The sequence below is a fragment of the Athene noctua genome, chromosome 14 (genome assembly GCF_965140245.1).
Source record: "Athene noctua chromosome 14, bAthNoc1.hap1.1, whole genome shotgun sequence".
Lineage (NCBI taxonomy): Eukaryota > Metazoa > Chordata > Aves > Strigiformes > Strigidae > Athene > Athene noctua.
This window is the reverse complement of record NC_134050.1, coordinates 10,290,337-10,430,066: the sequence shown is the minus strand read 5'-3', so window position 1 is coordinate 10,430,066 and position 139,730 is coordinate 10,290,337. Positions and strand designations below refer to the sequence as shown.

At 46.9% G+C, this 139,730-nt stretch overlaps 18 protein-coding genes across 18 annotated transcripts in view; 10 read left to right on the top strand and 8 right to left on the bottom strand.

Annotated features, from left to right (window-relative positions):
* KDM2A (lysine demethylase 2A) overlaps positions 1-15,473 on the bottom strand; it is a 52,518-nt gene extending 37,045 nt beyond the window's left edge. The window contains exons 1-3 of the mRNA XM_074918556.1: positions 15,404-15,473; positions 14,929-14,956; positions 13,263-13,367 (exon numbers count right to left, since the gene is read on the bottom strand). Of these exons, the coding sequence (XP_074774657.1) occupies positions 13,263-13,367; positions 14,929-14,956; positions 15,404-15,423 (153 nt within the window). The 5' untranslated portion in view covers positions 15,424-15,473. The remainder of the gene's footprint in view (positions 1-13,262; positions 13,368-14,928; positions 14,957-15,403) is intronic.
* Positions 15,474-16,846: 1,373 nt separating this feature from the next.
* RHOD (ras homolog family member D) lies at positions 16,847-18,713 on the bottom strand. The gene is made up of 5 exons (XM_074918569.1): positions 18,585-18,713; positions 17,858-17,945; positions 17,429-17,538; positions 17,159-17,299; positions 16,847-17,071 (listed from the first exon to the last, which is right to left on the bottom strand). The coding sequence occupies exons 1-5, from the start codon at positions 18,711-18,713 to the stop codon at positions 16,910-16,912; spliced, it is 630 nt and encodes a 209-aa protein (XP_074774670.1). The 3' UTR covers positions 16,847-16,909.
* A 1,647-nt stretch (positions 18,714-20,360) lies between these two features.
* Positions 20,361-21,723, top strand: LOC141966147 (mas-related G-protein coupled receptor member H-like). The gene is made up of 2 exons (XM_074918565.1): positions 20,361-20,428; positions 20,780-21,723. The coding sequence occupies exon 2, from the start codon at positions 20,806-20,808 to the stop codon at positions 21,721-21,723; it is 918 nt and encodes a 305-aa protein (XP_074774666.1). The 5' UTR covers positions 20,361-20,428; positions 20,780-20,805.
* A 2,218-nt stretch (positions 21,724-23,941) lies between these two features.
* Positions 23,942-26,256, bottom strand: LOC141966146 (mas-related G-protein coupled receptor member H-like). Its single transcript, XM_074918564.1, has 2 exons — positions 25,778-26,256; positions 23,942-25,443 (listed from the first exon to the last, which is right to left on the bottom strand). Exon 2 carries the CDS (start codon positions 25,407-25,409, stop codon positions 24,465-24,467), a length of 945 nt encoding a protein of 314 aa, XP_074774665.1. The 5' UTR covers positions 25,410-25,443; positions 25,778-26,256; the 3' UTR covers positions 23,942-24,464.
* A 6,483-nt stretch (positions 26,257-32,739) lies between these two features.
* LOC141966025 (proto-oncogene Mas-like) lies at positions 32,740-34,982 on the top strand. Its single transcript, XM_074918314.1, has 2 exons — positions 32,740-33,124; positions 33,774-34,982. The coding sequence occupies exons 1-2, from the start codon at positions 33,001-33,003 to the stop codon at positions 34,778-34,780; spliced, it is 1,131 nt and encodes a 376-aa protein (XP_074774415.1). The 5' UTR covers positions 32,740-33,000; the 3' UTR covers positions 34,781-34,982.
* Positions 34,983-37,000: 2,018 nt separating this feature from the next.
* LOC141966130 (proto-oncogene Mas-like) lies at positions 37,001-38,678 on the top strand. Its single transcript, XM_074918528.1, has 2 exons — positions 37,001-37,105; positions 37,663-38,678. Exon 2 carries the CDS (start codon positions 37,698-37,700, stop codon positions 38,676-38,678), a length of 981 nt encoding a protein of 326 aa, XP_074774629.1. The 5' UTR covers positions 37,001-37,105; positions 37,663-37,697.
* A 4,710-nt stretch (positions 38,679-43,388) lies between these two features.
* Positions 43,389-44,363, bottom strand: LOC141966181 (proto-oncogene Mas-like). The gene has a single exon (XM_074918613.1). The coding sequence runs from the start codon at positions 44,361-44,363 to the stop codon at positions 43,389-43,391; it is 975 nt and encodes a 324-aa protein (XP_074774714.1).
* A 3,056-nt stretch (positions 44,364-47,419) lies between these two features.
* Positions 47,420-48,406, top strand: LOC141966180 (mas-related G-protein coupled receptor member D-like). The gene has a single exon (XM_074918612.1). It carries the CDS (start codon positions 47,420-47,422, stop codon positions 48,404-48,406), a length of 987 nt encoding a protein of 328 aa, XP_074774713.1.
* A 3,806-nt stretch (positions 48,407-52,212) lies between these two features.
* Positions 52,213-53,320, bottom strand: LOC141966098 (proto-oncogene Mas-like). The gene has a single exon (XM_074918454.1). It carries the CDS (start codon positions 53,287-53,289, stop codon positions 52,447-52,449), a length of 843 nt encoding a protein of 280 aa, XP_074774555.1. The 5' UTR covers positions 53,290-53,320; the 3' UTR covers positions 52,213-52,446.
* Positions 53,321-56,191: 2,871 nt separating this feature from the next.
* Positions 56,192-58,701, bottom strand: LOC141965986 (proto-oncogene Mas-like). Its single transcript, XM_074918235.1, has one exon. The coding sequence runs from the start codon at positions 58,699-58,701 to the stop codon at positions 57,745-57,747; it is 957 nt and encodes a 318-aa protein (XP_074774336.1). The 3' UTR covers positions 56,192-57,744.
* Positions 58,702-68,474: 9,773 nt separating this feature from the next.
* On the top strand, positions 68,475-69,425 carry LOC141966179 (olfactory receptor 4S2-like). The gene has a single exon (XM_074918611.1). The coding sequence runs from the start codon at positions 68,490-68,492 to the stop codon at positions 69,423-69,425; it is 936 nt and encodes a 311-aa protein (XP_074774712.1). The 5' UTR covers positions 68,475-68,489.
* Positions 69,426-73,206: 3,781 nt separating this feature from the next.
* LOC141966177 (olfactory receptor 4S2-like) lies at positions 73,207-74,184 on the top strand. The gene has a single exon (XM_074918610.1). The coding sequence runs from the start codon at positions 73,216-73,218 to the stop codon at positions 74,182-74,184; it is 969 nt and encodes a 322-aa protein (XP_074774711.1). The 5' UTR covers positions 73,207-73,215.
* A 5,229-nt stretch (positions 74,185-79,413) lies between these two features.
* On the top strand, positions 79,414-80,361 carry LOC141966176 (olfactory receptor 4E2-like). Its single transcript, XM_074918609.1, has one exon. It carries the CDS (start codon positions 79,414-79,416, stop codon positions 80,359-80,361), a length of 948 nt encoding a protein of 315 aa, XP_074774710.1.
* Positions 80,362-92,847: 12,486 nt separating this feature from the next.
* On the top strand, positions 92,848-93,855 carry LOC141966175 (olfactory receptor 5V1-like). The gene has a single exon (XM_074918608.1). It carries the CDS (start codon positions 92,848-92,850, stop codon positions 93,853-93,855), a length of 1,008 nt encoding a protein of 335 aa, XP_074774709.1.
* Positions 93,856-106,612: 12,757 nt separating this feature from the next.
* On the top strand, positions 106,613-107,560 carry LOC141966174 (olfactory receptor 5J3-like). The gene has a single exon (XM_074918607.1). The coding sequence runs from the start codon at positions 106,625-106,627 to the stop codon at positions 107,558-107,560; it is 936 nt and encodes a 311-aa protein (XP_074774708.1). The 5' UTR covers positions 106,613-106,624.
* A 4,156-nt stretch (positions 107,561-111,716) lies between these two features.
* Positions 111,717-112,658, bottom strand: LOC141966173 (olfactory receptor 2K2-like). The gene has a single exon (XM_074918606.1). The coding sequence runs from the start codon at positions 112,656-112,658 to the stop codon at positions 111,717-111,719; it is 942 nt and encodes a 313-aa protein (XP_074774707.1).
* A 6,899-nt stretch (positions 112,659-119,557) lies between these two features.
* Positions 119,558-120,523, bottom strand: LOC141966172 (olfactory receptor 5AR1-like). Its single transcript, XM_074918605.1, has one exon. It carries the CDS (start codon positions 120,521-120,523, stop codon positions 119,558-119,560), a length of 966 nt encoding a protein of 321 aa, XP_074774706.1.
* Positions 120,524-128,753: 8,230 nt separating this feature from the next.
* On the top strand, positions 128,754-129,701 carry LOC141965812 (olfactory receptor 5AS1-like). Its single transcript, XM_074917851.1, has one exon. It carries the CDS (start codon positions 128,754-128,756, stop codon positions 129,699-129,701), a length of 948 nt encoding a protein of 315 aa, XP_074773952.1.
* The last annotated feature ends 10,029 nt before the right edge of the window (positions 129,702-139,730 follow it).

Sequence of the window (139,730 nt, the reverse complement as noted above, 5' to 3'; positions counted from 1 at the left end):
ATATAAATATTGCCTTTTTTCAGCTTTGTGATCTGTGTTAGGATTCAGGCATTTCTCATTCTGATGAGCTTTACTGAGGAAGAACTGACAAGCAGTCCAAAGCCTTTCTCTGTGTCAGGCAGGGTCAAGATAAAAGCAGTTTATTCATCCTCCAACACCAGCCAGCTAGCAATTCTCATCTAAGATAGCTGTCCTTCACCATTTCTTTCTGGCCCTCTTGGGTACCATTCAATTAGTGTAGGAAATAGGAAGCATGAATATTAATCCTGCAGACAGCTTCAGTGCTAGCCCTTCTATTCTGATCCTTTCACCTGCAGTCTCCTTCTCCCAAGGATGCCGGATGAAGTGCCTCATGCAGCTCCAAAGTGGTACTCTTCAAAACCCTTCCTCGGACACCTCTCTCCAGCAGCAAGCGCTGCCTCGACGGAGCACAGCTACCTCTAATGGCAAAGGAACTGATAGTCAGCTGAAAGGAACCAGAAGACTACTCTCCTGTGGGGTGGGTTTGTTGTTTTTTTTTTTTTTGAGAGAAGAACAAGTACAAGGTCACATTTGAAAAAAAGAACAAGCCGTCCTTTCTCTGAGTGCGCCTCACATATTTACAGAGTGAAACCAACAAACACTACAGTATTTTAGTCACTTCCTGTTCTGTCTGCTGCCATTCCCTCCCTGATCGCCCAACATCTCCATCTCCCAGTCCCCAGGAAGCCTCCTCCTGCTGTGCCACAGCTTTCTTCCACTTCAGGAGACCAGAGCACCCCTTGCTTTTCCCTCCCCTGTGTCTCCTCTCCTTTGTCTGTTGTGTTTCCAGAGCAGCTTGCCTGGTTTGAAGTCTCCCACAACCCTCCCTTATTGCTTTAGAGGAAAGATGTTGACATGAAGAATGCAGTGAAGTTTCACTCCTGTTTCTGAACTCCCTCCTTCCAAGCTGCCCTTGCTGCAGGTATTTTAACTTCTACCTGGCTCCCAGCGTACATACAGAACAGCGTGACTTACCTGTGGATCTTTCCTCTTCCTCACTGGGTGCCTCCTAGCCACCCATCCTTCTGTAGGTTTACTTTGCTGAAATGCATCCAAACTGGTAATAAACCAACAAGCTTAACTCTCCCCAATTTATGAGCTTAGCTTCTCACATACTTTTACAGCAAACAGCTATAGCTCTTGTCTAGGTAAGTCCAGACCTTCAACATCCAAACCTGTTGATGGGTGTTTTAATCTTGAGCAAGTACCTGCAGCAAGACACCGTGCTGAGATCCGCCAGCAGTTAACAGCCACCCCGCAAAGGTCAGTGAGATCCATTATATCAGTGGGAAAAGGTCCCATTTCCCTGGGAAGGCACACGGCAAAGGCAACCCCTGGCAGGAGGACGGACAAGCACGGAAGCAGGAAAGCTGCTGCTGGACAGACCCATGGCAGAGCAGGTGCCAATACCAGAGCTGACTATGCAGCGAAGACGCTCCCTTGTAATTATTTTCAGATACAGCGTGAAGATCCAATGCGCAAAGATTATGACATCCAGTCAGCAGTCTGCCAGGTTACTGCTTATCTTAAGCACAAGAGCTTTTTCTTTCTATATTCCTCTCCTCCAAACCTGCACCTCCCACTTCAGCTCCTGGGGTAGGCTCCAAGCTCTGGTCCATACAAGCACATTGTGTTTCTCTCTGCCTGCAGTGCTCTGTGCCTCCCCACCTTCAATCAATTCACTTTCTCCTCCACTCTTCTTCCTTCCAAGCACAAGAAGCAATAACTAAAACCACAGCACCTTCCATCACCCTGGGGGTACAAAGGGTCCTACAGCAGTGGGCCCATGTAATTCTGTTAATATTTTGGCTCTGCAGAGCCATTTGCTTTGCTAAAGAACCGCCAGTGCCCCAGAGATGATCGGTAAAGTGGTCCTGGGCTCCCTGCTCCCCCAGCTAGAAGGAGGCACCACAGAAGGATCTGAAAAGGTCATAATCCCCCAAGCAAGAGCCCCAGGGCAACCTGTCAGTGGCCATATCTGTCTCAGTGCAAGCCTGGAGGCCGGCTGACACCAGGACAAGCTAGCAGGTGGCTAATTTTAGCATCTCTGCATGCCCTATCCACCAGTGATGGCTATCTGGACAAGACAGCTGTACTAAACTCACTCCTTTGCTACCTGGTTTCACAAGAGGAACCCAAGAACTAACCCAGCAGGTTTAACGCCCCATATCCTCTCATGTCTCTCTCAAAACCTGGAGAGCAGAACTGGTGTATCCCAGGTTGCACATGCTTGGACAAAGACAGACTCAAAGCACCAGGCTGAGGAGTGAACAGGATCTACGCAGAACTGGAGCCCTTCCAGGCTTCACAGCTCCAGGAGGGATTCCTATCACGAGCAGGGCTGGCAGCGTTTCAGAGCGAGCAGGGAGAACGCTTTGGTTTGCACTTTTGGTTACAAAACTGGATGTACACAAGGAGTAATTGGGGAATTGGAGCAAGGCTGAAAGAGGCAGGTGGGGAAACAGCACCAATGGGCCAAGGAGAACTCCAGCAGCTGCTGCTAAACCACACACTGACCAGCCACAGCGGCAGAACTACGAGACAGAGGAACATGCTAGATCAGATCACAGATGGGCAAGTCTGGCAACAGTCCCAATAAGGAAACGTTGCTCCTAGGAAAGGATAATGCTTCTCATCCCAGTCACCTGCAGCGCATTTCACAGCCACTGTCCCAACTAGTTTTTATGGCACTACCAACCCTCAGACTGCCCATACCCACCACCAGCTGTAGCACCCTGGTATCTAGACAAACTCTGCCTGGATTCTGTGAGCTTGAGGAAGCTCATGAAGGACCATGAATTCTTCCAAGTCCCTTTAATTACCTCCTACTGCTTCCAACCCAGAAGAAATCCAAGGAAAAAGCCTGCTGTGTAGAGTCCTTTTCCTGCCAAGGTGTCCCCGGCACATGTGCCATGCAGTTAGCCTCTGACATTACGACCTCCTTTTCACTTTGTACAGGAGGGTAACAGAGCATCCCCAAAATGGAACAAACTAGACCAAAACTTCTCCAAGAAAACAGGCTTGAAAGTTTACCATTAACTTCCAGGTTTATGAACCCACACAGACCACGGGGCAGAGACTCATCAGAGCCAGCCCAAGGGACAGAGGTGCAGCTGATCTAACATTAGTAGGTCAGCACGACACAACTTCACTCCTTGCTGGGGCAGGCAGAGCACCTCTCTGTCCACAGCATGGTGGGAGTTCAGAGGACTTAGCTCAGATTTTTCAGTGGGGAAGAGCACACCCTCCAAATTTCCCAGAGTCCCAGCTCAGCTCTGTAGAAACCTGTTGCTAGTTCTGTCCTGCCACACAAACTGAACAAAGCTGGACCACAGGAGTACTTGGACAGCAAAAGCACAGGAAGCTTTGGGGTTTGTTTCCTGCTAAGCTCACTGTCCCTTAAAGAGAATAGCAATGAGCTGCCTGAATTGCAGGCTATAGGGCCTAGGATGCTTACAAAGAAGGAAAACAACCCTAACCATTGAGAAGAACATGGACAGTGTGTGAAACCATCTACTAGGAAGGATTATTTCCTCTGTACTCTGCACTGTTACACCATCATTGCATGCACTCCCTCCCCCTTTGCTCCACAAGAAGCCCAGTACTTGCCCTTTCCTTACTCCAAATGAGGCAAAGGGGCTCAGTGACACATGGAAATATTTATGCACAGCAAAATAGAGACATTGAGGCAGTCTAACCCTAAAGGAGCACCCACTTCCAGTCCTCTCCTTTCCACTTCCAGCAGCTCGATCCCAAGATTACAGCTCCTGAGAGCCAGGGTACGTGGGAGAGTAAGGGGGAAGCAGAGCACTCTTGGACTGAACAACACAGGCCAGCCTTTTTTTTAATTTTAAAAAATACAGGCTTTTCTGCTCTTCAGCCTTCTGATTGTTCCTCCAGCTTTTGCTTCACCGTCTCTCTAAGTTCTGCAGCACTGCCTCTCCTCTCACCCTGCAGATTTTCACTGCTGCCTCATGAAAAGTTAGGCAAAGTAAGAAGCAACATCAAAAAGGACTATCCCCTCTGCACACCTCACTTGCAATCCCACCCAGGGAGGCTCATTCTCACTGCTTCTCTAGATAACGGTCCTATCAAGCAACATCCCAATCCTTCCCCCAGTGTCTTTTATCAAGCAACCTCTTCTCTAAAACTCTGTCAGGACCAGCTAAGATGTGACAGCACAATTCTGCAGTCGGTTCCCGGACCAGCACTAACAAAAACCACAGACGACAATCACACCTCAGAGCCTCTTCCTTGACATAAAAGGGTGTGAGGTCTGTGTCTGTGGGGCAGCTTTATTAAAACTCTTGTTAGTGAACAGTGTGATAGCTAAAAAGATGCAGGGAAAGACAAAAGGCAGCCAGTGTTTTATGTACTGTAGGAAGGAAAGTTTACTGCTCCACTCACCACCTCACCATCATGACCTGTCCTAGCTGACAGCAGTAAAAGTTGCCAGTCCTGCCATCCCGCTCCAGCTCGCTCACTCGCACAAGAACATCACAAGCAGTGCTGAGAACCACAGCTCAGCTCTTTTGGCAGCAAGAATGCCACCCAGATTTGCACCCTTCCAGGCACCTGACCTGGGTGGAAGCGCTACAGACAGCACACCTCCCCATCAGACTACTGCACAAGCATAAACCCACCTCTCTCTTCTTACCAGCCTGCAACCCTGGGCAGATCCCAGCCCAAAACCTCTTCCAGTTCAACTTCCTGGAACTTCTACAGGAATTCAGAGTCCCTGGACAGCCAACTCATGCTGTTTACTACCCGTACTGTTTCTACAGCAACAGAGATGCACAAGCATGGCTGCACAGAAACAGAAGAGAGAAACCCTGTCAAAGGGATCCATCTCCTCTCCCCCATCATGAATTCACAGGCTACACTTTGTCACCAGGTTTATCTGAACCACCTTAAGTGCCAGCAAGCAACACCTGCAGACAGCTACACATCTCTTTACCTGGTTCCTAGGAGCTGGGGGGGGGGGGGGGGGGGGGGGGGAGAAAAAAAAAAAAAAAAAAGAGGGAAAAAAAGGTAAATAGGGAGGATCAGCAAACAGGAAAACTCCGAGTTGATCACATCCCTTCTGGTCAGGCTGTATGAGCTGAGCTCTTCTAGCATCAGTGACTTAGAGCAGCTCACACTCATTCTTGTTACACTGTCCCGGAGCCTGTGATTTCCCCATCTGATGAGCAAGGAGAAGTGAAAATTAGCCAGTGTGGTCCAACCGTTAGCTACCTCTAGCTGGGTGGGGGACATAAGTCACAGAACATTTCCTAACTGCACAAGATACAACACAGAGGTGGCAGAACATTTGCTCCTAGAGCTGCTACTTGGCAGAACTGACAGGACCTGAGAGGGAGAGAGTTAGAGGAGGAGCAGTAGGAACATGCTCTCACTACTCTACTCCTTAGCCCTCAAAAATCAGAAGTCATTAGCATCCTCACCAAGGGAGATCTGCAGGTCCCTGAAGGTGAGAGTTCAGACCACTGTGGAAAGGGAAGGCCACCAAATTTCCCTACAGCCCCCACAGGGCTGACACTCTGCCCTAAGCCCTCCAGAGAAGGAATTGAGCCTGGATCAGCACAAGTACTTGTAGAGCAAAGAGTTCAGTCTGCAGCTCAACTAGCTTGAGATCATCCAAGAGGAAAGACAGCTGCGACTCTGGTTTCAAATTTTATTGACAGGCTTTTTGCTGATGTGTTTCTACAAGTGCAGTCACAGAGAGCTTCTCTGCTTCAGCTGAAACTGAAGCTTTTCCAAGCAGGGGCACATGCCTCCACTGCTCCCTCCCAGTGGGGAGGGCTCTGCCCAGGTTTGTTCTGTCTGACCCCCACCCCAAGACCATCAAATCTAACTAAGATGTCAGGTTCTCCAAACTGACTGGAGACAACCCTTCCAGTTCCGAGATACATGCTCCCCATCCTTCTTGCCTCCTAGAGCTTTTGACAGCTTATTATCTTTGATATCTAATTATACGCCCTGTCATCATACTGTGGGGTTTGCTCTTCCACTTTGCGCTTTTGCTTTTCTCAAGGCAACTAAGCAAGAAGCTTCTCTGCTCTCACCTCCCTCTCTACCAGGACCAAGAACAGGTAGGACAAAGCAGATCTGCTCAGCTATATCTCTTGTTCTCTGAGCACCCTGGTACGTGCTTCGGCACAGCAGCCACCCCCAAGCAGGATCATGCTGTGGATGCACCATCCACTGCCACAGCTGCATGACAACGTGCCGCGATTCAACATGGTACATCGTGTTCCTCCTCACCTTCTACCTCTTCCAGCCAAATAAAAGCAGGTCAGGCATCGTGTAACAAAGTCTGTGAACTACTAAGTCAACACTGGCAGCAAACTGAGACTTCCAGAGGTCAGGCTACTACCTCAGAGCTCACCCATCATTTTCTCCTCTGGATTCAGCAACACTCTTCTGTCACCAAACATCTCACGCCACCAAACATCTCACCCTGAAGACAACTGCTTTCCCTCATACATTTTCAGAGGACAGTGTTTGTGCACCACCTTGTTTTTCCACCTTCTGAGCACACCACCACTTCCCCCACATGCCAACCAGTGACCTGTAGACCCATCTGTGTGGCTCCTGACATAATGAGCCAAGAATAAAAAGGTACTGAGGGCATAGGGCCTGCTCTCCAACTTGTTAACGTCACCTCCAGCTGGGATAACCCTGTGAAAATCTACTCCTGCTTATTAACAGGAGACATAGATGCAACTTGCAGATATTCTTTGGTAACTCATAAGTAACTTCAGGAGCTCCTGCACTGGGCTTCCAGGACTTCAAGACACAGCCAGGCTTCGGACAGTAAGAAACTAGCAGAGATATTCACCTCCTGCGTGACTCTCTGCTGACACGGAACATAATCCAGTTGGTTTCAGGGACGTATTCTCCCAGGGACCAGCCACACTCTTGCATCTTTCAGCATCTAAATACTCACAGGGATTTCTAAAGCTTTCCCAGGATAGCTTTCAGTTGCTGCTAGCTTCCACCAAAGAGCTGCCCAGATCAAATCTGAACAGTCCCTAAATTATTTAGAGCTCAATTATTACACCTGGGTCATTTGGAATGACTCATTTGTAGTGTCTTCACTTTGAGGCAGAGGCATGTGGGAGATATTAATTACCCTACTTGCACAGGTCCTGTCTAGACTAGGAAATTGAGGTGTGTCCAGCAGACCAGTGACATCTGGCCAGACAGGGTTTCATGGAGGGCACACAGCAGACAAACTGAGCCCTTTCAGGCAACTGAAGGGAGCACTGCTTGAGCGGGTAAGGGACTGCCAGCGTCAAATTTCAAACGCGGGGGGGAGTGACGTACAACCACCCAGATTCTCAGCGAGCGCTTGTGGCTCGTCCCACGCTTCAGTACCCGCAGGAACTACGCTGGTAGGCTCAGCCCAGCACACACATACGAGTCTCAAGTCAATGGAAGGGCAGTATTCTGCAGGCCTCTGCCAAGCACACCAAGATCTGAGGATGACAAACACCAGCGACTGCAAGGGATCACTAACTGGTAGAGAGCAGCATTACAAGGAGAACAAACAAGAAGTCAGGCTGAACTGGAGGGGAAGACATTGCTCCTTGCATCCCACTTTTGGGACAGTGTGAGCCAGTCAAGATAGAGCAAGGGCAGCTGCTTGACCAACACAGGCAGGGCAAGAGCTGCCTCCTCCTCCTTGCTATCCTACCAGCCATAAACAGTGTCCTGCTGACGTCCCTCTCACAGCTCTGAGGCCATCTATCCCCTTGGCAGTGTTTGTTAGACTAAGGGCTGGAACTCTGTCACGAGTGTCACATGAACACTAACGTGCAAGGGTCTTCCTGGCCCCACAGGTTGTGTCCTGCATTTGACATCACCCCATCTTGCAGAAAATACCCGGTACCACTGATATGAACAAGTTGAAAACCACAAGATTAGAGCTGCTGCGACTCTGGGCACCCGTCAGAGCCAGCCTTGCTGTCCCACGGCCACAGGCAGAGCACACCCTGAGCACGCTGATGCCACTCCACAGTACACAGAGCTGCAAGAGAAACCTTTTCTTCCATGCTCCTAGAGCTCCATCCCTCAGCTGATGACTCCACATACTGCAAAGCTCATGTGAACTCTTGCCCAGGGGATAGCGTGGACACCAACATGTAAGGACAGGTTTGCTAACTGCTGTTTACAGGAGAGGCCTCAGTTTTTGGCTGGGAAGGACAGGCAGAGGCCTCCTCTCAAATTTCACACAAGGATCTAACCAGAGGGCAGGGCAGGGCAGTGCTAAGGCAGGACAGGGACTGCCCCAAGCGATGGGGGAGAGAGCATTTCACACTCCAGCTCACCCCTCATCTCCCATATGCTCCAGCACCCAGACCAGTTATCAGCGGGTTGGTCTCCTCCTCCACAGGCCCATTTCCTTTCACAGGAGTCACAACAATCTCCAACAATGAAAACAAGGGTGCCACTATATGCCCAGCTAGGGATGGTCAGTCGGAGCCCAAGCATTGCAATACCCTCGGCAGGAGCTGTGCCAGAGCCCCAGAGAGCACCCACTGCCCTGAGGGAGGGGGCGGCTCCACTGCAGGCTCTCTCTGGCAGAAGAGCCAGTTTAAGAGTCTCCTACCCCACCCTGTCTCCCAGTCTCAGGCTGCCACCTCTCCTGTTTCATCGGGTTTGCTGGTGGGGCAGCCAGCACAGCCAACAGCTTGGATTAGATACCCACCCCCCACACTTTTATCTAAGGCATGAATCCACAACTCCCTGCAGCAGCATTCAGCTCAGGGGCATCAGCGCCTGAGGCACTAACAGAGGGAGGGAGAAAACCTCTTAAACCAGCTCTGCCACACCGGCAATCTTAACTTGGAACCACACCCTGCGATACAGACTGCTGACTTGACAGCTGCAGAAAGACCCCGACCGACTGGATTTGGGGCAGGATTTGTCATTACGGTAATGGCATTCACCCCCTATGCTCCCCCAAGCCATTCTGAAGCGATCCAACGTTGCTATCCCTCATTCCTCACCCTGAGTATTGTCACTGAAAGCACAGGGCATCACTTTGGTGATGTGCTAATCCAACTTGTAATTCAGAGTCTTGATAGTCTCAGTTTACAGGAAAGGCCTGGCAAAAATCAGCCCTGGAGCAGACAGAAGGCAAGATTTCCTCACACTTCCAGCACCCAGGAATACTCAGCAACTGCCCTGCAGGAGGACAGGCAGACACCAGCCCCACGTCCTGCTGAGGAGCCTGATGGCAACTCCACAGATTCACACAGATCCGGACGGGTAAAGTGGCTTTGTGTGCAGTGGAGAGTGGAGAAAGAGAGAAACCCCTCCTCAGCAGAGGCCCACACACCCAGCACGCCTCACCTTGAGTGGGCCAAGCACAGCTTTAGAAAGTGTTGGGTCAAACAGCCCCTCCAGCAGCAGTTTCCAGAGATGTACTAACGTGGTCGTCAAACAGCTTCCAAGCACCACCAGGAGATTCCTTCCCTGCTGATGATCTGACACAGACAAAACCTTACCAAAAAATTAAGTTACATACATGCAACAGTTTCTTTTTCAGACTCTCAGATCACCTCATGGAGATCCTGGTGAGTGCCGAGGCAGTGCAAGGCAGGCGACGTACTCGGTAAGGAAACTGCTGGACAGTCAAAACCAGGCAGAGTACCTGAGCATCGCAGCACCAGACTAACTGAACTTTTTCTCCAGAGCTTAGTCCGTAGCCAGAGCTGCTCACGTTGCCGCCGCTGCCTTTAAGAAGCCCAGGCTCCAGCTCCAGGTGCCAGCGTGCCTCCTCACAGGGAGCTGAACAGCCTGGTGTGACATGGGCTGGGTGCGACCACCCAGTGACTGTCAGCGGAAGACTTCCAAGTCTCAGAGAGGGACCACGGCATTGTTAGTGCCAGGGCTGGACTGTCACTCGGGGCACAGGATACAATAGAGCATTTCAGCTCCTCCATTAAGGGACTGCAAAACACGCAGCTAACAGCTTATAAAGCCAGCACCTCAAACCAGTCCCCAAAGTACAGCCTCATTACAGAGCTGAGGAGCAACCACATATATGCAGACTTTATAGAAAACTACTCTGCAGTGCCTGACAAGTCCCATCCTCCAGGGCTCACGCTGCAGGGCTGAATCTCGGTGAGGAACAGGGATATCCCTTAACTGACTGCTCTGTGCACTCTCCCTGCTCACACAGCGTCGTCCACGGGCTGCCTTCCTCTCCTGGGACAGCCTCCCAGAACTTGCCAGGACACAGCTTCTTCCACAGTCTAATTGTTTCAGATGGGTGCAAGACACCCTCCAAACAATACTCTGTGACCAGACCAGCTCCCCAGGCCTTCAAAATCTTAGGATGTAGAACCCAAGCTAGGAAGCAAGCACAGTTAGAGCAACACAACCCACCTAACGTAAGCATTGCTGTACTACACAGGGATGTGGGAACTGACAGAATTCTTGTAGGAATGCAACTACATCTGAAACAGAGGTGAATTTCTCCTCAAAACCCAGATCTTTCACCAATACTGACAATCCATTCAGAAAACATACATAGATCAGATTTTTGTTGAACCAGAGGAAGGCAACAGTATTGCTCATTAAATAAAAGAACACAAAACACTAAAGACTTGCTCTGCATCCTGCTGGAAGCCAGTCAGCCAGCAATGCTGGTGGTGCAATTACCCTGCCACACCAGATAGGAAGCTGGTTTTGCCATCTCAGGCCACTGGTACCATCAAACCACGCTACTTGCCCATGCCATTAATTCATCCCCTTCACCACTACTAACTATTCTGGCCAAGGTTGTTTGGCTGGTAGGACGACTTTGGATTTTATTAAAAAAAAAAAAAAATTTTGCTATCACATCCACATTGATCCCCAGTCGCACAGAAACACATCTTACAGCAGCAGAAACATACTGTACTACCAATTACCTGTTGCCCTACCTAGAACTTTTGATGTAGGCATATTAAAACCAACTCTCAAGGCCAAGGCATACGTAGGAGTAGGATATTCAAATAGGTCAGATTCAGCACTTTTGTCTTCCTCGGTAATTCACCCATGGTACCTTGTTCTGCAAAGGCCAGAAATACTAGCTAAGACAACAGCTCCCCACGTTTAAAAGCATGCATCTTAAAAAACCAAATATTCGTATTTTAAAGTTCCTTCAACAAGGAAGCGTCACTGACACAGCAAGAGAACACAATGAGCTGGAAGTTCCCAGGAAAAACAAAGCAGGAGGCATGAACTGAGCCTCACCTACCACACAGGGGTCATGTCTCCTCTTCTCAGCTACAGGCCAGCAGAGACAACATGCACATCAGGCCACAGAAGCCCAGGTGAGCCTCATCCTCTGCTTGCTGCCCATGTGCCTTCCCAAGCCCCTTAAGCATGGAGCTCATCAGCGTGCAGCCATTTATCCAGCTTAGCACATTCTGCTGGAGTCCAGGCTACCTACACGAGGACAGCAACTCTTCCTGACGATTTTTCTCTGTGAGATTATAAGCATTTTTAAACTGGTAAATTCCTAGCTGCTAGTCATCTTCATCTGCCGGGTCTTTATCCAGCCATTTTGGGTTACTTCAACTGGTCAAAGCGTAGCTCAGATTGCAGTTCAACCAAAATCTGATGCTGGCGTAGTCTCCAAGAGAAGCTATCCTGCCACCCTGACTGATGGCTATAGAAACGGTCACTCCCCAGTCAAACTAGCACCTTGAGCTGCGCAGTTGTAGGAAGAAATGTGTCAGGACGAGCGAGGAGGTGGGACTGCTGTTTTTGGCACCATTGCCAAATTAAAGCATCCACCAAAGCACTTGGGAAAGACAAGCCATCCTGAAGGGCCCACAGATGTATTATAGTTTTGTTTGTTTGCTTGAGTTTTTTTGTTTTGTTTGGGTTTTTTTTGATAAGCACCCTCTCAAAAAAGAGAAAAGATTAAAAACCACTTCAAATCAGAGTTGCTCCAGGTTCCTGAAGCAGGTTAAGGCAGCTGTCTATAAAAGTATAGATGCCTGTCACCAAATCAGCCAGTATGACAATCCTCTCTGCAAAAAGTAAACATGGAATTCATTCAGGGTCACCAAGCAGCACCAGAAAAGGAGCACACCTTCACTAAACCAGGGGTGTGGACAAAACAGGGCCTATGCAGTATCCTCTTCTCCGCAGGGGCCAGTGCTGAAATAAACGTTTACACCCTCACCAGAGGATTTCTGTCCCCAGGCCCCTACAAGGCATGTGCTGGCGACAACTCCCCGGCACTCATTCCATGGCCAGGCACCCAGCAGCAACAAAAGGGTAACAAGAACTGCTCACTCTTGAGGACAAAGCTTAACTCTGAGTACCACACTGCCTCACATCAAATGATTTCAGAGTATTAAAGGATAAGGATTTACCTTACAGACAGCACCTTAAAGGAGAGGGTACACACGTTGCTGTGCCTCAGAGAGAAACCCTGTTACAGTTTCAGCTATCACAGAGCTGACACTCACCTTTACCAAAGGGTGTACAACCGCTCCAAAACAACATGAAACGGACCTGCAGGAGACAAAGCAGCTTCCCGCCTTCCCCAGGATCTCCAGGAGTATCATCTCAGATTCTCAGAGCAGCTGCTCCCAAACTGCTCGCTGTTACGGCCCAACTCCCAGACCATTGGTTCCATGCAGTCCCCTGAACAGCAGCGCAAACATCAGACAAGCTGGAGCGCCTGACAGGGCCTACCTAGGACCTGACTTTTGGAACAGCTCCCTCCGAAAGAAAACACCAGAAGACACATGCACATGTGCACAGGCATAAGTAAATTTGAGCTTGAAGCTGAAGCTGGTTTTCTCAGATTTCGCAGCATACTCAAATCAAGTCCAGGCCAACATAATGGTAACACACAGTATTTCAGCTTCTCTGCTTGTTATAAACACATGGAGAAAACCTGCCGTGCCAGAAACTACACCAACACTCATTTCATATTTCTGTCCAGCAGCTTTGCAAAGCGTCTTATCCAGACCAAGCCGCCAACCCTTCCCTCCTCCAGAGTTCAGTAGCCAAGCACCCTTCATTAGGACAAACTTTGTGACACGCACAGGACCCACGAAGCCATCTAACCCTCCGCCAGCTGAGCTAATACCTCCAGGCAGGCTGCAGCGATGCACCACAACACTTTTTGCGGTTGTTTAAACCTGTTGCCAGTAAAAGCCTTTTATTTCTTCAGTTGCAACAGAACCAGGAAGAGAATCTGATTCTTTAGGGCCAATACTGACCAGTCTTTGGCTGTAACGGATCCTTTCTTCCTCAGGCTCCATCTCCGACTCTTCTGAAGAGAGCGAGAAGGACACTCCAGGACTGCTGTCTTCCTCCTCTTCCTCCTTTGAAGTCAGAGGGAAAGAGTGAAGCAGGGCACACAGACACAAGGCACCTACATCCCTCATTTCTTTGCTGATTCTGAAGCTGGTTCCATGCCACTGTGCAGGGCTAAGTGAACACAGTGGATGAGCCCAGCTCAACTTTTAATGTTCCCATTCTAACTTTAGGCATGACCTAGAGTAAATGACTTTATCAGCTGTTCTGTAACATGACATGAGCTGCAGGTCTCAGATCAGGAAAAGATTTCCACTCCATACTCCGACCAGCACAAATGGCAGCTTGGTTGGCCCACACTGGGATATGAAACAGGCAAGCTGCTGTCAAACACTCGATGGCAATCGGGGAGCTGCCTGGTATCCCCAGAGTACAAGATTACGCATTAGAGAACCAACTCCTCCAAGCAACATGATTGCCGTCCTCTGAATATCCTGTACTATAGCACTTGGGAGAAGCTACACGGGTACAGAACATCTCCCATGAACGGAGAAGGTGCATAGCATCTTTCCTACGTACAGCACTTGAGCACAGCTGCAGGTAGGGGACTAACTCCTGTCTTGAGAAGACCTAAGTGCTCAGATCTCAAAATCTGCCACCTTGTGACACCACACAATAATATGGGAAAACCTCCCAAAGGTGTCAGATGGCACCTAAACTTTTTTTTTTTTTCCAAAGGAACAGAAAGAAACCAAAGCTTGGCTATACTGCAGCTCTTAATCCCCATGACTATGGTTACGCCAGACCTTCAGGGAAGGGATCTGCCACCCCGTGTGGTCTTACGGAAACGCTACCATAGCGTGGAGAGAAATTGTCTCATCCTGCTCTTCCCCGACCCTCCGAGCACGGTTTGACAGCAGAGCGTTCCAAGTCCCGCTAGCATCTCCCCCATCCCTGCCGCCCGTACCGCTCAGGACCCGGCTTTCCCTCTCAGCTAAGGCGGCCTCGGCAGTTTCCTTACACTTACTAAACTCTGTTTATAAACACCCGGACAACCGGAGTGCAACACATCAGCCAAGCCAGCCCGCCCGCAACACCCGCTACCACAACACGGGGCAAACCCCCAGCCCGGCGCGGCTCCACCGGTCGCCGGTCCCATCCCACCCCCGCCGTGGAGGCCCGGCCTGGGCCGGCCCCGCTGCTCACCGCCCCCCCCCGCCCCCCCTACCTCGCCGGGGCAGGAGGGCGGCAGCCCCGGCCCTGCCGAACAAAGCGGTGCGGGGGAAGCCCTGGGACGGCCGCTGAGGACGTCAGTCCCCGGGGAGCTGTCAGCCAGCACTCTCCAGCCCCGGGAGCCCACCCCTCCCGCCACCGGCCCCTGCCCACCAACTTCCCGACCCGGCCTCCCGGGGGCCGCAAGGAAGGGGAGACCCGCCCGCACCCTCCCGGCCGGGGCAGCGGCCCCGCCGCCTCCCGTAGCGCGACCCGGCGGAGGAGGCGACCGGCGCCCGCCGCCCGGCCCCTCTCCGGGGACTCGCGGAAACTTAAGGGTCGGCCGGGGGCGGCGGGTCGGCGCCGGACCCCCCCCTCCTCCCTCCCCTGCTCCGCCGCCCCCAGCGAGTGGCTCACCAGGTCTCTCCTGCGCCTTTGTCCTCTTCTAAGCGGCGAGACAGGGAGAAACAGAAGAGGCGGAGGAGGAACCCCCGGGTCAGGCAGCGATCGCGCCCCGGGCCCGGGCCCGGCCCGCCAGCCGCGCCGCCCCGCGCCCCCCCCCGGTCCCGTCGCCCGCCCTCCCCCCGCCACCCCCGCCGCGGCGAGCAGGCGCTGACAGCCCCGCCGGCCGCCCCGGGCCGCTGCCCGCTCCCGCGGGCCCCGCTCCCCGGCCCGGCGCCGCGTCCGCCCGGCGCCGCGTCCCCCCGCCGCCGCCACCGCCGCTGCGCCCCGCCGCACCCCCCCCTCGCTCCCGGTTCCCCCCCCCCCCCTACTTCCTCCCCGCCCCGCCGGGTGCCGGGCCGCCGCCGGCCTCACCACCCGCCACGCCATGCCCCAGCACCGCCACCCCGCCGCCGCCGCCCCCCGGCCGGGACGCGGTTCCCCTCCTCACATAGGAGCCGCCGCCGCCATTTTGAACCCGTCAGAGTCTCACATACACACTGACTCGGCCGCCGCACTGCGCCTGCGCCGCCCGCAACCTCCCCTGACCCCCCCCGCCGCCTCCCCCGCCGCTCGCCGCGCGCATGCGCCGCCCCCCCCTCCCTTCCCTCCCCGCGCCCGACCCGCTCCGGCGGCGGGGCGCGCGCACGCACCCCAACGGCCCCGCCCCTCGCCGGGGCGGGAGCGAGCGCGCACGCGCGGCCCGGGGATTGGCTCCTCCTTCCGCCAGCCCCGCCCCCCGCGGGCCCGCCCCCGCCGCGCATGCTCCGATGGGGGGAAGGGGGGGGCAGCGGGAGTCCCGGAGGGGCGGGGGGGGGGGGCGCCGCGGGGCTGCCCGCACTGCCCGTCCCCGCCGGGACACGTGTGTCCGCACAGGCGTCACACACCTGTGCACGCCCGCGTCACGCGGGTGGGGGGGACACACACGTGCGCGGGGGGGCGCGTATAGACCAGCGCATGGACACCCACCCCGCTGTACCGCTGACAGCTGCCTGCGGGAACGTGCGTGTCCTGCGTGCGGGTAAACACGGACGGCGGGGTGTGCGCAACCCGGACACGCGCACAGGCACAGCTAGGTACGGGCAGCACCCACGTGTACACACCTGTATACACAGCACACACGTGTACACACCCGTATACACACAGCACCCATCCATACACACCTATATACTCACAGCACCCACACATACACACCTATATACAGGCAGCACCCACACATACACACCTATATACTCACAGCACCCATCCATACACACCTATATACAGGCAGCACCCACACATACACACCTATATACAGGCAGCACCCACACATACACACCTATGTACTCACAGCACCCACATAAGTACACCCATATACACACAGCACCCTCGCATACACACCCATATACTCACAGCACCCACATACGTACACCCATATACACACACCACGCACGCATACACCCATATACATACATACACATGCCCCAGCCAAAAAGGGGTGTGTGGGGGGGTTGTTCCTGGGGGCTGCAGATCCGTGGCAGAGCCCCGTCTCCCGCCGCTGTGCCGCTGCCCGCAGAGACCGTGCCACGCTGGTGTGTGTTGAGATTTAATGGTCAAAATTCACCAAAATCACCCCGTGTCACCTCTCCCTCGCTGGCCTGCCAGCAGGAAGGGGAACACCCCCCCACCCCCCCCCTTCCCCATTAAAATCAGTTCTCTGCTGCCAGACCCCCTCTGCCCGCAGCACTCGGTTCAGGCAGGCGGGCAGAGGGTGCTCGGATGCTGGGGTCTGTGGTGGGACTGTTTCTTCGTCCCCGGCGGGGTGCTATCCTGCTGGCACCCCACGGTGACCGGCAGCACCGTCCCCCAGAGCTGAGGGGGGGACACAGGAGTGTGGCGGCGGTGGCAGAGGTCTGGCAGCAGCTGGGTTCTGAGGCGCTGTCCCGATGTGGGGGCGCAGCAGCGGGCCCCAGGGGGCTCAGCAGAGCACGCAGCACCCCCGGCGTCGCTTCCGGCGCTGGCGCCGATGGGCAGCGCTGAGGGCAGCACGGCAGGCCTCCACGAAGATGTTCCTGATGTTCTCCTGGTACTTGGCCGAGCACTCCAAGTAGGACACGGCATGGATCTGCCGGGCCATGGCCTCCCCCTGCGGGGAGCTGTGGGGTCAGAAGCCCCCCTCGGGGGGACTCCAGCCTTTTGGGGGGGTGTTGGGGGGACAGGGGCTGACACTTGCCTGCTGGTAGGAGATGGGGTCCTGACGTGCCTGCTGCAGCTTGAGCAGCACGCACTGGTCCTGCCGCAGGTCGGTTTTGCAGCCCACCAGCAGCACCGGGATGCCCTTGCAGAAGTGGTTCACCTCCGGGTACCACTGTGGGGGGTCACACATGTCACCCAGGGGACAGGGACATGGGCAGCAGCTCTGGCTTCACCGCACTTCCCACGGGGAGGACGCGCAGGGCAGGGACACCCCCCCCCCCCTTTTCGGGGGCTGCGTTACCTTTGTTAGGATGTTGTCATAGCTGGGGTGGTTGGTGACGTCAAAGCAGATGAGGACGACGTTTGTTTCTGAGTAGGACAGTGGGCGAAGCCTGTCGTAGTCTTCTTGTCCTACCAGGTGTAGAAACAGACCATTACACACCAGTTTCCTAGTGGACTGGGTCCCCATCCCCGTCCCCCCCAGCCTGGGACCACGCCTGTCCCTCCAGGCTGCGGACACTGTGGGGTTCTGGGGACAGAAAGGCAGCACTGCTCAGAGTGACAACCTTGAGGACCAGTGGCTGCTGGCTGTGGGTTAACCTCCCATCTCCCACGGTCAGTGCAGGGGACACTCCCCCAAGGCATCACCCACGGGTGTAGGACACCCCGTAACCCACGGGCCGGGGGTGAGGGGGGCACGACTGCCTGCCCTGTCCCCTCCTGGTCTCACCTGCTGTGTCCCAGAGGTGGATCGTCATGAGTTTGCTGCCAACGTGGACAGAGGCCGTGTACTTCTCAAACACAGTGGGGACATAGACCTGGCCGGGGACAAGGGGGTGCATGAGACAGGCCCTGCCTGCCCAAGGGCAGCGGCGGGGGGGATCCCCGCGGGGGGGTGTGTGCAGGACAGGGCACAGGGAGGTACAAGGGAGGAAATGATGGTGCCTCCCTGGGGCAGGTGAGGTGGGGACTCTCCTTGTCCCCCTCAGTCCCAGGACAGTGGCCCCCTCAGCCCAGGGCAGCACTGAGCCTCAGGCGGGTGGGATGCCTGGGAGAGAGGTGTTGGGGTCTCCATGGTTTGCCCCCCCTCCCTGCACCTCCCAGGTCCTGTAAGTGCCCTCGCTGCGGGACAAACCCCACTCCCCATCCTGTGACACCCCCAGGTAAGGCAGAGGTGCCCGCCCACCGAGGGGGGACCACCCCAGACTTCCTCAGCCCCAGGCTGGGCCACCCCCTGCCCCAGCACCCCCCTGGCCCCACGTTCTACTACAAATGTCCCCGCTGCCACCACCGTGCCAGTCCCGTCCCGCGTCCGCCGCCCTTTGCCCGCGCCGCCGTTCCTGGGAGCCTCCCCCAGCCGCAGCAGATCTGCGTGGGGAGCCCCTCGGGGACGGGTGACCCCGCTCATGACGTGGTCCCACTAGGGTTGATGTCCCAGGGGACAGGGAGACCGGTACCTTGGGGAAATCCCCGTTGGCAAAGGCCATCAGCAGAGACGTCTTCCCGCAGCCCCCGTCCCCCACCACGACAGCCTTGACCTCGGCCTCGGGGGGTCTCGGGTTCTGCCCCCCGCGCTCCTGCTGCATGGGGGCGGCCAGTGGGGCCACGGAGCCTGCCCGGCCTCGGCGGGGACAGGGACAGGGTGGCAGGAGGCACCAGCCTGGCCCAGGGTGCGGCCCCCACCCTCCCACTGGGCCCGCCCGTGGCGCCGCTCGGGGCTGGGGCCATGGCGGTGGCTGGGGCGGCGCTGGCAGGGTGCTCACACGCGGGCGGGTGTCCTTGCACGCTCACAGCACCTTGCACATGTGTGGGAGCAGCTCCCTCTGCGTGCCAGGACCCTTCTGCAAGCGGGTCCTGCTGACCACGGGGCACACGCTGCTCACTTCTACCTCCCGCCTGAGTGTGCAATGCTCCTTTTCACACCTGCATGCGCAGCTCCCTCTTGCACACACACACACACACACACACACACACATGACACCATCCCACGTGTGCAACTCCTTCACACACACGCACCTGCTCGCACGCCCGGCTCCTCCTCGCACGCCTCCACGTAGGTTCTCTTGCACACGTACGTGCACACCTGTGCTTGCACGGCTCCCCCTCGCACGCTGGCAGCTCCCTCCAACACGCATCCGCCTGCTCCCACGCTTGTGTGTGCAAACACACACGTGTGCCCCCTGACCGCTGAGTGCCTGCTGCAGGTGGGGGCCCTCTGCGACGCCCCAGCGCACCACCCCACCACCACCCCCCCGCCTCCCCCCCCCGAACCCGGGTTTTATTGCCCTGAGCATCCACAGGAGGCAAAGTCCAGGGTGGAGGGAGGTGCGGGGAGGGGTGACTCACAGCTCCGGCTCCCCCCTCCCCTGCCAGTGCCACCCCTTCCGTCACACCAGGTGATGTGCTGTGCCCAGCCCTGCCCGGCCGTGCCGTGCTGTGCCGTGCCATGCTAAGAAACTTTGTCCCTGGCACCCGGCCCAGCAGGACATGGCTGGTGTGGGCAGCCCCATCTCTTTTACCAGCGACCCCAGCACGCTGGATGCGCTCCAACACTCCGCTTTTCTTGGGGATGTGTGATCCCCGGTGGGGGTGAATGGGTGCTTCTGGTATAGGGGTGGAGGGAGCGATGGGGGGGATCATGTGTGCCATTCCCTCTCAGCCCTACCGCTGGCTCATCACCAGCTCTCCTGCCGCCAGCCCCCCCCCCCGGATCCCTCAGTGGGTACCAGCTGCTCCGGGAGTACACTGCAGCCCCCAGACCAGCCGGGGCAAGTCTGAACCAATGGCTCAAACACCAAATTCCCACCCAGGCCTGATGCACAACCAAGATGGAGGAGAGACAGCAGTAATTCACATGCCAGGAGACTGGAAAGTGAATACACACAGTAATGAAGAATCTCAGAAGGATGCCAGCATCAGGGCAGGGTGGTGGGAGGAGACTGGAGCACAGTAAAACAATTAGGCAGGTGGTAATTACCAGTCTAATGAGATATCTGGTTGAATCCTAAAAGCATCAAGATACTTTCACAGCAAGATGTAGCTGCTGCAGTATTCATCCTCTGGGGCATTCTCTTGGACAAAACATTTCCTTTCCCACAAGACCAACAGAAATTTGATGGGAGAAGAGGCTTGGTGATGCAGCCTGTGTTTCTGAAACTGCCCAGCACTCTCTTGGCCACCTGACCCATGATCTTGCAGAAACGCCCCAAAGAGCAGCTTTATTTGGAGATGAGATGGGCTGCTCGGAGCTTCTGAGGATGTGAAGACCCCAGTTCTCCTCATCTGAGAAGATCGTGGCAAGGTGAGCTGGAGGGAGGGAGCATGCTCCACTCAGACGTGTGGGCAGGTTGGCCCCAGGCTGCTGCCTGGAAAGGTAGGGAGTCGGGACTGGAGCCCAGCCCGGGTTGCTGATCGCATCTCCCCAGAGCTCCCCACAGCCCCTCTCACTGCTCCCACATGCAACCCACCTCGGGACATCTGGAGCTCCTCCAGCCTCTCCAACCATCCCCCAGCACATCACTGGGAAGGCAGCCACCTCCCCAGCCCCCCGGTCACCCCCTTGTCCCCAGTCCTGCTGTGCCACATCACCAGGACCCCTCTCCCTGACACATCCTTTGGGGTCCCACTAACGCCCCGTCTGCTCTGACTGCAGCTGGGCACCACGTCCCACCCCCCACCATGGAGCTGAACCAGACATCCCCACCTCCCACATCACCTGTGCTGGAGACAGATGGAGAAGACTTGTGTGGGATAGACGTCACCGACGTGGCTATAGACACTGTCACACTGCTCATCTGCCTCTGTGGGCTGGTGGGGAACGGGGCCGTCCTCTGGCTCCTTGGCTTCCGCATCCGCAGGAACCCCATCACTGTCTATGTCCTCAACCTGGCTGTTGCTGACTCTACCTTCCTCCTCTTCATGATCGCCTCAGCCCTCCTCTACATGATCTACAACATCTCCTGCTCTACTACTGTGTCCTTGACATACCTGAGGTCGCTTTTCCTGCTCTCACTGTTCTCCTACAACATGGGCTTGTACCTCCTGACGACCATCAGCATTGAGAGGTGTGTGTCCGTCCTCTGTCCGCTCTGGTACCGCTGCCAACGCCCCCAGCATTTGTCAGCTGTGATGTGCACCCTGCTCTGGGCCCTCTCCATCATTGTCATTGCTGCAGTGACTTCTCTGTGCCTGTCGCAGGATCACGAGCACTGCCGGATAGGTCTCATCTCCATGTATGTCCTCAACTTCCTTATTTTTGCCCCACCCATGGTCATTTCCAATGTGATCCTGTTCATTAAGGTCCTGTGTGGCTCCCAGCGACGTCAACCCAAGAGGCTCTACATAGTTATCTTGCTCACCGTCCTCTTCTTTCTCATCTTTGGGATTGCTGTCAGCATCAGGAATTTCCTGCAGCAGTTTGGCTACATCGTTTTGTCCCCCCAGGTTGTTTTTCTGCTCGCCTGCATCAACAGCAGCATCAACCCCTTCATCTATTTCTTGGTGGGGAGCTGGCGGAGGCACTGCTCCTTGGTGTCCCCCCAGGTTGCCTTCCAGAGGGTCTTCGAAGAGACAAGGGTCACCACGATCTCTACCTAAGACGCCACTGTGGTCTCACTGCCCACCCTGGCTTCATGCTCAGCTGCCCACCCTTGCTCCCAGCCAGGCCTGCAGGTCACCTTCCTGCAGCTGTATGTGGGGATGCATCCCATCTCTTATGCCATCCCATCCCATCCTGATCCCATCTTGTCCCCATCCCACCCCCATCCCCATCCTATCCTCATCCTATCTCTATCCCCACCTCCATCCCCACCTCATCCCCATGCATCCACATCCTATCCTCATCCCCACCCCATTTTCCTCCTACCCCTCTCCCTATTTCCATCTCATCCCCATCCCCATCTTCATCCCATCCCACCCCATTCCCATCCCCATCTCCATCCGATTCCCATCCTCATCCCACCACATTCTCATCCCATCTTGATTCCATCTCCATCTGATCCCCATCCCATTTCCATCCCCATTCCATCTTCCTCCTATCCCCTTCCCCATACTCATCCTACCCCATTCCCGTCCTCATCTCCATGCAATCCTCATCCTTATCCCACCCCATTCCCATCCCATCCTTATCCCACCCCATCCCTATCTCCATCTCCATCCCATCCCATCCCATCCCATCCCATCCCATCCCATCCCATCCCATCCCCATCCTCACCCCATCCCCATCCCATCCCCATGCTCATCCCACCCCATTCCCGGTCCCCTCCCCGCCCTCTCCCCGTTCCGCTCCCTCCCGGCCGGGCTGTCTCTCCCCGCTTCCCCGCGCGTCCCGCCGGGCTTTGCTGCCCTCCAGCGAGGGCAGAGGAGATGAGAGGCCTCCGCAAACCCTCCCGGGGCCCGCCTGCCCCTGGGGAAGCTGCTCTCTGGGGCTCGGGCCGGGGGCTCCGGCGGACGGTGCCCGACAGTCCCGCTCCTGCCCCCCCGGTTCGCTGCGCTGCCCGGCCCCGGCCCCGCTCCTCCCGCCCCAATAAACGCCGCTGGCTCCATCCGCCGCCTCTTCTTCCTCTGCGGTCCCTCGCGGGGGCGGGGAGGGGCGGTCGCAGGGGTTTGGGACACCGGGGGGGAAGCTCTGAGGAGTGGGGGGTATCCCCGAGAAACAGCCCCCCCTAAACCTTATGGGGCGGTTTGGGGTGAGCAGCCCGTAGGGAGGAACTGGAGCCTCAGGTGTGGGGCTGGCCTGGGGGTGGGAGGGGTGGGGGCTGCATGGGGGGTGTGGGACGTGGTGGAGCTGGTGGGACATGGTGGAGCTGGTGGGAAGGTGTGGGACATGGTGGGGTGCTGTGGGATGTGGTGGGGTGCTGTGGGATGTGATGGGGCTGGTGTGGGATATGGTGGGGCTGGTGGGACATGGTGGGGCTGGTGGGGTGGTGTGGGACGTGGTGGAGTGGTGTGGGACGTGGTGGAGCTTGTGGGGTGGTGTGGGACGTGGTGGGGTGGTGTGGGACGTGGTGGGGTGGTGGGCCTTACCAGGGGGTGCAGGAGGGGGTGGGGGTCCACACTCCTCAGGACAGGAGGAGCACCAGCCCTGGTGTGACAGCGGTGTGGTGCAGAGGAGGCTGCATCTCGCAGCTCGCCATGTCCCCAGGGCAGCCTGAGGATGGGCGATGGCCCTTCCTCCTCCTCCTCCTCCTCCGCCGTGGCGCTGGGCGAAACGATGGCGTTTGGTCAGGAGCCATCTGACACGCGGCTGCCGGCTCTGGCACCGGCGTTCTGCACACCCACAGCTCTCCCCACCGCAGTGAGCGGAGACTTTGCCACCGGCTCAGACCTTGGCAAAGCTGTACCAAGCGATGCCCTGTGGAGCCCGTGGTGGCCAACAGATGTGGCACCCTGCTCCTGGAAGGTGGTGGCCAGACTGGGGGCCATGAACTCCCCCTCTCCTTGCTGCTGCAGCGTCCTGGCCTGCTGAAGAAGGAGAAATGCTCCAGCCTGCCGGAGTCAGGGGAGAGGAAGAATTTCAGAAGGAAAACAAGAGTCCTTTTCACTTAGACCAAGCTTACAAAATTAAATAAAAAATATTTGAGGAGATACTTGCTGTGACTCTAATAAACTAGTCTGGGGCACTGTCGTACCCCTGCGTCCCTCCTGCCTGCACTGGGAGTGCTGGTGCAGTCCCAGCTGCGAGCAGTCAGAATCATTTTTTCTCTGGTGAGCACAAGCTGTCACATCCCCCCTCCCTCCACGCGCCACCTCGGCCGGCAGCAGGACCCAGACAAAGGCAGCAAGCACTGGCACACGGACTGGAGGCAGCTCAGGGTGCACGATGCTGTTTATTAATATCAGGCAGCAGTGAGGTACAGGAACCAGGTACCAGCGGGAGGGGAGGGTGGCGGGGCCTTGGCAGAGTCTGGTGGGGTGCAGTGGTCCCCCCCCAGTGCCATTACAGGGGAGCAGAGCTCAGAGAGGCTGTGCAGGATGGGGAGAGGGATTTAGGACACTGAATGGGTTTTACTCCCACTCTGTAGATGAGTCAGAGTATCCCAAAGGCAACGCTCATCCCAAAAAGCAGGGGATTTGGGGGAGCATGGAGGGGACCAGTGCCCTGGGATGTGGGGTGGGCTGACAGGGAGGAGGAAAGTTGTGCTCCAACACACTCCCCGCAGAGCATCCCTCCCCACATCGACCTTAGCGATGCCCCTGCTCTCCTCTCCTGCAGGGGACAGAATTACACCACGAGAGGGTGACGTCGGGGGAAATACTGCAGACATTTATTAATCTGGTTACTCAAGGAAACCCTCAGCCACTGTCCCGGGGGCCTTAAGCAGAGTGGTGGAAAGGTTTCAACAGGCTGGGGCCAGCGTGTCCATTGTAGTATCATTGCTGCATGTTGTGTTGTCTTCTGGCTCCTCAAAGACCCTCCGGAAGGCAACCTGGGGGGACACCAAGGAGCAGTGCCTCCAGCAGCTCCCCACCAAGAAGTAGATGAAAGGGTTGGTGCTGCTGTTGATGCAGGCGAGCAGGAAAACAACCTGGGAGGGCACAACACTGTAGCCAAACTGCTGCAGGAAATTCCAGATGCTGAGAGGAAGAGCAAAGAGGAGGAAGAAGAGGACGGAGAGGAAGATAACGATGTAGATCCTCTTGGGTTGGTGCTGCTGGGAGCCACACTGGGCCTTAATGAAGACGATTGTGCTGGAAATGACCATGGGTGGGGCAAAAATAAGGAAGTTGAGGCCATACATGGAGATAAGAGCTATCTGGCAGTGATGGTGCTCCTGCGACAGGCACAGAGAAGTCACTGCAGCGATGACAGCGATGGAGAGGGCCCAGAGCAGGGCGCACACGACGGCTGACAAGTGATGGGGGCGGTGGATGCTGGAGCAGAGGATGGACACACACCTCTCGATGCTGATGGCCGTCAGGAGGTACAAGCCCATGTTGTAGGAGAAGAGTGAGAGCAGGAAAAGCGACCTCAGGTATGTCAAGGACACAGTGATAGAGCAGGAGATGTTGTAGATCATGTAGAGGAGGGCTGAGGCAACCATGAAGAGGAGGAAGGTGAAGTCGGCGACGGCCAGGTTGAGGATGTAAATAGTGATGGGCATCCTGCGGATGCGGAAGCCGAGGAGCCAGAGGACGGCCCCGTTCCCCACCAGCCCACAGAGGCAGATGAGCAGTGTGACAGTGTCTACGGCCATGTCAGAGACGTCTATCCCGCACAAGTCTTCTCCATCGGTGGTCAGTGTGGGTAGTGCGGGAGGTGGGGACATGTGGCTCACCTCCATGGACGCTGGGCAGGTGGTGGGACGTTGTCCCTGGCTGTGGTCAGAGGGGATGGGGAATTAGTGGCTTGGAGAGGTCGAGGCTGAGCTGTGTGGCCCTTCGCCAGCTCCCTGCGCTGGGAAGGCACCAGTGGAGGGCAAGCAGGACATGGGGGAGGGCAGTGGTGGACATTCTGGGGTGGGAGAGGGAGATGGGAAGGAAGGGAGAGGGACATGCACCAGGAGATGCAGAAAGCAAGTGTAGGGCAGCAAGGAGAGAACCTGGAGAGACTGCTGCCCATCACCCGGAGAGGCGGGAGGAATGCAGCCGCTGGCAGTGGATGCTGGAGGAAAGGAAGGTGGGGTGGGGATGAAGGAAAACCGCACTTAACTGTTAACTTTGGTGAAGCAGCAGGCAAGGGCTCTCTTTCCAGCTGGGCTCAGGCAGATCAGTGTCAGTGTCTTGGCATCTCACGCTCCTTTTGGATCCATCCCCTGAAGCGGATCTTCCCAGGACAGCTGCATGAAGAAGAAAGTGCCCTGGTCACCAGGAGGTCCCCTCTCTCGTCCCACTGGCTCCTCTTGTAGCCCTGTCCCTGGTGAGCCCCTCGGCAGCACACCCCACACCCCCAGATGCAGTGGGGTCGCAGGAGAGTCGGGAATGGTTTTGTAACTGCGGCTACGTCAGAGCTCCGCTTCCTTGTTTTTATTTATCTTGCTTTCTTTTTAGCCACAAAGGAAGTGGCTTTTGCCAGAAGCACCGCAAGCAGAATTTTGTGAATGGCTCTTCTTTTACTCCTGATTAGAAACACCCCTCCCTGAATTACGACCTGTTCGCTCACTGCTTTCCCTCTCCTGGCAGTTTTCTGCCATTCTCCATTCTACTCTGTCTGTCTCAGGGCTCCCAGGACCCCAGCACCCCCGAGGGGGCATCACCCCTCCAGCAGCAGAGCATGATGCCGGCGGTGCTGGTGGTGCTGGCAGCACTGGTGGGGCAGCCAGGTGCTTCTCAGAAGTGACTCCCCTTCTGGGAAGAGCACAGAGATCATTGCCAAAACCTCCCCTGGGCCCAAGGGCACATACCTTCAGACTGGAGCCAAGAATTAACATTTCCCAGGCTGATGCAGGCTTTGACAGCCCAGTCGCAGGACAGAAAACAGTTGTTTTCAGCCAGGTTACCACCATACTCGCACTTATAGCCCAGATTAATTATCGCTTAACACCCCTTAGTAATGCAATGAAAGCTATTAGAGACCAGGTTTTGGGGTGCTGTGTTCCTCCTCCCAGCTCTTCACCAGTGACACATCTTCCTCCTCAGTCTTGGGAGCGCTTGTGGTTGTTTTTACATAATCCCATGCCTTTGGTAGCCCACACACCTTGGGCTGCAGCTCCTGAGCTCAGCTTGGATGTTGTTAAACCCACCCGTGGCTCATGGCTCCTGCTCAGGGCTGAGCAGAGCACCTCCTTGGAGGCACTTCGCCCCATGACCGGTCTGGCCCCACCATCCCACCGAGCAGGTCTAAGGGGACCCCAAACTCCTCACAGCCCTGCACAGCCTGCAAAGGGCTTAATGTTAAAGCCAGTGAGTTTTTTGCAATTAACATCATCGTTGTGATGATTACAATGGCAGAGCTTCTCCGGAGGGACACACTGTCCCAAGGAGCACCCTGCCTCTCCCACACGATGGTGCCTTTGCAATTGGGAGGCATTTCTGGCTTCTCTCCCGGCTACCTGGCTGACTACCTGGTTCTTTGCTGCAGCAGCCTTTGGCTGCTCTAAAATATACTGCGAATACTTAACATTGATTCCCAAAGACACTGGAATTATCCCGGTAACAATTCCAGTTTCAGGATTTTCAGTAAGGGCAGAGTTGTTTCCAAGGGTTTCATATCCAGGATGCTTCATATCAAAGTCCCTTCCTTCAGCAGGGACTGTATTATGAAAACAGACCCTATCACCTGTGTTTTATGTGAGAATTGGGACCAAGTTCATGGGTAGAGCTCGTCACTGAGCCACGAGCCCTGGGGATGCTGGTGGGAGCTGCAGGATCCTCCCCACTCCCTTCTCCTTCCCCCCGCTAAATTCATCAGCCACATCCCAGCTCCCTGAAGTCAGGCAAAACCACCGTGGTGGCCGCGTTAGCCCTCGACAGGGCTGCTTGCCAGTTTGCAGAGTCAGAAGGGAAATAGCATCTTCCCTGCGGCATTCCTGGACTTTGGACTTGGGGGTGGGATGGACGGGGACAGCCTGGGAGCAGCACATCCGCGCGTGTGCCTGCAGCACCGCGCCTCAGCAGCGCCCAGAGGATTTCTGAATGAAACCTCCCACTCATTCTTCAAGTATCTGAAGCATCCAGAAATGAACTACTCCAGCTGTCTTACCAAACTGTTGCTTGCACGACAGGCTGATTTCTTAGAAGTTACATGTTTGTTCCCAAAGAGATTATTATTGTCTGCTGACTTCAAGGTTCTTTTCTGGGGGGTTGTCTGTTTGTTTGCTTTGGTTTTAAGGCTAAATATAATAGTCTGAGTCACAGTGGAGTGCTTCATGGGAGGGGGGAGGAAGCCCCGTTCCCTGGTCACTAATTACCTGGGCAGGCTGGCTGCAGCCGAGCTGACCTCTGGCCCCCATCAGTGCTTCCATCCACCTCCCTCCAGCCACTCAGCTGGGAAATACAGAGAAACACACCACAACTGGCAGGAGACTGGGAATTCCCTGCTGCATGTGGGAAGGACAGCTGATAACGTCTCTGTCTTTTCAAATCAGGACACTGAGTTCATGAAGAAATGGATATATTTTTTTTTTCCAATAACGTTTAGTGAAGCAGATGGAGACATTAGTCTGGGCATGATAGGAATCTGTTTTCTGACTCTAGTTTTTTTGCTGAGCCTCTTCTCTTACCTGATACCTGGTTAGGCTGAATTTTGGGTGCGCTGGGATTCTCTGCAGAGTATCTTTAATAATAAAGCACAGGATTTTGCTAAATTAACTTCAAAAAAATCAAAAGCTCCCTAAGTCACAGGCAGAAAAGTCCTGCTACATAGCAGCACTGCTGTGCATCAACCCTTTCCCTGATCTTGATTTTTTTGGGGGGAGGGGGCTTGTGTCTGGCTTTTCTTTTGTTATAGGGAAAAGAAGAAACAGATTTTATCTTGTACACATTTAACTTCTTCCACAGAAACATCACTATCAGCCCCACTATCTGCACGGTCAGTCACTGCTGGCAGTGGGAGGGATGATTCATCTGGAGACGGGGCAGCTCAGCGAGAGGTCACTGGGCTCTGCATGATCCTCATGGCCACTTCTTCCAGAAAGGGGAATTCTCCTTGTTATAAAATCACCATGAAGACAGCCTCGTGCAGAAGGGCACGTACTGCCACTAGCCTTTTACAAAGTTTACAAAAGACAGCAAAATTAAATCTGAATATCATAACCTGCAACTGTGTTTAACACGCTCTTACGCCTCAGGGAACAATCCTTTACACAAAACAACAAATCCTCTCATTTTGTGCAATTCAAGCCAATTCTTAATTGCCAGCGTTATATCCTCTGAGCTTGAGGGAACGGCTCCCTTCTCTCGTGACTTAGTAGGCTTGGATTTTTTTTTTTCTCCCTGTGCAAAAGCTTAAAGATCTGTGCCATTTCTTTTCAATCAAGGCTGTGCCATGCGTGCGAACTACAAAGTATTATTAGTAAAAAAACTCAGGGGAGGAGTCATCCAGGAGCCTCCTTATAGCTCTCGTATCAGCAGGCGCCTTCTCTCCTACAAGTGCAGACATCCATGCTTGCAGGGCCGGAGATGGCTCATTAACACTGATTGGTAAGATTCTGCAGCTGACATAGAGGTTTTTTTCCAGATGTCCATTTTTATCTTAAGAAAACAGACTTTAAGCAGGCAGCGTCACCCCTTGGTCCCACAACGGTTCTCAGCCTGTTGCTGAAGTCGGTTCATGCTACATCTCTTCGGGAGCACACACCAGGGTTTCTCAGCCCCCGAGTGCCGGCACAGCTCCCATCTCCCAGCTGCTCCCCCAAATTGCTGCCCAGCGCTGGGGGTTCCTCAAGGCAGGGGGTTCACATGGTCACCCCTGCAAGATTTGTACCCTGGGGAAAGCCAAAATAAAAGCAGAACCATATTTGGACGAGTTTCAGTGAGAAAAAACCATCTGGGAAGTGAAAGCTGTTGGGATGCTGTTGTGCTGTTCATGGCTATGGATGGGGCTCACCCAGAGCTGGGCACAGCGCCGGTGCCTGCGGGCTCTGCCTTCCCGGGAGGAGGAGGAGGATGGACGGTGAAGCACACCCTGCAGCCGCAGAAGCCGGGAGGTACTGTTCTGCAGATCCATGACGATTCACGCTGGTTGAAGAGGGATTAAGAAAGCACCAGGTCGTGCTTTCTCTTCTGCCCCATGGAAATCTGACTGAAGAGAAGCTTTGGGAGCAACCGAGATGGAGCTGCAGTGCAACTGCATTGCATTTAACACAGCCGGGGCAGGACATTTTTAGCTAATTACTTTAGGATGAAAAAGCTACCTTTGGGTTAATTTTTGCAGGGGCTGAAGGAGAAGCCCCGCAGCAGCGCTGGTTTGGAGCTGGCGGGGTGTATCGCCCGCGGTCCTGCAGCGGGTGACTGTTCCCAGCCAGCCCAGCACATTTCTCCCGTGGGCAGGGGCTTCCCGGAGGATCCTGCTACACCCTGCCCACTCCTCCACGGCCAGAACAGCTGCTGGGAGTGGGCTGAGGGGGAATTTGGAGTGAGTTGGCCCAAAGGACTTGTGGTTGGAAGGACATTTGGGACAAAGGCAGTGAGAGCTGGAGATGGCAGCGATAATTATTACAAGCTTCGGCAGCATTATTACTCACTGGGACACTTGGAAGCTCATCGCTGAGATACTTGAATTTTTCTTGAGTTGTTTAAACAATCCTGGGTGAAAGGATTGCCCTTTGTTATCAGTTATATATTTTTCATTGCTACCCTGTTAGACTTGTCTATAATTTTCTTCTAGTTTCTTATAATTGTAGGGGTTCTCTTTGACTGCTGAGTGGGTTGTAAGATGTTTCTGCTGGGAAATGAGCATCTCCACTCGAGCCCACCCCAGCAGCGCAGTGTAAGCTGCAGGCAGAGGAATGCTGATTAATTAAGTTCAGTTCACACATATGTTGCTGTGGTTCGGTGTTTTGTCCAGCTGGCCCTGGGTATGGCAGAGATGGGAAAAGACCATCTCCAATGCTTTCTGCTCTTTTTTTTTTTTTCTTTTTTTTTTTTCCTGGGATCATAGCAATCTAAAAGCAAATCAGAGTCTTCTGGGAGAAGCTGATCAATTCTTTTCCATATTTCCCTGAGAGCTGTGTGACTTCAGAGTGGGCAAAACTCCAGGTTTAATTAAAGACTATGAGTTTGTTTCTTAATATTGCCCTTTTCTCCCCATTTTTACCATAGAGAGAAGAAACATAAGCATTTAAAATGATGCCGCAAGGTTCCTTGAGGGACATCAACATGAAGGAACTTGTCACCCTTGTCCCCAGCATGGCTGTCACCACATCAGTGGGAGTCAGTAACTGCCATCCTGATTAAGAATCAGAGATTTTGATGCCTCAGTGGCTGCCACAAGGTGACATAAACAAACATCTGCTCAGTACAATAATCATTGTTGTCACTGTGCTGGTTGTCCTCAGGTGTGCCAGGACCCCGGGTCAGGAGCTGCCATCAGGAACCACGTCCCCCGGCCTCATGCACACCCTGCCAAGCACACACCCAACTGGGCATGAGGCTGCTGGGCAGGAGGGAGCTTCCCCAAGCAGCAGCTTTAACATTATTTATCACATGAATAATAGTAACAACTATTATTTATTATTACTTATTTATAGCTTAATTTCTCTATTATTTGTATGTATTTGTTATTTCTTACTTATTGCTATTTATAATTTATTACTTATAATTTATTATTTATTCAGTAATTTACTATTTAGTGTTTATTATCTACCACCTACAGTTCATTATCTACCATCTATTGTTCATTATTTCCCATCAACGGTTCATTGTTTACTATTTACTATTAGTAGTATTTATTATTTACTATTTGTTGTTTACTTATCGCATAAACATCATTTAATACTTAACAAATATTTAACATTATTTACAAACAATTGGAAAACGTAGGCAAATAGCTGCTGGCTGCACTTCTCCCTGTCAGGAGGAGCCGTCCCCACAGCAGCCTCTGCCTTACGCTTGGCTGGGCTCTCACTGTCCTGCTTAGGGGTCCTCTTGCTCCCTCCTTTAATCTCATTTTCTGTTGAACTCTTCCATTAAATATAAAAAGAAATGTCTGGGTGCAGCCCCTTTCTTGGTGCTGCCAGAGCCCATGACCCTGGAGAAGCTGCTCTCAAGACCAGCCGGTGGTTGGATCAGCCTGGGGGCTTTGGAGACGCTGAGGAGTTGGGGCCGGACAGGGCAGCTCATGGCATCAAAACTCTCCTTCAGTCCAGCTTCTTTATCATTTAAATGAATGTTACTTATTAAAGCATTTTGAGGAGCCTGTGTTTCATGTCAAATCAGAGCTGTTAACTAACATCGGGAGTGTTTCACTTCCCGTTTGATGAAAGTCGTGAGGAAGAGGAGTACCTGCCGGCACGCTGCATCCCCTCCGCCCCTCTGCCTGGAGCTGGGCTGGAGGTGCAAGCAGGACTGCAGCCTGGGCTGGATGGGATTTGCTTCTTCTTGCTCTGGGCATCTCCAATGATTTATTTTCCTGAGATATTTGTTATTAGATATTTGATATTAGATTGCTGTACAGCAGGCACAGAAGCAAGACAGATCTCCATGGCCCCAAAAAAGATGCTTGGAGCAGTGCAAAGATTTGAGGCTGGTGCCATCAGGAGTCTCCTGCCCTGCAGAAATCACTCATGAGGAACAAATCCCCTCCAAGGACTCACACCACACCCCTGCAACCTCAGCAGAGTGAGACGTGAAGATGGGGCACGGAGCAGCCACCCACTCACCAGTGTCAGAAAGGGCAGGTCCATGGCCTGTGTTGTACCTGGGACGTGGCGGGTGGGTGTGTCACACTGCCCCGCTTCCCTCTTGACCTCCCCACGGCGTGGGGTGATGGAAGTGTCCAGCTCAGCTCTTGCAAGTGACAGTCAGCGGGTGCTGTGCCCGAGCATCACTTCCTCACGGTTGGTGGGGAGCTGGTGCATTTTTGTGGCAAAGAGTGGACATTCACACCAATGGGAACCGCGGCACATCTCAGGGACATTGCCACCAGGCACAGAAGAGAAGAAGCGGATGAGAAGAAAGATGATAATTTTGTGCTCAAGATGACGGCAGGTTTGCAGACAGGAAGTTTTTGAAACAACCAGAGCAGCCTGCAACGCCTGTCTCGTGAGGGTGACTCTTTGGCAAGCTGCTTCCTCTGCTCTCAGAAGTGATGACCAAGCTCTGGCACATCTGTGTGCCTGCAGCCACCCACTCCTGAGCAGAAACCCAGGACCGTGGGCCCAGGGCCCATTTGGCCTCCAGCTGAGGAAGAGACAGGGTGCCAGAGCCTGCACAGGGACTGTTGGAAGAACTTCATCATGGAGTTACCTCGTTCCTGGTGGCCAGTTCTCATCTGGGATGATTTTTGTATGGCAGCTTTTTAAACTTGCACATGTAAGTCTGACAGAGAAGACTGGAGTGTGCGGCTCTGGGATACCAAGGCAGTGCAAGAACTCTACCCTCACTGGACGCTCCACACCTGGTGAGAGGGGTCTGGGGGTCACCTGCACGACTGTTGCTGGGGCACTCTGCTCTGATCCTCCTCGATCTTTCCATTCTCTCCAGTCACCTCCTCAGTCCTTTTCAGTCCTTAAAGGGCAAATGGCTCTGCATGTCTTTCCTTTCTCCCTCCACCCCTCTTCCAGGTCTTTGTCTGTCTCCTGCAACCCTGGGCCCAAACTTTTTCCTCCTATCCCTATTTCTCTGGATGTCTTCCCTCTTCCCTCTTCCCTCTTCCCTTTTCCTTTCCTCTTCCCTTTCCCTTTCCCTTTCCCTTTCCCTTTCCCTTTCCCTTTCCCTTTCCCTTTCCCTTTCCCTTTTTCCTTTCCCTTGCCTTGCTTTGCCTTTTCCCCCTTCCCTTCCCTTCCCTTCCCTTCCCTTCCCTTCCCTTCCCTTCCCTTCCCTTCCCTTCCCTTCCCTTCCCTTCCCTTCCCTTCCCTTCCCTTCCCTTCCCTTCCCTTCCCTTCCCTTCCCTTCCCTTCTCCTTTTTTTTTCTTCCCAGTTCTTATTTTCTTTGGGTTGCAGATGTTGTAGACCATGGAGGAGGGGGGGAAGACTGAATGACCAGAGGACATTCACAATACTGGGGACTGAAGAGTCACTGATTTTGCCTTCATCTCTTGTCTCTCCAGGCGAGCACGAGAGAGAAAGGAGGAAGATGGATCGACATGCCAACCACACGATCCATGACTGGCGCACGGTGTCCCCTGCGCCTACAGAGAGCATGGTCTATGGAGATGGGCAAAATGGGACCAGGTGCTTTGCAGAACACATCCCTGAAATCGTCACCGGTAGCATCACGCTGCTCATTTGCCTGTGTGGGCTGGTGGGGAACGGGGCCATCCTCTGGCTCCTCGGTTTCCGCATCAGGAGGAACCCCTTCACCGCCTACCTCCTGAACCTGGCCGTGGCTGACTCCTGCTTTCTCCTCTGCACCTCGGTTTTCCTTGTAATATATCATATGCCCATGCTCAGCTGCTTTCAGCCAGAGCTTTTGCGGGTGCTGCCGCTATTTCACTCCATGGTTCTGCTCATGTACAGCACCAGCCTCTATCTCCTCACAGCCATCAGTGTGGAGAGGTGTGTGGGTGTCCTCTGGCCCTTCTGGTGCCGATGCCACCGCCCGAAGCTCCTGTCAGCCATTGTGTGCAGCCTGCTGTGGGCCCTTGCCTTCGTCTTTGCCGGGCTGGTGTACTTTGTGTGTGACCTGGGTCACTCTGAACACTGCTGGATGGTTCTTGGAACCTCGTGCTTTCTTAATTTCTGCTTTTTCACTCCCTTTGTGGTTCTTTCCAATGTGATCCTCTTCATCAAGCTTAGGCACAGCCCCTGGCAACAAAACCAGTCAAGGTTGTACACTGTTATCTTCCTCACTGTTTTCTTCTTCCTCCTCTTTGGCATCCCTCTCAGTGTTCAGATCTTCCTCAACTTCTTTGTCTACATTAATTTTGTCTTTGAGATCTGCTTGTTGCTGGCCTCTGTCAATAGCAGCATCAATCCAGTCATTTACGTCCTGGTTGGGAACTATGGCAAGTCCAGGTTCAGAGGATCAGTCAAAGTGGCTCTTCAGAGGGTCTTTGAAGATAGGGCAGATTCCCAAGAGGTGGGTGAGACCCCTGTGATGGGAATTGCTGCCTGATCCCGTACCGCTGCAGAGAGGGCAGCCCTCCTCTGCACCCCAGGCCAGCGCCCACTGGAGCAGAGCCCTTGCCTGGCAGCGGACAGTCGTGTGTCCCCCCGGACACAGCCACGCTCAGAGAGACTCCCAGGGGCAGGGCTGGTTCCCACCTCAAAGTTATTTTTAATAGTTATTATATTTATATTTAATAGTTATTTTAATAAAAGTGTCTTTCATGTAACTTATAGCTGACTGCAGTTTCTTCCTTTTCTGGCTCCATGGGGTGCCCTTGTTTGTTCTCAAAATTACCATTGTGATAGTCGCCTCACACTGCCCACTAGTTTATAATGCTGAAATATTGTGGTCCAGAAAGTCCTGCCTCATCTGTTCTCCTGTTCTTCAGGGTTAACACGGTCATACTCTTGGCCCTATCTGCGTCTTGTCTGCTTCCCAGCGTGGAGATGTCCCAACTCTTCTTGCCTTTACCCTCTTCTGGGACGTTGGTGCCTAAAGCACCAACCACTCACTACCTTGATCCTCAAAAGCTGCCAAACCAGAGATAGTGGTGAGGGACAGAAATAATATGTCCAGCTCCCTCTGGCTTAATTTCCTCCTGTGCCACAGTCTGACAGAGAAAACCCATCTCAGTCTGGCTGATGGAGCTGGCAGCATCAGTCAGCAGCCAGACCTTCACCCTGCCAAGGGGGTTTAACTGGGTAGACAGGAGGGGACAGGCAAAGAGACAAGTGCTCCTGGTGTTCAGTCCTGAGCCAGGTTGGGCAGAGGATGGACAGACAGACAGTGAGGGGCTGATGGCTCTTGGAAACAGCAATTCTGTGCACCGAGTGGGGAAGACCATGGAGCAAACAGGCAGGGCAGACCCAAGAAAAGAGACAGAAAGAGAGGCTGGGAAGGTTCTCACAGGCAATGGCTCGAGGAGGCTGAGCTCTGCCTGCCAGATGGTTTTATTAGCCTTCCCAGCACAGAAACAACTGCTACCAGAGCCATAATATTTACAGAATGTAGCTTCCTTTGAACACATACAAGCCTGACCCCCATACAAACAAATAAATACGTCTGCAAATCATGTGTTGGAAATCAAAATCTTAGGCAAACGTGCTCAGGATGTTGCCCATAAAAGCAGAAGCTGAGAAATGCTGGGTAATTCTGCTCTTTTGTGGAGCACACGGGTAGATTGGGCAGCGAGCGTTGTGTTGCATGGCATTTAGCTGCTGGACCTTGATGCTTTCATTATCATGACCTGTCTCCACTTGTAAGGGTTGGCTGGGTGAGGGGATGTGAGGTTCTGTAGCTGGGGACACAAGCGCAGTATCAGCAAGGGAGAGAGGAGGCGGGTTTGGACCCGGGGTCCCCACATGTGCCAGTTCCCAGCAGGAGCACCCCTGCTCCCAGATGTAACAGGAGATGTTTGGACTGAGCAGCAGTCGGTCTGGGTAGGAATCACTTCACCTAACTTCAGCTCTCTAGAATTTACACAGGCCGGTCTGAGGAAACCCTTGTAGGCTGCTGACTGACTATAGAGTGTAGAAGACAACTCGTATGAAACCCGTAACTTTTAGATGGCTAAAGCCAAGTGAGCAGCACTGATTCACCTCTCCTTAGGAAAATAAAAGATTTTCCTGAAATTCTAAATCATCTCTCTGCCATCTGCCTGTGTTCTGGTTCGTATCATTTGGTTGGCTCCTGGATGCAATTGGTGCACTCACTCCTACCGCGTTCTTGGAAATGGTGCAATTGAAGGTCGAGTACCACTGTGAAATTGTGGTATACAAGTGACAAACCTAGGTCTGAATCAGAAGTAGAAGTTTTGCAGCAACACAAAGTTTGTAGCACAGGGTCCTAAAGATACACCCCTGGAACAACAGGGGAAATGTTCAGCCTGCTCAAAGATGTTAATATTTTGGAAATGGGGTTGCTTTAAAAAGAAATGAAAGAGGAATCTGACACGAAGACAATCTTCTTTTCCCATAGGTCTCATTTCTGAGACTCTTTTTTGTTAGTCATTTCCTGTACAAAGACAAGAATAGATTATAACCAGAATCCTGATGCTGTCAAATGCAATGAAATAGTTCCCTGTTTGCAAGAACCCTTGTGAACATGACCTGCTTGGCTAACGTGGGGAAAAGTGCTTTGTGAAAGGACCTGAGAAAGACCCCTTGCTGGATGCAGCACAGGCTCACCAAGGCAGGCTCCTGTCCAGTGTTCCAAGTGATAATTCCAGAAAACCTCATGAAGATCGTGGGGGCGGCAGCTGGCGAGTGCGAAGGGATGAATCTGCAGCCCGTCTGCTCCAGTGAAGTTCTTCGGGCTGCGAGAGGAAAGAAGGTCAGACTTTTTCTGGGTGGGGCTATTTTTCAGCCTCATCACTGCCTCCCCTCATTAGTTCTGAACTATTTGGTCTATTTTCACCAAATCTGATTGGGGAATAGTGGTTTCTAGGATATTAAGACCTATAAATATTGGGGGAAAAGGTGGTAGGGGAATACTGAAATGAGCGTCCCACTGAAGGAAACTGGCAGCTTAGTAAGATCAACTATAATATTAGACACCTGAGAATCCATATCAGATCCACCCCCAAAACCACTTGCTCTTTGACATCTCCAAGGACAATCCTTTCAGCTTATTATTTTCCTCCTCCTGATCTGTCCTGTCCAAAGCCGGGAAGGTGGCATCTCCCTAGCTTTTGCTCCACCTCCGCACAGGTTCTTGTGCCAGACATGTCATACCCATCTCCCCACATCCTGCCTTCCATCTCTCCTGTGCCTTGTTTCTTTCTGTGATCCTTCATGTGGGAGCTGGGGCATGGCTGCAAAGGTCTGATAAACCTAGTGTGGGAGCCAGGAGAGTTGCTAACATGTCTCTATTTTGTCTCGTCCCTCCAGCTGTGGGAGGAGGAAGAAGCAGCAGAGGATTTTTAATGAGCACAGTGTCCCCTGCGATGGAAAGAGCCAGCACTGCCTGCTGGAGCCAGCCCTGTGGGACAGCGTTTAACGGGACTTGGCATCACAGGCTGCTGAGGTATGAGGACGATCACTATAACTGGACCGACCATGAAGCCAGTCACTCCAGCAAAGTCCCTGTCACTCTGCTCATCTGCCTCTGCGGGCTGGCGGGGAACGGGGCCGTCCTCTGGCTCCTCGGTGCCTGTGTCCGCAGGAACCCCATCACCGTCTACGTCCTCAGCCTGGCCGTCGCCAACTTCACCTTCCTCCTCTCCATCGCCATTGCCCTTGTGATATTTTACGGCCTGGAGAGTGTTTGTCACAGGCTGGGCTCATCGAACGTGACAACCATGTTGAACATCACCATCCTCTTCACTTTCACTGCCGGCGTCTACCTCCTGACAGGTTTCAGTGTCCTGATGTCTGTGTCCATCCTGCCCCCGGCCCGCTGCCCCTGCCACCACTCCCAGCACCTGCCAGTGTTCGTGTGTGCCCTGCTCTGGGCTCTCTCCTTTCTGCTCACTGTGACCCTCTGCATCTGCCCTGCAGCACTCACTGTCTTCGTCCTGAGCTACCTCTTATCTCTGCTTATTCTGATTTTTTCTGGTCTAACCCTGCTTGCCAGACTCTTGTGCTGTTCATGGCAATACCCCCCAAGAAAGCTCTGTGTTGTGGTCCTACTGGCTGTCTTTGTCTTCCCCTTCTTCACAGCTGATTTTGGTTACTGGCTTTTGCTGAGACTGTTTGATTTTTCTGTTTTTGTCTTTGACGCCTCTCTACCGCTTGCCTGTGTGAACAGCAGTATCACCCCTGTTATTTACTTCTTGGCTGGGAGCTGTGCAGACAAGTTCACACTCTCTGTTAGGGTTGCTTTCCAAAGGGCTTTTGAAGATGTAACAGAGCACCAAAATACAGGCGAAGCTCCCAGAGAAAACACAGTGGAAACAGCTGTTTAAACCTCTGCAACTCCTCCCTGGGAGAAGATGCTCTCGGGATAGAGGCGTCTTACGAGCCAGGGTGAGATTTCGGTGTGGATCTGGCCACATCTGAACAGAATCAGCTGCAGCCCAACAAAATATGCTGGGTGGCACAGGAACTCCTTCCTGGGATGGACACTGGACAGCATGATGAAATACCCATCGAAACCTTTTGCTTTGAAACCTTCTCTCTGAATCTGTCCTATCCAACAGGTCTGAGCTTTCCCACAAGTGAGCCTGCTCTATCCCATGAACTATTAAAACAGAGCGGTGGAGGATCTTTGCTCCTGCGAGTGGGTTTCTTCAGTGTGTTTTAAGAGCAGAGTGTTCCTGGATAAGAAATCTTGGCACAACAGGGCAGAACAATTCCTGGGCAAACCGTTGTGTGTACATCTCCAGCAGGTGCCTGCGGCAGGCGGAGGAAGCAAGCAGCCGATTCAATGTGAATGATAGAGCAAGCTTCAACTTTATTGAAAGAAATCACCCCTTATATAAGCACTCTACAATAATCATGCATACTACTCACAAATCTATTGGATACATGTAAAAGGCTACATTATAATGTCCCAGCCCCCTGTGGCATCTCAGACATGTCACAACATCTTCCCTCTTCTGGCCTGCGTCCTTTCCCAAGGTTTTTTTTACCATCAAGGCCATTGTGTACCTCAGTTTCTCTCTTTGTTAACGTAACAGTCTGTTGTTTGGCATAACTGTACCCTGGGTTTTTTCCTTTGTTTACCTCAGATGGCTGCAATCAGCTTCTGCAGAGACCCATGGCCTTGCTCTCTGCAAGCCGTTCTCCAACAGGTGCCAACATGTGTGAAGAATATGTGGAGACTTCACACTCAGCTTTGTTAGGCGCGTGTTTGGGGTTGCTTTCCCTGAAATGCGTCGCTTCTGCTGCAAACTGAGTTTTGTCCACACATCGCGTGAGTTGTCTGCACACAAGGGTTTTTGACTGGAAGTGCCGCTCATGGTTCCTCCCACTTTTCTGTGGGCTGTCTGTGAGCAAACGCCGTTTCGCAACCATGACCTGAGGTCTGTATCCATTTCTGGAGTGTCTGTTCCTCATCTAGAAAAACAAGAGGAGTAAGGTTGAAATGAAACAATCCAAAAAGCACAGCCCTGCCTGAAGACTCTGTAAAGACTGGATTTTCCATGTGAAAGAGGATACAGGGAGAGGGAAGGAAAACAGTGGGCTCCTTATGGGAAAGACCCTGCTGAGGTCATGAGGACTGACTCGCTGTAGCCTGGCTCAGGCATTTGCTGGGTAAATGGGGTAGTGGCAGCGTTTTCTCTGCTCCTCTCTCCCCTCTGTGCCTGTCAGCCCTTGATGGCTGGGGGGTATGCCAGCCCTCATTTGTCTGTGAACTAAACCACCAACAAATCACTGCTTTTGAGCCGATTTTGTTTCCCGGTGTGACTCCCCACCATATCAGGGTGCACTAACTGTAGTACGAGCACAAGGGAAAGGTTGGGAAAATGCAGCTGGCAGGGACAGGTGGTGGCAGAAAAGGCATCAGCAGAGCAGACCCAGGAACTGCTAATGCTGTGGCTTCTGGGACCTGGGATGGTGACAGAAGTTTCTCTGCCCTTTGGCTTGTCGCTCAGCCCAGAGCCATGTGTCACCGGACAAGCTGGAATGAAAATCAATCACTTGGCAGAGTACAAGTACAGAGCCATGATAACTAAACCTGTAAGACTCTCTTGTAAAAACTAGGAGCTCAGATAGCTGGTGGCCTGGGTGACTCTGCAGGCAAGGGAGATCCCAGGAATCAGGAAAAGCACACGAGAGGATTGTGGTCATTCTGCACCTGCCTTGGGACACACTCCCTGGATGATGGGAGCCCTTTCCTGGACACCAGGTCGTAACTTGGAAAGTTTTTACTTTCCAAAGGACAGGAAAATGGGAGAGAGGGAGAAAAAAAACCCCTCTCAGCTATGGAAGACTCCTGCCCTGTTCTGTAAAACAACTCTCTAAATAAATGCTTCTGAGATGTGTCTTCAAACCATGACTCACCATCCATGGGTTATACTATTGCTTCTCTTTCTAAAAGCAGTGGCACGTTAGTTACCCTTGGATTTGAGGTAGAGGGAAAAGGATGGACAACTCCCCACTGTGTAAGAGGCAGGGAAATGCGTGGGTGAGTGCAGGCGTCCCTATCACCTGCAAATGGGATGATCTCCCCTGTCAGGCTCTGTGCCTCCTCCCTGCTTTCCCCAGCAATCTCCCAGGTGCTGGGATGCTGCGAGGTCCTTTCCTTCTGGTCTTTCCCCCTGCCCTTCCACTCTGCCTGCACCAGCCAGACTCAGCCCTCTACCCAACGAGGAGATGCTCTCCTGGTGTGCTCAGCTGTTCCTGAGGAAAGCTTTCAGCACGTCTGGGCAGCTCCACTGGACGCTTCTTTCAGTGAGATACATCTCTGCTAACTGCAAGCATCCCAGACAGATGTCATCTGCTGCCCAGATCCCTCCCAGAATGAAAAAGAAGATCTTTGGGGTCAGAGCTACCATGTTGGAAACAAACAAACAAAAAAATTTCCATATTTAATTTAGGAGTAGCAACAAAATGATGCCTTAGTTAGATAACAAGAAAAAGATAACTACAATCAGGATTTTGGAATGTATGGTTAGTCACTGAAACAGCCGTGCAGAGGAGCTGCTCAGCTCCTCCTGAGGTTCAGGATGGAGGCAGGGAAGGGCTTCCTCCTGATGCTGAAGCTAGAGAACCAAAGGATGGCCCCACTCCCCACCAGCCTGCACAGGCAGATGAGCAGTAGGATGCTCCTAATTTCTACAAAATTAAGTGGTCCATATATCTGATTATGTTAATTTCCATATTTCAAGCTCTTCTTGTTCAAGGACAGAGAGGGTGTGTTCAGTGGAGTTACTATGAAATCTTTGCGGCAAGCAAAGACAATACAGGAATTAGTGTCTCTGACTTGCCAAGACCATCTCATCTGGTAATCCCCTGCTTTGCTTCATGGCGTGGCTTGCTGTTGTGTCTGGGGAGTGTTTGGTGAGCTGTGCCAGAGCAGGTTTCTGTCTCAGCCTCTGCAGCTGACATCGGCTCACTGTGCTTATCTCCAGCATCACAGAGGTGGTCTCTGGCACCTGACATCCTGAGCTGCGCTGTGTTGGTTCACTCATCACCTTGAAACATTTCCTTTACAAAATTGGTGCCATTTCTGGAGACTTATCTCCCTCCATCTGCCCCACCAAGTTTAGCGGACGGGGTGTCATAGCATTGGCTGAAGCAAGGCAAGAAGAAGCCTCCTTTGGGATGTTTTTGTCCCTGTGGACAAAACGTTTGTGGAAATATTGAAAAGCAAAGCAAATCTTAAAATCCTCTCTTGGTTTTCCTGTAGGGACTAATAGGAGCAGAGCTGGAGCAGGTTCCTTGCCTGCTTGCGGGGACATTTCTGTGCCGTCTGGTCCCTGAGACACCCCAGCAGGGAGGGGACAACCTCCAGGATTTGAAGTCTTGTCAGCCGGCCAGAGTCTGTTGTAAAAACCCGTATTTCCCTGGAGCACAGCTGGAAAGCAGTGCCTTGCGTGAACTTCTTGGCATGAACATGAGTGTGGCGAACATGTCACTCATAATGCCCTGGCACTATCGAATCTGTACTTTTCTCAGAACGAATTAACCCTGTAATTAAAAAGTGTGACAAATTCCCATTTAAAGTATAAGAGAATGTTCTTCTTTCTCCCCGAGTTCTGCAGTCCTACCTGATGTTGGTTCGTCTCTCTTTCCATCGGCTGGGCGTGCAGGGCCGGCTCTGCTGACCTGCTCTTTGGAGGGAAGACCAAGGGTGCTCTGTGCGATCCATACCCCTCTCCTGCCATCTAGAGGCATCAACCCCGCAGATATTTGTGAAATCATCGTCCACTGAGGAGGCAGAGGGGTTCAGCTGGGCTGGGAGGGGGATTTTGGTGGGGGTGAGTTGACAGCTAGCTTCTCTTCACAAGTGTATCCTGCTCGGCTTCCAGGAGCAAGTGGCTCTCCCGGGAGTCCTCACCCGCCACCTCCTTCCGGCAGCAGATGTAGAGGCATGGCCCGCTCTGCCACCACAATATCTCATGCCAGGGGAACCAGGGTCTGGAGGGGGCTGCAGTACCCCTGAGGACAAGCCATGCTGCTGCTTCCCATGGCAGCAACTGACTCTACTCCTTCTGAGACTTTCAAGTCAGCACAGGTGCAGCAGTGCGGGTGAGATACCCACACGACCCCCTTGGCTTGCCCATTTTTGCTGTCCCTTTTCACAGAATCACAGGAGGGTTTGCCTTGGAAGGGGCCTTAAAGATCATCCAGTTCCAACCCCCTGCCATGGGCAGTGACACCTTCCACTAGCCCAGGTTGCCCAAAGCCCCGTCCAACCTGGCCTGAACCCTTCCAGGGAGGGGGCAGCCACAGCTTCTCCGGGCAAGAGCTCTGCCTTGCTTGGCCAGCAGAGATGCCCAGAGTTCCCCAAGGACCTAATGTGTCAGACTTTCCCCAGGCAAGAGATCCCCCAAAACACCACAAAACTCATCTGCTGAGCCAAAGGAGCCAGAGTTTATTTTCTGGGGCCAGAACATAGAGGGTCCCTGCAATGGGACCGGCTGAGCAGTGCCACACTGGCTCGGTGCCACGTGTCCCCACACCTCCATTCCCCAGATGTCTGTGAGGATCTCCTCTCCAGCAGGGCCTTATAGAGGGGTCTGCACTGCAGTGTCCTCAGACACATGGCTCTCCTCGCTCACCACTTTCTCCTTGAACACTCGTTGGAGGGCGACTTTCATGGAGCCTTGGAACCGGTGTTGCCGGCAGCTCCCCACCAGGAAGTAAATGAACGGATTAATGCTGCTGTTCATTGATGCCATCAGGTAAGAAATATGAAGGTAAAACAGGTTTGAATAAACAGGATCAAGAAAAATCACCACGCTGAAGGGAAACCCAAAGAGGAACAAGAAGATCACACTGAGCAGAATAGCAACATAGAGTTTCCCTGGGTGTTGCCTCCGTGAGCCACACTGGAGTTTGATGAACAGGGAAATGTTGGAAAGGAATGGGAATAATGAGAAAATGAGAAAATTCACAATGCTTATACCTTGTACTAGTTGTTCACAGCTTATATGTAAAGGGAAATAACAACTAATGAATACCAAAGAAACAAAAAGTCCGGCGAGAGCCCAGAGCACCCCACACATGATGCCCGACAAGTGCTTTGGGCGGTGACACCGGTACCAGATTGGGAACAAAACAGACAGGCACCTCTCCAAGCTCATTGCTGTCAGGAGATACATGCTGACAAAATACCAAAACAGAAACAGATCCATCAGGATATAGTTGGTCAAATGATATTGAAATGAGAAAATACAATAGACTGTTGAAATAAAATGTAATGTAAGTTTAACAAGAAGGAACAGGAGCAGAGAGAAGTCAGTGATGGCCAAGTTCAGGACATAGACAGTGAAGGGGCTCTTCTTCATCTGGAAGCCCAGGAACCACACCACCATCACATTCCCCACAAGTCCACACATGCAGATACCAATACAGACACCTGAAATGATCATCATACTATGATGTTGTCGTATGCACTGAGATTGATTAGCTGCCTGGGAATCTGCATATCCAGAAGTCATGTAACTCAGAGAGACGTTCGTTGTGTTGGTGTCCTCCATGGTGACTGACCCTGCTCTGGCTGGCCGCCTTCTCCCTCTCCCACCACCTCCTAGGAGAGACGAGAAAGGAGAAGGAAATGAGGGGCACTGGCACTCCCAGCACTCCCCACCTTTCCCTACGGCCCCACGCCAGCCCCAGGCTGCACCAGGAAGGACCCCGTCCCCTGCTGTGCCCAGCACAGGCTCCCACCCCTCCAGCCCTGTCCCTGGCCAGCAGGCATCTCCCACCTGCCTGTCCCTGGTCTCCTACCTCCTGGTGCTCCAGGGAACAGTGTTGCTGCAGGAGCCCCGGCACACGGGGCCTTGGCAGGGCCAGGCTTGGCAAGAGAAAGGGGCTGATGATGGCCGCAGGTGACACCCTGCTCTGCTTCAGCTTCCTCCCTTTCACCTGAAGGAGCAGACCTCTGCCCACAGATCAGGGCCTGTCGTCAGGAGACTCCTCTCACAATCTCATCACATCAGCGGCAGCTTCCCCTCACATGTCCCATGGACGGCGATCTCGTCAGTAGGGGTTGGCCACGTCACCCCCCTCCTCTCCTCCTGCTGTCCTCCAGCATCATCCCACCACGCGAGGGGCTTCTGGCTTTTGTTGTGTGTACCTGGTGCTGGACCAGGAGACTCTCCACACTGGGAAATCACCCGTGTGTGGACACGCAACAGCATAAGGGCTTCACCCGCTGCCTCGGATGAAACTCCCCAGGCTTGTTGCCTTAGAGGTTTTGTCTGTGGGCTACACGGGGCTGCAGATGGGATTTTATTTGCTGGTTCTTGTGTCTCCAAATCCCACCTATCAGCCCTGTGGAGATAGCTTGCTTTTCTCTTTCTTTCTTTCTTTCTTTCTTTCTTTCTTTCTTTCTTTCTTTCTTTCTTTCTTTCTTTCTTTCTCTCTTTCTTTCTCTCTTTCTCTCTTTCTCTCTTTCTCTCTTCTCATTCTCCAAATTGTAATTTTACCCTGTGTCTTATTCTCTACACCACTAATCCCCCCATCACCCGTCAGGATCCATTGACTTGCTCATTTTTGCAATCCCTTTTGCAGAGTCCTGCCTTGCTTGGCCTGAGCTATGCAGGATTTGGACCTCTCTGGAGATCTGTCTCCATCCCCCTCTCGTGGATGGACATTGAACCTGTGCTCTAGCCTTGTTTCAAGTCTATCTCTGGCCCCAGCTCATGCAGCTCTAGTCTGGACCCCTGAAGAGCCTGTGGAGCTTGTTGATTACCGTGAGTTCACCACATGAAAACAAAGGTCATTCTTGGAGGACTTCTATCCTGGGGATGACAAGCATAGGCAACAACTCCCAAGAAGAGGTATTCAAAAGATGGAAAATGCATGAAAGATGGAGAGAAAATAATCACAGAGAATGCCAGTCCCTGTGATGTTAAAGGATGAGATTGTGCAACAGGAACCACTTGTAGATAAAAGCACATTTGCTTTGTACCACATGTACCCTACAAAATGTAATCTCAGAGCAGACACATGCATGGCAGGGATGTGATTAGAGGCAGTGGCAAAGCCCTCGTGCTGTTCTGTATCTGAATATTGGTGATTGCTCATGGCAAGATGAGACAAGGCCAGTCCTCTGCCTCACTGGCTGCTGTTAAGGGGACTCTGGTGGCATCCCAGGTTCAGGGAGTGGGTGTATGATGAGTGGGGGCAGGGGAAGGGATGAGCATGATCAGCCGTGGTTCTGCCTGTGAAGAATGATGGAAAGAAGAAGGAACATTAAGGCCATGGGACTGTCAGGGACTTCCAAGGGGTTTCTGCTGGTTCAGCCTTTTGATTGATGGTCCCTGGCTTATCTCACTGATTCTCATCTTTCTGCCTTCCTATTGCCCTGTCAAATCTCCTCCCCACCATCCCCTTGTCAATGCAACCTGTAAGAATAATGAAGAAACAGAAGAGAGCTAGGGGAAGTCTTCCACCACCAGCTTCACACCACAACACCCAGGAGACTCTGGCATGGCAAACTGAAGTTGGAGGACAGGGGTGCAGAGATCATGACCAGAAGACCATTATACACCAGGGAGTTAGTAATCCACAAAACATTCAACCTGAGTAGTCCCAGGCCTGTGCTGTGTCATGCTGTGCATCTCCCTTGGCCATGGGACAAACCTGGCCGGTTGATGGTCATGGAGGAGCCAGCAGGCAGCTCCCACTGGGTGCTGGTGATTACACCATCTGCGTGTTCTTGACCTTATCTAAGACTGCTGCAAGGGTTCTCATGTGAACATCCTTTTGGTTTGACAGCAGAATGCATTGTTTTCTTTTTTAAGAAATCCTGTAATAGCTCAAATTAGCATAAGGGGGTAACCTTTCCATGGACAGGTTCTGCACTGAGCAGAGGTCTGTCTGATGCTTCAAGACCTGGGCACCTAAAGGGACATTGGATTATCGTGCTATCCTTTCTCCTTCATACTTTTACATCTAGTAAATGGCATTTAAAATGATACTTTATGGAGTCTGAGGGCCTTAATTAACAGGACCGTAACAGATCAGCACCTCCCCGTGAAAAACTTGGGGGCAGAGAGGAGGGGGGTGACGTGGCCAACCCCTACTGACGAGATTGCCGTCCATGGGACATGTGAGGGGAAGCTGCCGCTGATGTGATGAGATTGTGAGAGGAGTCTCCTGACCACGGGCCCTGATCTGTGGGCAAAGGTCTGCTCCTCAGGCACGAGAAACGGGGCCACAGAAGAGCAGGGTGGCCCCAGCAGCCATCAACACCCTCTTTCTTGCGCCAATCCTGGTCCTGCCGAGGCCTTGTGTGCCGGGGCTCCTGCAGCAACACTGTTCCCTGGAGCACCAGGAGTAGGAGACCAGGGACAGGCAGGTGGGAGATGCCTGCTGGCCAGGGACAGGGCTGGAGGGGTGGGAGCCTGTGCTGGGCACGGCAGGGGACGGGGTCCTTCCTGGTGCAGCCTGGGGCTGGCGTGGGGCCGTAGGGAAAGGTGGGGAGTGCTGGGAGTGCCAGTGCCCCTCATTTCCTTCTCCTTCCTCGTCTCTCCTAGGAGGTGGTGGGAGAGGGAGAAGGCGGCCAGCCAGAGCAGGGTCAGTCACCATGGAGGAGACCAGCGCAACAGACCCCTCTCTGATTAACATGACTTCTGGAGATGTGGACTATTGGGAAAATCTCAGAAATGAATGCTTAAGACTACATTATGGATTGATAATCTTTACAGGTGTCTCTATGGGGATTTCTCTCTGTGGACTTGTGGGGAATGGGATAGTCATGTGGTTCCTGGGCTTCCACATGAAGCAGAACCCTTTCACGGTCTACTTCCTAAATCTAGCTGTTGCTGACTTCTCTCTGCTCCTCCTGTTTTTTATGCTCATATTGGCATTTTTGAACTTAATAACAAATTGTTCTTATTTGTCTGATTTTATTCCCTTCTACATAGATTTTGTATGTATAATTGAATTTCTGTGCCACTTCTTTGACCTTAGCAGCCTGGGTCTCCTGACAGCAATCAGTGTGGAGCGGTGTATCTCTGTATTCTTCCCAATCTGGTATCGCTGCCACCGCCCAAAGCACTTATCAGGGATTGTGAGTGGGGTGCTCTGGGCTCTTGCTGGATTTTTTGTTTTCTCAATGAGTCTTAGCTTTAGCTTTGCCGAAGGCTACGAGACAGTATTTGCAGGCATAGCCATTGCCGTTGCCACAATTTTGTCATCAACGATGTTGATTTCCAACCTTCTCCTGCTAATCAAACTCCAATGTGGCTTACAGAGACGACAGCCAGGGAAACTCTATGTTGTTGTCCTGCTCAGCATGATCTTCTTCTTTGCCCTTGGTATTCCTTTTGGAGTAGAGGTCTTCCTCAATCTTCCAAGTTCGCATGAATTATTACCTGAAAAGACAACGTTTCTGCTGGCATTGCTGAACAGCAGCATCAATCCAGTCATTTACTTCCTGGTAGGGAGCTGCCGGCAACGCCGGTTCCAAGGCTGCATGAAAGTCGCCCTCCGACACGTGTTTGAAGAAAAAGTGGTGAGCAAGAAGGAGAGCCATGTGCCTGAGGACACTGCGGTGCAGACCCCTCTATAAGGCCCTACTGGAGAGCAGATCCTCACAGACAGCTGGGGGGGATGGAGGTGTGGGGGCATGTGGCACTGCTCAGCTGGGCTCGGTCCCTGTGTCCAGGCTGTGCTCCCCATTGCAGGGACCCTCAATGTTCTGGCCCCCATAAAATAAACTCTGGCTGCTTTGGCTCAGCAGATGAGTTTTGTGGTGTTTTGGGGGACCTCTTGCCTGAGGAAGTTCTGACACGTTAGGTCCTTGGGGAGCTCTGGGCATCTCTGCTGGACAAGCAAGCAGAGCTCTTGCCCAGAGAAGCTGTGGCTGCCCCCTCCCTGGAAGGGTTCAAGACCAGGCTGGACGGGGCTTTGGGCAACCTGGGCTAGTGGAAGGTGTCCCTGCCCAGGGCAGGAAGGTTGGAAACAGATAATGATTGAATCCTTCCTGGAAAGGGGAGGAAGGCTTGGGGTGCTCCTGTGGAGCAGAGTGAAGGGGCAAGTGGCTGGACTGGTGTTGTGCCTCCTCTGTGGTGGGAACAGCCACCGTGGGAGCATCCTCAGGTGTCCTCAAGGTGGTGCCTCACCTCATGGCTGGTATGAGGTGACACTGAGCAAGGGGCACAGCCCCGGTAGAGTAGGGGAGGAGGAGGGACCCCGGGTGTTGGCCAGGTCTGGTCCCTGCATGCCAAGTTCTCCCTTGCTTGGACTCGAGACTCCAGTCCCGTGGGAGGCTCCTCCCAACAGCGATGGGTTTTGTTGCAGCTACCTCAGGCTCATACAGAGACTTCCCATGGTGTGAGCGCCCTGTGCTGGTGGGACCCGGGAGAGCTCAGGCAGGGGAATGTGGAGGGTCAGCAGGGGCTGAAGATGCTGAGCCCCTGAGGCAGCCCGAGGGGAAAGAGGGCCACATGTCCTGGACCCAACCTAATAAACTCTTGCTCCCTTTGATCAGTGAATGAATCTTTGCAGTCTTTTAGGGGTTCTAAAAATGATTTTTTGAAGCTAGGTCTAAATCAGAGAAAGAAGGGAAAATGTTCTGATCAGAACATTCAAAGAAATAAGAGGGGTCATAGCCTTTCTTTTTTGTTTCTCTTTTTACAGGGCAGCACTTTCACTGAAGCCATTTTGTGTTAGTTAACAGGGTTTGGAGAACATTCGACGGTTGAGTACAACATTGTTTTAGCAGAGGTTTCACTAGAAACCATGATACCTCCCAACTGTCTTCTCCCTTTACCTCATTAGTCTCTCAGCTCTACTGATTGTGTTTACGGGATCTCTGTGTTTACAGTGGGGTCACCTGACACATCCGTGATTCCTGCATCGTGGGAATCCCTCCCACCCGAATACTTTACATTTATTTTATTTCTAACTGAAGTTCTCTTCAACAATAAAAGAGAAAAGTAAATCACCATAACAATAGAAGTATTGCTGTTTCTTATGATAGTCTTGGGACATATATGGGGGAGGATTTGTAGGTATAGGCACTATATAGGACCTTGCTGGAATTCACTTTCACATAACTGCAGCTCCCATGAAAGCTTTGCTCTTTCATGGGCCAGAAGGAGCCTCGAGATGCTGAGGACAACAGCCAGTGTTTACACAAGTGTAAATGTCTAATCCGAATGGCACAGGAGGAGTGTCTAAACCCTGGAGCTTGCTAAGCACGGGATAATGAGTGCTGGTACAGCAAAGATGGCACATGAACACCTACCCTGGGATACAGATCAAAGAGGTGCCAGGATGGCCAGAGGTACTGGTAGAAATGGGGAACAGGGATAGCATAAAGTGTTTGCATGACAAAGGGTTTGCTTGGACAGGACAGATGAAGGAAAATGTCCCCAGTGTGCTAAATTCCCATGTTTATCTTGGGTGAGTCACACAGGGGCTGGTCCTACGCCCTCTGGAACCACTGCAGAAAGAGTTATTCACCTGGCAAAGAGCAAGTGCGGCTGTGAAATATCAGACTAACAGCTGGAATTAGATGTTCTAAAATAAGTTTGGCTTTTCTGTCCTTTTTCAGCACACACTGACTTGAAGGTTCTTCCTGTGTCAAATAAAAAAAATATTTATCTGATCCAGTCCCTATTTTCTGTCTTCATTTTCCCTTTGTTTATTTTCATTATGATTTCCCTTATACTTAGTGCTTTGACACTAATTCAAGTATTGTTTCCTCTACAACATATTGTGCAATGAGTATGCCTGGTTCTTCTCAGATCCCTCCTTTTTGTCAGGAGCTTCCCATAAAATGGGTGATGCATATATTGCTGCTCTAATGCAAAGCAAAGCTCTGATGGAAACACATTCTAAGGAAGCTCCGGAATAGGCATAATGGACTGAGATAACATGATGTATTTTAAGATGGAGGAAATCATATTCCAAATATCCATGAGAATCAACAATTAAGAACAGAGAACAGTAAAAACAAACCAATTAAGTAGGTGCCAATATTGATATAATTACCAGGACAGAAACAATCTGTATAAAATAGGAATATCTGTCAGTGAAAAAGGATGTTTTCTATCTGCTTATCTTCCAAAGTTTCTTTCTGTTAGTCATTTCCTCTACTCAGAGAAGATTAGCAGTCATAAGCATCGCTGAGTGCTCTAAAACTTGGTCTGTGTTCAGAAGAAATTCTAGTTTCAGATGACATCCATTCTCTTAGGGAAGAAACAAGGTGAATGGCATATTGAGGATTAAGTCGGACATGGCAGATGCTGCATAGAGTGTCCAAGAGTGTAGGGTGTCCAAGAGCCCACGCAACAGCCTTGGCCCTGCTATTTCTGTGGCTTAATTCCTTGAATTTCTTGACCCACTTGAATTTCTGTGACCAGTCAGCTTTACTGCAGGGGTGTGTCACACTATTTGAGATGTATTCACTCAGGGAACATCCCCAGCTGCCTGAGCTGGGGTGAAGGAGGGAGAAAAGGCCCCTTTGTTGCTACACAGGTGAGTTTTGAAGGTGCATGAAAGGAGTAGAAATAAGGACAAGTGAGTTCTGCCATAAAGGTACATTCAGAAAGAGAATGTCCTTGACCAGCACTAATCCTGCCCGTGGTCTCCAACACCTCGTGACTCCCCTTGTGATTCCCCCAAAAGATGTTCTAGATTTCTTCTGGCCAGGGCTCCATGGGACACCCACAGGGATTTGAAGCAGATGCCAGGAGAGAGGATCTGAAAAGTCTAGTCTGTGCCTGCAGCCAGGTAAGACCTTTTGCTGCCAGGCCTTGCAGAGACTCCTCTGCTGCGCAGGACACTGCAGTGTGTGCCTTCCTCAGCCACTTATGAAGCTCTTCTGCACCATCAGAAGCTCAGCTCTTTGTTCATTTTTTCCCTCCCCAAAATCTGCCCCCTGCCTCTGTGTCCCTCCCTTTTTTTAAAAGAAGGCTTTTGTTTTGTGGCCGAGGTGGTTTTGGCAGGCTCCTCCTGTGAGCCCTTAGGGAGAGCGGGGAGGAGAACACGCGCAGAGGAGCATCGCTCCCACATCGCTCCTGGCCTCCAACACACTGCGGGCATGCTTGTGTCTGTGTTTCTTTTTGAACAACTGATTTGTTTGATTTTTTTGAAGAATAAATATGGGGTGAAGGGAGATTGCATATATGCTTTATAATATAAAAATAATTGGTTCTGAAATTAGTTTTGAGAAGGCATTTTTGACAACATGCTAGCTATGAAATGGCTATAGAAGTGAGAAAGTTGATGGAAAAGGAGCCGAAATGTTGGTTCGAGAGTGACAGCTGAAAGAAAAAGCAAAGACCAGGGAGAGCCATTTTAAGATGCTGTTTATTAAACGACACCCAAAGAGAGTGACAGTAAGCGAAGTAAGCTAGCCACAAAGACAGTTCTCATGCTTTATTACGGAAGAGTCTAAATAAGCAAAAGTTCATTTGAATTTGTGGTTAACATAGAGCACTAGCAACAGGGCTTAGTATAGACCTAAATTAGACATAGGTTCACTTTTGCTCAAACTCCCAAGATCTAGGGCCCAATGCTTGAAAGGAATCTTTAAGTTTTTCCTCTCTTTTTCCTTCTCTCTCTATTTCAAAAGGTGATTGGGCAAAAAAAGGGAGAAATTTAAGAGGACATAGTTATTGTGTCACGGGTTTCCCGTTCATCTTTGTCATCTGCTGACTCTTCAAAGGCCCTCTGGAATGCCAGCCTGAGGGTGAACTTGATTCTCCGATCCCTGTAGCTCCCCACGAGGAAGTAAATGACGGGGTTGAGACTGCTGTTCACACAGGACAGCACAAAGCCGATCTCCGGCGAGTACAGGAATTTGTAGCCCAAGAAGTCAAAGAGGATGAGGACGCTCAGAGGCACAGCAAAAATGAGGAAGAAGAGGACGGTGAGCATGATGACGGTGAAGAGCCTGCCTGTTCGGAAGTGCTGGGAGCTACACTTGACTCTGAGGAAGAGGGTCAGGCTGAAGAGCAGCATGAGGGGCGTGCAGAAGAGGAAGTCCAAGGTTCCGATGGTGATGAGCAGGAGATTGCAGCTCCTGCCAGAGGGGTTAAGGGTGCACAGAACATACCCGAGGGTGTTCAGCAGCAGGGAGAGACCCCAGAGCAGGCCGGAGATGATGGCGGACAAGTGCTTTGGGCGGTGGCTTCGGCACCAGATTGGGCAAAGCACAGACAGGCACCTCTCAATGCTGATGGTGGTCAGGAGGTACAGGCCGGTCCCATACATGAAGAGATCCAGGAAGAGGAATACCCCAAACTGCACCCCCACGTTGAACTGCATCAGGTACTGGACCGTCTCAATGGCGATGCAGAGGAGATACCCAAAGTCGGCAGCGGCCAGGTTCAGGATGTAGACAGTGAAGTGGTTTCTCCGGATGCGGAAGCCCAGGTACCATAGGACTATGCCATTTCCCACCATCCCACAGGCAGCGCTGATGAGGCAGAAGCTCTCCATGAACTTGAGGACAGCGTATGATGGCTCTGCCTTTCCCACAACTCCGCTCTGGTTAGTTCCATGAGTCTGGCTTGCGTTGCTTTGGAGAGAGAGTGTTATGAGCTTCTCAGTCATGATGAAATACCCCAAATCAAATAAGTCTCTCCTTTCTGTTTCTCTTGGGATCAGAGAAGAGACAGAGAGCATTTAGTGACTGACACATTGCTTTTATTCTGACAGCTTTGTGGCTTGGGACAGACAGCTTTCAAGAGTCATGCATGGTTACTATCTATGTAGGTAACAGCCAGCAAGATGCAAAATGTTGAGGATGGGCAAAATCATGCAGGAATTTGAATGGGTGAAGATCGACTAAGTGTGGCGTCCATGCAGAAGAATTAAAAATGAGACTGTTCAACAGAGTAAAGAAGAAGAAGCAGTCCAGAGCAGACAAAGCAATAGGAGATGGGGAGGGTGTGACTGCACAGTGACTCTGTGTTCCTGTATGCCTGTGAGAGAGGATCAGAAAATGGCACAGCGGAGACAAAGAACACTGGAAAACCTGTGGATGGTGAGGCATTTCTGCACCCCGTCCTCAAATGCTTACCTTCTGCCCTGTGCAGCTGAATTTTGCTCTCAGAGTGTCTTTCTCTTAGTTTCTAACATCCCATTGGATCCTCTGGGAAACACTTTCTGTGGAAAAGATGGGGAAGATGTCTCAGTCTGCAGGTTCAGTTTGTGTCTTCTGTGGTGTGAAGAAGCAGGTGCTGTCAGGAAGGAGCATTTTCACTGTGCAGAGAGGGAGGATGGGATGAAGTCAGCAGCAGATGAGAATGGGTTTCTTTTATGTTATGAGACAATTTCTCATTTCTGCTCCACTTCTCTGGTTGCTCCTACAGTAGGTGGGGAGAAAATTACCTGCCAGGGATTCCATTGCCGGCAATGCTCTGGGATATTGCTTGCATCTGTGAAAGGCTCTTTGTGCATTTGTACTGGGGCCAAAGGCTGTTATGCTAAGGATGTATAAATGAGTGGTTAGTAGAGATTGTGGGATGTTTTCAGAGAAATGGTGTTCTATTTTGTTTTGCCTTTCTTGGAAATTCAGACTTGGCTTAGATTGGATTATTCTGAGGGACAGTATCCCTTTTCCCAGTGTTTCCTTCAAAATTTGCTCCCTGTGCAATGCCTTATCCCAAATCCTGCCAAGACCCTAAGAAGAAAAAAGGCTTGTCCAGTGTGCCTGGGGTGATGGAGACAGATCATCCCCTGAGTGCTAGGCATCAGTAATCCTTTCCGGACATGATCAGCTCTGGCTTTCCACCCTGGAAAACTTCTGAGCCTTTCTTTCACAATGTGTGTAGAAAGCTGCCTATTTCTTTTTCCTGCTTATAGGCAGAGCCTCTCCAAACTGCACAGGGCTCTTACAGCTCCTTGATGACTCATTGCTCACCTCTGACCCCAGAGAAATAAAGGATTTTAAAAGGCTGAGCTGAAAGGAAGTTTAGAAAGATAGTAAACACAGAAATTTATTCATAGCAATTAACAGAAATACTGCAGGCGGGAAATTAACTTCCTGTGTGCCACTTATAAAACGGACAGGAAGAAGGGATGCTCAGGATGCTTCAGGGTGCTGAGCCATCTTGTCTAAACCGTGATTTTGCCAAGAAAGGTTGGACCAGATGATCCTTCCAACCTGGTATTCTGTGATTCTATGAAAGGACTTCTATCAATGTGGCTGTGCGAGTTTTGAAATGGGCAGGTGTTGGCTCGAGAGGGAAAACATCCCTCGGTCTTCAGGTGTGACACTGTGAAAAAGCAAGGGTTTTTCTCTGCCTCTACAGCCAGGAGCTGCCTTTGAGCAGACCTGATCTAAATTTTGTGATGTGATTCCTTGACTTTGTCACGTCTCTCAGTTCAAATTAAAGTTAGTTCTTGGAATGGAGAAAGGGGTAGATGCTTGAAGAAGAGGGTGGGGATAACTACTGAGGGACAAAGGCTTGGGAAAGGGAACCAAATAAAGGCACTGAAGTCTTCCACTCTGCTGCATGTCATAGAAGCTGGAGCATTCTGAAGCATCCACATGGCCATACACATCCCCCCCTCCAGGCCTTCACTGTACTGCAGACATACCAACAGTAATGTGTGTGCCTTCTGCTGAAATCAATGAGAAAATAAAGATTATTTCAGTCTCTGGTATCTAGGGACTCCTCAGAGGAGTGGAGTTAGGTTTACTGCTCTCGGGAAATAGGTGACACCATCCCTTGCAGGCACCTGGGCACAGCCACAGGCACATGGATGGTGGTAAGGAGCACACTCAACACTTATGGCCTGGGCTGCCTGTCTCCTTTCAGCTGTCCCCAGGGAAGCAGTAATGTGGGCTTTTTTCAGGGTGCTGGTGGCCCCTGAGGAATGTGCCCTTTGCATACGTCACCACTGCTCTTCTGGATGCCCTGGCATCCTTCCAGAGAGATACTGAGCAATTCAGAGGACAAACTTAGTTCAGATGTTGAGGATATTCTCCCTGGCAGGCTGGGCTGGCTATTTTGGTGTTAGTTCAGCGTGGAATAGCATTCAAGTGATCCCCATCTCCTTGCAGATCCCATCACTGACTTCTTTTGGACCACAGGAAATAAACAGTGCAAATATCTGGCAGATGCCACTCCTGAGAACACTTGTCTTTTATCATGGATGATTGAGGGTGTCTGTGACGGTGGTTTATATTCAGGTATCACCTTTTAAATGTCCAAGGTTGGATGTGAAGTGTTCACATTAATGTGATATGTTAAATGTGTTCACATTAAATGCCACCCGTCTTCATGACAGGTATGTTTAAGGACAAACTGTAGGATGGAAAGTTTTTCACAGCTTATATTCTTTTTTATCAGTTGATGGGTTTTTCTAAGCACAATAATATTTTTAAATACAATTTGTGTTTTTTTTTTAAAAAAGGCTTTTGACATTTTTAATAACAAAGGAGATGTTTCAGTTCTCACAATGATAAAATCATTACATATATTAAAGGGATATTTAACATGTTTTCTGATAAATGGATGCTTTCTTCCCCTCAGCAGTAGAAGTTAGAAGAAAAAAAAAAAAACCTTGCTAAAAATAATTGATGACATAGACCTAATCTCAATCAACTATATGTACTTCACAGAACAATAGCATTAAAAATTAAAGAATAGTAGAAATGGAACTCATATTTCAGCTTTCAGAAACTGTAAACAGGAAGCAAAAAGCAACTACAGGCATTAGGGCGAACCACTATTTTTTTAAGTGATGATTTTCAAAATTAATAAAAAGACAAATGAAGAGCAGAAAGGTAATAGACAATAAAGGAATGCAGCTTCCCTTTAGGAAAGTATTTGCAGATAAAGGCATGAAGAGGAAAACTGTAAGATTTCTCAGAGAAAATTGCCTGTGTTGCCATCTTCTATCAGTTTAGGGTTAAAAGATCAAATGTTATGTCATCTGATAATACTTCAAATAATCACATCTTGTGTCTCAAGGTATTGAGTCTAGAGAATAATTTATTGCAAATTGTGGTATTTATTAACTTTTCATCTTTTTGCTACTTTTTCTCTATCCTTCAATTTATTTCTATTGATAGAGGAGACGTAGAAGCCATGGGTTCTTATCTGTCCTTCTTAAAAGGAAGAAATAACAACCCAATGCACACTGTAGTTAGATGTAGATATTTGGGCTGGAAGAAGCTAAAATAAAATGCAACTCCAGCCCTGTATTTCTTTAAAATACAAGAAAAGGGAGCATCCAATTCAGTGCATAAAGTTGTAAGGCAAGTTGGTAGGGGTTGGAGCCCTTTTCTGCTACATCACAACCCTATTGTATGGAAACCTCCCTGGTTAATAGAAGAAAGGAAGTTCTAGGGTATGAATCATTTCACTATTTGAAATGCTCACATTAGGAAGCAAAGAATCGTGCACTCTGTGAGCCGCAAAGGACTGCACGTGTTGCTGAAATACAGGTATTTAAAATTAAGTGAGACAAATAGACTCTCCTTCCAGGAATTTCGTGGGTGATTTCAACAGGAGGAGGATTGTTTTCCATCTCATCTTCAGAGGTTTGAGTAAAAAGTGGCTGAAAATTTATGAATTTTATATTGTTGTGCTCTGAAAGGCAGAGATTTATTGAGTAAGCTGTAAATTCTGAGTAGGATGCCTTTGAGGAGACACAGACATCAAGACATTTCACCTTATCAAACTGAAATTTAATGGCCACTGAAAAGAAATAGGCACATTCAATGTGGTCCTAATACAGGTCAGATAAATTCTGTGGTCCAGGTGCTTATGTGTTTTCAGTGACCACAGATGGAGCTTAAAATAATCCGCTAAAGGGCAGAAATCAACAATGAGGGTACTGAAGGATAAGTGAGATAAACCTTCCCCAATAGCCCAGAGTTCTTCAATTATATAAATTATAGGGCCCTCAGTTCTAGACAGTGTTAGGCACAGCAGGGTATTAGGAGGACATAGTTATTGTGTCACGGGTTTCCCGTTCATCTTTGTCATCTGCTGACTCTTCAAAGGCCCTCTGGAATGCCAGCCTGAGGGTGAACTTGATTCTCCGATCCCTGTAGCTCCCCACGAGGAAGTAAATGACGGGGTTGAGACTGCTGTTCACACAGGACAGCACAAAGCCGATCTCCGGCGAGTACAGGAATTTGTAGCCCAAGAAGTCAAAGAGGATGAGGACGCTCAGAGGCACGGCAAAAATGAGGAAGAAGAGGACGGTGAGCATGATGACGGTGAAGAGCCTGCCTGTTCGGAAGTGCTGGGAGCTACACTTGACTCTGAGGAAGAGGGTCAGGCTGAAGAGCAGCATGAGGGGCGTGCAGAAGAGGAAGTCCAAGGTTCCGATGGTGATGAGCAGGAGATTGCAGCTCCTGCCAGAGGGGTTAAGGGTGCACAGAACATACCCGAGGGTGTTCAGCAGCAGGGAGAGACCCCAGAGCAGGCCGGAGATGATGGCGGACAAGTGCTTTGGGCGGTGGCTTCGGCACCAGATTGGGCAAAGCACAGACAGGCACCTCTCAATGCTGATGGTGGTCAGGAGGTACAGGCCGGTCCCATACATGAAGAGATCCAGGAAGAGGAATACCCCAAACTGCACCCCCACGTTGAACTGCATCAGGTACTGGACCGTCTCAATGGCGATGCAGAGGAGATACCCAAAGTCGGCAGCGGCCAGGTTCAGGATGTAGACAGTGAAGTGGTTTCTCCGGATGCGGAAGCCCAGGTACCATAGGACTATGCCATTTCCCACCATCCCACAGGCAGCGCTGATGAGGCAGAAGCTCTCCATGAACTTGAGGACAGCGTATGATGGCTCTGCCTTTCCCACAGCCCCACTCTGGTTAGTCCCATGAGTCTGGCTTGTTGCAGTTGGAAGTAGGATTGATGTCACTGAAGTATTCATAATGAGTGATTTCAGACAGACCTGTAAGTAGAGAGGAGAGAGGTTGTAGCTCCAGCGTGACTTTCTCTCATGGTGACCTGGTGGTGTTTCTGGATTTGCTCCAACTCTTTGTAGCCAGAGCTTGATTTAGGGAGGGATTTTTGTGTTTAGACTTGGATCACAGAGCTTTGAGGCATTGTTCAAAGCATTGTATCTAAGGTCAGGTTCTATACGTGTAGGAAAAGTTAGATTGCAGTGTATTTCTCCCTTTTAAAAATTTTTACCGGTTCCTTTTGGCAGTCAGTATTGGGAAACAAATATCTTAAAAAAACAATTATAGATTAGATTAATCATGTCTGAAAAGTACCTCTTGTTTGAAACAAAAAGGGAACCCAGTATTAACAACTCTGGGATAATTGTCTTTGCTGCAAGTAGCTGGGATTAGGTGAGGCAAATCTTGTCAAAGTTCTTGACAAAGAACTTTCACAAAAGTCTTGTGAAAGTTCTAGGCAAGCAGCACACAAGTTCAGCATGAAAGCTGACCGAGCTTTGTCCTGGGCACATGTCCACAAAATAAGGTAGAGAAGATTCAAAATAGCTGGTAGTTTTTTATGTTGATGACTCATTTCTATTTTAATAAAGCATAGTTTAATGTGGTTGGTTTGTTTTCTTGAACCCTGTGTACAGACAATAAACGAGTCACTCTGACAGAGTCAGCCTTTAGTAACTTCCTTCTCAGAGAAGAACTGTAAGAACCATAGGTGGGACAAAATGTCTGACCCTCACAGCACATTGGAATTATGGCTCAAATAATTATTTTCACCCCATTTCCTGAAGCAGGTCACCCTGCTTCTTCCCCCGTGACACCGAGATCTGAACAAGAATCTTGAAGAAAAAGAAGAAGTCAAAAAATAGATTTCACTTTTTTTTGTTTTGTTTGTCTGATGAGGTCAAACACTGTGGCTATTTTCCTCTTTCCCCACCAGCTATTAATTTTGTAACGAGAAGGTAGAGAAGTGTCATGAAAGACAGCAGGAAATAGTTAGAAAAAAGAGAGGAACAAATCAAAATGGGGAGAGCTGGGAAGATGTGAATCACTGAACAGTCTAACCAGCGTGAATAGTCTGTTCTTTCTTTGTGAGATGCTGCCACATACACGGAGACAGACTTCCATAAACACGCAAAATGTGACAGAGTGAATTATTATTGTTTCACCTCAGCACCCCAGACATGCTGTCTTTTGTGCTGCATGGATAGAGGTTAGATAAGTGTGATACACGTAGTTTCCTTGGCCAGCTGATGGCCTGGAGCAGCGGAGACAATCTTGCTGCTTTGGAAGACACGTAGGTGAGCAGAGCTTGGCTGGGAGCCCAGCTGGGACTGTTACACCTAGCTTTCACCATTAAAAATGCAAACATCTCATCTAACATGGCCTTTAAAGGTGCCATTTGAATTAATGGAGGTTTACAAGCCCCTCCAACAGTTATATATTTTATCCTAAGGTCTTAGGTAGGTGTGCAGCCACCTGCCCATCTTTGCTGGCTGCAGATGCATTGCAGAGTGCCAGCTTCAGCAAGAGGCTGGTGTGTGGACAGCTGGAGGTAGCTGGGGTGAATTCCACCCTTACCTTCACCAGGGACTGCAGGATGTGAAACCTTTCGGGTTGACTGAAACCAGGGAACTTCTGGCACTGCACCATACTCTTGTATAGGAACCTGGATAATTCCATCCTCAGCTGTTACAGGACCTTGAGTGCTTCTAACATTAAGGGTTTAGAGACCAGAGGTCTCTAAAGAAAGGATTTTAGTACATACTGAAAGGGACTATGGAAAACAAAACCCATCATCTCCCTCAGAATGCACAGAATCCCCGCTGTAGCACAGTTTCACAACAGGAACATCCCTGAGTTCCAACTCATCTTCTCTTTCCTTATCTGGGGAGAGCCACATACTGCCTGACCAACACCACTCGCAAGGCTGCCTCTTCCCTGAACATCTGTAGCAAGCAAATTTTAAAGGTACAGCCTTATGACTTTGTTCCCTTCCTCTCTACCTGCATTGCAGCAAATTATCAGAGCCACAGCAGGAAGTAGCTGAAGCAGCCTCTAATTCTGTGAACCAAGTCTGCTGTGAGGAGAAAGGAAGACGTGGTGGCTGAGCAGTTTCCTAGCCTTTTGAAGGTCCAGTGAAGCACTCTCTCTGCCACAAGCTATCTGTGTAACCTGAAGCAAATATCCAATTGATCTGAAGAGGACATGAACATCTGAGTGTCACTTAAGCTCTGCCTAAGCCCACTACAGCCTTCTGACCTGGTCCCTATTTTAGGAAAGCAACTGTTCAACCTCCCTGTCACAGTCATCTCCAGAAGGCGGTTGACCCTCTCCTCCAGAAGTGTGTCTCTCTCCACTGGGCATTCAGGCAATGGTGGGTGATTAGTTGTCTAACTTAAGCTTGCCAAGCATATTTCCTAATGTTAAATGACATAACCCTGTGCCATCAATCATATACACATATAGACTGCCCGGTACAGATGTGGCTCTAATGGTTGCCCTTTGGATAAATGAAAAATCATCAATAATTTTATCTTCCACTGTAATGGAAGTGGAGAAATCCTTCTCTGACTTCTACAAACCATGGAAAAGAATACCGAAAAAGTCACCCACAGTTCTCATATATTTATTGTATCACTTTGGAAATACTGATTTCTTGTTGTCTTCAATATACATTCAAGACATGAGTCCACTTCCTTAATGAAACTAATCAGCAAAAGCTTGCGTTAAACAGCAGCAGACTCTAAGTGGTCTTTTTCTCCCTTGAGATAAAACATCCTTCCTGTGGTTTGCCTGCTAAGTACCATGTAGTTCTTGTGGCAGGTGTCAGTTTGAACAGCCTTGCACTACAAAGACATTTTAGGCGATGCACAGAAAGTTATGCTGTTGTATTTTCTTGGCTAATCTTAAGTGATCATCTAAGACCAGAACTGCTAATTCGAGGTCTCTGAATAATGACATTTTATATTAAAAAAGTGTATTTAGAGCAATTCATTAGCACTTGCTCATGGAAAAGGGTCCCCAGAATGAAGCTCTCCTTATCTTGAAAATGATCAGACAATTTCTTACCTATAGTGAATTTCTAACCATCAGGAGAAGAAAATGTTAGATCTCCTTTCCGCTGTTTTCTTTTGTTTTTGTTTTTGTTTGTTTTTTTCTCCTCCCTTCCCCTCATCCTCTCTCCAAAAGCATGACAGAAAGCATTAGACAGAGTGCAACAGCAAAGATACCATCGAGGAATTTCTCACCTTTTTGTGGATTCCTTGGAATTTCAGTGACTGATTTGCAGCAGCTGTCTGGTATGGGTCTGCTGGGTAAAACTGTCACCTGAATTCTGTGACATACGGTCCAGATAAAATCCTTGTGTCATACTGTAGTGCTGGGCTAGTTAGACACTTTAAAAAGCCACGGTCTTGTCAGCATGACATCCAGCAGCCAGCCAATCACTCGCGTGAGGAAATATCTAGTTTGATGTGTGTGGTCACTTCGATTTGAACCACTTCCCTCTTCCCTCTTTGTACAGAACCTATCATTGTCATGGGTCTAGAAATTTTTTTTACTACTTCCCCTTCTTCAGCCAGTCTCATGACACAAAAAAAGCAAGAACTGTCTGTACAAAATTATACCTTGCCTCTTGCACTGATGCTTTATTTCCTACTTGTGTCCCCGAGATGCTCCAGATTCACAGTCTTTGAATAGGATGCCTTGCTGCTACTGGGGGTCACATAGAGTGAGAAATTGTCAGTCCTCTTCCATAATGCCTGCTGACGATTTCATCATCTCCCTCAGCACAACTTCTCATTCCCCAAGGACCTACTGTCCCTGTCAAACTGACCTTAACACACCCATTACCACAGTGTCCTCTTCTGACCCATCGCCTCTCCCAGCACAAGTTACCACACTGTGTAGCCCCTACTGCTTCACACAACCTTCCCCGGAGGAGGGCCCTCCCAAAGCCCATAGCCTTTAGCACACCTCAGCAGCTCTGATTGCACACCCTCTGCTCATGCTGCCTGCAATACACACTGCCCATTCTGATGCCAGGAGCTCTTCTGATGTAACTTCACACCCCACAGTATTACCTGCCACTTCATGCTGTCTTTCAGCACAGTACTTCACCACACCTCAGGCACTTCCGATTTCACAAAATCCCTCAAGGCAGCCTCCAGCCTTGGGCCTTCCACTTCCAGTTTCACAACTTCCCCCCCAACAGTGGCTCAGCCCCATCCTGCCCACCATCAAATCCACACCTCATGTATCTACCAAGACAGACTCTTGCCAGCATTTACTACCTACCCACACTACCTCACTCATCTTCTCACCATGTACAGTCCCTCTATGAGCATGAGCTGCCACCACCATGGTGTCTAGATCCACCTGTCAAAGGGAGTGGAATGAAAATGGAGAAAACACCTTTCTCCTTTCATGGTAGTAAGCACATCCTTATAGGAAACTATTTTGTAACAGGAAATACCAGCAACTCTTGATTTGGGCTGGTGAATTAAGTCACTTCTGCTAGTCCGCATGAGTAGCGAAACAAAAGGAGATGAGTATGACGCTAGCCAAATTGTGTCATGTGTGCCAGTGGGTACAGAAACTGGCAGATCTGGCCCAAATAGCTTAGCAGGCTAGATACCTGCTGGTTCATCCTTAGCTTCTTCTGTCATTTGTTGTTCCTCTTCCTTTCCCAAAGATCGTAAGGCTGTTTTTACTTTCTTACCCAATACTCTGTTTCCTATAGTGACTACTGTTAACCCTTATTAATCTGCCCAGGACTCCAGGCTACAGTGTAAGATGACATTTAAGTTAGAAGACTATTTTCACTTAAAGCAGTATTTAACCTCCTCGTTAATTTTTCATTTTCATTTTCATTTTCACTGCATGGACTGCTGGCATTCTGTGTCAGGAGATGGCTACATTGCCTTGCTTGTTATTTGGCCATTCTAAATTTCAAGAACTGTCAGTGAACCCAAGTGATGGGCAGTGGATGAAACAATTTATTTATTGATACGTGTAAGTCAGAAGCTAAAAATATACAGTAGACTTCAGAGCAGTGATGAGTTGAAGTGATGCATGAAATAGCATATCCATTTGCTTTACGGTGTTTAATTTCATAGATTCAACTTTGGCTGCAGAAGCTTTAAGTTAAGAAAGATGAGGCTCTTCTTGACGTCAAGATTGCATAGACTCATAGGATGGTTTGGGTTGGAAGAGACCTTTAAAGATTATCTAGTCCAACTCTCCCTGCCATAGGTAGGGACAGCTTTCACTAGACCAGGTTGCTCACAGCGCTGTCCAACCTGGCCTTGAACACTTCTAGGGAAGGGGCAGCCACAACTTCTCGGGGCAACCTGTTCCAGTGTCTCACCACCTTCATCATAAAAAATGTCTTCCTTGTGTCCAATCTAAATCTACTCTCTTCCAGTTTAAAACTGTAGCCCTTTGTCCTGTCACTATAGGTCCTGTTGAAAAACCTTTCTCTGTCTTTCTAATGAAATATTGACAGGACACAAGAAGGTCTTAAGGGGCCTTCTCTTCTTAAGGCTGAAGTCTCAACCTTTCTTTATAGGAGAGCTGTTCCAGTGCTCTGACCATTTCCATGGCCCTCCTCTGGACCCGCTCTAAGGTCCATATCTGTCTTGTACTGAGGACACCAGAGCTGGATGCAGTATTCCACTAGAGTGGAGTATAGGGGGAGAATCACCCCCCTTGACCTGCTGGCCATACTTCTTTTGATGAACCCCATGATATGATTTGCTTTCTAGGCTGCAAGCGCACATTGCCAGCTCATGTTCAGTTTTTCATCCACCAGTATCCCCAAGCCCTTGTCTGCAGGGCTGCTCTCAATCCCTTCATCCTCCAGTCTGCACTGATAGTGGGGATTGCCTCAACCCATGTGCAGGACCTTGCACTTGGCCTTGCTGAACTTCATGAGGTTCTCTAAATGTCTATTTCAGACCTAATCCCATCCTAAAATCGGGTCTGAGGTAGATCAGGTGAATCAAATTCTGGAGAGATATATTTCTTTCTATAGGAAAGCCTAGAGTGATGAAGACTCAACTCAGCTGACTTCCACAGGCATAAAATAGCTGACTTCCTCCCTCAGTTCTCCTATTTGTAAAAGCAGGATTTTTTTTTACTTATTCTGTAATTGGCTGACCTTTGCTAAAACGTGCAAGTTCTTGCAAGAGGCTTTATTCATTGGGTTGCCAGTGATGAAATTTCATGCAAAAGAGGACTTGAATGGACATCAAGAGGTAACCCAGGACACATTCTCTATCTGTGAAAGCTTAACCATAAGCACTACTGATAGAAGTGTGCCTGACTTGCCCTTTAAAACACTATTGTGACAGGTAACTTTGCCAACCCCAGAGCATGGCACCTCTCTCTTTACTAACAGAAATATCTCTGACTTTTTAAAAACGATTTGTGTTTTTTGTGTTTTCTTTTTGGGATACACAAAGATTTAAAAGTACTATTTTATTACTCACAATGCTATAAAGCCAAAGCAGTGAATCTAATGGGCCTCCACACTTGGGAAAACCATAAAGCATGGCTTACTGGAAGACTCTGGAAAGGGTTAACTGGACTAGGTCATGGCAAATGCTTGTCCAGTTTAATATTCAGCTAATCCATTGGCTGTTATTTCTACTGGAGAAATCCTGAAATACCTTCAGAATATCATCATCACTGACTGAAGCTATTTCTTTAATATTTGTTTGCTTAAACTTTTCAGTCAGGAGAGTTATTTTCTCCTCCTTTGCCTCTTCCTTTCATGCCTTCCCTTCATTAAGCCTCCACACCTCCCTTCTCCAGCCCCAAGAGCCCTTGAGGTGCGAGATTTCCTTGGAGAGGGTTAAAGAGTTCTACTTAAGCAGTTTTCTTCTCCGTCTTCTTTCTGCTGCTGGGTTGCGAATGCATCCTTCAGCGCACCCAGAGCAGGCCACACTACCCAGACAGCCCACCAAAGCAGTTCTCACACAGGCAAAAAATACCAAGATACACTTGTGATTCAAGAAATGAAATTAGACAGGATTATGCAGTAAAAGGCACCTCCTAAGCAAGTGTTGGAAGATTTCCAGAAGCTTTTCTATGTTCTTTAAAGATTCTGTGCTCTAACCTACTCCTACCAGAGAAGGCAGGTGTTGGGGAGATAAAATCATACAGCCCTTACACAAAAAATCAGATCTCCAAACACAGACGAGGTAAGTTTTCCACATTCTTGGGATCCTTTCTTGTTTCATTTCTTTTCTTGTTTCTTCTTTTCCTGATTTCTTTTCCTCTTTTGTTTCCCTTCTTGAATAAATGTGAAAATACAAAACGAAATTTTCACTAAAGTTATCAATTGTCTATGGCTATTTTTGGTTGGAAGCATGCAGAACTAATTATGTAGTCCCAGATTAGGTTATTTTGTTATTTTGTTTCCCATTAACCACCTGAAATTTTAGGGAAGAATGCTTGCAGCAAGGAGATGATGCAATTACTCACCCTTTTTGAAATGTTAACCATCCACTTTGTATTTATTTTATTTTGCAATTGATTGCCTTATATCATATACCTATAGTCTCTCCCTGAAAAGATACCTTTAGAAGTATTCCAATGTGGGAATCTTCCTCTGTATTAGTCATTCTAGTCATTCTTTTGGAGTTGACAAAAAGAAATAGGCATCTCCAGAATACAATTCATCACATCTTAGACACCTTAAGTAGACACCTTAGGCTGGCATGAGCTGCCCTGCAAAGGCTGAAAAAAAAATGCACACGACTGGGTTACATATAGGTGCCTACATGACGTAAGGTAATGAGATGGAATGAGGCAGAGGAACATACTGTAAAATGCAGTTTGGTGATGGTGACAGGGGCCTTAGCAAGAAGGACACACAGTAGAGCTGTCTTGTGGTGGATGGGTCATATCTTTACAATCTTTTCAAAAATATACAGCTTGTTTAGCTCAGGAGTTTCCCATCTGCCGTTATTCAGGAATATAGTTTTCCTTGATCATTTATCTCTTGGTCACTCCTTTCTGAACCACCAACTGCCTAAACATGACACTGAGACTGGAGGGCTCTGCTTCCAGTTCTGCTCTGGCCTAGATGGGGCCCAGCTGTTTCTCTTCCTCTGGCTACTGCCCAGCCATAAATATGCACACATTCTGTCCTTTGTTTTCTGTAGAAAACTGTGTCAGTGTGAAATGCTAAGGCTTGGACAAGAGGCCCGAGCCAGAGTTGACCTATAGATGAATCCTGTATATTTTATAACTGATAACCACTGTGCTAGTGGGTATTGTACTAAGTAATAACAACCAACTTATGTTGATGTAAAAAGCCCTAAAGCATTTAAATATTGAAGCCTGAACACCAGGCCCCAAGCTGAAGCTGCTAACTTAGTATGTAATCATTAACAAAGTATGTAAACTCGCTAGTGAAAGAGGCAGACTAGACAAAATGTAATCAGTAGTGAGGAGAGAATGTATCCGACTTCCCTTGTTTAGCCTTGTTCAAGGCTGAGAACCCACGTATTTGGCCTTGTTAGAAACTCCCTTGGTTTCCCCCCCGGAGCCCTGGCCAGGCTTTGGGTGGAATCCAACAGGAGAATGAAACCAGAAATTTTCCGCTCAAAACAAAGGTGCCGGCTATCCTGGCTGGTCGATCTCTGGTCTATAAGGCTCGGCCCGTTTGCAGCGACTCTGGACGCCTCACCTACGGGTGGAGGCACCGCGTAGGAGTTCCCACTTGCCGGGACAGGCTCTGCAGCCCCTCGCTGTAACGGGGCTGCCCAGGCACTGCGGGGCTGGGGGATGGTAACGCGTGCACGTGGTGAGGGATCTTTCTTAATGTCCATTCCCTCTCTCGTGTAGTAATGATTTGATGCATTACAATGTTTTTTCCTGTTTGTTGCTTTAAGTGCACTATTCTGCTTTCTCTTACTGCGTGTCTTCTGTATTACACTGTACGTTGGTTATCACCAGTAAAATACGCCTGCTCTTTTCACTCTGGTGTCTGGGTTTAATGGGTATCCTTAATCAGCAAAACACAGTGCTAAGTGAAAAGAGGAGCGGTGGAGAGGATCACAACTTGGTAAGACTAGGTAGAAATCGATGTCACATTGTTCTTATTGATCTTTTTTTCTTGGAGATATATCAGAAAATGAATTATCCATGCAAATTTTACTCCCCGTCTTGAATACCTTTTACCTACTCTTAGTACAACTGCAAGCACAGGAAAAGTCCCTAACTTTCCCAACTTCCTCTCTAGGCTTTACTTTGTGGGTTTGAGAGCAATTTTGGTTTTTCTCCATTTCTGTGTTTCCTGTGGATGCTTGACCAGTTTTTGCATGCACAAGAGCTTCTGATTTTGCTGTAATTGTAAATAGGCACCAGATAATTTGAATTAACCGAATCATTCCACAGATCTGCTCAGACAACCTGCACAAACAGGGAGTACTGCTTGTGTTTTTATTGGGCAGGACTTGACATGGCCATTTTTAACAGCAATTGACTGGAAATGTTTTGATACTAGGATGAATTCCATACAGCTGATAGTTTGTTCCTAAGAGGTGTCTATTTTTGGTTAAACTCTAAAGTAAAAACCAACAAAAAACCCACTTCATAAACTTAATACTAATCCTGTGTATTTCTCAGTGTGCATGCACTTCTGATAAAGAATTCATTTTTAAGAATGAAAAAACCTGATGAATCACATGTCTTTATTTTTCCATGTGCCCAGGCTGTGCATTGCATTATCACCACCCAACTGATTAACATGGAGAATGCAAGCAGCGTGAAGGAATTCATTCTTCTGGGCCTCTCAGAGAACCAAGGAGTGCAGAAAATATGTTTTGTGATGTTTCTGTTCTTCTATATGATTACTGTGGCAGGGAATCTGCTCATTGTTATCACTGTAATTAGCAGTCAATGTCTGAACTCCCCCATGTATTTCTTCCTCTGCTACCTGGCCTTTCTAGATATCTGTTATTCTTCTATCACAGCTCCCAAAATGATTGCTGACTTCCTTGTTGAAAATAAAACCATCTCCTTTGTGGGTTGCATAGCACAGCTGTTTGGGGTACATTTCTTTGTCTGCACAGAGTTTTTCATCCTCACAGTGATGGCCTACGATCGCTACGTGGCCATCTGCAGACCTCTCCACTACACCACCCTCATGACCAGGCGCGTGTGTGGCCGCATGGTGATCGGCTCATGGGTAGGAGGCTTTGTGCACTCCATAGTGCAGACTCTTCTAACCTCTCAGCTCCCATTCTGTGGCCCTAACAAAATTGACCACTACTTCTGTGACGTCCACCCTCTACTACAACTGGCCTGTACCGACACCTACACTGTGGGCATCATTGTTGTTGCCAACAGTGGGATGATAACTCTGAGCTGTTTCGTCATCCTGGTCATGTCCTACGTTGTCATCTTGGTTTCCTTGAAAAGTCAAATATCTGAAGGGTGGCACAAGGCCCTCTCCACCTGTGGGTCCCATATCACTGTGGTGATTCTATGCTTTGGGCCGTGCACGTTCATCTACATACGTCCATCCAGCAATCTGTCGGAGGACAAGAGCGTGGCAGTGTTTTACACTGTCATCATACCCATGCTGAACCCACTCATCTACACGCTAAGAAATAAGGAGGTGAAGAGTGCCATGAGAAAATTGTGGAGCAGAAAAGTGGGAAGTGAAAATGGGAAGGTGTAGAACTGTGGTTATGTTTCCAAAGGATCAGAGAAAATCAAGCATCTTTCACTATAATTTCTTTTGGGAAAATTCCCCAAAAACTGCCTTTCAAAGAACAGCTTGTTAGCTCCCATTGTAATTAGGAAGACACTAAAGATTCATCTTTTGATTTGAAAGACATTGTGAACTCTGTGACAAGCGGGCATTCTCTTTCTATTCTCTTGTCAACTAGTGCTGGTTCAGGCCTGGGGCTCCTGAACACTAACTGAGATACCAGTGTTTAAATAAATACTATCAAAAATACTGAGAATTTTGTCCAAGTAGAGCATCCCATTACTCAGATACAAACTTTTCAGATGATCTCCATCTGCTCTGTAATCCATTCAGCTGGGAAACAGAGGACTATACTCACCTACTGGAATTTCTGCTTTCAGTAAATGCCTTTTTATGAGAACCACATTGTGGTATCTTGAATCCATGGGTTAGCAGTTACACATCTGGTATTAGGTGCTAGTTGGGTCATTTGCTGATGCAGGTAAAAGGAGGGAAATTTCTCCTCTTCTCTTGACAGTAAAGCAAATCCTTCCTGCAGTGCTCAAGGCCAGGTTGGACAGGGCTTTGAGCAACCTGATCTAGTGAAAGATGTCTCTGTCTGTGGTGGTGGGGTTTGGGCTAGATGATCTTCAAAGGTTCCTTCCAACCCAAACTGTTCCATAATTCTACCTACCTCACCTATCACGGATGCCATCCTTCCAACCATCCCCTCTATCCTTCAGCTCTGCCTCAAGATTTTTATTTTAACGTTTAGACTAATATGAAATCATAGATCTAATGAAAAACACCTTGCTGACTGTAAGAAGTGAAGGAGTCACCAAAGAAGGCATTTGGAGGCACAATTTCATTTATCAGTGGAAAAAAAGAATTGTTTAGAAACTATTCCAGTATGCAAGACAACTCCTAGCCCAACAGAGCACATTTACATACCCACACAAGGGAAGAAGGTGTTTGCCATGGGAACAGCTGGTACCCCTACTATTGCAGGAGGGAAGAGAAGAAACCTGAGGATAAAAAACCCAAACCAGTTCAGTGCCAGTCAAAGCTGTCTCTGGGTATAATCTATAGCTGCCTGGGGTCTCCATCTGAGGAGCACAATGAGACAAGAGACCCTAGCCCCTACATTGCCAGCAGAAAACCACCAAATCAGCTGAGTGAGGAAAGAAAAATCCCTGCTTGGTTGCATTCAAAAGTAACTGAAGCTCTTTTATTTCTTCACTCACATTCCCTATAAACACCTGCAGCTGTGTTACACATCAATGTGACTTAAGTAGGATTCAAGGTTACAAGGTGTTCCCAGCGCAAGCTAGGGCTTATAATTTTATGTATATATGCACAAAATTATATGTATACATACATATTAAAAATAGATTTTTTTTTAATGCTTTGGACGTCAACACCAAGTATTTGCTCTGGATGTCTCATTTCTGGGTGCTGCTGGGCAAATATTTGACCATAGCTTATAGGTGTCACATTATGCTCCTTTACATTTCGGTAAGAATTCTTATAAGAACTTAATACTTGGGCTAAAGAGGTGTTTCTGTGTTTTGCATTATCACAGTAAAAATACCTGTTAAGCAGTGAGGACTAACCACAAACCTTTCTACATTTTTTTAAGTAATTTCCTGTTTTACTTCTTGTTTCAAATTTGTACAGCAGATGTCTAAGGGATAACAGTCTATAGCACATACAATCATAAGAACAAGTTAATAAGAAATAAGAATGCATATGAGAAATATTAGCTTAGGACTCGAGGCAGAATTTATATAAATGTCCTGTGTAAGAGACCTCTTTACTCCAAGAATATTTGATTGAAAAGGTAAGGTGAATACAAGTCTTGCAAATAGTCAGGTGTGATGTTTATTTGAACCAGAATGCTTCCAGAAGATATACATGTCCAATAGTAAATATTTGTCTGGACAACATTAAAAAGCCAGACAGCAAGAAAACAAGCAAGCAAAAAACTCATGTGCAACATAACAGTCTAGATGACCACACTCCAACCTCCAGAGATTGCCCCAATAACTATCCAATGTACAGTTTTTAGCTCCTTGTCCACTGATGATTTCTGACAAAACTCTGTGTGCCTCTGGGATCTCATTACTCCTGATAGTCTTGTGCTTCTGCTGCGTGATTCAGTTTAAATATTTCTGCTACAATTTTCCCATCTTCTGAAAGGTAATTGTTCTTGTAGATGTTCTTGGAAGTTGTTCTTTGCAGAATGAGAAATGCAGGTGGAAAGTCAGGCTGTTCTTTTTAGCTGCTGTAGGTTTCAGAATTGGCAGAGATATGCTCTCACAACATCCAAGCAGCAACTTCCAGCTGAGACATTCTGATGAAACCACCTAAAGCAGTTAGAGGAGGTCATCAGAGGAGGAATAGCATGTGAACTCTTGGATACTGGCAAATATGAATTGTGTAAGTTTTTGGATATTGTTCCTTTGTTTTGTTCTAGCATGACTAAAATTCTACCTTTGAAAATAGGCATTTCTGGTGAGTGACTTTTGTGAGGTCCGTTTTATGAATTAGAAAATACTCAGTTGCAGTTTTGTCAACCTTTGCTTTAGTTGGTGTATTCTTTTTCCCAGTTATATGCTGTTTCCAGAAAGATCTGTCAAAAGGATGTTGTCAGTGTTACAGAGAGGACTTGGGAGCTGATGACAGCACTTCCTATGTGATCAGTCTTACATTGTCTGAGCGGGACATGTCAGGCAACAGCAGTCACGACACACACTTTGGTCTTCCTCACAGTGCCTTCATTCTGCTCGTGGAGGGGCAATGGAGATAGGGATGGAGACATTAAGGAACCTTTCCTCTGCTGCCCTATTTGGGAAGTAGCCAGGAGGTGAGGTAGAGAGCTCAGGAGAAAGAACTGAGTGTTCTGTGATCATCAAGTAGAATTCAGACCCCAAAGGGTTTGCTGATATCAAAGGCAAGGTTATTACATATTTGCCACCTCTATCTTCAAGCATACATTGAGCACTAGTGATACTTGTGTACTGCATGGGAATTCCGCAAAGGTGAATTCATGGGGGTCTGTGAGTAAAGGAGGGTCACCAGCAGTGCATTCATGACCCCAGTGGCACTACATGTGTATTTATGAGGTGTGTTCTGGGAGCTGTATGAGATATCCAAACCCCTGCTAACGCACCATTAATACAAATTACCTCCAGATCAGTTCATTCATGTACTGTAAGAAAGGCAGTCCAAGAAAACACTGGCCAACTCTTTCTGTGACTGAACTTATTCAGGTCTATCACAGTCAGAGCAAGAAGAAGTATCTCTGCTGCAATCCTTTAGAGAACTGAAAAGGAAAGTACAGTCACTACTTAGGCAATGGTCTTCCTTGAGCCATGATCAAAGTGTTGAGACTTGAATTAAAGATGCACTCTCTCTTTTGGTCAACTTTTATTTCCAAATCAAAGGGTAAAAGTGGGTCTTGAGGGGACCTGGTAATTAGTCTTCTTTTTTAAAAGAGGCAAAGCTGAGAACTAGGATTCTTGAGGATATTTCTACCAACCTCCTCAAATAAATAATTTGATCTTGTTATTATATACCTCAATAATACATTCTGATTTGGATATCACCTGTTACTCCTTGAGGGAAACAATGACTTTAAATTGAAACTGTCCCAAAAAGACAGCAAAGGAAATATGTTTCATATTTAACATACCGGTGGTCCGTATGTGTGTGTGCTGATAACATTCCATGTCTAATGCCATAGCTGGTGTTTTTCTGTGCTTCAGGTCCTATCTACATGGTGCCTATGGAGAACAAAAACAATGTGACTGAGTTCATCCTCCATGGACTGACACAAGACAAGACAGTAGCAAAAATGTGCTTCTCATTATTCTTAATCTTCTATGCCACCATCATTCTTGGAAACCTGCTTATCATCACTACTATAAAGACAAGTGAACAGCTGAACTCTCCCATGTACTTCTTCCTGAGCTACTTGTCTTTTGTAGACATCAGTTACTCTACTGTCACAGCTCCCAAACTAATTTATGACCTTCTTGTTGAGAAGAAGACCATCTCTTTTGTGGGTTGCATAGCTCAACTCTTTGCAGTCCATTTCTTCGGATGCACAGAGATCTTCCTTCTCACGGTGATGGCCTATGATCGCTGCATTGCTATATGTAAGCCACTTCATTACACAAATATTGTGAACAAGCATGTCTGTGGCTGGCTGGTGGCAGCTTCTTGGGTGGGAGGCTTTATACACTCAGTGGTGCAGACCTTGCTGGCCATTTGGCTACCGTTTTGTGGGCCCAGTGAGATTGACCATTACTTCTGTGATGTTCACCCTTTACTGAAGCTGGCCTGCACTGACGTCTACATCATTGGTGTCATTGTGGCTGTCAATAGTGGTGGCATTTCCCTGAGCTGCTTTGTTGTTCTTGTTGTGTCCTATGCTGTTATCTTGGTTTCTTTGAGGACATGCTCTTCCAAGGTGCGTCTCAAATCACTCTATACATGTAGTTCCCACATCACTGTTGTAATTCTGTTCTTTGGGCCATGCATTTTCATCTATATACGCCCTTCCACCACCTTCTCAGCAGACAAGATGGTCTCTGTGTTCTACACCATCATTACGCCTATGCTCAATCCCTTAATCTACACCCTCCGAAATGAAGAAGTGAAAAATGCCATGAAAAAGTTGTGGATCAGAAAAGTGAAGAGGTGTGATAAACAAAACAACACAGTGCATGTTTGCATGATGTGAGCTTAAGAAACCATGGGGAGTGAAAGAGAAGTGTTCAGGAAAGACTGTCCAGTAACGCTGCTCTGTTTTCAGCACAGCTGTTCAGAATAGGGCTGATACTATATTAAAGGTTTTATGTAACTGTCCTGGTTCAGCTAGGATAGGGTTACGTTTCTCCCAAGCAGGGGGAAGGGATCTCCAGCCGGGTTATTCATACCATGTTGATGTCAGGTCCGGCACAGCAGCGCGGGAAGCTTTTTCCTTTGTGGCTTTTGTCACGGGAAGCACGCATGGCGGGCTGTCTGTGTTCACTGCGGTATTTCTCTGTATATCTTTTGTCTTGTTTACTGTTATTACTGTTTATTGTTGTTATTATTGTTATTGTTGTTGTTCAGATTGTTTATTACACTGTTGTATTAAATTTTCCCTTGTTTCAGCCCCGGGGTTTGTGCCCTACTTTGGAAACTGTCAGTCAAAAGAATGTGAAGTCATTGTCAGCTACCAAACCTGAGCATTGGGGGCAGTTTTGTGGTATTTACCTTCAGGCACCTCATAGCTGTATCGTGGGTATTTTTCCAGGCTTCTCCTGGCAATAGGAGAAATAACAAGTATTTTGAGAGGTTGTTCTTTCCTACTAGCTCCTAGAAGCTTTGGAGAGTAGAATCTCCTTAAATTTTTACACAAAGAAGTGATGGTGCTAGCAAGCTTCCAAGAGTACACAAAGCTTTCAGTACAGCACAGCACTGGCAGCTTTTATCTCACATATTTTGATGTGTTAATGTGGGGTGTCCTCAACTGAGCAAGCTGCTGAGGAAGTCAACGGCCTTTGAGCAGGTGAGACTCATTTAATGGTACAACAGGACCATGAGAGAAGTTGGAGGTCTTATTAGGTGTCTGCAATGACAGGGAAAGATGGCAGGCTGAACTGAAATACCAGCAAATTATGTCAATATTAAAAATGTTTTCCAGGTAGAGCATCCTATCAGTTAGTGTGACCTTTCAGTCAAACAAGCTGCAGCTACTCTGTAGTCCATTCAGCTGGGAGATGGTGGCCCAAAGTGTTTGCAAAATTGATTGTTTCCTGCTGCTGGAAACAATCCACTGGTGTTCCCGTTCTGCTTGGGGTAAATGCCCTGCTATGAGTATTGCATTGTCATATGCTGAATCCATGAGTTAGCTTTTAAAAAACTGGTACTAGAGGCAAGTTTGATCATTTGCTGATGTTGATAACAGGAGGGGCATCTTCTCTCCTTCCCCTTCCAGTGCAACTTCCAGTAATGATAATTACTACTGTTACATCTTAATGTCAGCACTGTGATTCAAAAGCTCACTAGGATAATAGCTATAAGCTTTCCTTTCTTTCAAGTCTGAATGTTCCTATTTTTATATTTTGGTACTTTCTGGTGAATGTGCTATCTACTTCAGTTTTGGTCTCCCTCCTGCCCCTGGTTCCTCAAAACTCATGATCTAAGCTGTCCAGTGACAACAAATGTAAGACATGCAAATTAATGCCCAGGTCTGAAAAACCTTCCTGTACTATAAACCTAAAGTTATGGCTATTCTTGCTTGGATCAATATAATTTAAAGGACCCCTGCCGTCTAACACCATTCCAAGACCTTGAGTTTATGTCATAGGTGACCTTTATAATCTATCAGGGCAGCAATCCAAGCATGGTTTAAGACCATAGACACTGACTGATCCACAGTCCAGTGTATCATCAGGATATTTTTAATAGTTTTATTTAGACACTGGATTAAATTTCATGGTTTGGCCAGTACTCTGGAGCTATTACACTAGTGTTATCTAAGGCATAGGTATCTCAGTGGCAATATGAGAATTAAATATTTCTCCATCCTGAAACACAACGAAGTTCCCAGTTGAACATGGAAAACGTTCCTCATCTTCTTAATAAGAACGTTATTGTTTGGTTGACATTTTCCTCAGCCATTTCCAGTATGGAGATGTAGAAATGTCTCTAGAATCTCATGAATCTGGGCAATGCTCTTCTACTGCAAAATGACTGACTGTGGTCAAGGCATAAATTTTCTAAAATCTTCTATTGGCACTAATATTTTGGAAAGAGAAGCAGAGGAACAGGCTGTCCTTAAAATAGCTGACAACTCACTCATTTGCCTCAAGCCAATTGGTGACACATGGAGGTGAAATAAAGCAATAAGTCCTTGTTACTTTATAATGATAGTAAAATTAGAAGTAAAACATCACTACTCAGACAAATAATTTTTATAATTTCTCTATATTTACAGATAGAATAAGAAGAGAAAGAGGTAGCAATGAATAACAGAAGAGGAAGGGTTTATCTTTCCTGCTGTTAGGGTGTAAAAACAGGGGTGTAGTCACAAGATTTCCTTTCTAGATTTTCAGGTCCTTCTTAACTGTAAGAGGCTACTCCTTTCACCTCCTGAAGATACAGCAGAAATGGCCATAAAATTCAATAATCACATTTCTTCTTTTTCTACATTGCATAAAGACTAGTTTCCAGTCTTTAAAGTTCATGCCGTGTGTTTGGTTTACCTTGGCTAGCTGCTGGACACCCACCCAGCCCCTCTCTCACTCATGCTCCTCAATGGGGCAGAGGGAGAAAACAAAATATGTAAGCTTGTGGGCTGAGATAAGGACAGAGGGATCTCTTATCAATTAACATCATGGGCAGAGCAGTCAGTTCAAGCTGATTTGAACTTGAGCCATAGTTCTCAGTAGCATATCACCACTGATATCTTTGGTCTGCCCAGACGTTCCTTTGGCTTGGGGAAGGAGCATTCATATTAGTTTATATCTCATCCTGACTGATCCAGTCTATCCGTGAGTGACTGCAGTTTCCCATAACACTACCTGTCCTAGCTCTGCATCTTCTCTGATCTCAACATTTCCCGGTGCCCAACACTGTCTCAATGTGGGGATTGGTAGTACAACTCTACATTTATGTTTTTTATTACTAGAGACTTGTTTTTTCATACAAAGGGCTTCTGAGTGCCGAGAAGTGTGTGGTGTCTTTCTCAACCTTCAGGACGCCACGCACAGAAGGTTATTGAGTAAATTGGTGTGCTGCTGCACACCAAGGGACCCAGCCACCAAAACTATTTAATAAGGCCCTCGGGTAGCTGCTTGGGGTTTGGTAATGACACAGCTCTCACAGGTCCAACTCCACTAGTGGAAAACTCTCTTTTGCTTATGTTTAATACCCAGTATGCTACAGGAGTATTTATATGTTGTGCTGGGATGGGATGACTTATGGGAGAAGGAAGATACGGGAAACACAGAGGTCAGTTCCGAAAGCCTTGGAGGTGTTGCCTCATTGGATCTTCCTGTCTAAATGATAGGATGGAAAATGGGACATTGATACCATCACAGTAAAATTGGCCCGTAACATGCCAGAAAAAGAAAAATCACTTGAAAACCTCCTGAAACAAATTTCTATGCAACAAGAAACTTAAACACGAGCAAGGATATGGCAATTATGAGCAGGAGGAAGAAGAGTGGAACAGTGGCATGACCTGTTGGATTAATAACTTGAAACAGATTTGGAGTGAATGATTTAAAATATTTTCAGACAACAAATGCTGTGGAGTTCTGACTTGAAAGTTCATGTTATATCAACATTTAGTAACTGGGTACAGTAGTAATAATTTTTTCCTCTCCTTTGCTTACATTCTTCATAACAGCCATGGCATATTAAAGCATATGTGTGTTGTTGTGTTTGTTTATGTGAAAGGCAGAGAGAAATGCTTGGTAATCTGTTGAAAAATATACAGAAAAATTTAACTACTACTGTGACATTTTGGTCATTTGGATCCTACAAGGCAGCTTCGTTTAATGTCGATTGCATTGTAGACATCTAGCATGGGGCAGGTATCTGCTCTCCATTTATACTCAAGGACAGATGTACTATCTTCTGTGGTATAAGTCATCTCACTGTAGTGTAATGATCTAAACAATGTGAACTTGTCTTTAAGGTGTTTATTCCTCTTCATTGACTATACAGGGAGCCAGAGCTGTTATGCTCAAACCGTGATGCCTGTTCTGCAGGTCTCTGTCTAGTACAACGTCAGGGATGGTTACAGACAGTTCACCCTCTCTGCAGCTGGGTTAGCTCTGGAAGAGTACCAAGCCCTTGGGAGAGGCAGAGAGAAAAAAGTGGCATCATTTCTAAGCTAGTGCTGTGATTTGCAGACATAGATTCCAAATTATACATGAAACAAACTTGACTGATATGAAAGAAAAACAGTCTTTGTGAACTACCAGAAAGTGGTAGAGGATAGAGCAGGACCTGAGAAAAGTGTTCAGGTATGAGCAAAAGGCAAGAGGCATATATGAAAAACAGACACTGCTTTCTTAGTAGTAATCTCCAGTTTGCTGACTTAAAAACTCTTAGGCAGAAATGAGCAGCTAAAGAATTTCCTGGTATGATTGTAAATGAAAAAAACATTCCTGTGCCAGTCCCGTTTTAACCTCCACAAGACAGTAAATGTATTTGTCCACCGAAGAACTTTAAAAATTCCTTGGAACTACAAAGAGGTAGAGAAACTGTGCAGAGTTTTGCAGCTTCTGCTGTGTTAGAAAACACAGTTTCTTCAGGAGAGCTTGTTCTGTTAACAGCAGGCCTAAGAGAGCACTCAAGCTACTAAACAGCTGCTAGCTCAGTGGAGAGGAATACTGAAGAACCTCCCAGACCTGGTTTCTTTGCATGTATTTCTAGTTTCAGAGTGGACAAGCTAACTGAAGAGCCCTTTTGCCAATTCAGAGGAATGCAAACAGGAGTAGAACATGGAACTGCCCATGGTTGAACCATATATTATAGACACGATGCTTCAGCATTGCTTCCATCACAGCACTTTAAGCTTCCACCAGGTAAAAGGACAGTGTAGCATTTTTCCAGCATTTGTGGCTCTTGTCTTGTGGGAGTAGGATGCGATTCCTCCCTGACAAAATGAGAGCACACACTTTGTCACACCGACTACAATGCAGAAAAATAGTAGCCAGAGGGAGTTCAGGGGTGAGGGTCAGCGTGGAGGGACCAGAAACCTGAAAAGGGAGTGGGAAGGCAGGAGGAGAGAGGTAGGCAGTGCCCTTTGCAAACACTGCTCATCATAATTTATGATGTGACACTGTGTTTTCTGTAGCAGGCAGAACAGCAGTAAATGCATCCTGCTCTCATCATCCATGAACTCTGGAGCTGTAGCCCATCCCCTTCTCTTCCTGGCCAGCCCATGACTTCACTCCCGAGCTGTGCAATGACAGCCTGGGCTGAAGGGATGGCACTGGGAAACTTCTCCCGGGTGACTGAATTCATCCTCCTGGGGCTTTCAGAGACAAAGGAGCTGCAAGTCCTCTTCTTCACCTTCTTCTTCCTGGCCTATGCCATGGTTCTGCTGGGGAACCTTCTCATCATTGTGGCAGTCAGGACTGACCCCAAGCTGTCCTCACCCATGTACTTTCTCCTCTGCAATTTGTCCTTCATAGATATCTGCTGCACCTCTGTCACCTCTCCCAGGATGCTGGTGGACCTGTTCTCCCAGAGGAAGGCCATTGCGTTTGAAGACTGTATAGCCCAGCTGTTTTTTCTGCACTTTGTTGGGGCGTCGGAGATGTTCCTCCTGACTGTGATGGCATATGACCGCTACACTGCCATCTGCAAGCCCCTGCACTACACAGCCATCATGAGCCGGCAAGCGTGCTGGCTCTTGGTCTCTGCTTGCTGGGCAGGGGGCTTCCTCCACTCCATTGTCCAGACGCTGCTCACAATCCAGCTCCCCTTCTGTGGCCCTAACACAATCGACAACTACTTCTGTGACGTGCCTCCTGTCATCCGGCTTGCCTGCACGGACATCTATGTCACGGCGTGGCTCATGGCTTCCAACAGCGGCTTCATATCCCTGGTTTGCTTCCTGGTGCTGGTCACATCTTACACCTTCATCCTGCTCACAGTCAGGGTCCGCTTCACTGAGGGGCACTGGAAGGCTCTCTCTACCTGTGCCTCACACGTGGCGGTCGTCACCCTCTTCTTTGTACCCTGCATCTTCATCTACCTCCGTCCCTTTTCTACCTTCCCCTCCGACAAGCACATCTGTGTGATCTACACTGTCTTCTCCCCGGTGATGAACCCCCTCATCTATACCCTGAGGAATAATGAGGTGAAGGCGTCCATGTGGAAATTGTGGAAGCGCTGCAGAGTCGTCTGAGACAACTTGGGTTTGCAGCAAGCCTGGAGTTACTTTCCTACAGACTAATGGCAGATTAGGGCATGGGAATCGGGTTGGAATCCAACATGTAGGGCAATATCTGAAATCCAAAGGATGTTTAGTTCCAGTTAAGGAATTTACCTAACCTTGACTTCTGCAGAGCCATAGTTTTCACTGGTATTCTTATCTGTTCTGTGCACTGTAAGTTGCCTTGGTCCACCTTTGAATTTTTCACTGCTACAGGACAGATCAGACATTTTAAAGATTTTTACTATTCACATAGCTTTGCAATTATAATTGCAGTTTCTGATGACAATTAAAACATCCTTCTCTGCACCCTCAAAGAGAAGTCAGAAAGACCAAACTCTTGAGTATGGAGTGACAGCATTATGCAGTGAGCTTTGTGATGCAGTGAGCAAATGACAAGTTTTGCTTGGGCAGAGCTCAGATGTTTTGGATGAACTTCTAAGGGAAAAGGAATTATGCTGCAGAATATAGCAGAGTCTAAGTAACGGCCATTTGAACACTGGACCTGCATGTGTGCGAAAAGTTGAGCAGCCTCCAAACATTGCTTGGAAAGAGTAAACCACCATTACACAACAGAACTTGCACGAACATTGTTACTGTTTGTTAAGAAACATGCAGAAATTTTTAAGGCATGAATAATTCTTTTCCCTGAACTACAAATCAGAAAGATCTGAACAGCTGTGGTCTTTTGTCATTGTCTTTTTTCCCCCTGTTGTCTTGTCTTTGCATTTCTGTGCTGGTTTTCATGAGGTTCCTCTGTTTCTCATAAAAATGGATGGAGTCTTCCCATCACCACAGCCATTTCTCTGCCATGGCAAGTGATTACAACCTGTTCAAAAACATTTCAGATCCTTTCTTAAGATATTACCTATTGTTACCACAAAAATCTGGTTAGAAGGGAGCTCTGGAGCCTGAGTGACTCCTCTTTCCACATTGTTGGTGAAAGAAAATTTCCCCTACTTCAGCTCTGAAAACATTAGGTATGTGGAAAAAAAGACTGTTCACAGTGACTGGCTTTAGGCCTCTTAGTTTTTAGACTGCTTCTTGCTTTTCAGACGGCTTCTTACAGGCATTTTCTGAACTATCTGAAATAAGAGAGACCAAGACAGTTTATATTTAAAACTGAGCATAAATTTAGCAAAACATCATTTCAGGACAATGTGGAACTAGAATATTACAGTCTAGGAATGCCAGAATAGTTTTATTCCAGTCTTGGTAACTCCCAGCACTTTGAAAATAAAAAGCAGCTCCAGAAAGGCCTGCATCAGGTTAACAGAGGAACTTTTATGTGTGTGAGTAGACATCAGGAGATCAACGGTCTGTAGGGAAATCTGTCGAGTAACCCAGCCTTTAGCAGAGAGACTCACAAGCAGTTACACAGCTGCTTCTGCTCGGGTCATACAAGGGCTGCTGAAATGTGCACCGAGGTGATTTCCCAATTCGGAAAGCCAGCAACTCTGCCTGTGTCGAAATCCTCTGTTCTAGCAGAATTGAACAGTAGCTCTGACAGAATGATTTGCCTTCCGTCAGAAGGGAGAAACTGGAAATGGGAAACGGGTCTTTCACCACCAATTTCTAAGACTTGAAGAACACAATTTCACACTAACCTGCGTAACTGCTGAATTCCCTCCCACAAGAAGCAAGAATTCATTGGGTTGGGTTGGGGTTTTTTTTGATCTTAGTATGTATTATAAATCAAAGACCTTTCTCACTGTAGTCCAACAGGGTGGTGGGGCTATACCTGACACAGTATGTCAGGATACATGAGAGGGTAATGGGGTTAAGTTTATATTATGTATATATCCCCCAATTTGAAGGACAAAGTGTGAGGTTTTCTTTCTACACTTTAGCTGTCTGTGGTGCAAGGTATATGCTCTCAGAAGTTATCAGCTTCATTTGTGCTGTTCATCTGAACTTGATAGTTAACAACAAAGATCAGTGGATCCTAGGCTAGGAACATGACTACTCTAAGAGAAGATGAAGGGTGCCCAAGAATTTTTTTTTTTTTTTTTCCCATGAAGGAAGCTTAGACTGATGAGATCTGATGGACTCTTGGTGCAGATTTGGGTGAGATAGATCAACGTGCTTACCCATATTTGGAATAACTTGGGACAGCCTGTTGCTGAAGCCTATAGCTAGAATCAGAGTCAGCTGTTTGAACAGAGTATGTCTTATGTCTTGCTGTCACCACGTCAATGTATAGTGCAATGGTAGGGTGTTCAGTACAGTATAACACAATACATTGTCAACAACTAGCAGCAGTAAACAATAAATATCACAAAGTCAAGAATCTACAAAATATAAGCTCTTCAACACGGATATATACATAACTGATAATATTAAAAATAAACGTTGAAAAACCTGAAGCTTTCTAAAAAGATTCACTTGCGCGGGATCATAATTTTCAAATAAATAAATCCAGGACAAGAATTTTCTCCCCCTCTGACGTGCTATTACTGTGCTTTGTCACCAGATGGCAGAGGCCCACATGCTGAGTGTATCTAAATGCACACCCTGACACTGATGCTTACAGGTAAGTTAGAGACTGGAGATTTTGTTTGTAGGATTTTCTTTAGACGTATAAGGATGCGATTTCTTTAACTTTTCAGAAAATAGTCATCATTCTCTCACATAAGCGAATTATTAAAATCATACAAGGGACAATATATAAAAGAAGAAGCGATGAAATCCAGGGTTATATCTGGGGAGATAGCAGCAGTGTTTGGGGAAGAAGACCAAAGAAAAGACAGTAGAATTTTCTTCTGCAAGGTGTTTTTAATAACTGAAATTTCCACAATGAAATAAATAAGTTTCTGTACTCCTTCTGCAAACTATATCCTTTATGAGGGTAGGAATTACAGCACCAAATCCATGAGAAGTTCACTGTCTGCCAACAGGAGAGCACCATAAATTTCTTTGTGCTGAGATGATCTATGACGGGATTCATCCCACCTAAATTAGGGCACCCCACTGCAGCATCTCATCCTGGAGCCTAGGTGATCCAAGGTCTCTCAATAGAGAAAAAGATACCTTCAAAGGGAAAACACAGAGAGGGTTGAGTGTGAAAAAGTTGGTGCCACCTGTCAGTGAGCATGCACAAGTGTTGTCTGAGCCTGATCTAGTCATTGAAGCTGTGTCCGTACTCAGTGGATAGAGGCAGTTCCTGGAAACAATTCATCCCATCCTCGGGAAGGAGGGATGGGATTTCGCTCTTTGAAGACACTAGCTTCTTTCTCTCTGATTAATATGGAGGAAGCCTGATTAAACAGGTCACTTATATACAGTTAAAGCCCAGTGAGGAAATCTCTTTGTATGTTTACCCCAAGTATTTGAAACAGTTCATCACGGACACTTACGTATTGGTGGTGTGGTGTGGAAAATGGCGTTATGGCATGGTACAAGAGGATAAGGCTGGTGGATTTCCAGGGCAGGCATTTTTACACGCATATTTGCCATTTCAAACGTGCCCTGTCCGTGTCTGTTAAGCGCAGTGCACCCCAAATACAGCTGGTTTGCTCTGTGTGTGAGGATTGCCAGAGCAACATTCGGTGCTGCTTGGTTTGGTGTTTCGGAGCTGCAGCCCATCTTCTGGCACAGCTGTGCAGTGGATCCAGAAACATCAGGCTTATTGGGTGCATACAACATGTCTACACAACAAGTAGGACTCATCTCTCTCAAGTTAAGCTATTTAAATATTGGGTGACTTGATCTAACCTAGTTGTCTAGGCTGCCTTCATAACAAAGAAACAGGCTCTCTCAGAAGATAAATCATCATATCCCTCCTACAAACTCATCTTGGGGGTCATAAATTGTCCCCTGGGAGAGAGTTGATAACCTAGTTACTGCTCGGTGAGATTTTTTGCATCCCACATCTTCTCCACCTTAGTTGCATCAAAATTTTTTGCTCATGTTGCAGTGGTGATCTATTTGATCTGCCCAGAGCACATGGAAAGCTCTGGAAACACTGTAGGAAAGAGCTGAGTGGCCACAGCACCAGCTACATGGTGTGGGGTTTGTTGTTTTTTTTTTTTTTGTAGCTATCACTGCAGTAATAAATCCCAATTTAAGATTCAGACAATGACAACACCGAAGACTATAACAGTTTTCCTTTGCAGATTGACCAGACTTTCAGCCTTGTTGCTCAGGAGCACTCAGATCCCCGTCCTCTTGTTGCGTCCCAAGGAGAGACTAGATCGAGACTAAACTTGTGCCTTGATCCCAACCTTGTATGCCAAGCAGGTAAATTACTGCAAGGAAGTGGGAGGCTTTCTGCTTTCTTTATCTCTCCTCTGGTAGAATTTTGTCTTACATTAACCCTCACTCCCACAGCAGTAGAAAGAGAAGGAAGATCAGAAGCACTGATGAGTCACTGATCCTCCTGGTCAAGACAGATTTCCAAATATCTCCCATCTTTTGTGCAAAAGATATTCTTTTTTAACGGTGAATTCCTACTTCTGTAATATTCCTTTGTATCAGAGAGAGATGTTGAAATCTTAAAATATATTCTGGGTCGTTTAGGGTAAATTTCAATTGAGAAAAAGAAAAATGTATAATTTTCATGATTTTGAATCATTTCAGTAAAGCTTTTTATTGGACATTTCAGAATGTATATTATAGAAATCATATAATATTTAATAACACTCTATTTTAAATTAGATAAAACTAGGAAAATAGTCATGAGCCCTGTTTTATTTTACTGAGGCAAATGATTCAGTGTTATAAGATACCAACACCACAAACTTCTCTGGCATTCTGAAACTTCTTGTTTCAAATGTAATGTAATAATGGATCAAAGTCAAACTATGCCAGTTGACTACCTAGGCAGCTGGCTTAAAAGAAATAAAAATAGGTTAAAATATTCATAGATCAAGATCACTTAAGTTACTGGGGAAAATGTCTCATTTGGTGCAAAATGTTGTATCTAAACTGAGAAAAAACAACCAGATCTCCAGCTGGTAAGAGTGAGCATAGCTCCTGCAAAAACTGTAGTCAAGGTGTAGGTTAAAGAAAATCACCCCATAACACACAGGGGCTGGTCACCCAGTGTTGGGGTAAATGTGCTGTATTCCACCGGCATCTCCCAGCTCTGGTGAATCACCACCTCCTCTAATAAAATCCCAGGGCTAAATAGTACTTTATTACAGAGAATATTCCAGAAATTCTTGTGTTGTAGAGTATTAACAACTCCACTGAAGATACTGAGTAAAAACATTTATGGTAGAAACTACTTTTGTACCACTGAAGCCTCTAAATCAAATCCTCAAAACCGTATAAGCACAGCAGCAGGTGGAAAAGTTTTCAGCTGTTGTAAATCAATACACGTCTAGTCAGAGCCTGTGGTCCAGTTATTCAGCTGATGTTAATTTGGTTTGCTTAATTTGTTCAGCAGGTATAAATCAGGGGCACCAAGAGGTTAAAGAAGCTGCTGGAGTGAGCTCATGTCTGAGGTAACCAGGAGCTTCTCCAGAAAAAGGTCAGAGGGTGAATGAGCGATGTCCTGGTGATGACCTTTGGCCAAGTATCTTAAAGCTTGGGGGGGGGCTCCCTCTGTACCCCGGGAATGCAGCCTGTTTGAGTACAGCTAGTGCAAACTGGCAGTGGCTTTTTTGCCTGTTGAGGGACCTGTTTTCCCATTTGCAGTAAGTCTATGTAGCTAAAAAACCAGATCGCTCCTCTCATCAGCCAGACTCTTGAGAAGCCTGTGGGTTTTAGCAGCTTGTGTTAAGCTAAAAGTATAGTTTTTTGAATTACACTGTATGGCTCTGTGTGTTTTTATAGGTGAATGTAATGAAAATAAGACTGGACAGCAGCAACAGAGGAGATTAGGATGGGAGACAGAGCTGTCCTGCTTGGAGATGCAGAAGGGATGTAACCAGCTATCTTCCCTGTTTCTTGCTATTATTCACAAACCTAGGCACAAATCCAGGTATAGATATTTATGGGATATTTAATTAGCTTTAAGCTCTTTCACCATATATTTTCAGCCCCTATTACCTGTATCTTCACAGTGAAATTGGCCTGTAAACTATTCATTGACCTCCCCAAATTTAGAGACTTGATACATCCACTCTAAGTCATTTTGGAGTGCTGGTATTGCTTTGTGTTGAATTTGCCACTGGATGCTACAGTAGAAGCAGTAAATCCAGGAATTTTTTTATTAAAAAATAAAGGAAGAACCATGGAAAATGCAAAAGGGGGTGGGGGTGGGGTGGGGGGGGAAGTGGCATTTAGGTGGTTGATCTATAAATAATTCTGCATTTGTCTGCCATACCAAACTTTAAGCACGCAAGATTTATCAACTGAAAATAATTTGGAATGTCATTATCTCCCAGGAACAGCTTCTGGGAATGATGTCCCCATGTCTGCATGGGGGTGAGGGCAGGCTGAAGTAGCAGAGGCAGCTGCATTGTAAAACTGAAGTGGCTCAGCTGAACTTTGGAGACAAGTCTCAGGACTGCGAATGTGGCGAGTCTAGGAGCAGAATCCTCCCTCTGCAAACCAAGGCCATGTCTGCTGAGGACATGGGTTTATCTTGGCAGCTTTCTGACCACCTCACTGTCTGTTATTGCCTGAAATGAGCTATGCTCATGCTCTTGCCCCAGGTCGGGGTAGTGCTTTCTGCTGCTTTTGGCCAGTCCAGTCTTCCAGCTCCTTCACTACACCCTGCCCTCAACTGCACTTCTTACTCTTGATTTGGATCTCTGAGACCGCTGAGAAACTTCAAGACTCAGAGTCTTGTCGCAGTCACACTCCGTGGCACGAGGCTGTGGAGTAAAGCCCATGGATCTTAAAGCTAGAAAGGACCTTGTTGCGGGTCTGTGGAAGCTGTGGGACCTGGACCTCCTGGGGATGTATACTGTCATACTTCGATTATTGTTCTGTGAAAAACTTCTTTATATGAGGCAATCTGTTTCATAGTCTGTGTCAACGATGGACATTTGTGTTCCCCACAGGATTTCTCAATTGCCATTTTTTCCTCTCAGCATTATGGTAGGTCCCATTAAGAAGAAATATTTGTGCTGGGCAGTCAGAAGAGAAAGACTCTGCAAAATGGCTGCACTAGGCTTGTAACTACTTAGTAGATGACTAACAATTTTTATCTGATAATAAAGCCCCCATCAGAACCAGTGTTGCATTTCAGCTGCTTCTTTATTTGTTCTATCTGTAATCACAAAACTGTAATTTCCTACTTTCTTTTTTTTAAGTTACACATGTCTTCTAGGGGAAGGGCCTGCTATTTCCTTTGCTTTTCTATGAGAAAACACTCTGCAGATCATTGCATGTATTGATTTGAAATAATCACTCTGATTTTGACAAGGAAGCCAAACGCAAATCCCATACGGTTTTTGAGAGCCTGCGTCTCAAGACAAGCAATTTAATATAACTTATTTTTCTCCAGGAAACAGCTTGGGATGATTTTAATAAGGCCTCAGTAGATGCTGTTAAAAAGTTGGTGCCTGACAAATCGCAATGGTACAACCTGGCAGGTGAGTTTATAAATGTGTATAAATTGGCTCCACTGTGCATCATTAAAATCTCAAGTTCTTTCTCTTCTGGAAATTAGCTGCTCTCTGAGTTTATGCTCAGGTTTGATTATTAACGTAATCTAGAGGGCAGTGAAAGACTGCCTCAAAGGGAGGAAAAAGTCCTTTGAAATCTGGGAGGGTCTCTACAATGCTTTTGTTAAACCCCAAGAAAACTGAAGAGATGCTGGTCTAATCAATTTTATTTAAAGGCTATGGATCAAGTCTGTTGGGGTGCCCAGCTTTAAAACCACTTGGATTTGGCTAGTTTCAAATATCTTTTATTGTGGGGTGACACACTGTTGACTGATGAATCTTGTTTTTGCAGCAAAATCTAAACTCTGGAATGGTTCTTGGCAAAGATAAGGCTAATCCAGAGGTGTCCCAGGGCTCCTGATCTGCAGGTATCTTCTGGCTGCTCCTTCTTGCCAGAACCTGGCAAATGGGGGACAAAGTTCTGACTAAAATCCCAAATTTAATTTTAGAAGAGAGGACATTGGCAGAGACCCTGATAGTAAGGACAGAGCCCATCTGCAATGTGAGTTGCAATGTGGGATTATTCCCTCGTTAAGCATGAAGACAGCAGAATTACCTCAAATGAGTTTATCCCTGTGTCTGAAACACAAATGGTCATTAGAGGAAAAAAGAATTTTCAGCAGCCAAGTCTGTAATCAGTTTGGGCTCATAATAAACATTCCTAGCTGGAGAGCTCTAGATTTAACAGATCTTGATAATCCCACAATTAGTCAAAATCAAATCACTTTGGTTGTGTTATGCTGGGGATGGTCCTGACATTGGCAGGAGAGGTGGGAGCAAAGCCCCTCTCTGACAGCTGCCCCTGTGCTGTCTCTGCATTCAGAGATGTGGCTGACAATTTTGGTTTAAACTGGCAGGGACTGGCAGTTAGGGGAGCTCTAACCCAGTGTATCACCACCTGGTGCACAGGTGTATTTTGCAAATAGAGTGATTGGTTGTTAGTTTTTTGGGTTTGGGTTGGGTTTTTGTTGGGTTTTTTTCAGGGGAGGGGGAAATGACTTCTATTATAAAATATAATGTAAGAACTGTCAGTTCAGGGGGTTCTTGCAGAGGCCACAGCAAAATGAGCAAATCGAGTTGTAACAAGTGACTTTGAGCTATTTGGGTGAATAACATATATGATTAGTTTACCCTGTACTACATGTACCAGCGATTTAGGGGTATGGGGATAGCAACATTCAAGGGATTTACACCATCCAAGTATCTCCTTGCTTTGAGGTATTGCAAGATGAGGAATACTACCTGGGATTATTTTTTTTACTTTGAGCCAGAATACCCTTTCTACAAGCAATATGTCCTGTCTGCAAGAATCTGGGCTTAAGGACTCTCTTTTTTTTTTTTTTTTTTTCTAAGCAATGCTTCAGAGCTGCCACAATTACTGCATGTGGACTGAGTATTTCAGTATCTAGTGTATGCAGGGGCTAATAAGGTTATTCTTATGAAATATTTATGTAAAATTCAGCAAGTATTTGATAAATCAATTAAAATAACAGCATGACAGGCACATCTGAGGAAGTTTTTGGTAACTGTTGATTTTCCTGAGAATTTTCCATTTTGTTGATGACTTTCCTGAGAGCTTAAAGGCTGTGTTGGCATGTGGCATGTACTGGGGACACGTATAGTTCACAGGCTCTATAATCTTGGGGGTTGGGCCTTTGTAGCATTGTAACAATATCACAAATAACCTCATTAAATGGAAGGCCTGATTAGGTTAGGCTAAAAGCATATCTCAAATACCATCCTATGTTTCTGCTTCTAGAAACCCAGCTAAGAATACCCCTGCAAATACACAACTGAGCACTAGATGCAGAGCTGAGAGCCAGCAGCCTGCAGTGCTCTTCCATAGCGCTGGGTGACAGCCAGATGGGGTCAATGCATCCCACCCCGAATGAAGACTTTAAGACTCATAACGCTAACCTCCCCTTGAGGGTGTTTATACTCGCATGTGTTACCACACCATCACTTTTTCAGAAGCTTGCGTTTTGGTGAGATAAGTAGGTACCACATGCATGTCACGCTGGTGGCGAGCAATGAGGAGTTTAGCGGGATGTCAGGCGTTACGTTGTGCTGGGGTTGGATTATCAGCACTGGGCTTTAGGTATAAAAATCTCAGGTTAAAAATACCACAAATAAATAGTAGGAGGCCCCTTTTCATGGCCAGTATTAACAAATCATCTCTTGAGTATTAGTACAGCGAATACTTTGAAGCCTTGCACCAGAGATTTTGCAGGAGGTATTGCCCTCTCGTGGCAGCTCAACAGAAAGATGGGTGGAAGTGGCACGAAGCCAGTTTAGGAAGTTGGAAGGTCACGGTCCTAGTTCTTCTCACAGCTACGGATGTGATTGATCTCTTTATTGTATCTCCTTCTAGCATCTGGCTTCATTACAAAATGATTAGCTCCGTTCTTTGATGCAAAATGTCACGGGAAGTGTGATGTCTGCTCGTTCTAAGGCTGTGGTACACAGAAAGATCTGAACTCTGGGGATTTATTCCAGCCACAGGTCTACACAGCCACAGCAGGATAGGCCTGTGCTTTCTATCCCTTGGAGAACCCCAATTTATCTTCTGACATATACTCAGCGGTCTTAATTTTGTAAGAGTCACATACTGCAAACTCAAACAGGCTTTAAGAATGATTGGCAAACAGGATCGATCACGTTAACAGCACAGAAGTTATGGGCAGGTAATACTGGAATAGGAGTGGGTCTGCTGTGCTGCACATCAGATGGGAAGTGGTGCTCCCATGAATGAGTGCATCATACATGGATGCTTTCTGGAACTAGAAGGGAATTTTTATTTGCTCTTCAAAGTACTGCTGGTAATTTATGTTCCTCCTTATGCCAGGGTACACATCTGTTTCCACTAGTGGATGGATTTCACAAGTGGCTTCTCTTCTGTTATTTCTGTAGGAACTACACAAAAAGGTTTCTCGTGTACAAGAATTGTACAGGATTGCCCATAAATTCAACATGGAAGGCATTTACACTGGCACATGATGCTGTACTGGCTGTTGCCACTGCCCTTGTCTAAGGTACGCTCTCTGCAGAGTAGCTGTCGCCAAATTTATTTTGACCCAGTATGTGTAAGTGATAGACGTCAGCCTCCACAGCAAGACAAATTAGTTTGAAAACGATTTGCGATTAACTTTAAGGCTGTAGTGTAAAGGAATTGGGCTCTTGAGATGTAAAACTTCAGTAGCCTGGAATGGCACCTGAGGTGGGCTGGCAGGACCTGGGGAGAATGACACAATCTTTTTTTTTTTCCTAGGAGTAGACTCACGTATCAAACCACAGCCCTTTAAAAAGGTCCTACAACATGGAAGTCATAGGAATCAAAGGACCAAGGGTGAAGAAACAATTTATCACACTTCTAGTTCTCCTTGACCCTTTGACAACATGCTGAAGAAGTCTCATATATGCAATAAAGGTAGCATCCAAAAAAGCTTCAGAGACACTCCTCCCCAGATACATCCTCACATGTTTATAAAACCTCATTAAAGAAAAGCAGTGCTTACCCTTGCAGTCAAGCTAGCATTTTTGACAGTGCTTGCAGATGCCTGTGTGAATATTCCTGTGCTGCTAAATCTGGATCCGTCACTTCCTTAATAGATTGATGTTCCTGAGTCTGCAGTGAAATAGTTTTTCTGTCACATGTAGATATTCTGATCTGATCTAGAAAGAAGAAAAAGGATAGTCACATTTCCTGGAGATACAGATGACTATATACTGCCAGTAATTAATTCTTTATAGCAGTGAGTATTTATGTGTTAAGTTTCTGTTGTACTTCACTTAAGTTCCCCATTTTAAGAACAAGCAATGCTGTGATTTAAAGCACCATGTGCCTTTTGTTTCTGCTGACTAAAATATCTCTTATGGCAGTTTAAGCTCTCACTTTGGTCTCTTTCAAGCTGGAAACAAGGTTCTGTGAGAACATGAGACAGCAGAGGAGCCTGTCTCAGCTGGGATGTCACAGTCACCTATTAAATTTGTTATCTGTATCTTTTACAAATGAGTGTTACAATATTTGCACTGTCTCGTGATCATGCTCTGATGTGCAAACACGGAGGTGCTGAACTTTCCTTCATTTCTCTATAGGGCTACTATGTAAATCATTACTGTAAGTACCAAATTGCAGTCAGTGTAGCAATGCAGGGTAGATGGGAAGATCTGTCGGTGCAAGTCTTTCTTCTTTCTTCTTTTGAATTGGAAAAAGGGGGGAAAAATGTTCAGCTAAGATTTTGGAAGTACTAATACTGTTACGGAAGTCTATAGGGTAAAATTTATAGAAAGGAGTGAGGTCTTCAATGGGCTACTAGATTATATCTCTCTTATATCCCATTGGATAAAGCTGAAAAAATCAAAATGCATCTGGGATATACTACCTGTCTGTTGATTACCAGGGATTTAATTCTTCTGTGATAGCATTACTTGCATAAAAAAATGTCTTTAGCTTCAGCTAGTAATATCACCCTTTGGTGATGATTATTATAATTAAATAATTTATGCTGAAAGGATTTGTATAGATCTGTACTTCACCCACCCTGCTCAGAGAACAGCTCCCTTCAAATGCCAGTCAGGTTGCTCAGGGCTGCATCCAACCAAGCCAGCCACCACAGAGGAGGTGTCTTCATCTTCAACTTCCAGGTCTTCAGTCTGAGAAGATGGCTTGCAAGAATTAAACTTTTTGATTAATCACTGTTAAGCTTAATACCTGTGTTTTCCCTTTTACATTAAGTATATGCAAGTAAAATTTAGGTTTTTGAATGTGGCAATGCAAACTTGCAAATGTTTTTGAACTGCAAAACAGACCAAACCCCTCACATTCTTTAGAAGGGAGATGCAATTTTGACTAAGTTACAACTTCTTTTCTTCCAGGTAAACCTCTTCAGTAACTTCTACAATGAAAGATAAATTGCAGAGGGTCAACCTGTCAACAGTATCTGAATTTGTTCTCGTAGGACTTTCTGATGCTCCAGAAGTCCGTTTTCTACTATTTGTGCTGTTCTTGATCACTTATTTGGCCACCATGGCAGGCAACATCACAATCCTTGTTGCCATTATCACAGACACCCGTCTGCACAATCCCATGTACTTCTTCCTTGGCAACTTATCCTTACTGGATATCTTATGTCCCACTATCACTGTGCTGAAGATGCTGGAGGCCTTGTTGCTTGAGAATAAGGTGATTTCATTCACTGGCTGCATGCTCCAGCTGTTCTTCTTCATTGATGTTGTGGGCACAGAGATTTTTCTCTTGGCTGTGATGGCGTATGACCGTTACGTTGCAATATGTCATCCACTGCAGTACATGAATATCGTGAGTATGAAATTGTGTGCTCACCTGGCCATTGGCACCTGGGTGGTGGGATTTTTTAATTCTCTGTTGCACACATCTTTGATTTTTACACTCTTTTTTTGTGATTCTAATGAAGTTGACCAATATTACTGTGACATTCCTCCTATGCTGGCCATCTCCTGCTCGCCTACTTACAGTAGGGAGCTGGTAATTCTCACAGTTGCTGGGCTCCTTGGAAGCAGTGCCTTTGTGGTCACTCTGATCTCATATATCTATATCCTCTTGGCTATCCTGTGCATGAACTCTTCTGAGAACAGGTACAAAGCTTTCTCCACCTGTGGTTCTCACTTGACAGTAGTATGCATCTTCTATGGGACCACCATTTGCACATACGTACGGCCTTCCTCCACCTACTCACCTAATCAGGACAGGATAGTTTCCATGCTCTATGGAATCCTCACTCCCCTGCTAAACCCCATTATCTACAGCCTCAGGAACAAAGAAGTTAAAAGTGCCCTAAGAAGACTGATCAGCCAGGTAAGAACTGCTTTAACAAGACAAGAACATGGCACTCACTCTCTGGCGTCCTCTAGAGCCCCAGTAATTGGATAGGCACTGCAGTTTGTGAATGATCTCTAACTCTGGCCCTAAAAGTCAGATGCTGGAATCAAAACTCCTCCTCTGGGCTCCTTTCACTGTTAAAAGGGAGAGGTGTGCTCCTCCAGAAGGCCCACTGGTTGGCACCGCTTTAGGTCATTATCATGGGAGGAGACGACTTCAGCTGGTAATGTTTTTCTCCACAGACAAAGCTTAGACAAGAGCCTCAGCCTCAGACACAGGTGTTGGATGCACATTCTAGAGTGTGAATGCTGGGAACTGGTACTGTAGACACACTTAGGTATACATTCCCCTGTACTAAAGTAGCTTGTGGGACTGGTGCCTCTTATTGACCACAGTGCTCCTGCAGAAAACATGAGCATGTCCTTTGTGGGAGATTCTCTGGAAGAAAGGCTCCTTCACCATCATTCAAGGTCATCAGACTGGGTGTGTTTTCAACCAGTATGTCAAGAATCCAGCTGCAACACCTGCAGTGCCACCAGGCACAATCTGGCCATTGTTTGGACCATGTATCTCAAAATCAGTCTGCTTGGGTGCAAACCAATTCCCATAAACTAGAGATGTCAACTATGCTGTCTGTACGTTAGAGGAGCTTTCTAAGACTCGTTTTATGGCCAGTGGTGGGGAAGGGAGGCCTGGCCGTTGTGGGCTTTGCCACCATTGCACAGGCATGCCCTGGCTTTTCCCAGTGTTGGCAGACTGAAGGAAGGTTTACAGAGCGTGCTTCAGGTCTGTGTGAGTCCATAACCAGGAACAGTGCTGCATTCCAGGCAAAAAGTGAGGGCATGGCTGACAAAGGAGGAAATGGATGTGCGGAGAGGAGGAGTGCTGTGCGGTCTCCTCTGTGTTGCGGCTATAAATCTGTGTACACCTTAGCTTTGAGGCTCTAATGCTGGGATGACAAACTCTTACAACTTGAGGTGGACATCTGGATGTGTTAAAGTGCTGTCGTGTGTCATTACAGCTGTTGTGCCTGGTGCTGAATAACTGATGTGGCTTTGCACGCTAATCCAAATGTCAAGGATATCTGTCTTAGTGGTCTTTTTGTGGTTGCTGTTTTGGTGTAAAGAATAAGGTAATGACTTCCCTGTAGGAGCTTGTATCTTACTGGTAACAAGTGCACATTCTTAATATTAAACCAGTGGAAATAATTTAAGCTTCATCCACTCTCAGCTGTCAGTCGTGTTGATCATGGGTTCAAAAGTCACGTGTAATAGCTGAAGAGCTTTTCTCTAGGGTAATACATTCTGGATTTTCTGGGTTTTTCTTTTATTTTGTTTTAAAGTATATTTCACCAACTTAAAATGCACATCAGTCCATCCAAGATGACTCAGAAATTTAAGTGGAGCATTAAGAAGTTGGTAAGACCACCTGTGTAGGTGTAATGTTACAGAGCTTCCCAGAAAGTCAACATCCTGACCTACAGTAAGGTTGGGATTCAGCTCCCTAAACACAAGTTTTAATGGCATGTAGGATGACCCAAGGCATCTCTCCTGCTGCACAGTTCCTGCTCCATAAAAAGTACAAATTACTTAGAGCAAGTGAGAAGATCAGAAGTCCTCTACTGCCAGATAGGGTTGTTTGCCTATTATAAGCAGAGCAGCAGAGGTTTACGCAGGGTTTCCTGTGATTCTTGAACTATGACAGTGGATACCATTTTCAAAATAAGCGCCATTTATTCCAAAGCCATCTGACAAATCACAAGCCATGCATCAACGTGGACAAAGGGCAAAAAATGTGCACAGAAAACTTGGTATAGGCTGCAGCACAATTCTGCTTCTGGGGTGAGATAACTGCAGGGTCTCAGAAATTACTGCAGATGTTATGTGGGGATGGGGAAGGAGCAGTCATGATCAGTTTCCTTGTAAATAGAAAGATTCTGGTGGTTAAACCTAGGACTATGAGATCAGATTTGCTCAGGAAGCATTTCCCTTTTACATCTCTAACTTTTTGAATGTTTGGTATTGTCTGTTGGACAGGAGAGTAGCGATCAGCTGTGAGTACCAGTCTGAGGGCTGATGTGTGCCAAGTGGGTCAGCATTAATGTGATGGATGGAACAGGGAAAGGACCAGTTCAGCAGAATGGACTTCAGATGTGTATATGCGAGAGCAACAAGGTGTACTATAAAAGGAAACTTTCCCAGTTTCATAGCTGAGGAAGACCCCAGCCTGTGTGAGCTTGGGCATGAGCAGCAGTGGGGCAGAGGGGGTGGTCATGGCCGTGATTTCATGCCACAGCTCCACTGTTCAGAAGCCCATCTCATGTGTGGGGTCCTCTGCCTGGCAGCTACCTGACTTCTAGTAGACACCCACAGCCCAGGGGGTTTTGTCCCTGCTTCAGCCTCTCAACAGTGGTGGCTGGAGGCACAGATGGATGGTTCCAGCATGCAGGGGTAGGCAGTGAAATGCCAAGAGCTCTATGGCAGCTTTGGGAGGGGGGAGAACGTTGATGAAATAGATATCCATGAGGCTTTCTGAGACCACAAGGTTTGGGTGAGCTGTCTGAGGGTCTGGAGTCACTTCTAGGACAGCAGGAATGATGGGAAAGCCATGGAGGGGAGAGGTGGATTCATGTGGGAAGGAGAAGATGATGATGACCCCCTGCCCCAGCATTGTTTCTGTTTTGCCACCTACACACACAGATTTCTTCATTCAATTCAGTACATCCTAACTAGATAGGCAGAGCAGGAGAAATGTGAGGCTCGACTTTCCTACACTGCCCATCTAACCCAGGCTTGGATGTTTTGTCAGACATCTTCCATCCTGGAACAGAGCACTAGCTGTAGATGTGGGAGTCAGGGCATCCTCCTGGGGTCTATTCCTTTGGATTTGAGGAAAGACCTGCTGTGACCTGCATTCCTGCTATGAATTCAATCTTAGTTCCCCTATATCTGAGTTGCCAAGAGAAATAAATATCCCAGTGTTCTTATATAGTGTTTCCAATCACAAAGTGCCTCCTTAGTGAAGAATCATAGAAGATTCAAGGTAGTACATTTTATTTGTTCCTTTGACATTATAAAATGGCATCTCTAACATCCTTTTTGCTGGAGGCTGGCTTCTATGTTGGTATTCTGAGCTTTATCCTTAAGCTAAGTAGTATGAATAATTCCTTTTCAACACAACCATCCCTCCACCTAGCTTAGGGAGTTAGCTGGTGGCTTAATTTCAACACTTCCTGAAATTCACCCATAGCTGAGCTCTTCTAGTGTTTAAAGGCTTCATGATCTCCAGGTAACACTATGTCCTACCCCATAATGGTAACAAGATGTGTTTATCCTGCTAGATCCTACAGAGGTAGTGATGTGCTTCTATATAGCAAATGGCAGAAACGGAGAGGTCTCCACCTTGTCTGAGGTGAAAATTGTATTTCTGACCATACCACACATGTCAAACTTGCTTCTGCTGTCAAAGAAACCTTTAGTGTTTCTCCTAATATCAGAGACAGGTCGCTCTGAAGGGAATGGAGCATTCCAGCAACATCCCAAACAATGTACACGCAACAAGCAGAGGGAGGAGAAAGATTTCAGACCTGATCTCTAAAACATAATATAGATATTTAGGTTTTCCTTTCAAAAAAGTGGTCAGACAGTTGGGCGAGATGATCGTTGTATGTCTCTTCCAACTGAAGTATTCAGTTCTGTCACCCCAGCTCTCACTCCCACTGCAGGTACCACCCGGCAGTGCAGCCACCCAGAGCAGGGGCTTTGGGCATCAAAGGGAATCACAGACTGGCTGAGATGGGCAAGAACCAACCTGGTCCAACCCCCTCTGCTCAAGCAGGGCCACCTGTAGCCCGTAGCCAGGAAGCTTTTGACAGCAGGACCTGCTGCAGACCCCAAGTCCCACGCCACCTCCTTCCCCTCTGTTGCTCTGGGGAAGCAGAGTGGCAAGAGGGTGAAGGGCCTGTGGGTACCCAACACATCTGCAACGATGAGGAGACATGGAAGTGGGACAAGGGTGTGAAGATGGGACGGAAGGAGAGGGGCTGTCTGTGTGGCTCCTGCTGTCCCTCCCTGGGGTGCCCCACTGTGCTGGCCTGGCCCAGGGCGTGGGGTCCCATATTCTGTGTTCCTGGGGGAGCTCTGGGTGCCGGGGAAGGAGCAGTGCTGGGGGACATGCTGCCAGTGTGATCCATCCCTTCCGCAGTGTCCCTACAGTGATCTTTGCATCTGCTTAGGCACACGCAGCAGCAAGCTGGTGCTCTTCACCCCGTCCTTTGTGCTCAGCACCCTGAGCAGCACCATTGTCCTCATCTACTAAACCTACATCCCCGCTGCCATCCTGAGGCTCAACTCTGTTGAGGGCTGGCCAAAAGCCTTCAGCCTGTGTGCTTCTCACCTGACTGTGGTCGCCCTGTTCTTTAGGACCATCATCTTTATTTATGTGCATCCCAGCCCTCATTTTTCAATGGACAAAGGCAAGGCAGCCGTTGTGATCTATATCCTGGTGATCCTCATGCTGAACCCTCTGATCTACAGCCTGATATGAAGGAGATGAAGAGGTGAAGGCTGAACTTGGGAGGCTCATGCACAGAGAGATAACACTGGGGCACAGCAAAACCTTGACATAAAGAGCTTGACTGAAGGCCAGCTCCTCGCAGCTGCATGAGTTGTAATTTTACTCTGCCTTTATGTTCTGTTTGCAGAAAAATTAATGTTGTCTTTCACTTAAAATAGTATTACAGCCTCTCTAATGGAGCACTGTAAGTCATAGCACTGTGTATTTTTTCTCCTAGGGTGTGAGCCAATGGTCAGTGTTGGGAAGACTCAGTATGATAGAAATTAGTAGCAGAAGTGATCGCAATGAGAGAAGCAGGTTGTGCTCATGTAGGCAGTTACTGTAGGAAAAGGCACCTTTTCATCAAATCCATCAGGGCAGAAGGACAAGGAGCAGAGATGCACAAATGAAGCACTGTGGTGAGTACAGTGCAAATTACAGAAACAGCCTTGAATGTGTCTCATTTGTACTTATGAAGGCCTCCATTACCTGCATGTAGCGATGGCAGCAACCCCACATTGCCCACTACACAGCTTCTCCCAAGGTAGCTGGAAGTACTTGGGTAAAGCACTTTCTCCTGCAGAGACAAACCACTCGCAGACAAGTCTTCTCAAACTGCAGAGCCCTGAGTGGTTCCTGAGCAAAGCCCTGAACAGCTTTGGTTGCATGTGTTCTTGTGACCATCTCCATCATGTCCCATGGGAGCAGTCCTTACCTCATAGCAGGTCCATGGTGCCCTATATGAAAACCCACATATGTTTCCAAAGCTGCTTGTTTTACTGGTTGTTCTTCACTTGCAATTGCACTTAAATGAAAAAAAATAAAAATCAGTGCTGAGACCCCCAATAGGACTTTTGTGACCTTACTGAGCTTGCTTGTTTTGTAGAAAGGTGCTCACTCTGCTACACCGGGATGAAGCTGATATTTCTGTGGCATTTCATGGAGGAGATATGAACTTTACGCGACTTTTCTTTAGAATTATAAACTAATACTTCAGGTGAAATAATCCCTCAACTTTATGGCCAAACAGCAATGACTCTTCAAATTCCTTTACTCTATGATGCCATAATTATTAGCTTGGCATCTCTGAGACATAATTCTGCATCATGCTGTACATGCACACATATGTGCATGTATTTTTGTGTTCTCTTAACAATAAAACCTAGCAGACTATTTCAATCTGGCTTGGTGCAGGATAAGGTCTCACAGGAATATGGCTTCTTGAAGGGCTCATGTGTAAGTCTTCCTCTTGGTTGTCCAAGAGTGCTTCAACCCCAGAGCATGCAGCCAGAAAACATCGGAAATTACTCTGGTTTTGATAACCCAGGTGGAGATCATCTCTCTTAAATTCATATGTTCACTCCTTAGCTAGTACTCTCTCCTTTAGGATGAGGTGGCTTCTGGGGACACTTTAGCTATCAACATGTATGGGAGACAAATCCCTCTTGTTTTGCTTAAGAGCAGTTTCCTACATTTACATTATGGTTGGATTTTTTTTTTTTTCCAGTAGTTGTTGCACTTAATTTGGGTAATTTTATATGACAGTACGCTGGGGTGTAATTAACTTTACTCTGGAGAAAAAGAAAGAAAAAAAGGAAGAAAACAAAACCGCAGAGTAGTTGGTAATTGCTTCTTCTGGGCATGAGACATCTCTGGAGACTCATGGAGCACCAGGGACAGATTTCAGAGGCAAAAATTGTCCATTATAGATCTTCAAGATGACAAAAGCTGAACAAACTGGAGTGTGCCCTGTTATCATAGGATCTGAATAAATCCCATTGCTCTCTTACACCTGCAGGATGGCTCTTGTGTTGGAATAACACCTCACACTAACATAAACTGTGAACTGACTTTCCAACGTCTGATTTTACCCAACATTCCCATCTGTAAACCCAGCATAGTGTGGCTTCTGCACACGTTCTCCACAACAGGTTTGTACCAACCTCCCAACCCACCTTTTACACCATCATTTGAATCATTGCAACTTGGGCCCATTTCCAATACTTGACAGCTTAACTGAATGTACCAGCAGGGACTGAGCGCACACTGGAAGAGGGTAATCAACCTTTCCAGGCTTGGATGGAGGCTGCACATAAGGGCAGCTAAACATGGAAGAGCACAAGCTAGAAGAACCAACGGTATGAATTTTAACAAAACCAAGTGACAGATTCTGCACCTGGGGTGGTGTAATCCTGGTTATACGTACAGTTTGAGTGATGAGAGGCTGGAGAGCAGCCCCGTGGAAAGAGATCTGGGGGTTTGGATTGATGGCAAGTTGGGTATGAGTCAACAGTGTCCTGGGGTGCATCAAGTGTGGCACAGTGAGCCTGTCAAGTGGCATGATTGTCCCACTCTGCACCTCGAGCACTGTGTGCAGTTTTGGATGCCTCAATATAAGGTCACCAAACTATTAGAGTGTGTCCGGAGGAGGGTGAGTATGATGGTGAAAAGTTTTGAAGGCAAGACTTATGAGAGGCTGAGGATACTTGGTTTGTTTAGTTTAGAAGAGAGTAGGCTGAGGGGTGACCTCATCACAGTCTACAGCTTCCTCGAGGCAGATGCTGGAGAAGGTGCTGATCTCTTCTGGTGACCAGTGACAGCACACGAGGAAATGGTGTGAAGCTGCATCAGGGGAAGTTCAGACTGGACATTAGGAAGATTCTGCACTGAGAGGGTGGTCGGTCACCCCAGGGAAGTGATCATGGCACCAAGTCCGTCAGAGTTCAAGGAGCTTCTGGATGATGCTTTTAGTCATATGGTTTGGTTTCTGATAGTCCTGTGAGGAGCAGGGAGTTGAACTTGATGATCCTTATGGCTCCATTCCAACTTGAGATATTCTATGATTTTATGATTCTGTGAAATCAGAATGGATGGGCAAGAGGTCACTCAGCCTGTCCCTCCAATCCTCTGCAGGAGCATGTCTACCAGTGATGGGCACTGTCCCTCTCCTGCAGTCTATACGAGAGATTATCCTATCCTAAAAAATAGTCATTTCTATCAAGTAGAATTCTTTTGGGGTAATTTAGTAGTTATTTCTACTCTTCACAAACAGCAAAGACATATTTATTCTCTCTTCGGGTCCCTTTATGTACTCAAGTACTGTTAAGTATTTCCCCCTTCAACTTCTCTTCCACAGGAGTTTGCAGCCTCAAGTCTTTATTCCTTTGCCTGTGGGCAAGATTTTCTAGACTTTGATTGCTGTTGTTGCTCTCTATAGTGCTCATCTTTTTGGAATCATTGTGTGCAGTGCCAGACACCACACTTCAGGGGAGGCATTGCCAGTGCCAAGGAGGCAAGGAAACACCAGTTCACATCTCTTGTTCAGTAACGCCATTTGTATACGTCATCTGAAATTGTTTAAGTCCATTTTCAGGCTTAGTTTAAGTACCTCCTGAAAGCTGTAACATTTAGCCTCCAAATGCATTGTTATTTTGTCATCTTTGTCTTTAATCCATTACTAGTCTCCTGAACACCATGGTCATCATTCATCAAAGTGAAATAGCAGCAGATATATTCAGCTTAACAGCTGAATTACTTGGGAATCGATATAACTTACAGACGGTGTTCTCTTTCCTTCAATTATTTGGATAAAAAGCAGTAGCCATTTTCACTGCTCTTTGATGTCACTGGTTGTGGGGTCACCTAAAGGCTCCCCACTCAGATGATAAAAGGAAATCTCTACAGCTATTTGTAAGGAGCTACTTAAAAGTGGCTTTTCCCCAGCTGGTGTGGGGCCATGGAGCTCTGGTGTGGGGCTGTCCCTGGGTGCATCCAGGGTGCTCACTTCAATCTTGTAGAGGCAAACCCAAAGCCCCCAAAGCTGCTGCTTATTCTGCAGGGGCCTGGCAGGAGCTGAAGTCACCAACGCTTTCCCTGGGGACATAAGGCTGTGAGTTGTGTGGACACCAGAGCTAACTGATGGCCCTTTCAGTCCCCACAAGAGACTTCAGGGACAGGGCTGGCTCTGAGCTCTCCAGCAAGCTCAGGCCAGTCTATGGCCAAGTGCATCCTCATAGGCAGATACTAGGGCTCATCCCACTTGGGTTTGGACATCTAACCCTAAAATCCCAAATGTTTCACCCAGCTCTGTTATGATGGGATGAATCACCTTCAGAAAGTGTCTTCCACCACTGGAGGAGGCCCTTAGAAGCACTAAAGAGGATGTATTGATTTTATAAGCAAGTGCTAAGGGAGACACAATGCATCATCTGTGTTGCTACAAGAGCTTATTTTCTGAGTGTGCATCCACCTTTAGTTCCCATCACTTTTGAGAAGTGGCCTCCCACTGGAGCCAGCTAGGAAGACGGTGGGTTTCCCTGGCTGGAACTGGTGGGTTAAAGAAATCCCTAAACTGAGCTGGTCTTGGTTGTTATGTTTCTGGAGGAAACAACTATCTTTATTTTGCTCTCCATGCCCTTCATACTTGAGTTACCATCACAGAACATGATAAAATGTGGAGACCAGGATGCTGTGGTGAAAGCAGAGCTTGATCCTAATACAAATGACCACAGCTGTGAGCAGAGAGTGTCAATTAAACCCATCACAAGCCAGAGAAGCACAGGGATGCAAAGTGGCAGGCGGGAACTCAAATCAAGGACCTGCAAGGAATGACCATCCTGTCCAGGCCCCTCCCAGACGTGTCCCAGCAGAGCCATCAGCTCATGCCCAGTTGTGAAACCCACTGCCATGAGCCACTGGGAGCAGCTCTCCAGATGAGGTGGGTCAGCTACTGGACCTGGGAAGTCCTGGCCAGTGTGATGGTCTGTACCAGCAACTGGAGCAGGGCTGCAGCCTCGGGAGCTCATATGTCCAGGTGTCAGCAACTGGGGAGACTGGGATTCAGGGGCAGCTACTGGACAGACTGCGTGTTTGAGCCAAGCTGCTAGAGAATCCACCTTTTGCTTATGTGTGTATAAATACATTCTCACTAGTGGACTCCCAACCTGCTCTGTCAGCGACGGGAGCGGGATGAGGCTTTCGGTGCTGTCTGTGTTCATGCGGGAGCTCTGAGTGTCTGTCTGTGATCTGTGTGGCCAGCCGTGTATGTATGTACTCACACACAGACCTGTACACACGTACACGTGTGCCTATGTGTGAATATGTCTACTGGGAATACATCTTCAGCCTCAGTGCAGGTGGGACCTGGGGATGGGCAGTGGCACCAACCTCACCTCTCTTGGGCTGTTGGATCGCACTGTTGATATATTTCCCTCTAATAATCACAAAACCAGAAAGGTGAGAATATAATAGCAAGTTGATTTCTGTATTTTGATTTGCTTTTTCTTTAATATATATATACACCCACTTTAACCAGAAAATGCAGTACAAACAAAAGTACGTTTAACCTAACTGGCCACTGAAAAGATAAACACTGATTTCCCTAAATTGACCAACTAATAAACAGTTACTGCAGTTTATTCTCCAGAAACACAGGAAGAAATGTTCTTCCAATTCAAATCTTTCTACAAAATGTATTATTGTGTGCTAATTTTTTTCTTGCAAAGTTAAGTATATAAGTAGAATTACTTATCCTTTGCACATATTATTTCTGATGTTCTGACAAATTCCCCAAATGTAAATTTCAGAGAGAAATCCCTTCAGGATGTCCTTGGGGAAATCTCACTCTCTTTTCCAGATGCTCTAGAGAGGCTATGATGATTTATCCCATGAGCATGGGATCAATGGGACAGCATTCTGGTTTCATAAAGACCGATGGAGCCTGGTTTTTTGACTTCAGTATAATAACTGCAGAGTGTGGCTCTGCAAATAACATGGGAGGCCCTTGAAACGAGAGAGGGTGGGTGAATTTCTGATACGCAGTTATGCTGTATGATAAGGTGTTGAGTGTCCTCATGAGCCTCTGTCAACAATTAAATAATTCTGTGCATAGACAAAATCTTCCATCAACACCTGCTTGATGATCCTACCTGCCTCTAGTTTCACTGGGATGGAGGAGAAATCTGAAAAACTGCAGGAACTCTGATGTAAGGTAGGAAAATTAAGGATCTTACTAAGAACCTAGTGATAAAGAATGCAGCAAAGATGGAAAAGAGGAGGAAAATGACGATACACATGGAATAACACTTTTACGCATGAATTCACAAGAAATTTGAGTATCACAGTAGATAACAAACAACAAATAAGGATCTTAGTTTAGCACTGTGTTTAAATCACATGGCTAAAATTACCTTTTCCTAAGTTTGTCATTGTGTCTTGCCCATTGCCTATCTTCAGAATGAAGGCTGGAAAAATTGGTCACCATTATTACTCAGTTTTGAAAGTTTGTCTGTATCACTGGTATCCAGGTAAATGGTGTAAGTGTGAAGTTTCAAGTCTGGCTGAAGACCACAGAGAGCTCTGATGTATGGTAACAGGATGAGGAACTGAGGGAAGTTTTAATCATAATTGTTGGTGTCAATATCTGGCACTGATCACTGTTCTCAAAATAATGGAGATCTCAAAAAGAGGATATGTACTGACAAAAGGCAGCCTGAAGACATACTCCTCAAGCGTATTTCACTGTATTACCGCCAGGAGCTGCAGGAGAAGAGACATGAATGAATGAGAGAATAAACACGACTACTGTAAACTGTAAGAAGAAGTTTTAGTGTCTGGTGAGATTGAATAGCCCAAACCTAGTTTGCTGCCCTTGACTCATCCAAAGGCAAAACCATCCCTGGATTCATCACTTAGTTTTGATCAGAGGATGTACGGAGCAATGGATCTTAGCGGGTACCTGTAGGTAGCAGGACATGACCATTGCTCCTGTAGATGGTGCAGGCAATATTGAACACAACATAAAATTGCAAAAGAGTGTAACTTTCTCTTGTTGGCATGGCTACTCCATCCTCTTGTCTCATTCTCCCTTAGTTAAGCTCTTCTTACTTCCTCTGGACCTTTACTTGAGGATCACACAATATACGAAGGCCACCTGCTCTCACTAAGCATTCTTCATCAGTATTCTCTTTTCAGTGGTTATATGCACTTGGTTATACCTTAGATCATTAATTCTTTTGCCATATGTGCAGACCTTTTTCCTCTTAGGAGTAAGTTTTGATGCTCAAACTTCTTAAGTGTAGCTCTACACTGTCTGTCTACCCTCTCATTAAATGCAACAAGTAAATGGCTACAAGTGATAACTGACCTCAAATATCTGAGAGTTTTTCCAGATGGATAGAAACGATCTGTGGAAGTGTCTGCCTCCAATCTTAGCAAGGATATTTTCTGATAATGATATTGAGAGCTTGTCAATAAAGATATTAGTGGGAATAAGAGACAAGGATGGTATCATGCACTGCATTGGAGGAGCATGTTGGCACTCTATTACACCTTGGAGAATCCTTTCTAAAGCCTATGAAAGTTAGAGCTTAAGGTATGTCAGTATATTGAAAGGGCGTTTGGAAGGTATAAAATTGTAGGTATCTTTCAGGAAGTTGAACGACGAAAACTTGTTTATAGAGAAGTAATACATCGTGGTGTAAAAATGCTAAGATTATTCTCACCTGTTCAATGTCTGAACAGGTCATCTACCCTCTGAGGGTACCCATAGTCAAGGTACCTTCAGAGGGTGAGTCATCCCAAGCAAAATAGTTCATAATAGGTCAGAAGGGCCAGTTTTGTGTTTTCCCTGGGAAGCCAGCTGGTCAGCTCATCTACAGCTGTGTATAACGTGGTCATCCAAAGCAAGACGGATCTTACTTCTAACAGCCAAGGAGTCAATGCCAGAAGAAGGACTACACCTAGCCTGTGGGTAGACAAAAAGATACCAGTTCCTAAAGAGCAGAACCACTGTCCCCTAGGATGTTAAATTCCAAGTTATGCTTTCACTTTGTGATGGGACCTTGTATTAACTGTAGTCTTAAGATGTTTGAAATTAACTAGATGTTTGAAATGCAGGAAAAAGTGTCGGTGTGAACAAGATTACATGAGTGCAACTGTAGACAGGATATTTATGAAACACTCTGGCAAAAAAAAATCCTTGTACAGATATAGGACTTGAAACTGGAAGGGAATCATAGGTCAAAGGAGAGGTTGTGACAAACTGCTTTTTATTAAGGACTTAAAAAACCCAGCGATTCTTAGAAGTGCTGATGTTTCTCCCAGAGATGGCACTGTCATTGCAAGAAAAAAACCCAGTCATTCTTATTATTCACTTTTTTCCCCTTCCATTTAAATTCAATGACAGTGTCAACTTTTTACATTGGTATTTACGAAGTGGAAAATTTTTTAACTTCTTCCCTTCATGTCTCTCTGCAGTGATGTAAAAATGGCTGATGAGAACTGCACCAAGGTGACCCAGTTCACCTTCTTGGGACTCACAGAGCACCCACAGCTGAAACCCGTCCTCTTCGTGCTCTTCCTGGGCACCTATGTGCTGATGTTAGTGGGAAACCTTGGACTGATTGCCCTGATCAGGGTCAGCCCCCAGCTTCACACCCCCATGTACTTTTTCCTTGGTAACCTGTCCTTCTTAGACATTTGCTACTCCTCCACCATCAGCCCCAAAATGCTGCTGGACCTTCCATCAGAAAACAAAGTCATTTCTTTTGCTGGCTGCCTCACGCAGCTTTATTTCTATGCTGTTTTTGCCACAGCTGAGATTTACCTGCTGGCTGCCATGGCCTATGACCGGTATGTGGCCATCTCCAAGCCACTGCTCTACGAGGTTGTCATGTCTCCTGGTGTCTGCATGAGCCTGGTCACTGGGTCCTACCTTGCAGGGTTGTTGAATGCCACTGTGCACACAAGCGCCCTGTTCCGGCTGTCCTTCTGCGGTCACCTGGTCATCAACAGCTTCTACTGTGATGGGCCGCCGCTGTTTGTAGTCACCTCCACTGACACACACCTCAACGAGGTCTTAGTGTTTGTGTTTGTGGGTTTCAACATGATGACCACCAACCTGTTCATCCTCGCCTCCTACGCCCATGTCGCGGTGGCCGTGGGCAGGATGAGCTCCGCTGCAGGCAGACGCAAAGCCTGCTCCACCTGCACCTCCCACCTGGCAGCCGTCACCATCTTCTATGTGTCTGCTGCTATTAATTACATGCAACCCAGTTCATCAAATTCACAGGACAGCAAGAATATCGCATGCATCTTTTACACCATTATAGTCCCCATGCTGAACCCCATGATTTACAGCCTGAGAAACAAGGAGGTGAAGCATGCCTTTAGCAGTTTTATCAGGAGGAAAGTGTACTTCTGAAAGACAATCTCATGTTATATTATTTTCCTTTTTCTCTCTCTCTAAGGAGTCTTTCATATAAGTCTCTGAGACTTTGCCTCCTAAACCATTTGGCACCTCATATTTTAGTGGTGAAAAATTAATTAGTCTGCTCTCAAACTGAGCCCACTGACATAGCTGCATCGGTCTTGTCTCAAGTACAGACTTCTTGCCAAGTTAGTTACGCTACCTCACATGTAATAGCCATGATGCCACTGTGCAAAACAAGGTAAAAGGTAAGTCTAGGAGCCAGAGATGTTGATGGTCTGGATCTTCACACAGAATCACAGGAGGGTGGAAGTTTGACAGGACCTCTGGAGGTGACCTCATCCAACCACCTGCTCAAAGCCAGGTCAATTACATGTCCACTCTGAATAGCTTTAAGGATGGAGACCCCACAACCTTTCTGGGTTTTCAGTGCTTGATCACCTTTAGAGGAATAAAGATTTTTGTTATGTTTCAGTGGAGTTCCCTGTATTTCAATTTGTCTTCTCACTGGGCACCACTGAGAAGAGTTCAGTTTTGTTCTCTTCATTCTGCTCCCAACAGGTATTTTACACTGACAAGAGCCCCCCGAGTCTTCTCCAGGCTGAACTGCCTGAGCTTGCTCCTGGTATGAGATGTTCTAGTCCCTTAATCCCCCTCACCCATCCTGTTTCAGTGTGTCCTTGTGTCTCTGTTGCTGAGAAGCCAAGACCTGGACACAGCACCCCAGGTGTGGTCTCACTGACTTGACCTGTTTCCGATGCTTTTCCTAACACAGTCCAGGAGGATTTTAACCTACTTTGCAACAAGGGCTGGCTCATGGTCATCCTGGTGTCCCACCAGACACCCAGGTGGTTCTCTGCCAACCTGCTTTCCAGCTGGTCAGCCTCCAGCCTTTACTGGTGCCTGGGGTTATTCCTCCCTGGGTGCTGGACTCTGCTGAACTCCATGAGGTCCCTCTTGACCCATTTCTCCAGTCTTTGTAGGTCTCTGAATGACAGAACAACCAGGGTGCAGTGGTTGGAATTCCCATCAGAATATGTGCAGCTACTTAGAACCTCTATCACTCTTTTATGGTTAACCAGAAGTATTTGTTTCTGTTTTCCATTTTTGTTAAGCAGTCTGACTGCAATCCATATTTCCAGAATGCTTAATGCATATGCTGAGTGAGCATGAGTTTTAATGTGTAGAAATAAATGAAGAATATTTTAAAAGCCATGATAAAATATAAAGTTTTATTGATTCTGAACAAACTTATGTTATATATCTGAATAATTTTAGGCTGTATCATAAAATGTTGCACTACCTTATTTGTTGGCCACCACTAGCCTCCAGGATAGTAAATGTGTAACTTCATATCTTTGAACTGAATACAGTTTTCTGTATATATGAAGAACACATTAAATGATTTATTCAAATTCATTTTGTGAGTCTTTTCTTAAAGTAAATTTTATTCTCTCGTTTATATTAAGAACCAGAGGCACCTTTTCCATCTACTTAGTTTAGCGCAGAATATGAAACAGTGATCAAGTACAAAATCTGGAGCTCAGAGCTGAAGTTAATGCTTTTTATTTCCCCCTGTGCATTGATTTATATATAGATATGCTGAATTTCATTAGCCATCCTATTGCTCAGCCTCTCCTCATGCATGACATCCCTGAGAGCACCTCAGGGTGCAGACCCCTGCCCTGTGCTGGGCGTTTCTCGATTCTCCCCGTGCTCACACAGGCTGGCTCCGGGTTGCATCGAGGAGCTCACACCATGCACCACTTCTCTGATGATTCAGGCAGGTGCTCCATGCCAAGAAGTTCTCAAGGAGAAATAAGATGTTAGTGTCCCCTTCTCCAGCCTGAAGTGAGAGGTTATGAACTCCCCTAAGCCTGCCAAGACATTGGCCTGTGTGAAGAGTGAATTCACTAGGACTGATAGCGTTTTTCACAACATTCAGCATTTTTAACACATTAATGCTATTCAATACCCTATCAAAGTGAACTGGTTTTAAGCAGCAGCATGTGTCAGGGAGATGGAAGGCTGTGACGCAGTAGGGGACAGGACTATGTTTTGACATGTGCAAGGGAGGGAGATGGAGGGCAAGTGTCGGGATGAGCCGGGGATAGCTGCAGGTCAAGCCATGCTTTTACTGAGAGAGCTGGTGCTGGAGCAGACCGTCTCACAGCCTGCAGCCCCTCGAGCAGCAGAAAGCAACTGAGAACCACCAGCACAGCTGGCATCTGTGAACTGAGGTGGTTCACGTGGGTCAGGACCCTGACGGCAGCTGTAGGTCATAGGGGTACTGATCAGCCTTGACCAGTGTTTTTCCCCCTCCAGCACATCAATGCTCTCACCCCTCTACGGACTAGGACCGCCCACTTTAGGGGCCCTTCAGGCCTTCCCTGCACCTCATTGTAGATGTGCCTGCCTACATCTGGCTCCTGGACACACCTTGGACTTGTGCTGTAGATAGTTTTAATCCTGGATGGACAAATGTATGTACACTGTATTTTGTCTCCAGCCACATCACCTTTTGCTTCTGACTGGAGCCCCTGGATGAACCCTGAATCTGGTTCATCATCTGCCATGGCTGTGGCTGTTGATGAACCCCTTGTGATGCCCCAGGCACTTTTTGCAAGGTGTTGAGTGACTTCTACCACCCAGAAGTTGTTGGCCAGGGGCAGCTGCTCTCTCCGCTACTGGTGGTGTGATGCACAGAGCCATTGTCCTTCAAACTCCAGCAGTAACTTCTGGACCAACTGAGTGGAGACCTGGAAAATCACACGCCAACCCATAAACTCTCCAACCACCAACTCCAGGATGTAGAATAGTTGTGACAAACTAAACTGTTTTAGAAGTGCTTGCTGCCTTTAATAAAGATAAAAGTTTTATTCTCCTCAGTGTCTGTGAAGTTGTCCCCAGGGGCTTGTTAGGAAGAATGAGGTAAGTTTACTATGAGCTTTCTAAGAAGGTTTCAAGATCATTAGAGGCTTCTTCAAGATGCCCAGAAGGGCTTGTTAAACCGATGACTCTTGGGTGGCTGCCACTCAGGGGCGTTCCTTGTTTTGGGAAGGGGAGAAGTGTACTTTGTGATGGAAATAGATTTAATGACTTAGCTGATGTTGGAGTTCAGGCCCGCTGAGAGGCTTCCAGTGGGTCACACTATGACTATGGCCTCCATCTACTGCTAGACAAGGCCTCTTATTTAGCCTTGTTAAGGGTTAAGAAATCTCCTGTTTTCCCTACATGTACAGTTCATATGCATTTGTTTGCCTTCACTAATCAGGTACTTTAGCTTCGCCTTATCTTCCCTATCTTTCACTCATGGGAAGAATATTTAAAAAAAAGCTAAGGAGTCCTTTAGGTGTGGTGGGAGCCTGGGCTTGTCTAGGAAAAGGCTGGTGTCTGGTTCTGGCTACACTACCCCTTTTCTGACTTACTCTGCACTGAATATCTTTGCATTTATCTTTTTATTTACCCGCTAAAAGCTTCATCTATCCAAGGGCTCACCTACACTGTCCCAAGAGACTGCAGGAGATGCAGGCTTCTCCAGTACATAGCCCACCAGGTCCAAACTCAATTCTGGGATTGCTCACCTGACATTATTCAAGGATAACTAATGCTCCTGGAGGGTCTTCCTCTGGGATGGTGCTGAGCAGCAGGAATATCTGTCTTCATATCTGCCAGTCTCTGCTGGGCTGTGAAAAATTAGTTGTTCACCAAAGTGGCAACACATCCTACCCCAGCAAGGACCTAGGCCAGCTGACCCAAACCTTTCCTCTAGGCACACTCAAAGGTGGTATATAGCAGTAGGGGTAGAAATCTGGCATGGGACCTTCCCCCAGGGGACAGCAATCTGCCCAAAAACCCAAGCAAGGAGTTTGACCACTTCTATTTTAAATGAATTGCCAGAGTGAGGCAGGCTGAAGTCACAATGTCTTTAATTAGCCTCTGGGTTTTAGGCCAAATCCCAAACTTTATTTAGAACATTATTTGTATGGAAGGTCTTTTTGTTTCGGTGCTGCTGAATTTAGAACATCTATGATTTCATCTCAGCCTTTGTAAAAATAAGTCTAGGACAATTGCAGGTGGAGAGATAATCATGTTTGAGTATTATTTCAATTCACAGAACTAAATGCAATAGCACCTTTGAATAAAGCCTTTAAATAAACAGGAATTTGGGTCTATTCATTGCCCTTCTCAGGGCACACTTCATGTCCTTGTTCCTGAGGCTGTAGATGAGGGGGTTCAGCATTGGGACTATGATGGTGTAAAACACTGCAACCACTTTGTCCCTGTCCTGTGGAGGCCTTGGCTTAGGATTCATGTATTTGCAGAGAGCTGTCCCGTAGAATATGGTTACCACCATCAGGTGAGATCCACAGGTGGAGAAGGCCTTGGATTGCACATGTGCAGAGTGAATCTTCAAGATGGCAGAAAGGATGTAGACGTAGGAGGTGACGATCAGAAGAAAGGGGATGAAGGCTATAAGGATGCTGAAGATGAAGATGACCAACACCACAAGAACGGTGTCAGCGCAGGCCAAGGCCAGCACTGTTAGTACTTCGCAGAAGTAATGGTTCAAGAGGTCAGGCCCGCAGAAGGGCAGCCACAAGGTGAGGCTGTTGATGACCATGGAGCTCAGCAGGCTGCTGGTCCAGGAAGCCACCACCATGTGAATGCAAACCTTCCTGTTCATGACAGCGGTGTAGCGCAAGGGGTGACATATTGCCATGTATCGATCATAGGCCATGACCCCAAGCAGGACACATTCTGTCATGCCAAAAGCCAGAGAGAAATACATCTGAGCCGCACATCCAGAGAAGGAGATGGTCCTCTTCTTGGTCAAGAGGTTCACCAGCATCTGGGAGATGTTGCTGGAGATGTAGCAGATGTCTAAGAAGGACAGGTTGGCAAGGAAAAAGTACATGGGTGACTGCAACTGGCTATCAGCTCTGATCACTGTAATGATCATGATGTTCCCAATAACTGTGAACAGATAAAAAACCAGGAACACTATGATAAGAACAGTCTGTGTCCTTGGCTGGGAGGAAAGGCCTTGAAAGATGAACTCTGTCACAACACTTTGGTTTTCCTTGGCCATTATTATTCCAGTGGTTTAACTGTCAAGATATGAAACAGTAACAAAGTCAACTCAAATCCGTTGCAAAATAAGTGTAACGAGCTTATATTTCTCTTTGAAGGGGGGAGAATCTGCTGTGGAAAATAATATACGAGACACAACATACCATCCATTTTATATTATCTATTACAGTGACCAGAGAAATGAGAATATGTTGAGAAAGTTTTCTCATGGTACATTTAGCTGAACCCCTGCTCATGTTGGTTGCAGTCTAATCACACAGATTTAACAGAAGAATGCCTAACTTATACACATTTTAATGCCCAACAGAGTTACAATCCTCTTTAGAAAATTCAAAAAGATTAAAAGATTATGTAGATCAAAAGATTATGTATTAAAATCCCAGTTATCAATATCCTTTCTTAACATAGCAAGAAACATGAAACAGACTTCTGGAGTCCTTCAGACACTCTCATTATGACACAGATCTACTCTTCTGGACAAATATTCACAGACCTGTATCCTTTTCCTGCAATAAAGCAAAATTCATCACACAGACCACATCTAACAAATTAAATATGTCCAACTACCTTAATGTATATCTAGGACCTTGTGGCATTCTCATTACTATAGCTCCTGCTGTTCATGTTCTGTCTTTACGCAGCATTGTCTAAGATGTTTTAAGGCTTTACCATGACAAGAAAGTTTGCAAGTAGTATTTGGTGACAGTTGCTGGATCCTGAGTCTTCATGCAGTAGAAGGAGTGTAGCAGAATGCCTACATTAATAACGCTGTGGAAGACACTAATAAATGTCACTTGATATGCTGTAGGGTATCTAAGACTTCTGAAGGCGGCTGTCACATGTGATGCAGGGATGTTGGAGGGCTTGTGCTCCTCTGGAATGAAAATTGGACAAATGACAGGTCACACCAGGATGTCTCAAGTGGTACCAGACTGCTGTGCCTGAAGAAATGATTTGGATGCCTAGTTGATACAGCCAATGGACTCTAAAGGGCAATTCAGATGACCAGCTAGTAGATGATAACTTTATCTATCTCAACTTCTCAGCTGTTCCTGAGATCCTGAGTAGACTTCTGGACTTAACATTGACATCTGATTTATTCCTTAGTCATGACAGAAATGTAGATGTATAACTTACATATAAATGTTTATATGTAGGTGCCTAAATCTGATGCCTTAAGCTGAAACTGAATCCTATCCTGTGTTTTTAAGACCAAGCAGACTCTCACAGCCTGAATTAGCAATTATGCTGTCAAGGGAAAGCATTGCAAAATGAAGGACCTTTCCAAAACTGTTCTGGAAGGGAGGTTGACAAATAATCTTAAAAAGCTCAATTCAAGGAGGCAGTTTGCCTCAGCCCAAGATTACTGTTTCAGGTAGGTGAGATGGCAGAGCTACCACACCAGTCCGTACAACAGCACTGCAGCCCAGGGAGCCCAGCCTGCTCAGCACCTATCTCCTAGTCAGCCAAGGCAGGTGCATCCCTCCTGACTTGAAAGGAAGGATTTAAGGTGCCGAAGCATCGGTGCTTCTTACTGTACACCACAGTATCCAAGACATCTGCATGGGACAAGCACATGTGATAAAAGAGCTGCATAGGATTTGTATGAATTGTATCAAGAGCTTTTCACTGGCACCTGTGCAAATGTGGCAATTGGCTCATACCTAAACACCTAAATTTCAGTGAGATGGGTTTGATCCCTGACGTTTAATGAGATTAATCCAATTCTTAATCAAGAAATGAATTCTCTAGACTAAGTGGACTCTATCCATTATGATGTCAACTATAAGAACTTGAATAACATCAAATTCAGCATCTTTCTTAAGATGGATGTAGAAACTGAAAGACATCTTTCTCTCATTAAGCACATATATGCACAACCCTTTAAAAGCCTGTGCCAACATAAGCAGCTACATTCAACTTCTGATTCTGTTCAGGCATTTATAATTTACATAATTACACTGTGTAGGCACAGATCAATTAAATTTTGCCTTCAATAAACCAGTTGTGGCAATGTTTTTAATGAATATCATACCGCATCAAAAAACATCCTTCAGGATCTGAAAACTGTAAGCCTCTGGGAGCAAGAAGGGAAATTTACTCTAGCAATAGTATAAAAAACTCGAGTGGGATTTTCTATAGGACTTAGTTTTCTAAATATTTTGGAGTATCTGAGACCAAATGGCTCATGAGAAATTCCATGGACTTGAGAGCTGTGCTTTTAGATCACTTACCTATCTCTGAAAATCCTCTCCTCATATTATTGATGTTAGTAGGTAGCACAAGCTCTGAACTTTACATCTTCTAATTTCAAAGCAGTTTGAAGGATGAGAGTCATTTAGGTTTTATAGGTGAGAAAAAAGTAGACAAAAATAAAGTAAGTACTTTGCTCAAGGTTGAAAGAGGTTTCTTAGAGAAACCACCATCTTATTACGACATAACTATCAGCACGGACAAACATACCTTGGACATACGTGAATTCTCATACAGACCAAAATACCTTGAAATAATCCTGACACATCTCTGTTCAAGATTTATAAAATTAAAGAATGTTCTTTCTGTACCTGAAAATGTTGAATCTGCAAGAAGGTTGAAACTCATCCAATAACAGGAATACTGATAGCAGAATACACAAAAGAAAATTACAGACACTCTCCCCAGTCCCAAGAAATGTTAGATATCTGTAGGTAAGAAATAAATGTGGAGTGCCTTGGTCCTTCACAAAGATTTAACTCATTTAAAGTGATAGCAAAGTAGTGGAAGAATTGAAATCCCATTTTAAAATTTCGCTTTTGAGACCCCATAACTAATTTTAAATGCCAAAGGGAAGTGGTCCCAGAGGTAACATTGTAATTACTTCTTGTAAGCACAAGCCCAAGTATAGTTTTAAGTATTTAATCATAAACAATTGTAGTTGTAGTAAAAGTTCTTAAATTGCCTGTTCTCTGTTCAAGACTTGTTGAACTGTATGTTACACTTCAAATCTTAAGAAACCAAATATTTTAATAGATTTGTGGAGTTTTTAAAGGATTGTCTATGCATGGAACTTTATCCAGTTATTCCTATTTTAAGTCATATTACTTCTATGAGGGTGAAACACACCAATACTCCAATTTCATTCTGAAGACATCAGGAGATGCAGAATCTGATACATCTCATAAGGTGAAATCCTCCTCAGATGTCCAAAAGTTAGTTGTCTAGGTCTAAGCTACTAACTTTCTGTACAGTTAACAGGGAAAATAGCTGGTTTCAGAGCACAAGGGAAACAATGCTTCCTCCACTTCAGCTCAGAGGAATCAGCATTTCTAGAGAGTGACTGATATCTGTTTGGGAAGAGGAGGATAAATACCTATATTTGGTCAAATGACTTGCCGAGGGCCAGTGGGGTGGGAAGGCAGTGGTGGAATGGACAGTCTGGATGGCTTCCCCGAGCACCAGGTAGTCATCTCTTTCCCATCTGCCTGGACCCAGGACAGACACCTCCAGAAGTCAGAAGAGATTCTGGAGGAACTGCACAGGATTCAGCAGACACTTGGTTTTTTTAACTTCAGCCATCTGAACTGCAAAAATCTGGACTCAGCGACTAAGTTTGTTTCATGTTTCCTCTAAGTGGGCTGTTTTCCACTGAAAGTCTTTTTTACTCTCTTAAATACTTACGCACACACAATATGCGAGATGAGCTGTTTAGACGCTGTGCAATCCCCAGAGCCAACATAAACACTGAGAACAAGAAGATTAAAGACTAACACGGAACTATCATTCACCTTGGACTGTACACGCATACATATGCACACACACGTGGAATAGTGTTTATTACTTTGGTGGCAATTCACAGAATCATCATAGAACAGCCTAGGTTGCAAGGGGCCTTGAAAGATCATCTGGTCCAACATTTAGTGGGAAAGAGAACCTAGATGAGATTATCTAGCACCCTGTCCAATTGCACCTTGAAATCCTCCAGTGACGGGGACTCTAACACATCCCTGGAGAGGCTGTTCCAGTGAACGACTGTTCTGTAAAAAGTTGCTTTCTCATGTCAAGATAAAATGTCTCCTAGTGCAAATTGTCACCCCTTGTCTTCTCCATATGCTCCATATGGCCTCTGTCCTCTTTGTAGCCACCCTTTAAGCACTTTGTATTTTCATATATTAGAAACTATATTTCCTCTACCTGGGAAGCTGTGATTCCTTGAAAACTTACTATCATGTAAAGCAGGTATTTGAGCTGATTCAGAAAGTGAGGTTTATGTTTAGTTCTTTCAATTTGGACAGCAAAGGGAGGGGTTAAATGGCATAGGACTGCCCTTACCAGTGGAGTCTTAATGAGTTCCTCAACTTCTCTTAAAGAATCACTCCTCTTACAGAGATTCACCCTCTCACTGATATTATTCTGCTAATTCATGACCAAAACTGAACCTTCTTGCTACTACTTCCTGACTTCACCTTAGAAACTGCCAGGGCCTTGAGGGCACTAACAGGACTTAATGGCCCTGACGAGTCTCATCTGGACCACTCCACACACATGCCCCTCCTTGCCCATGACCCAGGAGCCCCATTTTAAGCTCAGTCTAGGGCTATTAGACTTTCCTTGAGTGTGCTGTGTCTCTGCCTCCTGGATGGATGCTGGATCAAGAGTGAAGGTTTGTCTCCAACTCTGTTCCTGGCCCATCTCCCGTCAATCCTGATGGTATGCTGTGGGTAGACCCTGTAACTAGGTCATTACTTGCTGGGGCTGTTAATAGAGCCCATTGCCAGCCCTTGGCTCTGCCCACTGTGTTCAGCCCCTGCAGGTCTGTGCTCCAGGATCGAGGCACTGCCTGTCCCAACGTCCCCCTTGGCTCCTTGCATCCCATCCCTTGGGGACCAGCTGGCCCTTGCAGCTCCCTGACAGTAGCCACGTGGATATGTTGCAGGAACACGCCTCTGCTTCTAAACTTCCTTGGACTCTGAAAAAGAACACAGCTCAATCTGTCTAACTCAGGTATAAAATACCCCTGAGTATCTTCAATATTAAATCCCTTTCCTTTCTATTCACAAAATTTATTGGTTTTAGGGCTACGCTCTGATGTTCTGCTCCATCTCTTCTTAAAGCCTTTTTCCTTCTGTTCCCTAACTACTACATACAGTGGCAGTGACCAGGAACCCTCATTCTACTAGGTGTGTGTATTTCCTGCTATCTGTGTGCCATATTGAAAGATTTTTATTGTGTTTGATGTCCCAGCTGACTATGGTGAAATATTGCATCGCCTATACCTGGCATCTCTGCATCTCTTCCCCAAAAGAACTTCTAAGCTTTAAAACCCAGTTGTTGGCAGAATTAGTCATAAATACATAGCTCATCATTGTGAATACAATTTAATAAGAGGTTGGGCCCAGCTGCAGTGGTCAAGCCAGACAAACTGACCAGCAGCCTGCTTAGAGACCACCAGCTCCTTTTACCACCTCGCTTCTCTTGTTGTCCCCTTCTTGCTCTTCCCTCATCAGCCATGATACCTCAGTTTCTCCCCCACTGTCTCCTCTCACATAAAAAAACACCCTGATCACTTCTCCACGTTCTTTCCAGTTTTGCTACATTCACATCTGATTTTGCTATTCCTGATACCCAGGTAAACTAGACCCGTGGTGTTTCTGGTATGGTTCCTAGGTACTGCTGGCCTTGTGAGGGTTGGCAGCACAAAGGGTGCCGAGTGCTTGCTCTTCAACCACCTCTGTGGTCTACCCACCTCTAGCACCTCTGGTGCCCTTCTGACCACTGGTGAAATTTGTCTGTCTCTCATGGTGCTGTTAATTTGACAGCTCCTCACTGTTATTTGTTATGTCCAGTGGTTTCTCATGTCATATCCAGTAGTTTTTCATGGTCCGTTCAGTGAATTTGATGGCAAGCTAGGAACTAGTCATCCTCCATCTTTCTTGTGATGAATGTTGTCACAGGTGTGTCTGAACCACTCTGTTTCTGCATGGCTAAGAATCATGTCCCTAATTTTGTGTATCTAACAGTAATTCATATTTACTTGGCTCTGAGCACTTCACTATCAAAGGGGTGAAATTTGTATCTCCCAAAGTAACTTTTCCTGTGTGGCACATAGGAGGAGCTTCCCCACAAGTATTTTGAGGCAAAAGCTCTCCTTTTCTCTGACCCTTATAAGGGGTTCAGTTGATGTGGTGTGGTCTAGCATTGGTTCTGCTAATGAATAAGTAATTGTGAGTGGTGACCCATCATCTTAGATTACATTTTCTATTTAAATCCCCAGCCAGGACTTTTTCTTGTTTGTCTTTTAAAAATAGATGGGTTTGCTGTATGAGCATAGGGTCCTATAAAGATGTCACATAGAATTGATTGCATTGAGCTGTGTGATTGCTGAGGAATGTGCATATGTAGCATGCATTTATTTGATCTTAAAACAGCACTGCTAGTAGTAATGTTAAACCTGGCTTCTGCAAACTCAGACTACACTGCCAATTGGAAATGCTCCTGGTTTCAAACACAATAGCCCAGATTTATTTTTAGCAAACATCCATGAGGACCTGGATCTCCTCTTTGCCCCATCACTCCCTCTTGAGGGAGATCTGCCAGAAGAACTAAATAATGTGAGAGGAGAACACAGCTCCTTATGGAGTGACACAAAGAATAGCAAGTCTTCAAAGTAGGGTGTGGTATGTGGGAAAGGAGTGCACGTGAGGCTTTGAGTATAATTAGTGGGTTTAAGGGTAAAATCAGACAGTATAGCTACACCCTGACAGAGGAGAAAGAAGGCAGTGGCTCACTGTATCTTGTAGCAATGACATGCACAAGCACTTGGGTCCTCATGATTACTGTCTTCTTTTGGCTTTTAGTTTAAATGGTCAGCAGCCAAATGGAGACTGGAGTTCAAGAATGTCCAAGTTTATTTTGTTTAGTTTATGACACCTCTTTACCCGTTTGATTTCTAAAGGAAACAAGTACTTTTTCTAGGATTCTCTTGAGACTATCCTTCACCTCTGTGTTCCTCAGGCTGTAGATCAGGGGGTTCAGCATGGGGATCACCAGGGTGTAGACAACAGACACCACTTTGTCCTGGTCCAGGGTGTAGCTAGAACTGGGGCGGAGATACATGAAGATCATAGTCCCATAAAAAACTGATACTGATGTCAAATGTGAAGCACAGGTGGAGAAAGCTTTATGCCTGCCTTCTGAGGAGCAGATCCTCAGGACAGTGGTAAGGATATAACCATAAGAGACAACAATGAATACTAAAGTGCTGAGTGTAATAAAAGTAGCAATGGCAAAAAGCACATGTTCGTTGACAGTAGTACTGGAGCAGGAAAGTTTCAGGAGTGGAGGAATGTCACAGAAGAAGTGATTGATGACATTAGGGCCACAGAAGTGTAAACTGAACACGGAGCTGACAAGCACTGTTTCATTCACAGTAGCTACTACATAGGATCCCACGGCCAGTTGGACACAAAACTTTTGAGACATGGTGGCCATGTAGAACAGAGGGTTACAGATGGCCACGTACCGGTCATAGGCCATTGCAGCCAGCAGGTAACACTCGGTGATTATGCAGACTCCACAGAAGTACATCTGGGCTGCACACCCTGGCAGAGAGATGGCTTTCCGTTCTTCAAAGAAGCTCACTAGCATTTTGGGAGCAACTGCTGAGGAGTTACCTAGGTCTACCAGAGAGAGGTGGCAGAGGAAGAAGTACATGGGGGTGTGGAGTCGGGAGTCAAGCCTGATTAATGCAATCATGCCAAGATTCCCCACCACTGAGGTGATGCAGATCAGAAGGAACAGCACAAAGAGAATGACCTGCAGCTCCCAAATATCTGTGATTCCCAAGAGAATGAACTCATCAACAGTTGTCTCGTTTCTTCTGAACATTCCCTTAATGAACCTGAATCTTTAAGAAGGAGAGAAATCAAAGAACATTAAGTTACAACTCTGGTTAGAAGAATAAGTCATGACACTGCGAACGTCAGGCAGGCATGTAATAGGAGAAAATTGGATGCTGCTTTATTTTAATGGACACCTAGTTGTCAGTATGCAAGAACAGGATGCTTAACTCAGCTCTCTTGAGAAGCTTGCTGTTATCCATTTAACACTTCTGTAATTACAGTCTCAAAGAAGGATTACTTTTGTTCTATTACTGAGATTGTTCCAGGAAAGAGGAGAAACTCGTTATTCATTCTGATCCTTTTTCATATTTCCGGCTCAGTTCTATTGTTAAATTTTCTCAAATGCTTATCAGTGTCTATGGTGGAGGAACAACAGGATGATTCTGGTTATCTGCTCTGTTGTTCTTAAATAATGGAGTAATAAATTGCTCTCAGCTTCTAAGGATAACATTTAAGTTGGCTAGTGCAATTCTGAGAAGTCCTCATAGGAAGATACCCCCAAATTTTAAAAAAAAAAAAAAATAAAAAAAAAATCACCCATGTAGAAAAGCAGTTTGTTAAGAAGCAGATGATGGTTTTGTTAAAGTTTATTTGCTAATTCCAAACATAACCAATCAAAGGAGAAGACAGGGGCATTGTAGTCATGGACCCTGCCCTGCGTCCCTGAACCTGTTTGTGCTAATGGCAGAAGGAAAGTCTGTGTGTCCTGACAAAATCACACCTGTTTTGTCCAACGTTAAGAAAGGAGTTGCATATAAATTGAAGGAAACATAGTCGCTAACACTGAAGACAGAATCCATCTTGCCCAACTTTATCTACTACTTAGGTGGAAAGCTACATCTGAGGTAGCTGTTTGAGGCTTCATTTACCATCACAGAAAAGAAGTAGGCACTTTAAGGCAAAATTAATGTAAGCTATTTAAAATGTTTACTTACTTTGGGGTGAAATGAATTGCCTCTTAGAGGTACTGGTTTCTCATTGCTGCTTATAAAGAGCACACAGTGATTAGATAAGCTGTAGAAGTCTATCTCTGTAGAGGATAATATTTAGTCAGACAAATCAGACCACCGTACTTTATAGGCATGTTAAATAACAGCATGTCTGTGGGTGAAACAAAGAACACTGCGACCTCATAATTACCTTTTCACTTCTCTTAAAATCTTGACTTCAAGAAAATGCCTCTCGTTTTCAGACTGTGGTGCTGTTTTGACGTTTCTCTTTAGGGTCCTGTAGAAAATGAGAACTGTTAATTGCAGGTGCATTAAATGAATGTCTGATCTTGCAAGGTGGAGCTTCTTACTGAAACAATTGAATGACTGAAATACCTTTTAAGCTGTTGCTATTTGCATTGTATCGAGAGTAATTAAGAGTGCACTTTCAGACAGTTACAGTAGTTCAGTTGATTAGCAGCAACTTGCAGAGCCCAACAGCTTGATTGCTAATCATTCTCTGTGCTGAAGGAAATTCTAGACAAGCCAGCTGTGCTATTTGCAGTGACCAACACTAGTCTGTATGACAAGTTGATGCTTAATGTTAAATGATTCTTCTTTTGAAGTTACCCCACATTTCACCACTCATCAAGCCAATATTAGAACTTCTGAGGATTTTGGTGGTTTGAGATTAAGACTCAGATATGTTTAAGTCTTAAACCAACCCTGCATCTGCTGTAACCGCAGAGAATGGCTGAATTGCAGCTATCACAGATCTGCCCCGGGTGAGGGCAGAGACCTCTCTTGTGAAGTACTGACCTGAATGTCATTTCTCACTCTAAGTACAAACATCAGGAGCAAGAGTCCAAAAGCCTCCACATATTAGGAAAAGAAGGCACATGGACATTCACATTGTTCTCCTGTTTTCCAAAATAAGAAAAAGAACCCAGATCAGGTCAAAACAATTTTCCTCTCTATGACCACATTATTTTTAGACATTACTTTTAGCGTTCCTTATATCAAAATTCATTAATATTTTTCTGTTGTGTATATGAGCATAGACTGCAATTATGTGCATTCTGTGTGCAAAATTTAAAGTACAGAGTAAGGATAGAGAATAAAACAGTGACACAAATAACAGTCTGCCAAATTTTATAATATTTCAGGCTATGGATTTTTTTCCTACCTTGGAAACTAATGTTAAAAAGGTTGCTTTCTTTTCTTCAGGAGCAAATGCTACTAGAAAGCTGGACACAATGGCATTTAGAGAAGCTCTAACTATGGATCAAGCTGTTGGCACATTCTGCCCCTCTGTCTGGCATCGACTGCAGATGAGGTGGAACTCACAGTCAGCAGGGGAATGGTGAGGTCTTCACAAGAAGTTTTCACAACCTACTTCCCTTAAGTGCTGTACATGTCCCGGAGGGATCCCACTGAGTGATGCAATGGTTGCAGCCTGCTGAGGTCTTTGATTCGTGAATACAGAGCTCATTAGGAAAAAAAAAAACCAAAAAAAACCCCAACCAAACAAAAAAAAAAAACAAACACCAAAACAAAACAAACCCAACAATGAAAAAAACCCTCCAGAACATAAGCAGAGGATTTTTATTCTTCTCTAGGTAATGTTAATGCTTATTTTGACAAGAAGCTGGAGCTTTCTTTTTGTGTTGTTTTCACATAGACAACATTTTTCTCTCTGGCCACAGATCCTCTAAGTCATGGGGACATATGGAGCAACAGGCTGCGGAGGATTGTTGGTCTCGTGCAATGATCAGCCTTTATACGAGAACTAGAGGTACCCGACTTGAAGGGAGGGTAATTGTTACTTCAAGTTTTTGCCTGCCCTCATAAAACAGTATCAACATGTGCAAGATGAAATCTGTCCACATTCTCCTTATTCAATCTAAAGATAGTTTACATCACTGTCAGTCTTCCTTATCGGATCATTAAGATGTATCTTTTTTCTGATTTACAGTCTGTAATCATCTGAGACACATGACTGGTCTCTGAAAGCACAATTGGATCAGAAGAGAGATACACAATCCTCTCCTGAATTCAGCCTATATATAGATGTTTGAGCTCTGGATACTTTAGGATTTGAGTGATTATTTCCCTAGTAGTCTAGAAGTTAGGCTTAGACAAGTAACTCATAATTAAGTTGAGCGATGAACCCCATAGTAAGAATATCAAATGAAATAGTGGAGGTGAGTAACAACCCAAACATGCTAATTTTCCCATATTGCTCTGGAGGGGATTTCCCTACCCACATCACTCCCCCCCCAGACCAGAGCATCCATTGCATCCCTGCCACATGTCATGGTTTAGCCCTTGCTCAGCGTTTTGGAAGGTCCAAATACATCCATCACCAGATACTGGAAACCTCTGTGGAGCTTTCCCATCTCTTCACAGACATTTTGTTGAAATGGGAGAAATAAAAACCAGTTCTGACATGGTGTTCTGCTTCCCTCCCCTGTGACTGTTTTGGTCAATATCTAGGGTCTTGCCTCAGGGGTGTCATCTGTGAAGTCATACCCCAGAGCTTCAAGCTGTGTTCTGCCTAAGTGCAGAGGGACAGCGTATGGGGTAGGAAGGGTAGGATCCATTTTGTATAATTTCAGAGACATAAAATTGAGCTATGCAAGCCTAAGCTAGCTGTCTGGGCTTATTTTATAGTCAGTGTAGGAAGGGGGAGAGAGACCTACAGAAAGCAATACAAGCCATTTTCCTTAGAAACTTATTTTACGATGGGATGAGTCATCCTTTGGAAGTGTCTATTTCTTGCCAGTGATAGCTAAAAGAACCCAACTAACTTACTTAGATTAATAACTTTTAGGTGCCTAACACTAGTTAAGATGAGTTTTCATGTGGTTTTAGGGTTCTTCTGACCTCTGGAGCCTCTGAGGTCTGGTGGTATGACCAACACAAACTTCATGCCATACAGAGTTGTCTTCATCCCATTTAGATGTTATTGGACACTACTGGGAGGAGTGTCTCTGGTTCAGATTAAATGAAACTAAGACCTTAAGCCTATGAACATATATATACCCTCCATTGCACAGATGAACTAGACATAAGGAAGGAAAAGACAAGCAATGCAAATAGAGCTTTTTAGTTGGAGAATAAAATGTTGAAAGTTACACAAATTTCCCAACAGAAAAATGCATCAGCTGTGCATTTGTCAAAGAAGCTAAATATCTGCTAGTGAAGAGCAGTTGAATTGAAAGATTTTTTTTTATTGTATCTGTCCACCTAGATAGCTGCTCGATATTCTTACTTTATTCATGGTCAATTAATATCACAACTCTCTCATGAAAGAACAAGGATTAGCTCTTTTTTTTTTTTTTCCTACTAAACTGATATTAATGAAAAATATTAACTACTTGTTACTTCACTACTTTTATTAAGAAGTTAAACTGCTCTAAATCTTCATCTGGGTGTATTATTTCTGTATGATATAGGGACTTTAGCTAAGGAGAACCAGCACCTTTTAATTTGATATAATCTTGTTACCAAAAGTTCTAATGACTGCCAGAATTCCACCTTCTAAATTATTGCAAGGTGCATTTGTGATATTTTTTCTAAAAGTGATTGCTTCAAGGTCACAGTGGCCTTGTATCCATGACTCCAGATCACAGGTTGGGACTCCATTTTGCCAAAATGTTCATTCTCATTTCAGTACTTTTTTGCTCATTTATGGGTTTCCAGTCTAAGCATATCATATAATCACAGAATGGTTTGGGTTGGAAGGGACTTTAAAGATCTAGTTCCAACCCCCTGCCATGTGCAGGGACACCTTCCACTAGCCCAGGTTGCCCAAAGCCCCGTCCAACCTGGCCTTGAACCCTTCCAGGGAGGGGGCAGCCACAGCTTCTCTGGGCAACCTGTGCCAGGGCCTCACCACCCTCACAGGGAAGAATTTCTTCCTTAGACCTAATCTAAATCCCCCTCTTTCAGTTTAAAACCACTACCCCTTGACCTACCCCTACACCCCTGATCAAGAGTCCCTCCCCCCTTTCCTGAGCCCCTTTCAGCCCTGGGAGGCCACTCTAAGGTCTCCCCAGAGCCTTCTCTTCTCCAGCTGAACCCCCCAACTCTCTCAGCCTGTCCTCACAGGGGAGAGGCTCCAGCCCCCTGATCATTTTTGTGGCCACCTCTGGACCCACTCAAGCAGGTCCATGTCCTCCTTATCCACCGAGTCGTCCATCCATCAAATCCATGCGTCTCCAATTTAGAGACAAGGATGTCACGCAGGACAGTGTCAACTGTTTTGCACAAGTCCAGGCAGATGATATCAGTTGCTCTTCCCTTATCCATCAGTGCTGTAACCCTGTCATAGAAGGCCACAAAACTCATCAGGCAGGATTTGCCCTTAGTGAAGCCATGTTGGCTGTCACCAATCACCACCATATTTTCCATGTGCCCTAGTGGAGTTTCCAGGAGAATCTGCTCCATGATCTTACCAGGCACAGAGGTGAGACTGACTGGCCTGTGGTTCCCTGGGTCTTCCTTTTTTCCCTTTTTAAAAATGGGGGTTATGTTTTCCCTTTTCCAGCCAGTGGGAACTTCACCAGACTGCCATGACTTCTCCCATATGATGGATAGTGGCTTAGCCACTTCATTTGCCAGTTCCCTTAGGACCCATGGATGACATCTCATCAGGTCCCATGGACTTGTGCCCCTTCAGGTTCCTTTGATTGTCTTAAACCTGATCTTCTACAGTGGGTGGTTCTTCATTCTCCCAGTCCCTGCCTTTACATTCTGTGTCTTGGATGGTGTGGCTGGAGCCCTTGTCGATGAAGACTGAGGCAAAAAAGTCATTGAGTACCTCATTTTCTCCATGTCCTGGGTAACCAAGTCTCCCCTTTTCTTCTGGAGAGGGCCCACATTTTCCCTAGTCTTCCTTTTATCACTGACATACCTGTTAAAGTTTTTTTTGTTGCCCTTGATGTCCCTGGTCAGATTTAATTCTGTCAGGGCTCTGGCTTTCCTAACTTGATCCCTGGCTACCCAGACACTTCCAAGAGTGCTTACAGTATCTTTAGAGCGCATTATTTCATTGAAACATTTCTACACTGGGACAACACCAGTAGCATTTTAATTGTTTGTTCTGCTCTTCCCTTGAGAACACCATGGTCTCATGTGTCCAAAAGGAAGATATAAAATCTATGACATTCCCCAAAAGAAACATTTCCTGCATCCAGGAAAAAAAGGAAATATTTCCCTAGCAGGTAAGTCTTCTAATGCATAAAATTTCCTTCCATTCGGGGAGCTGTGTAGAAATTGTTTGAAGTCAGCTGCCCTGTTGACTGACTGAATATCAGATGCGCTAAAGGAAAAGAACTGCTGCATCATGATACAACAAAAGAAAAAATAATTATGAATAAATATTTTAAAAGGGAGGTGGTTTTGGTTTGGGGGTTTTGTTGTTTTCTTTTTTTAATTTTTGCACCTAATTTTGATTTGGGAACTGAAATCTCTCTGTAGGTCTTCATCAGAGACCATTGAATTGTTAGCAGCTGCTAGAATTTCCATGCCTTAATTTCTGAGCATGATCAACAGCTGAAAACAGGAAGAAACAGCCACATGTGCATAACCAAGGAATATTTTTCAGGGCAAAAATGTTCTTTTTTAGTTTCACCAGAAATATCTCAAATTACCTGTGATAATGTCAAAATAAATGGTGATTTTACATGGTCTCTGTTTAACTGGTCTCAGCTAAAAATAAAACACTATTGAATTTTTGTGGTACTTGTCACCTTATGCTAGGAATCTAACTGGGGGACCTATGTCATGACCCGAGTCACCCCGGATATTTACTGGAGTAAACAGTTGCATCCAGAAAATGATCCAGATTTTAGGATGCACCAAGCCTTCACCAGGAATGAAGGATCTTGAAAAATAAGATCAAACCCAGCTGCCTAAAATGGGTTTCATCTCACTTGAGTGTAACCATCTCAAATTTTGGCAGTGTATTTATATTGGTCATCCAGGCTTCCTTTCTCATCAAAAGACACAAACATAGCTGGATAGGATGCGTCCCCCCTATGCTCTGTAACGATTATAGATGGAGCTGAAGGTGATGCACCCAGACCAACCTTTAGAAAGCCAAATTCAGGTGAGATTCGTTGTAACTAGAGTTGGGAACTAAAACCTTCTTTCTGAACCCCCAGACTCTACTGTAACCATCTAGTATCCTACCCTGAATGAATCAGCTTTTTTTTTTTTTTTTTTTTTTTTTTTCAGGAACATAGGCATTTCTGGTTTGTCCATGCCTTTGTCCACATAACATAGATATCTACAGGATTATTTAACTGACCTGTGTCAGCAATTCTTTTATTATATGTCCTTTTGTAATCCTTATATTTCCTGTAAAGGTAAAGGTGAGCAAGATGTACCTGCCCTGCCTAGAATTTATACTGGCATCAGCAGAAAGGTATCTTAACTTTTGCAAAGTTAAGTTAAATTATGAACTTTTTCTGGAAAGGTAAAATACCCAGAATTAATTTTCTAGAGAACCAAGTCTAATTCAAATTCCATTAATAGTTTGGGGAAAAAAAAAGTGGGGAAAATTGCTTGGAAAATCTAAAAAAAATTGTCTTTGAATATTTAAAAACAACATTGCTGTCTTCCTTTTCATCAGTTGCTTAAGAATTAATCAGTCACAGGAAAATAAACCCACAAAATATTCATAAGAAATCCCACAATGAGATGCAATATTTCGTTTTGGACTCGATGATTTGTGTTAGTTCCAAAATAATTTTATCTCTTTTTGGCTAAAAAAAAAATTAAATATCTGCTTATGTTCCAGCATTTCAATCCATTTTTTTCAGTGTTCAACCCAACTGCTGCCTCAGAAAGGTCATTATTATTAACTGTGCCTGAACTCCTTACTCTGCTGGTCACACAGGTAAATGTGGAGCAGCTGTTATACTCAAATAATATGTTTTTCCTCAAGAGATATATCATACCAAGTTTATTCTATACCTGCACTATGGTCTAGCTCTTAAATAAAATCCCACCTGAAGTCCAATTTCATATATAAGAAAGGAATATAGAGGAAGGAATTCCACATATAAAGTGTGCTTGTAAAGCTCTCTTTGAATGTCCTCCTAAGCTTTCCTTCCAGTAGGCATCCTCTAAGGCACTGGTTTCCCCCTCTGACATTGGGTGAGATGCTTACAGTTCCAGTTGGGAAGGATGTAACGTGTTTCTGCATTGCTTACACACTAGGACTGACTGATCCCCTGACAAAACTTCTGTGTATGAAGCCAAACACAAGGTAATGAAATGCCTGAAGAAAACTGCACCGCACTGACTGAGTTCATTCTCTTGGGTTTTACCGACCGTCCGGAGGTGGAGAAACCGTTGTTTGGGCTCTTCCTACTCATCTACGCCACCACTTTGGTGGGGAATGCTGGCCTTATTGTCCTCGTCCAGCTCAACGCCTGCCTTCGTACCCCCATGTACTATTTCATAAGCAGTTTATCTTTCTTAGACCTTAGCTGTTCATCTGCCATTGCTCCCAAGATGCTGGTGAATCTGTTAGCACAGCGGAAGACCATTTCTTCAGTAGGCTGTGCAACACAGATGTTTCTCTTCGCCGCCTTCGCTGATGCCGAGTGCCTCATTTTGGCTGCGATGGCCTATGACCGCTATGTAGCCATATGTCACCCTCTTCTCTACACCGTTGCCATGTCCCGCAGGGTCTGCACCTCCATGGTCGCTGGGGCTTATCTCAGCGGGGCTCTGACCTCGCTGGTGCACACATCCTTCACATTCACATCGTCATTCTGCAGCTCCAATGTGATCAACCATTTCTTCTGTGATATCCCCCCGCTGCTGGAGCTCTCCTGCTCCAACACACACACCAGCGAGGTCCTTCTCTTCACCCTGTGTGGCTTTATACAAACCAGCACCTTCCTGGCCATCACTGCCTCCTACGCCCGCATCCTCAGCACCATCCTCCAGATCCACGTGGCAGACAGCAGGCACAAAGCCTTCTACACCTGCACCTCCCATCTGATGGCTGTCGGGTTATTCTATGGCTCCCTCCTCTTCACATATTTACGGCCCAGCTCCAGCTACTCACTGGACACAGACAAAGTGATCTCTGCATTTTATACTGTTGTCTTTCCCATGCTGAACCCCCTGATTTATAGCCTGAGGAACAAAGAAGTGAAGGATGCCCTAAGGAAAACAGTAGAGAGAAGAGTATTTTCCCAGCGATTTTCTTAGAAGTGAGAAGGTATAGTGTGCTTCTGGTGCGATACATAATAAAAATACAAGAGATGGGAACCACCTGACTAAATGTAGGTGACTTGTTAGTAATGTCTGCATCTGAACTAACTTCCTGGCTTCATTTGGTAATCACAGGAAAAAAATAGTCAACTTAGAAGGTGATTCACCTTATCATAAAACAGAAGCTCAGATCAGATGGATCCAATCCCAAAAGGATCTCTTTCTCCTCACTGTTTATAGAGGGAGTCTATCCCAAATGCAGAAGAAAGTTATATTTTTGCAGCTTACAATTATTGAGACAACTCTCAGCCAAGATGTTTTAATGAAAAGACCAATTTAGACAACTCCTACATATGGGTGTGATTGTATGTATTAAATTTGGAAAACTGAAACCTTTTGTACAGTGGAAAAGATTTCCCTTATCTGGAGGCCAGCTCTGCCATACTCTCTATGGAGAAAGGAGTCTCATCTGCTCATGATATAGTTTATCATATTTTTAGGACTGGACTTGTTCAGGTTTCACCAAATATCCTTCCTGCCTGTTCTGCTCCCACCAGACATCCTTCATGCTTGTTCTTATCCTGAGTTCTTACCTTGAAGATTTTACTACTTGTGTAAGTTTTTCCAGTATTTGTTTCTGCCTCTATACCACAAGCCCTTGTTTCCCTTCTCATGGCATAATTAGTTTTTTATTTCTGCTTGATTGTATTATGAAATGCTTGCTGATGGTTACGGTATCAGCAGTGTCACAGTGTTACAAAACACATACACCAATGCTGAGATACACTTTTGTAGTACTCTGGTGTTCGGATTCAGTATAAACAAATATTAATTATATGCTGCTTAATATACTGGTACAGGAGTGGTCTTCTGCTTTGGCTCCTGTCATTTTAGCTTGGGACCCTTTTATTGTTGGTTTTCCACTTGCTGGTGTCTGTAGAAGCCTTTCTAGTTGCCCTTGCACATTCCTTGTCACTCTAATCTGCAGCTAAACTACAGGTTTCCTCACCCCATCCTTTGTGAGCCCGAGAAATGCTCCTGTGTTCCCCCTTGGCCCTTGGGAACCTGTTCCTGCAGAGGATGGTGAAGGAGACGCCGAATGGCAGCTGCCCCCCTGCCAGGCAGGCAAGGTAACGATGAGGGATAGGACCTTCAAGGTAAAAGTGCCGTTGTCAATGGCTTGAAGTCCAAGTGGCAGCCAAGTATGGGTGGCATCGCTCAGGGAACAAAACGCAGAACCTCCTTAAGTTCAGCAAAGACAAACACCATGACCTCCTGTCCCCAAGCCAGAATAACTAGATAGGTTCTGGACCATGGTTGGAGCAGCTCATCTGAAAGGCGCTGGGATGCTGGATGACTCCCTGAGACCCCTCCCAATCCAAATGTTTCCGTGGTTCCCAATACAGTGTGGTCCTGAAGACCAGCTTGACTTGGCCCTGGTTGTCTTCATCTTTCACATGTCCCCACTGAAAAACACATGGCTTTTTGTAAACAGTGAAAATGGTAATTTCTCAGATTAGTGAACTAGAGGAAGAAAATTATGTGTGTGTGCCTGTTAGGTATAAATGTCAGCAACAGCTGTTTACTTCTAAAACTGATGATGTAATTTAACAACTTCTGTGAAGTTGCAAGATACTGTATTTGGTGCAGTTTCCATTAAGAAGATATGCCAAGTGTGCTCCTCTTTACCTTCCTCCTATAGATTGTAAATGTCTCTCTGTAACCTTCCTCCTTTCATCTTTTGTCCAGCTTTCAGCTCCACGCCAAGAGTCCAAGGTCCAAGTGTAAGATGGTTCAACTGTGTAACCGTGGCTCAGGCCGCTGAAAAAACAAAGCTGTGGGAAGAGCTGCGAGATGGTCTATAGGGAGCCAGAGTACAACTAGAGGCAGAACTGGACTGTTGAGTCTGGAGTTGTTAGTCGCTCACACAGTGAAAAGGACAAACACCACCAGCACAGCTGGCGGCTGCCTGGGGTCCCCCCGGCCTCTCCTTCCTCCCCTCAGGCAGAGGTTTGTCGGACACCAGCACAGCTGCAAACCTCACTCCCCTCGGAAGGCTCCCCCCGCCACGGCCTACATTTCCCAGCATGCCGTGCTGGCCGTCGCTGTGGTAACGTAATCACACCGCGACACTACGGCCTGATCTCCACGGCAGCAGCGGGCCGGCCCTGCGGGGCCCGGGACCCCCGCCGCGATCCGAGGGCAGCCCGCAGCGGCACTGGAGAAACGCCGGAAAATACCGCGCAGGTCCCCAAGTGTCCCTAGGGAGACAATTATACGCGGGCTGCCCCGTTAACGGGACTGCATCTCCCAGCATGCTCCGAGCAGCGGCGCGTGCGCCCCCGCCCGGCCCGCTGATTGGCTCAGCGGGGTGCTCCTCCGCCGGCAGCGCCCCCTTGCGGCGTGGCTGGCCGCACCGCCCCGGCCCGCCCGGCTCCACCGCGGCCCCCGCCTCCACGGCGATGCGTAAGCTCCGTCCCGGGATCCAGGTCTGGTCCGAGCTGCCCTGCTGTGGCCTGGAGGGAGGCCGTGCCGTGCCGGACCTGGTGGCTGGGCTGGTGACGGGGCCAGGTGTCGTGGGGTTCCCTTGCCTCGCCTGGCCGGCCTGGCCCCTCTCACCCCCGGCCCTGCTGGGCGAGGCCGTGCCTGCGGGGTGAGTGCTGGCTTCTGGTTCACACGTCTCTGCTGCTCACGGGGGTGAGTGGGGCGAGCAGCAGGGCTGGCAGTTCAGTGCCTGCCACTCTTGTTCACTGTTGTTTCCTACCTCCCCGAGCTGCACAGACACAGACACCAGAGGCCTGAAGCTCGTATGACTACTGATGTGGCCACCTGGTCCTGACAGCTGAGCGTTCGCTTGGTGACTTGCTTGCTGGAATGGCAAGCTGAGGTCACGGTGAGCTAGAGGAGCTCTGGGTCACAGGCTGGCATGTGTCTGAAAGCAGAGAGATGCACTGATCTTACAGGCAACCTTCGGCAGACAGATGAGGTGGAAGTGTGACTCAGATTGGTTCTGCTAAGGGAAAGAAGACTCAGATGAGTTATGACACAGTTGTACAGCTTGAGGGAGCAGAGCTAATGTATATGGAGACCAACAGAGTGGAAAGTACTTATAGGAAAATGAGCTTTCTTGCTTTACAATGACAGGATTAGGCAGGTGTGTTAGCTATGCAAATGGTGATACTGGAAGGCACCACTGGCAGAGAGCAGCTTTCTGTTGTACTTCCCCAAATTCTATTCAACCTCTGTGTTCTGGGACGAAGGGGTTGAAATGAGAGGAGGAGGCATGTTGGGAGTTGTGACCAGCTTATTAGTGTGTTAGTTTTAGACTGTAATCCTGGTGCTGTGAGACAGGTGTGTTTACAAAGTTTCTGAAATCTTCCTAGAAAGTGTTGTGAAGGGCAGCATTCTTCACAGGACAACTGAACTCTGAAATTAAAGTGCTGTAACCTTTCGCACATCCTCTGACTTGTGATATAACGCAAGGACAATCCACTAGTTTTTGGAGGTGAAAATAAAATTTTCTCCTGGACAATGAATAGTGCCTTTCTTAGTTGGGTTACTGCAGACATCAGATAAAACATGGTATCTGAAAATGAAATCCTATCTCGTTCTCAAGAAAGAAAATGAATAAAGCTCATGTGCTGGTCAAGAAGAGATTCTATCCGACTCCTAGTCCTTAGGGTTTGGTTGCTTTCATAGGTGCTGGTGCTCAATCCTGATACTCCTACCTAAGAGGAAAGCAGAAACTGAAAAAGAGGTCTGTCAGATTATGGTTGGGGGTGATATGGCAAAAGGATTAGAACTGTCTCCTACCAACTGTTTCTGGGAAAAGGGACTTCTGAAGGGTGTAGTGCAAGAAGAGAAAGTTTCCAGTTGATCTAACGTAATGATGGTGTCGCTTTCTCTTCCCGTTTCTCAGCCTCTCTATGCACTGGTGTTTCTTATGCTGGATGTGGCTGTAGAAACAGGCAGATTCTCAGTCCCTTTCCCTCTTCCTTTCCAGTCTCTTCAATTTCCAGCCGTGTTCCTAGCTTTTCTGTTTTGTTATCATAGGCCTCTGTGTGGTTGTGTTACTGTGATGTGACTGTGGGCCAGATTAGGTCGAAGTAGTTCAGGAAGTACTCCTGTACCGAGCCACTGCTGGAGCGAGCTGCTTTTCTGGCCTCTGGAGTAGAGCAAGAAGGTGTTGAACGCTTCCCACCTGAAGAGGTCTGTGATGACACAGGGCCTTCCAAGCAGGTCTAAGCTGACAATGCAAAGGAGAAGGGTTTTCAGTAGAAAACACTGGAAGTGGATGTTCTTTCCTATACTACACTGACAAACATGGTCCCCCCTGTTCAAATTGAAACGTTCACATTTATGGGGAGGGAGGTAGACCCTAGCAATTCCAAAGTATATGAAAAGATGAAGAAAGCAGAGAGTAAACACAGACTTTTTCTTAGCAAGTGAGCTTCTAGGCAGATAAAGAAGCTAGAGGAATGGTGGAGATGTTTTATAGGGACTCATGTGCTGCCCTGATGACCCTATGGCTCAACAGCAGGATCAGCAAATACCACTTGTCTACTGTTTAGACCAGTCATAACTGCTGGCAAAGTATATTCTGGCTTGTTGGGTATCTTAAATCCAAAATTGTTTTTTAACAGGGCAGTGAGACAGCCTTTTCCTTCTCTGCAGATCTGAACTGATTGATCAAATAGGTGTGTGATAAGGGTGGGGGTTAAATAGTCATGAGGTTTAAAGGTAAATCCATTTGCCACTTGCTTCTGCAAGTGAGGCGCTCAGGATAATGAGTGAGCTGGGCCTGGGGTACATAATCCTTGCTGGGTGAGAACCTGGATTTGACACAGCATCTTCTCCAGGGCAGCTCTGAGGCTGTAGGGGCAGGGAAAGAAATTGAAATTGCCTCTGTGAGGCAGCCTCCACTGCTAGTTAATCCGCGCTGTGGCCAGGGATGCAGTCGCTTATGAATTCCAGTAAAAGGCTGGTAGCTTTTTTGCGTGGTCATGCTGAGCCAGTTTATACAGCTGAACTTTACTGACAAAGTTTCCTGGATTAAGTAACAATGCTGCAATTCTGGCTTATTTTTCTTCCCAATCAGAAATTATGTTTTACATGGTGACCTAAGTACCATCCGCATGGTTTAGCATCTGAGCCACTCCCTTCACCATCCTGTTATTTTGGCTGATGTCAGCCTGTTGCTCAATCCACACCTCCTGACTGGAGAAAGGCTTTGTAAGAGAACCCACTACAGCCACTTCCCTTTTGGGCCTGATTAAACATCTTCACTGCTTCTTGGTGTCCTGGCATCTTGGCCAGATTCTAGGTGTTCACTCTTTGCTGTTTCAGCACGCGTCCCCCCTTGAGGAACGGCTCTCTGTGAGCTGTCTCCTCCATGTGTCTCATCTCCACCTCCCCTGCAACACTGAAGGTTCTAACCCTGGTACCACAGCGTTCACTGTGCTCCGCTGCCATTGGAGTGTATCGCAGACCTGCACCGACTGATCCCTGTGAGCAACGCTGTGGTTGTCTCCTGTTTTGTTGTTGTTGTTTTGGTTTTTTTTTGGTTTGCACACACACACTGGAAACTTTAGTTTCTTTTGCGGAGGTGTTCTGGTGGGATCACCACAGGCAGCAGAAATTCAGAGGGCTTGTCTAAACAGGAAGCTACATAGGCCAAATTAGGGAGAGGATTTATAGCCCATGCAGTTTTGGGAACAAGTGTCTTGGCCACAGCTAGGTGTGAAGCTGTGCTTTCAGAAGGGGTGTATACTAGCTCTCAAGGATCTGACTGTGGAATTTGAAGCAATTAATTGCGGTCTCCCCCCTAGCTTCTGCTTCCTATTGCTACAGAGCTTGGCCAGCACCCCTTGTCCACCTTAGCATGAAAGCATGACCTGAATGCTTGAGCTGATTGAGCAACCTGCTGCCCTCCCACCCTGTACCTGACTCGAGCTTGTTAGATCTCTCCATTGGCCAAGCCAGCCCTAGAAACTGGCCAAAAATGGTTGATTTTTCTTCTTCAGTTATTTTGCTATTCATGAGCTGAACTGGCCTGTTGAGACCCGGATGAACACTGAAGGTAGTGTGGGGTAGACAGGGTGGCTGAAGACAGGGAAAAGAGGCAGATAAGGTGTGTGTATGTTTGTGTGTGTGTGTGTAAGGAATGCATTCTCCCCTTTTTGACAGCCTCAAACTGTGTGAATGTTCCAGATGCATGGTGTAGCTTTACTGCCAGCCTGCTGCTGTCTTGTGGGTTGTGTCCCTTCACAGTGGCTTTTAGAAGCAACCAAGAGCATCAAACAAAAGGCAAGGAGTCCAGGCTGTGCTAAGTAAGTCTGGAGCGGAATTTTTTTTTTTTTTTTTCTTGTCTGACTAGAAAGTTCCTGATTTAACTGGTTTCTGTCTTGGTCATCACTGCCTATTTAGACAGGTTTTAGGCAGCATGGCCATGCATGACTGAGCAAGTCTACTCATAAGGTAGAGCAACTGCGGGGAGGGACTGATTCCTTAGGCCAGGCAGAGCATTCCTCTGGTTGTCTTAAACCTGAAATGAAGCTGGCTGCTATCCTAGGAAAGTCTGAGAGCCTTGCAGATGAGACTGATAATAACACCTTTTAATGGGAGTATCTTTCCAGCATGCTGACCCAAACCACAGAGCAACATCAGCTGATGGCCAAGGTTTAAGAGGCTAGTAGTCTGCCTGGGTTTAATGATTCTCCTTAGTCTGTTCAGCAGAGCATCTGCTACAGTCTGAAATAGGCAGAGGTGACCTCTGAGGAGTTTGCATACTCCTTTCTGTAGCGTTGCGTCCTACTGTAGCTGCCCTTCCGTGTTATCTAGCTGACTGCATGAAGCAGGTGGCCTGTTCTGTAACAGTTTTAGTGGTTGCTGAAATGTTGCTATCTGTGGGCATGGTCGAACATCTGCTGAGTTGAAGACAACGACTTACACACGATCCTCATATCTGAGACTATCTACTAGTATCAAGGTCGGGTCTTGCCCCTATTTCTCTCTGTCCAGTTTCATAGCTTCCCCCCCCCCCTCCAGTGCTGTGATGGAAGAAGTTTGGAAAGGGAAACACAGGTTCTAAGGTCTTGGCTCTCCCGGTTTGTTCAGTATGTGGGGCAGAAGTGGTTACAGCACAGGGAAAGCAGCAGTGGATCACTTCCCCACCAGCCACTGACAGCTTGTGGAAGGAGCTGTGTCCAGCTCATCCAGAGACCACTTTGCAGGAGCAAATACTCTGCACTTTAACACTGGCTGCTCTGCAGGGGGCACACGTAGCAGCAGATCCAGCTTGAGCCCCTTGAACTGCTTTTAAATATTTTTATGCAGCTGGCGAGGGGCTGGACGTGGTTTAGGAGGAAATTGCACCCAGCAGAAGAGGTGTGCAAGTGGGTGTGCATGTGTGGAGCCCACGGAGTTGTGCCTGCATCGCAGCTGCATAAACCACATGGGTGTTTTCAGTGTCCCTTTACAGCATAGCAGGAACCAGCTTTTCCCACAGACTCTCAGAAAACTCTCTGCTTTCTACTTGCCCTCAGCAGCCTATGGCCTCACCTCTACAGAGAAAATACCTCTAGTTCTTCTAAGCCACTAAAATGATTTAATCTCTTCACTTCCTCTAAAGAAGCCACGAAATAAATGAGTTCCTGGAGAAACCTGCTCAACAGCAGCAGTTTGGAGGTGCCCGCCACCCCCCCCCATCAGCATGTCCTGCCTCAGAGAGATCGTGACATGGGCCGTCGCTTGTTTTTGTGGTGGAGCTGGTGCTTTATCGGGCTGGCGCATGTTCTTTAAGCTGGTGTTTAACTGCCAGTTCCCTGTAAAAGCTTGTTTCTTCTCATCACGCTTGAAGGCATTTGTCCGCCTGCACCTTTTTGGGTGGCTAAATATAAAAGCAAACACCACCTACTCTGGAAGGCTTAATGCTGTATAATGTCTGTTCAAACTTGATGCTACACAAACTGTCAAAATGGCATCTGGGGGTTGAGCAATAATTAGAAATATGAGTATGCATTGGCAGATGGATAGCCTGGTTTACGAGCACGGTCATGGGATAGGGAAGCTTTGAAAGAGCTGCAGGGCTCCACTTCAGACCTGTACTGCTGCCTTGCTTTCCCCACCAGCCTCTGTCTCTCGCTGACCTACTGCAATGCCACCACTAATCGCGGCTCGATAACCCTACAGCTCCACGGCACCATGCCGGGAGCACGTGGGCTCCCTGTGTCACCTGTGGGGCCGGGTGTAGTGCCGTGAGTGTGCCAGCTCCAGCGTGTGTGCCCAAAACACACTCTTGTGCATCCTCACAAAGTTAACTGATGGCCTCGGCTGGCAGCCTGAGGGATAGAGGCGACAGAGGTCTGTTTGAAGTTTGTTGCTTTGATAGATTCCCAAATGGAACCTTATCTTTAAAAAATGACATTTCGCCTGTGTATCCTACTCACAGTGAAAGCTGCCTGATCATTCATGAAGGCTTGAATGCTTACCAGTGTTTTGCAGGGGAATTCATGATAAGAAGGAGGTGATTTCTGGTGTATTGAGAAATTTCCCCATGGTTGTTGACTTTAGATGGGTGGTTCTGTTTGCAAGCACTTTTTTCCCCCAGCTTTTCAGTATTTGAGGAAAAGGTTAAGTACATCACAAACAGGGAATGGCAATGACCCTCCCACCTCCTTGTTTTTAAGACTTTATAAATCTGAGAGGGTAAAAAAGTAAATCACACTACAAGAGGATGATCACAGTATAGCAGATGCTGTGGACTGTGGCCTGTGGTGGAATGTCAACATTAAACTAATTGTGGCTTTTTCAACTTGGCAAATCTGTCTTGTGAAAGCTACAGTATATTCACTTAGTGCACAGACTGTCACTGAGATCAGAGCTGGAGCTTTCCAGGCACAGATAGTGGAATCGGTCTTGAAATTAGGTGTAAAGCTAGTAAATTCACCAAATTCTGCTTCTGGCCGTGCCGGGCAGTCAGAATTACTGTATAATTAACATTGTTCTGCCTCACTTGCCTCTAAGCAAATTTTTAGAGTCATGTCAATTAAGGAAAAATAAATTAAAAAGGCTATTCTGAACAAATTAGAGAATTGTGATCTGCAGCATTTCGCTTAGACTGACTGTGCAAAAATGTTCCGAGAGAGAAAAAAACTGTAACACAACTTAGAAAATCTTTATCTGTCTAAAATGGGTCTTACATTACTTGTTCACGAAATCCTGTAGTACAGACTGTTACAGATTATTTTGTCTTTGGAATTTATTTCCTATAGCAGAACAGCTTTGTGTTCAATTGTCTCCTAAGCGAATTTCCCAGAATAACTTCAAATATCCTTTGTCTTTCTGTTTTAGGACTGTGTTTCCAGGAACTAGCAGTTCTGCGTAACCCAGTTATTTGTATTCTGTGTCATAAGCACTCAGTGAAAACCTGTTGCCTAAAACCCGGGTTTTCCACATGTAGAAATGTGGGCTCCTAAAAGCAATGACTGAAAAATGTGTACAGTGTTTTGCCCGAGGAGCTAAAGGAGGAGTTTGCAGTTACCGGCGATGCCATTTTTAGGATATCTTACCGAACAAGTGGATCCCAGATGTTTTTAGTAAACGGCTTTCCAAACTCACAGTTGAGATTAGTGTCAAATTTCCAGACATGTGATCAACCTTGGAGCCAAGTTTAGGGTTGCTTTTGTGTTTACATAAAGTCTGTGAGCTGAATATACACTGAAGTTTGTGGGTGGAATGGAAGTGCTCCATAACAAATATTTGACTGGATGCACAGTTTATCTTATTTACAGGACTTTGAGCTTTGAAAAAAGGTTACTGTATTTTTGTACATGTCATATTCGAGGCATATTCAGCTCACTCTTGTTCATTGGATTTGGAACAGTTGTTGCTTTTTGACTCAGATCTGTTATTATTCTAGCCATTAAACTAGCATGGCAAAAAGCAAGCATTTTAAAGCTAAAGGGGAACCATTTCTGCAGATGATAAATGAAACTTTGTTCATTCCCGAACATTCTGGCTTGTCCA

Coding starts and splice junctions, on each gene's coding strand:
- RHOD (XM_074918569.1), bottom strand. CDS start 18,713: ATGCAGCAGGAGCGCGGGGGGCAGAACCCGAGACCCCCCGAGGCCGAG. Junction 17,946..18,584: donor CCAACGGGGATTTCCCCAAG/GTACCGGTCTCC, acceptor GTCCCCGGCCAG/GTCTATGTCCCCACTGTGTT. Junction 17,300..17,428: donor ATGACAACATCCTAACAAAG/GTAACGCAGCCC, acceptor GACCCCCCACAG/TGGTACCCGGAGGTGAACCA.
- LOC141966147 (XM_074918565.1), top strand. CDS start 20,806: ATGGAGCTGAACCAGACATCCCCACCTCCCACATCACCTGTGCTGGAG.
- LOC141966146 (XM_074918564.1), bottom strand. CDS start 25,409: ATGGAGGTGAGCCACATGTCCCCACCTCCCGCACTACCCACACTGACC.
- LOC141966025 (XM_074918314.1), top strand. CDS start 33,001: ATGATTTTTGTATGGCAGCTTTTTAAACTTGCACATGTAAGTCTGACA. Junction 33,125..33,773: donor CACTGGACGCTCCACACCTG/GTGAGAGGGGTC, acceptor TTGTCTCTCCAG/GCGAGCACGAGAGAGAAAGG.
- LOC141966130 (XM_074918528.1), top strand. CDS start 37,698: ATGAGCACAGTGTCCCCTGCGATGGAAAGAGCCAGCACTGCCTGCTGG.
- LOC141966181 (XM_074918613.1), bottom strand. CDS start 44,363: ATGGAGGACACCAACACAACGAACGTCTCTCTGAGTTACATGACTTCT.
- LOC141966180 (XM_074918612.1), top strand. CDS start 47,420: ATGGAGGAGACCAGCGCAACAGACCCCTCTCTGATTAACATGACTTCT.
- LOC141966098 (XM_074918454.1), bottom strand. CDS start 53,289: ATGGAGAGCTTCTGCCTCATCAGCGCTGCCTGTGGGATGGTGGGAAAT.
- LOC141965986 (XM_074918235.1), bottom strand. CDS start 58,701: ATGAATACTTCAGTGACATCAATCCTACTTCCAACTGCAACAAGCCAG.
- LOC141966179 (XM_074918611.1), top strand. CDS start 68,490: ATGGAGAATGCAAGCAGCGTGAAGGAATTCATTCTTCTGGGCCTCTCA.
- LOC141966177 (XM_074918610.1), top strand. CDS start 73,216: ATGGTGCCTATGGAGAACAAAAACAATGTGACTGAGTTCATCCTCCAT.
- LOC141966176 (XM_074918609.1), top strand. CDS start 79,414: ATGACAGCCTGGGCTGAAGGGATGGCACTGGGAAACTTCTCCCGGGTG.
- LOC141966175 (XM_074918608.1), top strand. CDS start 92,848: ATGAAAGATAAATTGCAGAGGGTCAACCTGTCAACAGTATCTGAATTT.
- LOC141966174 (XM_074918607.1), top strand. CDS start 106,625: ATGGCTGATGAGAACTGCACCAAGGTGACCCAGTTCACCTTCTTGGGA.
- LOC141966173 (XM_074918606.1), bottom strand. CDS start 112,658: ATGGCCAAGGAAAACCAAAGTGTTGTGACAGAGTTCATCTTTCAAGGC.
- LOC141966172 (XM_074918605.1), bottom strand. CDS start 120,523: ATGTTCAGAAGAAACGAGACAACTGTTGATGAGTTCATTCTCTTGGGA.
- LOC141965812 (XM_074917851.1), top strand. CDS start 128,754: ATGCCTGAAGAAAACTGCACCGCACTGACTGAGTTCATTCTCTTGGGT.